The following is a 144,179-nucleotide window of genomic DNA, read 5'->3' on the forward strand; positions in this document are numbered from 1 at the left end:
TTTCCTTCTCTAATAATGATTCAATTATCTAAAAGTTTTTGCCAATATTGATGGAACATGATTGATTTTGTTACCCATTTGTTCGAAGAAGTCAATTATTGATACTTCAATATTCTTTAAGACCTTAATGAAGATGATCAATCCATAATTATCAGAGCTATCATTCTCATACCTCATTTATCTTCTAAGTTATTAAGGGTATTTTAGTATCTAAAAAGCAAAATGGGTTTTTCCCTTTTTAGTGTAATTCAATTGACAATTTGAGTATTTGACTAATTTTGACCAAGCTAACGTGTTAAGTTGAGTTGCAACCCTAGGATCCATGTCGATTTAGCCACCTAAGCAACCTATGAGCTAGTATTTCAGGATGCTGACTTGTTGTAGCCTAAATGGATAGTTAACTACTAGCTTAACTTGGGCTTAAAAAGTCAGCTCTAGTCCCTTAGGCTGACCTCGGGTAGCCTAGGTCCAAAACTCTCTACCACATAGGTATAAATAGCCCTATCTAAGTATTTCTAAGCTTTTAAGCCTTTAATCCATCTTGAACTCTTAAGCTTTTAAGCATTTAATCCATCCTATTCTCTTTTCTCTCTTAGACCAATATTTGTCTTAAGCATTGGATCACAAACACTAGTGCTACTCATAGCCTTTATCATTAACCATTTTTTATCTTTTTCTTATATTTTCAGGGTTTTATCTTTCTAAGATAGTTCGATATAAATATTTGGTACACCAAGTAGGGGCAATTCTAAAATGCCTTTAAGAAAGAGAGTAATAAATAAAGGAGAGAATTATTACTAGGATAGAAACCCAGATCAACCAACCAAGCCTATATCGACCTACTATAGTAATTCCTACCATGTAACAATTTGATTACCCAACAACTCTAATCTCTCAAAGAAATGATATAAAACCTAACCTCCACCATAGACTGTAAAGGCACCAAACTCAATAACTCCTAAAAATTCACCTACATAAAAGTTGTTGACCTATAATGACATAATAGCCTTGTTTGCATCAGATAAAGATGAAACACTAATAACAAACTACATTATGCATACCTTAACACAAGCCACCACCAAAAAGTCCAAACAAGCCATTTTAGAGCCACAGCTAAATAAAGATTTAGAAACTCAAATGAAAGCTATAAAAAAAGACTGAAAGAACAAAGCTTCCATCTTTTTTGACGAGTTAAGGTTTTTGGAAACCCTTCATTCATTAGGGAAATAGACCAAACAATACCTTCCAAGAGGTTTAAGACGTCAACCTTGGAGACTAATGATGATACATCTAACTAATGATGATACATCTAACCATTTTGATCATCTAGAGCTTTATTGGACTAATATGATTATGTAAAAAGTCGATAAGGCGCTTGTGTACAAAAGGCTCACCATAACATTAAAGAGGGTAGCTCAGTCCTAGTATAGCAACCTTAAACTGAAGTTGATTACTATGTTTAAGTAGCTCAGTCATTCTTTCCTATCCAAATTCATTAGCAATTAACGAAAAAAAAATGACACTTAGCTTGATATCGATATACTAGGGTAGAAATGAATCCCTGAAAGAATACATCACACGTTTTAACACTGAGCCTCTTCAGGTTAAAGACATAAAGTAGGTTACTGTAGTGGCTACACTAACAAATGGGTTAAATGACTAAGAATACCATTTTAAACTCACCCTCTTTCTGAAGACTCTAGTTGATGCCTTACTTATCGTTGAGAAATAAATAAATGTTGAAGCTATAATGAAAAAAATCGAGGTAAGATAGGCTTATTTCCCTTCTCAACTTAAGAAAAGGGAAAAAAATTTACAATCTTCAAAAAGAAAAAAAAAAGGATACTCTAAGGCTAAAAGCCTAACCAGCAACATTGTAACTACATTACACTGAATACTTTTCGACAAAAGATTTTAATAAAAATTAAAAAAAATCTCGAGTTTAGATGGTGTAAGCCATTAAGCCAAAACAGTAAAAAAAAACTCGATGAAGAGATGTGTCTTCCATAGAGATTATAACAATTTTGAAAATTACATCGACCTAATGAATAAGATTAAAAATTTGATCAAAAGAGGTCAATTGAGTATATTTGTGGATCGAATAAGGCTAAAACAAAATAAAGGCAATTTCAGAAGAAGAGATTAATGAGAAAAAAATAAGAAAAAACTAGAAAAATAGAGGAAAAAAAAGGGAATCAAGTTGTTGATCATAGTATCAAGCAAAAGGAAGAAGAAAGAAATAATGTGGACAACAGGCCCATTGTAGGGATAATCAATGTGATCACTAGAAGAATTTCAACGTTGACCAAAAAAAAGCTTGATCAAAGATGAGCTAATCTCTTTTGGTTTAAAATATTTAGAAAGGATCCAATTTGTACATGATAATGCCATTGTCATTTAGGACTTGGTCTACAATCATGTGGTAAAGAGGATATTATTTGACAATGAAAATTCGACTAACATCTTATATTATTCCACAATGCTAAGAATGAGGATAATCAAAAAGATGCTAAAGCTATTTATTGGCTTTGGAAATGAACAAGTGCTAGTGAAGGGAAAAATTAGGCTACTAATTTTGTTAGGCACTAAGCTGAGAAGCGTCACCTTAGTCATAGAATTTATGGTGGTGGATGTCCCCTTAGCTTACAACATGGTATTTGGTTAACCTAACCACTTTGTTATAAAAATCATTAGCTCAAATTTTCATCTCAAGGTCAAGTTTTCCACACTAAACAAGGTAGAAAAGGTCCGAGGAGACTAGTCTTGCAAGACAATGTTATGTTATGACCATGATGAAAAGTAAGATCGAAAAACAGATTGATAGTCCAGCTAAGGTCGAAGAGTCCCAAGAAAGAGAAGAACCATGGATCAAGATCAAGGAAGTTGAAAAAACAAAGAAAAACAATCAAGGTAATAATAACAGCTAAATAAAAAAAATGCTCTATTAAGAGCCATACCAAGCTTTTAAGCTCGTCAACTATAAATATCTCTTGAAAACTTTTTTGAAGATTATTTGATGCCATGCTTTCAAGCTGGTATAGATGTTACTTGAACCAAGCTCTTAAGTCTGTCTTATGAATACAAACAAATTACATTTTTGTTTAGCTCATCTCAATATGAATGCATTATTCTACTTCACTAACAAATCAACTACTAACATTCACGTCAGGATTCATCCTTTTCACAGGAGATAGTCCCAACCTAAAAAGAAAAAAAATGATTATCAATCAAATGCCTGAAATTAATGTTAGCATATCAGAATCGACAAAAGATTTCATACTTATGCCATTTTTTAAAATAATGTTGATAAATTTATGCAAATTGGGATCAAGCTCAACCATAAAGAGCAATTGGTGCAATTACTAACAAATAATGCTAACCTATTTGCATGGACCTCATCATAGATGCTAGGGATTGATCCTTTAGTGATGGTCCACATGTTGCATACTGATCTAAAAATGAAGTCGGTTTGATAGAAAAAGAAGAGCTTTAGCCTTGAAAACTAAAAGGCTATTAAAAAAGATATTGGCAAGCTATTGAAGGTTGGCCTCATCAGGGAAGCATACTACCCTAAATGGATTGACAACGCCATCATGGTGAAAAGGTATATTGGAAAATAGAGAATGTGCATTGATTTCCCTGACCTTAACAAAACTTGCCCAAAAGAAAGCTTTCTTTTGCTAAGCATAGATCAACTTGTTAATAACAGTGTCAAACATGGCCTTCTTAGCTTTATGGATACATATTTAGGCCACAATCCGATTAAAATGTTGGAGGAGAACAAGGAGAAAACAACCACTATGATTGAGAATGAATATTGTTTCAAGGTGATGCCATTTTAGCCCAAAAAAATGTAGAAGCAACTTAACAAAGGCTAGTAAATAAAGTTTTCAAGGATCAAATCACACGTAAAAAGTACAATATAAAGCTCAAACTAAGCAAATGTACCTTTAGTGTCTTGTCGACAAGTTTCTCAATTACATGATTAATTAGAGAGAGATAAAGACAAATCCCAATACGGTTCAAGATATTTTAGATATGAAGACAATGACCTTAATAAAAGAAGTGCAAAAATTGACAGAAAGAGTTGCTACTCTGAGTAAATTCATGTCGAGATCAGCATTTTACTACCTACCATTTTTCAAAATCTTTAGAAATATCTCAAAATTCATAGAACATCATATAGAAACCTCATTTTATGACATTTTAGGTTAAGATCATGTCAATTTCAATTAATCTTGCCAATTTTTTAAGATATGATGACAAATTTTATTTATTTATTTATTATTTTAATATTTAATATTATTTTGGTGAAAATTCAGAAAAATAAAATCATAAAAAAAATGTTAAAATTGTATCAAATGAAATTTGTGGAGAAATTTGAACACTGAATTGGTGAGAATTAATGATAATCTCAGCATTTAAAAAGTCCCATAATTAAGTAATTTGATCTTCTACAAAAATCAAAAGAACTAAATCAAAAACTAAAAAGAAAGGTTGAAAATCAAATAAGAAAATCAAAGTCAGATCAAATTTGGAAAATCTGTTTAAAGGATTTGAGGGATTCTAGAAATCAAGGACAACCAAGACAATTACTTCCAGAAATTAAATCAACATCAAACGGGTTTTAAAGAAAATCAAGATGGAAATGAAAAGTTCATGAAAATCAAATCAGAGCATAATCCTCTCAATTCATTGCTTTACCTAAAATCTCTAGCAAAGAGCCCCGTATAAGCATCCCAATTCAATCACAAGAAGGAGAGACAGAAGAGAATGGAAAGTTAAAACAAAAGGTTGGAACCGACGCTCGAAGAACTCCTTGCCAAAAGGCAATAAAGGGAGCGGCGGTGAAACACGAACAATAAAACAGAAAAATAAAGGAGAAAAGCTAAGGGAAGGAGAAAGAATTCTAGCTTCCAATTTCCTGAGCCATGTCTGTCCTAATCCTAACCAAGTAAATAACACTTTCTTTCTAAGCCTTTTGTTTTTTATTCTTATTTGCATTGATTTTTGCTTGGTAAGGTGTGCAAGTTGGGTTTGGAGGTTGCATAAAACCCAAAGCATAAAGCTTGGAAGCATTCAATTGCTAGACTTTATTTTATAATTTGTTATTTTTTTATTTTTATTTAACTATTATGTTTTCCTTAATTTCTTTTATATATGAAATCATTTAAATTACTAAACTTTGAAAGTAAATAAAACTTTTCAATGATGAAATTACAAGTGATAATTTTTTTTAATGATTTCTAAGTGAGAAAGATTTTCAAGATTTTATCAAAAGTATTGAAAGGATTTTGAGGATATTTTAATAAAATAATTTTTATTTATTTTCTAAAGGTATTAAATAGTTAATTGTAATTTTTTTGTTACATAAACTTTGATAACTAATAAATTAATAAGTAAAATTCTCTGAAGATAAAATTAAGAGAAATCATAAGTGATAAATTTCTTGATAATTTTTACATGAGCAATTTTTCTTAAATCTTGTCAAAAATGTTGGGAGGATTTTGGAAATTTTTCAATAAAAGGCATTTTTATTTATTTTCTTATAAAATTTAATAATAAGTAAAAATTCTCTAATGATTAAATTAAGATTTGAATAAATAAAATTTAAAATAAAATGTATCTTTTTTTGTCGAATTTTGTGATCTTGGTGAGATTAAGTTTAAATTTTGATTTGAACCTCATCATGAATTTGGGCTTCTAAACTTACTATGTTGAAATGAAATAAGTTTTAATTCTTAACCCAAGAAAATTTGACTTAAATTAAAATCCAACCAGATCCAATATGAAAGTAAACTTATAAACCCAATTAATTTGAACTTGAATTAAATGAAAAATCATTTTAAATTTATTTAAAAATAACACAGGATTTTTTTTTTTTAATAAATTGGATGTGTAAAGACTTAACTATTGTATCTTGATCTCTGAAAAAAATAAAAATCGAAGCCGATTTGAATCGGATTCAATTTTTGTTAGCTTCCGTTTGAATAATAAAATTATTTATTTGATTTGGTTTTCAATTCAAATACTAAAAGACAAATTATTCAAATTAAATCAGATTGTATTTTTAATTTTAATTTTATTTTATAAAATAAAAATAATTTTATTTATAAATTGAAGTAGATAAATTAGAAATAAGATTCACAAAAATTAAAATTTTAAAAACCAAAGAACCAAATAACAGTTGAATTTCGATTTACGTCATGCGAATTTTAAAAAATTAAAATGTTGTAAATTAATTGAAATTTTTTTGTCGAAACTGAACCCAGTCAAAGAGTTATCAACCCAAAAAAAAAAAAAAAAAAAAAAACACAAATAACATAACAAGTCCATTATTTTACCCAAAAAATAAAATTTGAGAGATTCATTAACAAACCTTTTTCACTATTATAAAGAACAAAATTTTACGCATAGTTGAGACATTGGGAGGATTTTCACGAGCTATAATATACGTACAAAGTCCTTATTATAAAAACAAGTATCTCTATTTTGCTCTACAATTTACCTTTTTTTTTATAGTATTCTGTATAATTTACTTTCAATGAAGCTCTTACAGGGTTTTTTTTTTTTTTTTGGGTCTAATTTTAACATGGTGTCTAGCATGAAACAAGAAATCAAGGCGTACCATATGGAAAAACAAAATAACAAAATATATCACTGTAAATTGCATCACATTCAATTCAATTGTTCCAAGTAAAAAATGATCACACAATATGACCTGGAAAATAAACAGGATTCACAAGAATGCTATATTACATGGAAGTTGAGTTTCGTATGGAAGAGAAATCAACCAACCGTAAATAATTGTCAGAGCTGCCGCACTCTGGTTAGCGATTTGGGAGTATGAAGAATCAATATAGATGCATCAGCAACAACTGCTTGCAGATGCATCAGGTTGTAGTGGCTTCTGTTTAAAAATGTTCTTTTTGACACCTTTGGAGCCCTCGGCTAAAAGGCTAGGAGTATCAAGAATCTGCATAAGAATTGTCATCTCATTGTCAATGTAGGGTTCATGCCCATAACATAATTTCTTAGATATAAAATAAAATAAAAAAACAATTTGAAGAATTTAAGAGCAATCAAGAAAGAGTGCCAACCCTAAAATATCTGCTTAAACTATCTTTGATATAATTGCACTTACAGCCTACATGCACACTGAAATTTATTTCCCAAACCAAGACACCATGGAGAAAGGCATAAATGTAAGAACATAATAGCAGTTATTTTCAATACCTTTAGAACAAGCTCTTCAAAGCACTGCTGTACGTTAACACGTGTTTTAGCACTACATTCAATGAAAAGGCAACCATATTCTCTTGCAAAGTTTATTCCTTCTTTCTTTGTCACAACCCTCTCACTTTCCTGAAAAGCATTTGATGGTACAGGTATAAGGAAAACTCTCAGACAAACTAAGGAAAATGATAGTGACCCTCGGTGAAGAACAAAAGGAAGGAAGAGGGAGAGAGAGAGAGATAGGAAAGAAAAAGCAAAACAGAGAGTAAATAAGTGGGAAGAACAAGCAGAGAAAAATCAATTCCAATGGCTCAAATCTTGAAAATTCACAATACCAAATTACTAATTAAAAAAGAAATAATGCAAAGTTCTTATAAAGTACACCGTAGATGTTAATACAAATATAAATACCAAATATAACCCTGAATGCTGTGACGATTCCCCGAATACTAAAAATAGCATTTGAAACCATAAAAGTATCCAGACAATAAAACAAATCTCTAAGTAAGCATGTTCTTGTCCTGCATCATATAGAATTATAAGGCATCATCATTGATATGTGATGTAACCATGTGGTTTCTATAAAATCCAAACAAGGAAGTATGCAGGGCAACAGGGAAGAGAAAAGAGGGCAGCTTCACCATACACTGACTCAAACTCTTTTTTTTTTTTTTTTCCTAACATGCCCATTCGCATATTAAAAACTTCAAATTGGATATGGACATGAAGATATGGGCATAAGGCACTCCAAATATAAGAAAAAACTTACAAATTGAACAGAGACCATGTCAGATATGTACTAATGCCCAACACTAACTCCAGGCAGCATATTCTGATAGCAAAAAGCATGGAAAAGTTTTAAGAGCATCAAGTAAATGATTTTTGTTTTTTAAAGCTAAGAAAGAATCAATGCAAATAAAATAGCAAATCTAGATTCAGTCATACAGAAGAAAAAAAATGCAAACTCTTCAAGAAGCAAATAGAGTGTATTAGTTGCAAATTTTAGGGACCAAAAAACCTTTTTTTGCCTTATTATTCTGGTGAAAACTGTAAATGCAAATTCACCAAAATGGAAAACTATTAATTACTTAACCAAACCCACAGGAGATGAATAAACAATTCTACCATATCAAGTAATACAAGCAGTTTTACAAGTAGAATTTATAGACAGCATGCCAGATACACAAATAGATGTGTATGTGTCTCTGTTGTGTGTATTTCGCTTTTTGAAACCTGTTTCCCTTCAAATGTTTTTGTTATGGACACATCTCATTGTCAAACTTAGCTCATAAAGATGAAAACCATCAGACCATTTTCATTCTATGCTTTTTCTATATATCATTGACTATCTGATTGAACATTGTGCTTTTATGAAGTTCAGTTTTTACACTAAACATATGTCTATTGGTAAAGTGTAACAGCACAGACAACTCCCATCCCTCACCAAGCCTCAAATAGGCAACAAAATTGCTTAATTTCATTTTCCATTGGTGTAATAAACAAAACAATAACTGTTTGTAAGGAAAGACAAACATCAGTATGGTTAAGGGAGAGAACAGTTTAAGAGAGCCAAAACAAGATGTTAAAAGGCGAAATAATTTGGAAACCATCTAGACATCATAAAGCAGAAAGGAAACAATAGTATTCATAGACTGCAGAAAAGTTACCTTGTCAACCTTGTTTCCAACAAGCATCTTAATGCAGTCTTGATTTGTTGAGTAGAGTTCGATTTCCTTGGACCAGACTTCAGAAAGATTTGTAAATGTGTCCCTCCGTGTTACATCATAAACTGTTAAGAATGGAGAAAATCTCATATTGAGATTCTCCAAACAAATTAAGAGCGGAAATCCATACCATGTAATAAAATTGATCACTAAGCTAAATGCTAAACAACAGATTACCACACACTTAATGAGCTCAGACTTGAAGAGCATCTGATGTTAATCATGTAAAGAAGTTAATCATCTAAGCTGATCACGAAAAAAACCTGAAGAAATCTGTAGAATAAAACTATTTTATTCTTCTATATTTTTCTTATTACAATGCTAGAATTACATGAAAATATATAGACTAATGATTGAATATTCTCAGCCTTATAACCCAAGATTTTCATGCATTAAAATAGGTAATCAAAGGAGTAATTTACTCTCTACACATAATAGGAAAAAAAATTAATGGATTTGATGTAATTAACCAAATCATTTCTTATTCTAAAAATAAGAGACTTAACTAAAATAGATAAAGTCAACTAATCAAGCAACAATTAATATTAGATTTCCACACTCCCTTTCATGTTGGGTGGTAGATGTCAATCAAACCCAGCTTGGACTTTAGATTCTTGAAGTTGTTTCGAGAAAGAGCCTTAGTGAGTATGTCTGCAGTTTTGAGGCATGGGGGAGTATAAACTAATCTAACAATTCCTTCCTCTATCTTCTCTTTGATGAAGTGACGAATAATCTCTACATGTTTAGTACTATCATGATGAACAGGATTCTTTGTTATACTTATGGCAGCTTTGTTGTTGCAGAATATCTTCATGGATTCTTATACAAAGACTTTCAACTACCCTAGCAACCTTTTCAGCCAAATTCCCTCACATATGCCATGAGACATAGCTCTAAACTCAACTTCTGTGCTCCTAGCCACCACAAGATTGCTTCTTGCTTCGCCAAGTAACCACATTTCCCCACACATATGTACAATAACCAGTAGTTGATCTTCAGTCAATAACGAATCCAGCCCAATTAGCATTAGTGTAAATTTCAATATTTTGACGTAATGTCTTCTTAAAAAATAACCTTTTGCCAGGACTCTTCTTTAGGTACTGTAAGATTCAATACACAGCCCTCAAGTGTTCCTCAGTTGGGTTGTTCATGAATCTGCTTACCATGCTAATTGAAAAACCGATATCTACTCTGGTATGAGAGAGGTAGATGAGTTTCCCAACAAGTCTTTGATATCTGCCCTTATCTGTTGGAGGACTTCCTACTTCCATTCCTACCTTATTCATTGTGTCCATAAGGGTGTCAGCAAATTTGCATCCCAGCATTCTAGTTTCCTTTACTAAGTCTAAGCGCTATAAAACAGATATGCCATTCCTTGAGCAAGCTACCTCAATGCCAAGAAAATATTCGAGGTGTCCCAAATCGTTGATTTCAAATTCTTAGGCTAGAAGGTTCTTTAGGTTGCTAATTTCTTCCACATAGTCTCCCGTAAGAATAATGTCATCTACATAGAAAATAAGAATGACAATTTTTCCTTCAGGTGAATTTTTGACAAACATGGTGTGATCAGTCTGGCATTGTGAAAAACCATAGTTCTTTACCACTTTTGTTAATCTATCAAACCATGTACGTGGGGATTGTTTAAGACCATATAAAGACTTTTGAAGCTTACATACCTTGCTAGAATTGTCCTGATTTTTTAATCCTAAAGGGATTTCCATGCAAACTTCTTCTAGGTCGCCATTAAGAAATGCATTTTTGACATCTAGTTGGTGGAGTGACCAATCTAGATTTGCTGCCAATGATAATAACACTCAGATTGAATTAAGTTTAGCAACCGAAGCAAATGTCTCCTCATAATCAACACCATGAGATTGAATAAATCCTTTTGCAACAAGGCAAGCTTTGAATCTGTTAATACTTCCATCTGCATTGTGCTTGATAGTAAAAATCCATTTGCACCCAACTGGAATTTTCTCTTTGGGTGATTCTGAAATCTCCCATGTTTTGTTCTTTTCTAGGGCCTTGATTTCTTCCAAAACAGCCATATTCCACTTTGGTTGCATGAGTGCTTCATGAATATTATTGGGAATCTGCATATTATTTAGTGTCATAACAAAAGCCCGATAACTGGGTGATAAACCTTCATAAGAAATGACATTACAGATTGGGTGTTGAGTACATGATCTCACACCTTTCCTTAGAGTAATCGGTTGATCAAGATCATTAAAAAATTCAATTAAATCAGATTCGGTAAGAGTGTTACCTATGTTGGTTTCAAGTATCTCTGGAATTGGTTCAGATTCTTGGTTTTACTTTGAAGTTGTACATTCTCCTCTATCCTTGTGAGTTTTTTGTCTTCTTGAATAGAGAATCAATTCTTTGTTTGTTTTCTCTTGTGTGGATTTCAAGCTTGGAGGATCTAGTTGGATATTTTGGACTTGAAAAGGAGTTGAAGGATCTGGTTTGATGTTTTGGACGTGAATGGGAGTTTGAGAAGTGTTTGGTGGTTTAGTAATAGGATCTTCCCAAAGTTGATATTCCCATGTGATTGGATTCTCCCCCTGAACGACAGTTTTGGGAAAGAAAGGTTGATTTTCAAAAAAGGTCACATTCATGAAATGGTAGAATTTCTTTGTTACTGGTGAGTAACACTTGTATCCTTTTTAATTCATGGAGTATCCGAGAAACATGCATTTGATGGATTTCGAATCTAATTTGCTTTGGTTTTGTTGGCTGGTAAGAACAAATGTAGTGCATCCAAACACTTTAACAGGAATAGACAAGATAATTCGAAGGTGAGGATAGGAAATGAGAAGGGATTGGCAAAGGCTTTGAAATTTTAGGACTTGAGAAGGCATTCTATTTATAAGATATGTAGCAATAAGAACAACCTCACCCCAAAAAATGCTTAGGTATATGGGCAACAATCATAAGGGATCTTGCAACTTCCAACAAATGTCGATTCTTTCTTTCAGCAATGCCATTCTATTGAGGAATGTCGACACATGAGTTTTGATGAATCATACCATGCTTCATTAGACATGATCCAAGAATTGAATCATAGTATTCTCTGTCATTGTCGGTTCTCAACACTTGGATTTGGGTTTTAAATTGAGTTTGGATCATATTGTTGAAGTTTTGGAATAGCTGGCCCACTTCTAATTTTTCCTTCATAAGAAATATCCGAGTAACCCTGGTGTGCTCATCAATAAATGTAACAAAGCATCTAGAGCCATTAATGTAATTTACTTTGAAAGGACCCCAAATGTCACTGTGTACCATTGAAAAATGATAGGATGTTTTGTAAAGCTGATTAGGATGTAGTATGATTATGTTTGGATAGTTGGCAGACTTCACACTAAAAGTTGTTAGGATTTTGATTGAATAATGAGAGAAACAAACTTTTAAGGTACAAAAAATTTGGATGACCTAACCGATAGTGCCACAACATAATAGTACTATCTTTATTATTACTGAAGGATGAAGCCACACAAGAGGTCTTTTGATATTGTCTTTGAGAATCATTAGCTTTTAAGATATAAAATCTTGCACACATCTTAGCATTACCAATCATCTTCCCCGAATCCAAATTCTTAAATTCACACATATTTGGAAGAAATTTAGTAGCATACTTAAGGTCTCTTATAAGTTTGCTTATAAATAGTAGATTGCAACTTAGATTTGGGACAAACAGAATAGAATCAATTATTATCTCTTTGAAAATAATAACAGAACCAATACCAGTTACTTTTGAAAGTGACCCATCAGCAATTCAAACTATGAAGTTTTCATGACATGGGTTGTATTTACTAAATATAGATTCATCCCCAGTCACATGGTCTGAAACTCTTGAATCCACAATCCATGAATTTGATTTCTCTAGTTTTACACTCAAGGCACTTAGAAAATTACCTTTTTATGCTAAAGAACCTATTCGAATATGAGTGGTAATGTTCTGCAGTGATTGATAAATGCTAGCTCCAAGGTTAAAGGTAACCTTCAACGTCAGACTCTCCTTTCCGTAGGCCATGTTGCACTCCGAGTGAACATTTTCAAAAGTTCATATCATACTTTGATATCATGAAGAAATCTCTAGAATAAAACTATTTGATTCTTTTATATTTTTCTTATTACAATGCTAGAATTGCATGAAATTATATAGGCTAAAGACTGAATATTCTCAGCCTTAAAACCCAAAATTTTCATGCATTAAAACAACTAATCAAAGGAGTAATTTACTCTCTACACATAATAGGAAAATATTTAATGGATTTGGTGTAATTACACAAATCACTTCTTATTCTAAAAATAAAAGACTTAACTAAAATAGACAAAATCAACTAATTAAGTAATAATGAAGATTAGATTTCCACAAAACCTTTAGCACATAGTCAATAACTTGTAGAGATAAAAGGAAGAAGAAAACGTCCAATCACTTAAACCAGGCCCAAGGCAGAATGTAAACCTTGTAGCTAGAGCAAAAAAGCAAACAAAACCATAAGAGAAAAAAGTGCATTTTACGTTGACATAAGCGAAAACTTAACAGTTTCATGGTTTCATGTCAGTTCCTTCTCACTGTCTCCATTCAGTAATTCTTATTTACAGAGGAAGACCAACAAATACATGTTTTTTTTTTCTTTCCTTTTTTTGAGGGGGGAGGCTAAAAATGAAATAAAATAAAATAAATTAAACATACATTCGATGCAAAACAGTGATTGTCTCACTTCCACAGTTTTACAAAAAGATATACTCTAATGAGAAATTAAACCAGTAATTTTCCCAAGAAAATAAAGAATAAAGGGCACAGGAATTGTAAGAGGGGCAGTTTTACAAACATAAAAAGAGGGAAAATAATTACCCATAATGATCCCTTGTGCGCCTCTGTAGTAAGAACTTGTCAATGTTCTGAATCTTTCTTGCCCAGCTGCATGCACATTCAGCATAGATAAGTCAGACTCAACCGAAAAAAGAACCCCCTACATGAAGTCATAAGCAATAAAAATAGCAAATTTCTGATCATGTAGAACTTATTTAAATCACAACATATAATAAGATCAATAAGCATTCTCATAGCAAAAAGATCAAGCACTAAAGGCCAAACTGAGTAATTTAACAAGCAGGTCTAGCCAAAAGATGACGCAGAGAATGATACAACAATTACCACATAAATTGTTTCATTCACAAATATTTCCAATAAGAACATGCTAGCATCTCGATTCAATGATTCTGTGGGGAAAAAAATGTCCAGACCATTGACAATGTCATTTCTAAAGCAAACACAGAGCTCAGCTCCACATATGCAATTGTCTGTCCCAGAGCACAGTAAGACTAAGTTGGTTCTTAGGATTTCATCATGACCAAGCCCAATATGTGGGCATACAGTGCCCTTTTGCTTCTTGACTTTCGCTTTGAAAAAGCTAGAAAAGCATATCAATTGTGTGTGTGAAAGCAAACTAAGCGTGATCAATGAAAATGAAAAAGCTCTATGTGATGGAATTGCAAAGTATATGACACTAATATATGTGGAGTCTTCATAACATAAATCTTAATGTAAGTAGCATACGAAATTCCCTTAGGCTCCATGAGCACTTAGTAGATGCTTTTGCTATTTGCCTTTTGCTTCTTTTTTGCAAAAAATAAAATAAAAAATAAAAAATGAATAGAAACCAGCTAACTCTGGGTTCGAGTGGCATTTCACTCACACAACTTATCTGCTGATTGTTCAACATCAATAAATAAGGAAAATAGCAAAAGCATCAACCAAAGAGAGCTTTAGTAAACTCAAACTCTAGACAACTAATCTTAGGTTAATAATTTCTTTGAATAAGCTGCTTGTCAGAACCAAGTGACTCTCTAGTCACACCTCTACTTGCCACCATCCTTCCTTATTCTTATAAAAAAAAAAAAAAACCTTTGCACTCACCAAATATAGCTGAGCTTGGGCTTTCTGGTTTGAGTAGTAAAAATAAAGGTCTCCATTCCAGAGAAGCTCAACAAAAACTTGACAAAGTTACAGTTGTAGATTAACAGGGAGAGAAAGCAAGCAAAGTAGCCAAAACATCATTGTTTACAATGTCACTATGGCATGACAATTTTCTACCAAGGGACTTATGAAAAACAAGAAAAGTCAAATAATAGATGAAAATACCAAGTTATATAGCACAAAAGTAGAGAATGCAGTAATCATTGAAAACCCACCTCCACCTAATTGAATATTAAAATCAAAGAAAAAAAAAGAAAAGAAATAACACATTAGCAAACTTTTAGCTTTTACCTGTATCCCAAATTGCAAGCTTCAGATTCTTACCCCCAGCATTTACATATTTCACTTTAAAATCAACACCTGCTCAACAAAACAAGCAGAGCCGTAAATCAGGACATAAAGATAGGTAAGCAGATTAAAGATTCTTATAATCAGTTTAATGGGAATGTGTTGTAGGCTTAAAGTAATTGCGTAATTTATAACCACAGAACACATTTTAAGACTAACCACTACATACTTGATTTCAGATAAACGAAAATTTTTATTCCTCTTACTGTTCATTCATCATATTTCCTTTTCTTTTTTATTAAAAAAAAATCCAAAGCACAAAGAAACAAAGAAAATATAAACCACATTGCTGATAAAACTTTAAAAAAAAAAAATTAACTTCAGAATTTTGAGCAGAACATCCAATATTTGAGACCCAACGGGAGTTAAAATTTAGCATTTGGAAGCTCTAGTCTTAACCAATTTAATAATTTTGTATGATTAAAATAAGGTAGCATTTGTTTTTGTTTTCTCTTCAACCAAAAGCCAAAAGGCAAGTAAGAAAACTATCCATACAAAAGGGAAATCATACATTTTTCTCTAAAAAAAAAGTTATGTTTTTAATTTTTCTTCAGAATTATTGTTCGCTAATCCGCCTTTTGTTTCTGAAAAAGGAAAAAAAAAAACAAAAGTAATATCCAAGAGGGAGCCTACATATCTTCAAGTTCTACAGATCAAGACAACACTATTACAAATTATGACAAAAAAATTTCAAAAAGAAAAAGAACAGTTTGAATGAGTAGAGTTAAAAATGAATACTGACCAATAGTGGGAGAGAGTTCCTCAAAGGTGTCGGAAGTGAAACTTAAAAGAAGACTGCTCTTTCCGACTCCTGAATCTCCGATCATAAGGAACTTGAACAAGTAATCGAACTCCGTTTGTTTCGACGACGGCGGCGATGACTCCATTTTCTATTTAGTTTACCTATTACACACTCTTCAAATTAATTCTTCAAATAACACCAATTTTTACGATTGAATCTCCCAAATCCAGCACTCTTTTTTTTTTTTACCTCATTCAACGAATCTAAACCTGCAAAATTAACATGGCATAAAAATCATAAATATAGATTTGGAAATTTCAACGAGATAAAAGATTAAAACTAACAGGATTCTTAATTTTTATCACAATAAAAATATTAATAAAAAAAAACCCTTACAGGTTTATTTTTTGGCCAAAAATCCTTGCACGTTAAGATCATGGTTGGTCATACATATTTACAGAATTTATTTTATAAATCAAACAATAATATTTAATGTGAGAGAGAAAGATTACGATTACCTCTCAAGAAAAAAAAAATTGTAAAGAAAATTTGAAAAAATAGATGAGAGAGCGAGAGAATTAGAAGTATCAAGGGAGCGTAAAAAAAAATTAAATAAATAACTGTTAGAACTAGCAACTTGTAAAAGCAAAGGGGCAAAATCAGAATTACGTGAAAATTGGCGCGCGTGCGCACGTGTGGCTCTTTTAGAGACCTGAAAATAAAAATAAAAAAATTAAAAATTGAAATAGTGAGTGATAGGAACGAACAAAACTTTTGACAAATAATTCATGATGATGTTTTTATTTATGTTTATTTATTAAGTTTAATAAATAATTATGAATAATATTTTAAAATATTTTAATTATACAAACATATCACAAATATAACAAAATTTACTAACATTTAATTCATTTGTAAAAATTTATAGAGCATTGACGAATAATTTGTAATTCATTTATATTTATTTATTAAATTTAAAAAAATAATCAAAAATAACATTTCATGGTTCATTAATTAAACAAATAGAGAACAAATATAATAAAATTTATTTATATTTGATTCGTTTATATTCCTTCTAAGTGAGGCAAATTACTAAATTTTTAATTTCAATTATCAAAATTTAAATCTTAATAATTTTAAATATAAGAAAATTAAAATAATGAAGTAGAGTCGAGTGTAAATGATAATATTAATTTATTAATAATTTAATGAGTGTGATAAATAATCAAATAAAATTTTATGTAGTAGTAGTTAATAATAATAATAATTTTTTAATATACTAATAATATTAATTTTTAATTTCATAAGTAAAATTAAGAAATTTTCACATGTTTCACTTATTTATTTCTTTAAAAACTTCACCGATAATGAAATACAATAATTTCTCATATTATACACACTACAAATACCTTTTGGAACCAACAAAAATTATTAGATTTTAAAATTCATATCAATGGGATGTTTAGTTTGCAAATTTTTAGATTTCGAGAAAAAATTTATTTTAAAAAAATAATATTGAAGGAGAATATGTGATTCCTCAATATTATTGACATTAGGAAATGTAATATTTTTGTATTTGATTATAAAAATATAAGATTACATAATAAAGTCTTTTACTATATTATTCTTAATGACATGTGAATAATATATGAATAGACATGTGATTTATTTAATTTTTTATTTTTTTAATATGTAATAATTAATTTAATATTTTTGTTAAATTATTTAAGTAAATGTATTTTATGTTTTATTGCACATATAATACATCTTATCATATATCTTATATACATATATAAAATTCAAAGTCTTTGGCAAAAAAAGAAAAAGTCTAATATGGATTTCTATTTTATTAGTTTTGAATTAATCTTTATTTTGAAATGATAAAACATTAAGCTGATATAAGTTGATTAAGATTTTGAAAAAGATATGGTTAGTACAGGTTCTTAAGTTTTATTATTTTTGGTACTAAATAAATAATATAATTTTCAAAGCTTAAACAAACTTTTTTTTATGTTTTCTTATTTCTCAAATCAAAATTATCTTTAAACATTATTTATTTGAACTCAAATGAAAGTCCAATTTTTATTTTTAAAGTGAACTTATTAATTTCGAACTCAATACAATTTTGATAATATTAGTTTTGAAAAATAGATTAACTTAATAAAGTTGTTTTATAAGACAAAGTTTTCCAACATTTAATGTTTTCTTATTTCTAAATCAAAACTATCTTTAAACATTATTTATTTGAACTTAAATGAAAGTCTAATTGTTGTTTTTAAAATAAACTTATTCATTTTGAACTCAATACAATTTTGATAATATTGGTTTTGAAAAATAAATCAACTTAAGAAAGTTGTTTATAAGACAAAGTTTTCTAACATTGAATTTGTTTTATTTTTTTGTATTAATTCACAAAGTTTTAATATTTGAATTTTATATTGTTGGAAAGCTCTTAAGTCTACTTTCTAATGGATCAAACAAAATCTAAATCTAAATTTTTTAAGAAAATATTTTGGATTTTTACTGGACACCTTGTGGTTGTCTAAAAACTATACAAATGGTAGTTTTAAAAATTCACTATAATTCGTATACAATGAATTAGGTGATTAATTTTATATGGATAGAAAGTCTTTTAAGTCTAGTTTCTAAATCTTCAAACGATTTTTTATTTGGAATTGTATAACTCAAAATATGATCAAATTAGTGAGTAGAGTATAAAATAAGATACAATTGCCTAACTTGATCAGATCGATCCCCTGGGTTACAAGATCGATCCCCTGGCTGAACCGATTGATCTCCTCTTTTAATAGATCGATTCATTTTTCATACAGAAATAAAATAGATTTGAAAAACATAAAAAATGATCAATCCCCTATAAGAAAGGATTGATCAGGTAAGGCACATGATCAATCCTCTATCAAAACCAATTGATCTAGTTTACCAAAATATATGCATAACAACTAGTTTTTCAAGCTTCTAATGGGTATTTCTTCTTCCAAACTATCTCTAACGGCTAGTTCTTCAATTTCTCTATATATCTGATACTTCAACATACCAAAAAGGTTGATGAATCAAGAGAGTAAGATCAAATAATTCATATTTTTATTCTCTCAAAGAAATCAAGAGTTTTAGAACTTAAATTCAATGTCCTTTATATTTCTTGTATACAAAATATTGTTGTGTTTTGTTCACCATTTTCTTTGTACTTTATTATGTAAACACTCAACCTTAAGAGGTATTTTAGTTTGCAAAAATCATTTAGATTATCTTGTAAACAAAAGGTGAAGTATCATCTTGATATTGTAAAGGTAGATGTTATTATTTAAGCCTTAAGAAAAGAATTAAGATTTAGTACAAAATAGGTTTATATCTTGTAAGAGTTTTTCTTCAATTAATGAATTAAAGCCTCAATGTGGACAACCAAGAAAAAAAGACGTAGATGCCTTATGAAGAAGGACCGAACCTCTATAAATCATTGTGTTTGATTTCTCTATCTTTATCTCTTTACTTTGCATTCATTGTTATCATTTATATTTGCTTTAAGATTAGTAATTTATTGTTATTTACATCATATTTTTATATTGGTTTTAATTCCACATTCAATTGTATTGAAATCATTATTTGGAAAAATTTTAAAGAAATCCAATTCACTCCCCCTCCTGGATCACCATCTTACTTAAAAAACTAACATTATTCTTTTGACATGTAGACAACGTTAAACAAATGCCATGTGTCCTGCATTTAATAAATATATATTATTAATTTTATAAATAAATTTTTTTAAAAAATTAATTACAATTATTTACTTCTAAATAACTAATATTCTTGCTTTCAATACATAAATTACTATTAAATACATTATAATCACTATCAATCAAACTAAATTAAATTAATTAGCCAAGAAAAAGTTTTCTTTTATATTATAAGTTTTGAATCGGTTGTAAATTAAGATAATTTAAAGTACACCATAAATATATATATTAATATGTAAATTTTATATACAGTAATATATAAATTTTTTGTGAAAGGAATCCAGCAACGAAGACTAGCATTTATTTGATTTTTCTTGCTATGGAAACAATTAAATTAATCAAATTTTAAATTTTTTATTTTCAGCCAGAATTATAAGGATTTCTCCTTTCCCATAAATAGTTTATGTTGTCTATAAATATCATCTTATGAAAGTGATTGTAGATATTGATTTTAAACTTTACCTACTAACTTTTTATTTTTTATTTTTTATGCAATAACCAATAGCTATTAAAATATTTTTCTTTCATGTTCTTTTTTTAACACAATTTAATCTTTATGCTACCTTAAGTTATCAGTTTGTAATATATTTTATAGTATACTTCTTTGGTTTTATATATATATTTTTAATTGATTCTTTTTATTATTAGTTTTTACATTATTTTGATTTATCAAGTTATTAAATTATTTATATTACTTTGGATAATATACAATTTAAGAAAAGTTGTATTTTGGATAAGAATAATGTTAACTTTTCTTTTATTATGCAAACTAAATCTTAAATTTGCATAATCTTAATGTCCAAAGTTTTAAAACAAGATGATTTTTACAATTTTCTAATTAACGATAAGTCATACCTTAATTCATTATAACTTTCTTTAATAAAATGTTTTATGAATTTTTTCTCTTTTTTGACATCTTTAATTTTCACTTTTCATGTCTTGTTGATGGAGAGCATACATACATTTTATAGGCAGAATGAAAAGTGATTTTACTCTTTGATTTATTAACTTTTATTAAAATATTCTATTAACGTATGAAATAATTAACCACATATAACTCCTTTCTTTTTGATCAATAAGTTTTTTTTTTTAACTCATAGCATTCATTAAACCATTATTATCTTTTAAGTAAAATTAAAAGATATTTACTTAATGTTGAATAACTTGCATGTAAGCCACATAAATCCAACATTCTATCACTAGGCCTATGTGTTATTATTCAACTTTATGGTTTAATAATAAAAAATAATATGTAAAATATAAGTTAAATCATTTCTTAAGTTGATTAAATCATGAATTATCATTAAGCAAAAACTAATAAGGATAATGACAGTTTTATGTCATTAGCTCAACATACTCCCTTCTATGTATCACATTATTAGTCCCTTCTATATATCACATTATTAGTTCTATAATTAACATGACCTTTAATGTGAGATACCATAATAGTATAACAATAATGTTTTTGTTAGAAACAAATCCTATTTATATTTCATATAATTCAATCATGTATATATACTAACATAATTGAACATGATACGTTAATTTGTCCAAAAGTATTGAAAAAAGCTCAGAATGTCAAATTCATAAAGAACATAAAACTTTACCGTAGTATCAATAATAGTTTTCAATAATACTCATTTTTTCAACATGTTCATTAAATGTCTTTAGGGACAAACCTTTTGTTAATGGATCTGTAACCATAAGATTGATGCTAATGTGTTCAATTGACACTTTATTTCTATACTTTTTTTTTAACAGCAAAATATTTCAATTCCATATGTTTAACACCTTTCAAATACTTATCATTTTTAGAAAAGAAGACTGCTATGACGTTATCATAATAAATTTTAGCAACTTGTCAATATTGTCAACAATTCAAGTCCTGAAATAAATTTCTCCAGCCATAAACCATGAACAGTAGCCTTAAAACATGCCATAAATTCAACTTTCATAGTGAATGTAGCAATGATAGATTACTTTACGCTTTTTCATAAGTTCACTCCAGTGGCTAAAAGCAATAAATAGCCAAATGTGATATCCACACCCCTAGCAAAATCTAAATCTGAATACCTTATCACCTCAAAATGATCGAACCTTCTATAAATGAGCATGTGATTTTTTGTTCTTTGCAAGTATCTCAATACTTTCTTTACAGTTTTATAATCATCTAATCTTAAATTACTTTGATATCAACCCACCATTCCAACACTAAAACTAATGTCTGGTCTGATATAAATTTAGGCATACATCCAGCTTCCAACAATAGATGCATCAGGAATTTGTTCTATTTGTTTGCATTCCAATTCATTCTTTGACCATTGCATAAAACTCAATTTATCTCCTTTTTGAATTAGATCAACACTTGCAAAGCACTTTTCCATTTTAAATCTCTCTAGAATTTATTAATATATGTTTTCTAAAATGGTTAAATATATATCTAGCCCCTAAAATTTTACTTTTTGTCACATTGATACCTAAAAAATTATAGTTATCACATCGGTACCTAAACTTTAATTCAATAACTCAGTTTACTCTAAAGCTTAACTATGTCAGAAAAAAAGTTGATGTGTTCTAAATAGCCAATCAAATAACACTGACTATTATCAAAATTCCATGTCATGTAACCTATTTTTTTCACGTCATTAAAATTCCACAATAAATATCAATTTCAAACCAAAAAAAAAAAATTATTCCTTTTATTTTTTTAACCCAAGATAAAAAAAAAGTTTAAAGAAACTAGCTTCTTTTCCTATATGTTTAAAAAGAAGAAAAAGAAATAGTCAATAACAATAAAGAGGGATTATAGTGTGGGTATTTAAGGTTTGAAATCGTGTGACTTTTTCTAGATATTTAGGGAAGCTATTTCAATATTTCTGTTTCTTTTTTTTATCCTCTTCAAATGGTATAGGGTAGATCTACCTTAAGTTTAAAATCAACAAATCATTTAAGAAAATTTTTTTTTGTCATTATAGATTAAAGGCTCCAATTTGTACCTCCACCATTCCATAGAATAGAGGGAAGAAATTTTATGGTTGACTAAAATACAAAGAGATATGTAACAATATTGGACACTGAATTGGGTTTTAAGTTAGGGTTGAATAACAAAATTGGAGATTTAATTAGATATTGATTTAAGGTAAACTTAGAAAAATGGCTATTGAATTACATTTGTAATTTGATTTTTTAGTCTTAATTATTAATCAAATCAATATTTGTTGAATGATGGGTACTGAATTATATGGAAATATAGGTTTTGAGTTCATGTTGAATAAAAAAAATGGCAATGATTCATAGTTAAATTAGGAAGTTTGGTACTGTATTCTTGTTTGATTTCGATTTATTAATGTTACCATGAACTATAATATTGCCTTTGTTTCCTATGGGTACCAAATTTGTTAATAATATAAAGTGATATTGAAATGTGATAAGTCATTTTTGGTTTTATGCTTAATGTTGGCTATTGATTTCTAATATTTATCTCATTGATGCGGATTGGTGGGCATGAATTTTTCTATTAGATTGAAAAGAATGATAATGAGCTCAATCTTGAGGTTCACCTGAAAAATGTGAATGAAAAATTAATGAATTAAAATAATATTTTATTGACAAAAAATAAAAAGTTAAGGATTAAGAATACATAATTGAAGATATTCTTCAACAATGATGAATTTAAATAGCCTAGTGAATAAAGTCAAAAATAAAAAAGAGTATGAAAACATACAAGAGAATGTTGGCAAAGAGTAAAAATGATGTATGTGTATAAATGATAGCCATGGTAGTTTCATGGATCATGTTCTTAGTATATATTTTAGGCAATAAATAGATGTTTATGCATTATTTGAAAAGTTTGACAACATTGATGTAACCATATTACTATTTAGGTTAAGTTACTTTTAAGTTACTTATAAGCTAAGATGTAATATGGTGCTTTTATATTACATATTGATTTTAGACCAATTTATTAAACGATTGCTTATGCACTGTTTTATTGTCTATTAAAGCAATTTAAGATAAATATTAAAATTCTTTGTTAAATTGTAGGATTTAAAAACTTGTATAGATTCTTTTTCAGGTGCATATGTTTTTTAGGATAAGAATCAAAATAAATAGTTATGGAATCTCTTAGCCAATTTTGCAAAAGCAAAACTTGTGACTGCAGTGAATTGATAAAAATTTTATTAATAAAAGCTAATTTTTTAGACCTGAGCATCCTTATTGATAAAAAGCGTATATATTGTAATGATTTGATAGATGATGGATTAAAAAGCTTTGAATATACAAAGTGTAAGCACTAAACATGAGTTATTATATTAATAACTGCATATATATTGCCAAAATGGTAATAAAAAAAGCTATTATATTGATAAAAAGGTATATATAGTACTTAATCGTTGATTACTTTCAAAATGGTAACAAAAGTTATCATATTCTTGAATACATTCAAAATGGATACAAAAGTTATCATATTCTTAATTACATCCAAATTTTCAACAAAAAGCTATCAAAATAGCAAAAAAAAGATAAGTGACAAACTGTGTATCAAATTATAATAACCACAATGTTGATCATAACTACATTATAACAACAAACTAGAAGTTATGTTAAATAAAAAGTTATAAATTTCCCAATTGCATTATGTTGGGGAATCAGGAACTTCAAATCTTAGGTTTCTTTAACTTGTTATCTATTTGAGTTTTGGACTATCTTTTGATTCTATAACTATTTTTTTGAGTGATCAATATTTTATTAGAATCTAATCTTCTCAATTTTCTTTCCAACAAATCAACTATCAGATCTTATTATCCAATGCAAACTTTATTACACCTTTAGATATTTATATAGTAGGTTTAGGGTAAGTAAATCAGATATCTACACATAATTACATACCTTGAAAATTTAATAGGTTCACAATTATCTTCTTCCATGGTTGAGTTTGCATTTTTTGGTTCATGAGTAACAATGACAGATGGTGATTGCTTTGTTGTTTTAGGGTCTATGTTAGAGATGCTAATCAATATTTGGCCTCTAAAATCAGGTTATGAGTTTATTACATAATTAATTCAAGATCTTATAAATATTGGTAAAATTTAAAACAAATTAATAACATTTTAAAACACTTACATTTAATATTTCCAATTCAATCTTCTCATTAGTATAAATTCTCAATCCTTGCATTTTTTTCTTCCCCCTTGTTTCAACTACATCAACCTTAGTAATAAATTTTTTTTGAGACCTTGCTGCTACATATTTAATTTTTGATGCTGGTTATTTAAAGGGTTGTGCTTCAATAAGGGATGTTACTTCTACAATGGTTAGAGTCTCTGCAAGTGTTGGCACTTCTATAATGGTTGTTCTTTCTACAAGTATTGATTTTCTACCCATTGAACCCCTTAAATTTCTACCCTTGATCCTCTTGGTGTAGTTGTAAAGTCTATACAGACTATTGTTTCTACAGATATTTGTATAGGGCTAGGGTTTGTGATGTTGACGTTTCTGATTTTTTATCTCCTTGAACCCCTTAAACCTATACCCTTTGATCCTATGATATAGTTATACAATTTTGATTGAAACTCATCTGAAAAAGAAAGCAAGTCCTAAAGCCAATATTTGTCAATTGTTTAATTTAAAAATACAAGTTACATACATATTTTTACTCGAAACCTAGATCTAAAATCAATAGCAACTTTTTCTTGATGACCTTATGCAAATCCAACATTTGCAAGTGATGAAGCTTCAGAATGTTGTTATTGAACAAATCCATGAATGTCATAAGCTTGATTAAAACTCATCTAAAAAAGAAAACAGGTTATGCTGGTGCTTCTCATCAATATCAAGTTGAAAAATAAACGATTAATGCATTGAATTGTGTGTTATTTACAATTTCATTATTTTTGTTTGGACATTTTCTAAAATTTATCCCCGTTGAAAATATTTTTGACACTTCATCCTTTTTTATTTTCTTGACAGCTTGTATCCACTGGCCTCGCCCTCCTCCCTAATTTTATTTTTTTTAGGTTTACCAGACATTTTTCAAGGAAATAGAGGATCAGTAGTACCCATTTTATTTCAACCTAAAATTTATCAACTTGTACTAGTGGCAGTACACAGCTATACAACTTTTCATTCTTCTCTTTCTTATAGGCATTTATAATATAGTCCTCAATTTTCTCTTTCTAAAACAATATCACACATTACATGTGAGCACAGAATACTAATAAGATCTCAAGCCCTATATGTGCATTTCCAACCATGATATCAACAACAAATGTATCCTCTTTACATAAAACTTCATTCCCTTCTTGACCATTCCATCTAACATAGTAGTAGGCACTTAATTCTTTAAGTTGTTGAATCGTTACTCAAATCTTTGGACAAAATAAACTATTTTATGATGCACATTTTTTCTTGTTATTGATTATTCTATTTATAACATAGTACCTAATTTCTTCAAACATAGAAATAATGTATATATGCCTAGCCCCTATAATGCAGCATTAAAGGTTTCAAAAAAATTATTATCGACCACATCAAAATGACATCTAGTAGAAAAAAAACTCTAGACCAGTGTTTGGGATTTTTGTTCAGCATGTTTACCAGAGTTGATCTCTTCAAAGCACCAAGTTTTATTGTATTGTTCTTGAAATCTACCTCAGTTGTTGACTTACAATATGCCTAAAACAATAAATGCAAGTCATTGCCTTGATTTTCCTTTTTCTAGTTTATAAAGAAAAGTTTGGCACAAAACCTATGCCCAACATTTGGCAATAACACACTTATCACATTCCTTAAATTATGCATGAAAAGAAATATAAAATAAAAAATTAAAATAGAAATTCAAAAACAGTGGAAATTGACTAAACAAAACTCATTAAGTTTAGTTTATATACTTTTTGCATGTCACTTATGATAGTGAATCCATCCCCATCTTGAAACTCAAGATCAACTTGAAGATTTTTAATAAACCATCTCAATGTGTCCTTGTTCTCCACTTCAACCATAACCTATATGAGGGGATATATTTAGTCATTTCAAAAAACAATCATCCAAGTGGACAATAGGCCTACAAAACTTCTTGAACACATCCTTCATGGCACTAAAACTAACATAAAATCTTTTAAATTTTAGCTAAAATAAAAATAAAATCTTCTAAATTTTAGGTTTTCAATTGGAGTAAACATTTCCATTATAAGATCCATATGACTCATACAATCTATCATCCTCAAAACATGTGCATAATCATACAACCTACTAAACCCATACTTTACTCTACCATTAATATGTTTCAAAACCCAATTTCTAGCTCTACTACAAACAATCATATTGATAATAACTTTTAGCTCCTCTGTAGCAAGCTTTTGCATCTCAAGTAACTCTAACTTTGGAATGATTATTAACTTACCAAAAAAATATTGCCCTATAAATTTATAATTAGTTCTTAAGTTTGAAAAAGTAATGGAACATTCATGATAACTTACTAATGTTTTAACCTTGAATAGATTATTAGTATTATTTTTTATAGCATATATAAAAAATGGACAACCTTTTGCCTTACATATAACTTTGACCCTATTTTTCTCATTTCTAAGCAATTTAAAATCAAATCTCTTCCCCACTGCATACTTGTTTAAAGCTTCTTTAAATAACTTACTATCATTAAATATCATAACAAGTTTAAACTTAGGGACTAGATATGAAAGATTAAAAAAAAACCTTTTTACTTTTTTCGTATACTACATTACCTTCCTTATCAGTATCATAACTACCTATGTCTGATGATTCCAAATAATTAGTTTAATTTCCACTACAATCACCTCTTTTATTCTTTTTTGCAGCTTTTGTTTTTTTTTTCTTTTACAACATTTTTTTTTCTTAACTTTCTTCAAAATCTTTTTAAAATCCATCTCAACTAGGACATTATCAACCTTAAAACTTTTCTTCTTCATTTTCTACTTAAACTCATTTTATTTTTTCCTTATTTCCCTTATCTCATCATCATTATCATTTTCAAATCCTCTACAAACTCTTCATCATCATCATTATCTGACTCATTGTAACTGGATATATCATTTTCTAAGATACCCTCCCTAGCCTCATCATTTTTTACGTCATCCTCCCTAGCTTTATTATTTTCTAATTCATCATTTTTAGGCACATGATCATCATTTCTAGCACTAATTGTTGGACCACAACCTATTGGTGCATCATTTACAACATTACTACTAGATGGCCTACTTACATTTGATGCATCAACTTTTTCATTCATTTCAACATTACTACAAACTCTTATCCTATCTACCACATTTGGGACATTTGACATATTTTACACATTAGGGATTAATTCTATAATTTCAGGTATAAAAATCACATGCTCCACATAAACATGTAATTGTTTGACTCTAGTTATATGGTTTATCATAGTGATAAATGATGTATTATCACAAACTACCCTAAAACTAGTATCTAACTCATGTTCAAGCTCAAGAAAAGAAAAGCATTTCACAGTAGCATACCTAGCTTTTTTAACCACATCAGTCAACATTCCATAAAATAAATAATCAGGATCAACAAACCATTCAAGCACATCCCCGCCCACATAGACTATACTAGGGTTTCTTACAAAATTGTCACCCAAATACATAAATAATGCATAGTGTATCTAAGCCATTGTCCTATTTGAACAAAAAATTATTAAAATGAGTATTTTTTATTTATCTTTATTAGTATTATTATTGCATTAATGCAAGCAAGCATACTGTCAATGGATCCTAAAAACAAACAATAATAAAATAACATTAAACCCAAAGAGCTAAAATGAAAGTAAGATAATGATTTTATCATAATTTCATAAAACAACAAAAAACCCTAAACATTGAAAATCCTTTTTTTTGTCTATAGTATAGCATCACAAAACTTAACACAATACAAATAGTATTAAAATAAAATATTCAACCAACCAAAAACTAAAAAAAAAAAAAAACCAATATCAAGCCAAACCTAAATACATGTTAGGTTATATGAAGAAACTTGAAATCTTCTTTTTTTAAAATCTGAAGCCAAATGTCCTAATTTTTGAATCAATTTCTCACTTTATGAACCGATTCTAATGTCGCACTTTTAGGCTTTAAACCCACATTGTCATTAATCTAAACCCTAAATTGATTAGCCTAATCCTAAATTTAAACTCAAAACCCCTAATCTAATCACACTTTCTGAATCAATTGCCTTAAACCCTCAATTTAAAACCTTAAATACCACATTCTAATCACATAGTTTGGAATAATTACAAATACTCAATTTCAAAACCTAATCCCTCTTTGTTTATAAAGTGTTTTTTTTTTAAACCAACAATTTTTTCTTTTTTGAAAGAAAATAGCTTTCCAAACTTTGTTTTATCTCAGGTTAAAAAATAAAAGGGTTAATTTTTTTTTTTTTTGGTTTTAAGGTTGATATCTGATGTGAAATTTTAATAACGTGAAAAAAATTAGTTACATGACATGAAATTTGATGACAGCCAATGTTATTTGATTGGCCATTTAAAACATATCAATTCCTTTTCTAACGAAGTTAAACTTTTGGGTAAACTGAGTTACGGAATTAAAGTTTAGGTACCAATGTGATAGCTATAATTCTTTAGGTACCAATGGGATAGAAAATATAAAGTTCAAGGGTCAAATATGTATTTAACCTTTTCTGAAACAATTTTAACAAACTTGTGATATATTACGGAATATTTCAATTCCAATTATATAAAATGCCTCATCCATATCTTTTATTTCAAAATTCTTAGGGAAAAATTTTTTTGTCTCATGTAATAAGTCAAGATCATTAATAGCAAGCAAAATATCATCAACATACAGAATGAGAAATATAAAGTTACTTCTATTGACCTTTAAATATATACATTGATCAATAGTATTTTCCTTAAATCCAAAAGAAGTAATAGTATCATTGAACTTAACATACCATTGTTAGAAAGGTTGTTTAAGTCCATATATTGACATTTTACAAACCACGTGTTATTTTTCTTTAAATGAAAAATTCTTGGGTTGGTTCATATAAACTTTTTCATCTAAATTTCCATTCAAAACATCCATTTGATGTAGCTCAAGTCATAATGAGCCACTATTGTCATAATAATTCCAAATGTCCTTTTTAGAATTTGGAAAAAAAGTCTTTTTATAATTAATGCCATCTTTTTTAGTAAAACCTTTGGCAACAAGTCTAACCTTGTATCGTTCAATATTGTCATTTAAATCGTGCTTGGTCTTGAAGACTCATTTACACCCAACTCTCTTATAACTTTTAGGCAATTCAACAATATCGCATACATCATTATGATCTATTGATTTCAACTCTTCTTTTATGGCATCTAACCATTTGGTAGAATTAACACTTTTTACAATTTATGAAAATGAAATTGGATCTTTTTCAATTCTTAAATCAAATTCTAACTCTTGTAGATAAACCATATATTCATCAGAAATAACATATCTCTTTTGCTTTTTGAGACGTTTTTAATGTCACCTCATATGGTTCATTCACTATAGGTTCATTGGCAACAATTTCATTATGGGGTGTTTGATCATTTATTTGTTGTTCTTGTAAGTTGTTAAATTGTTCAACAACTATAGAAACAATAGTTTAAAAAGAAGTTATAGGTAAAGGAATTAGCATTTTAACTTTTTGAAGTTTCACTTTACATGGTTTCACACTCCTATTGGTTTCATCATTTTCAATTTCAACAATTCTTATACTATGGCTAGGGCATAGAATCTATATCCTTTAGATTTTTTTAGATAACCAATGAAAAAACCACTAATTGATCTTAAATCTAATTTCTTCTCATGTGGACTATAAATTTTACTTCTGTTGGGCAGCCTCAAGCATACAGATGACTTAAGCTGGTTTTTTTTACCTATCCACAGTTCAAAAAAAGTTTTTGAAATTGCCTTATTGGGAACTCTGTTTAACAAATACATGATGATTTTCAAAGCATATATCCATAATGATAAGGGTAAAGAAAAAAATGCTTAACACATTCCTAACCATGTCCATTAAAGTATGGTTACGCCTTTTTACAATACCATTTTGTTGCAATGTCCCTGGCATTGTGTATAGAGTACATATGCTATGCTTTTCAAGGAATTTAGCAAATGGATTAGGGCATTGTCCATTTTCATCATCACATCTATCAATTCTGCCAATTTTAACCTTACTAGCTAATTATTTTTCAACTTTATTAATAAATATCTTTAAGGCATTTCCTTACTGAGATTTTTTATGTAATAAGTAAACATAACCATAACGTGAAAAATCATCAATAAAGATGATAAAATACTTTCTCCACTAAAAGATGAAACATCAAAAGGTCCATAAATATCAGTGTGTATAATATTAAAGAACTATGTGCTTATTTTAGTTGTTTTTTTAATTATGTGTTTTCCCTTAATTAGGAAGAATTTCATTTTTAATCAATCTTTGTATTCTTTCTTTTGATATATGACACAAATGTTTATGTCATAAGTACGTTGAATTTTCATTCATTAAACCATGTTTAGTACTAAAATTATGATACAAGGTCAATAAAGTCTCAGCAAAAAGGCTATCAAGATTTTTTTTACATAAACCATCACACATAATACTAGAGCTAATAAAATAATTATGCTTAAATAAACTGAAACATCCATTTTTGAACTTAATTGAGTATCCAAATATATCAAGTTTAGACAAAGAAACTAAATGTTGAGAAGTAGAAAAAACATAAAGAGTTTGAAAAAGATCTAAATGGTGTCCAGTGTTTAAAATTAAATAATAGATCCAATGGCTTCAATTGTAGCTTTGACTCAGTTTCTCATAAAAATAAAATTTTCATTTGGAATTGTGGTTTAGGTCGTAAAGAATCCTTGCATCACATTTGAAACATGAATGGTGCAACCAAACTCAATCCACCATGTGTTATAAGGAACTTTTGCTAAATTTAATTCAAAGCATATAAGAGCACTAAGCTTACCTTTCCTTTCCAACCATGCCTTACGTTTTAGGCAATCTTTCTAATAATATCCAAATTTTCTACAGAAATGACAATTATCTTTCTTTTTTTTTTTTTTTTATGGATTTAGGCAAATTACGCATTAATCTTTAATGGTTCTTTATTGCCATTTCCATTTTTCTTTACTATTTTTTTTTAGCTCCTAGCTGGCCCATGAGATTATTTGAATAAATTTCTTGCTTCTCAAGCTTCATTTCCTATTGAATAAGCATACTTTGTAGTTTAGTCACATTCCATTTATCCTTTATAGTGTTGTAATTTATTTGGAATGAACCATATTCAGGAGGCAAGGATTCATAATAAATTATAAAAGAAAACTTCCACTCACTTCTATTCCCATGGATCTTAATCTTGCTGCTATATTTAAAATTTCAGTGACATGCTCATGCATAGTATAAGAACCATCAAATTTAATGGTAGTTAACGTACTTATTAATGTTTCAGCAAGTGACTTATTAGTAGAGTTAAATTAACACATATCTTTCACAAATTTCATAAATTCCTTAGCATTATTAGTTTTAAGAATTATTGACTTAATATTGTTTGCTACTATCATTCGTATGAATATTAAACTCAATCTATTTGATCTTTTCCATGCATTATGAAAAAACTTTATTCAATACTACTGGAATCAGTAATAGCAGCCTATAGTCTAGAGTGCCCAATCTAAATCCAAAACACCTAGAAGATACTGGACTTATTCACACCATTAAAAAAAAATTAAGTCCATTGAACTTTATAGTAGACAAAGCTTGCGAATGAAAAGAAATAATAACAAATGATACAAAATAGATAAAATGCTCATACATTAATGATTTGAGTTGTAACTTAAATACATAATACAGATTCAAAAAACATTCATATAAATATTAAATGTGATTTGAAATTCTCATTTGGGTGATCCAACAATGTACAACAATAAACATAATTGATGTTTATTTTTAATTTCACATAATTGGCAATTATATATACTCCGATTAGACATACTTGATATCTTTAGATATGCAAAAATATCAAATGAATTATATTAATTAATGATGACCGTATTTATAATTATAAAATCGATCAATCTATCTTTGGACAATCATTAAATATCTTATAGTCATTGAACTTTAATTTACTCGATAAGTATACACCATCATGTCATTTTATTTATAGCATCATATAATCATGAATAATTGAATTTTATTTAATTTGAAATGTAAAAATAATTTTCAATTTGGCCATTTTGGTGACTAACAACTTATACATACTGTAGATATCAAATAAATAACCATAACATTTATTTTAATAATAATAGACATAACAATAATCCAAAACATACATATGTGGAAGGTATTATTATTGTGAGCAAACAAAAAACCCAAAAATTATCATATTTAAATTTCACATATTTGTTATATCTCAAATATATATATATATATATATATATCATAACAAGTAGATAGGCAAAAATAATTAAAGATTCATTTACATTAATGATTTTCATAATTATTATAAAATTTATAATATTTAATTATATTGTTTACAATTTAATAACAATTAAGTTTAATTTATTTATTTTGCCTTATATTTATTATATTTATTATGTCACTTTTATTACTTTTCTTTACATTATTTCTTTTTTCAATACATTATGTATTCTTTAATATTGAGTAATCTAATAAATATATATTCATTATATATACGTTTCTTCAATATATTGATATAATAAATATGATTTATTGTTATACTAAATTTATGCAAAGACATGAACTATATTGCAATTGAATGAACAATAGTTTCAAAATAATAATGATATCCAGAAAAAACAAAATAAGCATTAATTATTGTTTTGAAATTTCATGTAGCATACCAATATTAACTTACAGAGAACATTGAAACTTTTAACTTTCAACATAATATAAAACAAAATTAATAACAAACAACAACAAGAAATTAATCATAAAATTAATAATAATAACTATATAGGCAATAATTTTTAAAGGAAAATCACAAGTTTTTAAGACAAAAGCTCTAATACCATATGTTAGATTTTCCTTTATTATACAAACTGAATCTTAATTTTGCATAATCTTAATGCCCAAGGTGTTAGAATAAGATGATTTTCATAATTTCCTAATTAAAGATAACTCATACCTTGATTCGTTTTAACATTCTTTAATAAAATGTTTTTATGAATTTTTTTTATCTCTATCTTAACCTCTTTAATTTGCACTTTCTTGCCTTTTTTATGGAAAGAATGCATACATTTTATAGGTAGAGAGAAGCAATTTTACTCTTTGATTTATTAACTTTTATTCGTACGTTCTATCAACGTATGAAATAATTAACCATATATATATCCTTTCTTTTTTATCAATAAGTATTTTTTTTATTCAGCATTCATTAAACTATTATTATATTTTATGTAAATTAAAACATATTTACTTAATATTGAATGACAAGCATATAGGCCACATAAATCCAACAAATAATACTTAAAAAAAGTGTGCATTTTTTTAAGTGGGCAGTTTTTTTTTTTTTTTTCAATTTGAAAATATGTACATATGCATATTTAATTGTATATTTTTATATTTTATTTTATTTTTTGTAATTTTTTAATTAAGTCAAAAAATATTATTATAGATGAAATACTATTTCAATGTAAAATAATTTTATTTAATGTCCTTTAATTCAATAAGACTACATTTTAATTCATAAATTTCTCTATTAAAAAACTTGTACAAATCTATGCCTAATATTTTCTTTTTTTCTTCTTATTTGTCATTTTTTAAATATATATTGTTTATATATAAATATCTTTTGTCTATTTCTATGCAAACAAAAAGAAAGAGAAAAAAAAAAGAAGATTTTATATTTATCTTTTTTATTAATTATTTTATTTATTACTATATTTAAAACCATTATGTGATAATAAAAATAATTTTTTATTTAAATTAGTTAAAAATAAAAGTTGACTATTAACAAAATTAGAACTAATTATACCAAAATATTCAAATTAGTAGTAATTACTCATTTAATATTTTGTAAAATACTCCCATATTAAAGGCAAGTAATGGAAATGGAATCAATGAAAATTTTAATGCTTATAAGTATAGTTTTCAAATTATTATACTATATTTTTTGAAAATTGTTTTTACATACAAATATCATATTAGCTACAAAATTTTTCCGAGTATTTGAATTTTGTAATTGAAGTTTCATTTATATATTCATTTGGGTTAATAATTACATGGAAGTGAGTTATTCTTATAAATCTAATATATTAGTTTATTTTTTAAAAGAATATTAACTTATCTTAAATTGGAATAAACATAAAAAATGCAAAATTAATGAAGCAATTTTAAGTTAATCAAAATTTTTTTCTATAAGATATATTTACTTTTTCTTCTTTAACAATATTGCTCATTAAATATTTTAAAAGTCTTATTTTCTTAGATACCACATAAATATATGTATATGTAAATTTTGTTTTTATTTTTATTAAGAATACTATTTGTGTGTATAATTATATATAAAAACATTAACTCGTGCATCATTCAAGCCACAAACTAGTAAATATATAACAAATCAAAGCATTTGATAAACAAAGAAAATATCTAATGTGGATGTCCTATATTATTGATATGTAGACAATTTTTAAAAATTACCTTCTAATAAATTAATAACATTTATGTTTTATTATTTACTTTATATCATTCTCAATTAAATTCATATTAAACATAATAAAACTTTAATTACCATGATAGAAAAATTTTGTGACCTTTTTTTTCAATTGTAAACATTTAACTCTTAAATTACGTTTGTGTAAAAAAAAAAAAACAATTGCTAATTTTTTAACTTATGGCTTATTTATTTTCTTCACCATTTAAGCTATATTACGTATATATGTTAAATAAGTATATATATATATATAGATTTTAAAATAATTAATAGATGATCAAATCAATTAAAATTAATTTTGATATGTATAAAATCAAATGAATTTCATTAATATTATTATAATAATTTCAAAATCTTTATTTTTTTCCTTTCTCCTAAACAAATTAACACATACTATATTTGATTATTCTAATTGTCATGCATAAATTACTCTCAATTTAAAATACTATTACTTATTTTGATTTTACTCTTATATTCATTTTAATCAATTGGTTATTCCAAAGTTTATTTCAAGACCTATCCTATAACTAAGAGTGTTTTAGGATGTTAAGGAAATAAATTGTATATCATGTCAATTTTTTTCCCATTGCCTTGATATTCCTTTTGCCATGAAATAAAAATAGCTTAGGTTGACCACTAGAAAAAGTTGTTTTAGCAATGTTTAATGTCATTGTAAAATGATCATTTATCATTGCTAGAACTTTTTCACAAAAAAAAAAAAATCGTTGAAAGGTAATTGCCTGTACCTTCGTTGTTAAAAGTAAAAGCAACAATTTTCATCATATAAAAAGTCATTTCAAAAAGTGTATATAGCAACAACTTTTTTCTCGTTATGAAAAAATATTATGTTTAAACGACTTAATATGGTTGTGAAAACATTCTTTTAGCAACTACATATGTGACTGCCAAAACTTTTACTTAACGATATTATTTGGTTGCCTAAAAATTTTTGCAACGCAATACTTTTTGTTGCAAATCGTCTTTAACAACAATGATTTTGTAATTACAGCAGTTAGTATAATAACGACAATGATTGTTGCCAAAAATTTTTACAAAATCACAATTTATCATTTCCTTTTTTTTTTTTTTTTTTTACAATGACAATAGAAAATTTAATAACCATTTTTATTGTTGCAAATAATTTTTTTCACAATAACATTTTGTCATTACATATAGTAAACAAATATTTAGCAACAATTTTATTAATTATAAAAATGGTTTATTTTGTTGTTTCTTATCTTTTTGCACCCACGTAAAGAAATTTAATAACAATTACTATTAATGAAATTTAGAATTTAATAAAATTTTATGGCTAAAAAAAGAGAATGCATTTAAAAGAAAATTAACATTAACATATTAAAGACTTTATATATTATGCTATCATTTACAATATATTTTTCTTAAAATATATTACAACAATTAAAATTCATTAATGAGTAAAGAATGTCCTATAGTATATATTACAACAATTAAAATTCCTAAATGAGTAAAAATAATTTTGAATTTAATCTAAAGTTTAAAACATACAACTCCATTGAATTGGTTTGACGGTTGATTTAGCAAGTCTTTAATGGAGTCCATGTTTAAATCCAATGCATTTATAGTCTGCAAATAATTAACTTCAAAATTAATAAAAACTTGAAAAATAAAAAGTATGAATATTCCTTTTTTTTTTAATTCTATATAAAAAGATTCTATACTTTCAGTGAACCTAATTCCCAAATACATTTTTAAATATGAAATATTATGCCTCTAGTCTAAAATTTAACTAAGTGCACTAACTCAAAGATATCAAATTATTTATTGTTTGAAATAATCAATAACCTAAAATGTTTATGCAAGTACATAAACCAATCAAATCTATAGACGCTAGAAAGTAAAAGAGCCTAACTACAAATAGTCAATAGTTTGAGGGTCAAGCATGTATCGACTTATAAATAGATAATAGTTAGGCACATGAAAAGCTTGAAAGGCCATATAAAGTATAAAAATCATACCACATACTTCTATACAACAAAAAGTTCACATATGTTACAATTAATAAATATATAGAGTTTAATATAAGACCTGAGGCACTAATCTTGTTTAAAATTCTAAAATCTTCTAAAGAATAATCACTAAAAACAAAAAAACAATTACTGGTAAGCCTTATTTTCTTTTGCTTGTTAGTTGCTTATTTGCTATAGTTCTACCTGAAAACAACTCAATCGAAGTCCATTTGGTTCATACAAAGTAGACTTTACTAGCTTTCCAACCATATAAAATTTGAATAGTGAAACACAATAGTTTAATATAGAATTAAATCTAAAATTACAAGTTCTTGCAAATCGATTCATACAAGACAAATTTTCTTATTGATCTTTAGAAACCTTATGCTTTCCATGTTCAGCCATTAAACTCAACCTTAATCCTTATTTAATTGTTAAAGGAATGATTAGAACAAATTCACAATTGCCTAACTTCAGCCAATTCATAGATGAAATATTTTAAATTGCATAATTTTTATGGTTTTCTAATAAATACTACAAGAAATTTGACATATATTGATGCTCAAAAAATCGTTGATAAAACCAAAAAAATCTATCAATATAACACAATAAACCTTATACCAACAGTCAAAATGTGTATTTCGATGAATTTTTAACTATCGGTATAAACCTATAATGACGATTTTTAAAGTATCGAAATAACTCGTAGAGATATACCTACGATTCAAGACCGTTAATAAATGTATATTTGTTGGTATAGCATCTGTTGTGTGTTTCACCGATATACATTTTACTGATAGTTAACACCTGTCAGTATAGACTTGTGTGTTTTAATTTTTCTTGCTTATATCGAAGGTTAATACCCATCAGTATAGAGTTGTAATTTTTTTACATATACAACACTTAAAGCCCGTCAATATAGATTTTTATATTTTAATTTTCTTACATACACTGATGGCTAGCGCCCATCAATATAGACTTATATGTTTTATGGTGATTACATATTTTAGCTACAAAGTTAAATAATTTACATGGTTAGTGGAGGCATAAAACTAACAGTTGAAGAAAACCTTTCAAAAGACATCATATCACACCGATAAGCAGACAACATTAAGTACTTTGAAAGCATTGTGTAAAAGAGTAGAGAATGGAAAATGGAAAATTGTTATGAACCTAACAAAGGTTGCTACTAATTCCTAATTCAAATAAACAACAGACAAAAAGTTTTATAACATTTGGCTGAAAATTCCACAATAAGATAAAAGGAAAAAAATAACTTATAAATTTTACAATTTCCTTGTTTAACATAATATCAAATGAAATACAAGCTAATTGCCAAAATAGGATATAAATTACACATAAAAAGAAAGGTTGTGGTAAGGTCATTACAAAATACAAGAAATAGATTCAATCAAAAAACTGTAAGAACTCTTACAAAAGCTTTAAAAGCAGGATGATGAGCAGTCATCTCATACATACAACACCCTGTTTAATAATAAGCAAATTAGCCAAAAAAAAGATTTATACATGTCAAATATATACTCAGGAAAAGACATACCTAGACACAAGATATCAAACTTGAAATCATAAGGAATATCAACAAGCAGTTTAGGACACATAATTAGGAGTTCCAACCACTTGATCCATGTACAAAACAACTAATAACTTGCACTGGAACTACAAATAGTTAGCACATTCTAACCCAATAGATATTATTACAGATGAAAAATGTCTTTGGACATTTTTTATTGATAAGACATAGCACTCCAACATGTATTCTTTTTGCAAATTTTAGCTTGTTTTAAGTTAAATTATTAATGCAAGACCATTCAAAAACTTTTAAATACGTCTCTCTCTTATTGTCAAATATAAGCTTGCTTTAACTAACTAACCAAAAGTTGAATACTTTACATATTATTCCTTTCTCAACAACTGGGTCATCTACCAAAGAATGCACTAGGCATTAATAAGAGACTTTTTTTGCTTTTAATTCTTTTCCTGAAGAAAAAAGTTATTATTTAAATTAAATTAGTTGTTTTACTATAACTTTCACTTGGCAATTAGTAACATTTTATTCTCGATAGATAAAATTAAATTAGCACTAAGTTTAACTGCAAGTTATAACAGACATTATGCTTGTTCATTTTAACACATCTTGTTATTTTCTACTTTTCAGTTTCTCAACATATTAGAATGTGACAGCCAACCTTGATACACTGCAATATGTAATGAAAAAGCTACTTTATGAGTACCAAGCTACCATGAAAGATTTTTGCATAAATGTACAACAACATTGAGGCTTGAGTAAACAAACCCAAATATTAACAAAAATCTTTTTTTCAACCAAAATAGCATAAGCTAATTAACCAAGTGTATGAAGAAAAAGAAAAGAAACAATTAAAAAAATGACCAAAAAATTCTTTCCCATCTTTGAAGATGGCTAAAAAAAAGATTAAAAGAAAAGGTTATTCAAAATCATTTCATAAAATAGTACATATCGAGAAAGCCAAATCATCTTCTTTCAGAGTTTTAGCAAGCCCAAAATCCCCTAAACCAGTAAATAATAGAAAGAAAGTGTAGGATAACAATCACAACATATGCAATCAAGTACGATATTAATATAACTCAATGATGAGAAAAAAAAAAAAGAAAATGAAAGAGAACCTGTAAGAAACCAAGAAGAAAAAGGAAAAGACAAACTTACCAAGGCAGACATCTTGATTTTTGGTAAGAAAAATGTTGGAATATTGCCAAAATAGTGCCAAAAATCAGTTTATAAATCAATAAGTTAATAGAAAGACTAATCTAAATTTACGCAAATACTTTTAGGTCATAATGCAAAACAAAATTTAAATGCAAATATTCAACTGCTAGAAATAGTTGTGCAAACCACTTGCAAAGTTTCTGTACAATGTTCATAATCATCATTGTTAATTGTAAGTCATAACTTATAACCTAAGAAGAAACTACATTGTAAAACTAAAAGGTATAGAAAAATACAATTACCTCCTCAGGGTAATACACCCCATTTGATTTTTTCTTCAATTCAACCCTATTAAAAGGAATAAGAAAACATAACAACATTGACAGATTGCAAAAACTATAAAAATTCAAAATCAAAAACTCCAAATCAAAGTTCTTGATACATGCTAAAAAACTCACATATCTCCACTTTCACAGTACACAGTAACAATGCAAACATAGCAACCCTACATTACAATCACAAAACTCAAAATCAACATTGAAAAAAATAGTCACGTACTTAACAAGCTACAAGTAAAAGTTTTTTTTTTTATTCTAGATTCTTAGTAAAAACAAAAAAGTAGTATGGTATCTTACTTTCTCGAACCAATAAATTCAACAATGTAAGGATGTTGAATTCGTGCAATTAGTGACATCTACATTCCACAAAATTCAAACCAAATTATCAATTGAAAATTAAACTCCCTATTACAGATTAAATTGTTTTAAAAAATTAAACTAACAAACTTCTTGATATGCAAATCTCCTACAATGTTCCATTTGCTATGCTGATCTGATCTTCTTCAATACATACCTAAAATTTTTTGAAAAAAAAAAACACCATAAATTAAAAAAAAATTACACGTTTTAGCTATAAAGTTAAAAAGATCAAAGACGAGAAAGAGTGAGATGAGATAAGTTTCAAACGAGGTAAGGATTGAAAAACAAAGTAAAGACGGTGGGAATTAAATTTTCACTACTTTTGTTTTAGTAATCCCTAAATATTTTTTATATGGGATTATTGAAGGTTTTTTTTGCTAAAAATATCTTCAATAATCCTTCATTTTTTATGAGGGATTATTCAAGGCGTTTTAGCCCAAAAAAATACCTCTAATAATCTTTTACAAAAAATTGAATGGAGTAATTGAAGATATTTTAGATCAAAAATACTTTGAATAATCCCTCTTTAAATTTTTATGAAAGGATTATTCAATATATTTTTAGCCAAAAACCCCTTGAATAATCTTTTTCAATTTTTATGATGTAATTATTCAAGGTATTTTTGCCTTAAAAAATGTCTTGAATAATCCTTTACAAAAAATTGAATGAGATTATTGAAGGCTTTTCTGGTAAAAAGTGCCTTCAATAGTCCCATTCCGTTTTTTTGGATTATTTAAGGCGTTTTTGTGAAAAAAATGCCTTGAATAATTCTTTAGAAAAGATTGAATGGGGTTAGTCAAGGAGTTTATGGTAAAAAACACCTTAGATAATCCCTTTCAATTTTTATGAAAAGATTATTGAAGGTGTTTTTTTATCAAAAAACGTCTTAAATAATCCCTTACAAAATATTGAATGGGTTATTGAAGGCATTTTTAGCCAAAAATACCTTAAATAATTCGTGAATTATTCAAGGTGTTTTTGGCCAAAAACGCCTTCAATAATTCATGAATTATTCATTTAGAAGGGATTATTCAATCATTTTTTGTCAAAAATACCTTCAATAATCCCAACATTTTGTTTTTTGGAATATTCAAAGTGTTTTTGCTTAGAAAATACCTTGAATATTTCTTTACAAAAAATTGAAAGTGTTTTTTTTGGTCAAACACCTTGTGATCATTTTTAAAATTCATTCTCCTTTCTTAAACTTTGGAATCCCAAACTGCTAATACAGTGAATGATAAATATTATTTTATAAAAAAAAATTTTACAAATAACATAGAAAAATATTTATATGAATATAAATACTACTACAACCAAGCGTCAGTATATGAAAAATTTCTTGTAATGAAACTTTAAACCAATCTTAGCAACCCAAGATGAATCTTTTTCCCAATAAAAAGAATAGTCAAAAATCAAGATCAATAATAATATGATTCTCACTAGATTCAATATTACGAGTACCAAGCTCAAAAGCACTATGTCTATGGTAAAGAAAATATAACAAATGAACCTATATAAGCACTTAAAATTATGTTGCGAATTCAAAGTTAAAGATAATATACTACAAAAATTACAACAATATGTTCTAAGCATCAATTCCACAATCCACTCAATTTAAAATCACCAAATATTAAACAAAGCAATTGGAAGATAAAACCAAATAACCAAATATGAATTTTTTAATGAATTTGGGAGAAATCCTAAAGTCAACAGCTCAGTATCTTCGTAGGAATTTAGAGAAGGATTTTATAACATTAAAACTAATGGTCTTCGAGCATAAAAAAAAAAAAAAAAACTCAGAGGCTAACTAGATGAGATGAGCAATGACGTAGACGACGATACCAACATTGATAACTAACAGTTATAGTGCAAGAAAAACTTGAGCATAAAAGTAAGCAAAAAAACAAAAGAGAGAGAGAGAGAGAGAGAGAGAGAAATGGATAATGATTTTTTTCATGCACCCAATATTTTTAATTTTATTTATTTTTTTATTTAATTGAAAACTAAATTGCTTTTATGAAAATTTTAATTGGTACATAATATATTTCTAATTTAGTGAACGTCATCAATTATATGATACATATGTGACCAATAAATTATTATCATTTATAGTCAAAGAGAAATTATCAAATATACTAACAGTAGAGTTTTTATTCCACAAACAGGATTTAGATTGTGTCACATGTTTTTTTGTATATTTAAAAAATTAATTTAAAAAATAAATGAGACATTTGTCATCATTTTAACCCCATTCATGGAGTTAAAAAAAACTCCATTTACAATATATCAAATAATTTCTCATAGTAAAAAATTATGCAAATTTAAGTTAAATACTTCAATGTAAATCTAAAAAATATAAATTATCATATTTTGAACATCTATTATGCTTGAAATTAACTCTGTACATATTTGAATTTAAATCAATTCAAATGAGGCCTTTTACCAATACACATGTTTTTTTTTAACTTATTATACAATCTTAAATGAGCATATTATTGTTATTGTTATTGTTATTGTTATCGTTATTGTAATTTGAAATAATATAATGTTACAATTATAAAATTTGAACAAATATAATATATCAAAAAGAGAAAAAAATATTTAAAAATTTTGTTTTAAAAAATTGGTACAAATCAAAGAGATTTTGCAACAATAATTTTGTTGCTTTTTGATGTTATACGTGTAGGTAGATTAGATGCAAGAATTTTAATATAATCAATTAATTTTTAAAGTTTTTTATTATTTTATGTTTGGTTTTATATTATTTTAGTTACTACTCTATTTTTTTCATTTGAATTAAAATCTTTTAAATTCATGTTTCATCATAATCGTATAATAAGTTATTTTTGAAAAAAAAATCATTTTAAAAAGAGATTCCCTTCAAAATAATTTGTTTTAGTTTTAAGAAAATTAAGCAAATTTTCTTTAAAATTTAATGATTTGGATTTTTATTTTATGTTTTGGCTATTGGTATTAGTTCTATTGTAATTTAAATTATACACATATTTGTACATATTATTTTATACATTTTCATAAATTTTTGTTATGGTATTGATTTGTATACCAAATTTCCATCATTCTTCTCTTTTTGGATTATGAAATAAAAGAGCAAGTTACTTGGTAAATTAGAAGAAAGTGATTGCTCTTACCTATTCTATCATATGTATTAAATATGCATTCTTTTATTTTTTGTATGAAATGATTTTTATTTAATATAGGCCTTTTTTTTAGTCATTCAATATGTTTGTTGCTTTAATATTAACATTTTTATGATTTACCTCGAGGTGGAGTTAATTATTGTTCAAGCATAAATGAAAATTGTTAAAAATAGTTTTTTAATTTTCATTTTTTTGATATATAACAAGATAAGTATTATTAGGTTTATAATAAGTTATAGTTATTTCATTAAATAATTCAAAAACATTGATTCAATATAATTGTTTAATCAACATTTTATCATGCTATTCTTTTTTTTTTTACTATATTTTTAAAGCTATTTCAAAATTTTTTAAAAATTTAGAAAAAGTCGAGTTTCATATAATTTATAAAAACATGCAAAATGTCATTTTCATTTAATGTATTTAAAACACAAGTAACATTTTTTTCTACAACTTAAATCTATACACATAATTTATATGCAAAATTAGCTTTCAGTAAAAAATTTCATTGATTCTATTTTCAATAACATTTATAATTTTAGGAGTGCTTATATATTAAATGAGCATTATTACTTATTGGAATATCTTTTGTGAAATTTACTCTTAATTTTAATGTTATTGTTAGTTAAGAGTGTAACCAAATAAAGTTTTTGATAGATTGCTTATGAACATATTTGATTTTTATTTATTTATGTTTATTTATTGAGTTTAACAAATTATCTTGAACAACAATTTTTTATTCGTTTATTAAATAAATTAAACAAGAACATAGATACGTTTGATTTGTTTATGTTCACAAACAAGCTTATATAAAATCATTTAAAATTTGTCCATGTATGGTTCATTTTTATTCATTTATTGTTCAATAATAATAATAATAATAATAATAACAAAACTATTACCCTAATCTTATTTTAGGGTTCATTTGTATTCGTTTTAAGTTTATTTATGCTCATTTAGAGTCTATTTATTTAAATGTATTTAATTATGATTTATTTATTATTTATGAACATATTCATATATATATGTTCGTTAATATATTCGTTTAATATCATAAACGAATTCATTTAAATTAATCGAGACGAATACAAACCAAACGCATATATCCTATCAGTTAAATGAATCAAACTTGAACAAACAAAATAATTTTATTATCGAACACGAACTAAACCGAACATCTCTAAAAATAAACAAACTACAAACATATATTTTTTTTATTCATGTTTGATTTGTTTACAACCCCCATTGTTAGTCAACTATTAATATTTAATATTTATATTTTACTTTATTTCAAAAAAAAATTACAAATAAGATACCTTAGGTTGAGCTACATTATTAATGTAAAAAGATGATCACTAAAAATAAAAAAACAACTAGAATTTTATGTTCATTTTTAACATAATTGACTAGTACATGTTTAAGAGCTTCTCTTCCAGCAAAAATTCTACCCAAAATACTGTTATGTTTGTCTTATAGTTATTCGGCTTCACCTTTTACGTCCAAGCAAAAATCTTTACATTAAGAGTAGACCTTTCATAATTAGGTATTGTTATTCTTATCGCCACAAAAATTCTATTAACTATTTTATTTTTAACTTAAAACTTTAAATTTCTATTGATTTTTTCTTAATAAATATTTCTCTTGATCCAATACTTTTATTCTTATTTGATTTGTGCAACCATTACGCTATATTATTTTACTTCGTTTGGGTCAACTTTTCGATTGAAAAAGATTACTCTTGAACAATTAACTCCTAAAGTCAATGTTCATTTTTTTCATATTTAATTTTTTTTTAGGATAAGTCAACTTATATATATATATATATATATATATATATATATTTCTAACTGAGATATTACTATTAAATCCAATAGATTATCACCACATGAGTGCCAAAATTTTACGGAAAAAAATGGCAGAATGAATAGTATTTTCCATTAAGTAGATTCTAAATATTTTATCATGAATAATTTTTTTAAATTAAAACATTTCATTTTTAGATAACATTACATCTAACAAAATTTATAATTGATTTGCTTACTCATGCATAACAGATTTAAAACTAATGTAATAATAAATTTTATCATAATAGAATTTTTATATTTTTAACAAAAATCATATTTTTAATCTTAAAAATGCATCATTGTTGAAATTTAATAATTCTAAAAAATAAAATTTTTATATTTTTAATAAATATCATATTTTTATCTTAAAAATGTCATTTTTATTCAATTTTTAAAAAAATTCATATTTTCAACAAAGATGCATGTATTTATTTTAAAAACATCATTTTTATTAAATTTTAAAAATTAAATAAAAACAAAATATAGAATTATTACATTTCTAAAATAAATAGTATTGTTTATGTAATCTAAAATGTAATTAAGTAAAAGTAAATGACATAAATTTTTTTTCCCTTCTAAATTTAAAAGAATCTCTTAAAGATGAAAATTTTTTATTCCCCTATTTTTCTTCTTGTTAACACTTTAGGATTGTAAAATTCTTGAAATGAAAAAAATTTATGAACCAAATAAAAAAAAATCAGATAGCAGAAAATTAAATTATAAAAGAAAAAATTAAAATTCATGAACCAAACGGCTTTTAAAGTTTTTTTTTAGCAAAAATTAAGTAAATATGATAAAAAAAATTAAAAATTTAAATTGACTAAACAAAGTAATTGAATCAAACCACGCAAATTCAGTTTGGTTACAACTTTTAAATTACAAATATATATATATATATATCATTAAAAAATTCATCAAACCGTAACCATTTCATCCAAATAAACCACTTTACAACAAAGAAAATATAACATGATAATCCGAATGATGCCCTTACATATTGTCCCTTCCATGAAAAAACCAAGAGTTAAACTTTGAAGTAAATTGGCGCATTGTAACCAAAAATGGATCCATAATGACATATTGCATTCAGGAAACATGATTACAAGAAGCATGTCAACAGATAACTCTGATGTTCATAGCTTCTTATAGAGAGATTTAAGTCCACCCTCAAAAATATGCATTTTGCTATTCCCAAACTTCCGAACAAAAATCTATATAGAGCCAGTGCTAGACTTGTCTGAAATTTTCAATCCAAAGCCTATCTGAATGCTGTAAATCTTTTTAAACATCAAGCCAGTTTTGCTTGTGTCTGGCCGGACTAGATTCAGATTTGTAAAATACAGATTACCGAGCATTTCCCTGATCTATACATTCAACACTCTTTGAAATTCTCCAGTTATATCATCTACATCAACTTCAGTTTCAGTTTCTTTTGCCATCTTCATCTTGAAGAGCTCTTCATTCAGTTCAGCAATCTGCTTTTCTATCTTTGCTCCCTTATCAGGCAACCTTGAAACAGTAATCTGTTGACAACTTTGGAAGATTAAAACAAGTAGGCCTTAAACAAGAGTTCAAAGTTATGCAAAAACAAAATACAATTGGACCTAAGATATGTTCAGAGATTGATATAAAATTAAAGGGAGATGGAAAAACCATATAAGTTTCATTGCTTGCCTACATCTAAGACAAACATAGGCTAGATGATTTACACAAGTTCTACAGGCTTGATCTAAAATTAATGTTGAATAGTTTGAACTTTGACCTAAATCACATAATGATATTAACATAAACAGCGATGTTTCAATTAGCTGTAAATCGCTCTGGTTTAAGCTTAAGATCTAATACTACTAACACAGAAACAATGAAATCTATGAAAACATTACATGAATTGATAAATAAAATCAATTGGAGCAGGATCCAAATATAATTTTGCAAACAAGCCCAACCAGAAAATAAGAAAAAATATTTGACCATATGTAAGACAACCCAGCTATTCATTAAACTTTGCTTTAGCTTGCATTATTTAACCATCAAACATGGCATCACCTGAACTGCCTAGCAGCTTGAAAATACAGTAATATTTAATGCCCACAAGATTTCCATGCACAAAATTATATCAATGAAGAAATTGGGTTCAAAATCATACCTTATTTGCAAATATTTGAGACAACCGATTAATTCTCTCTTTAATTTCACTTTCAGTTAATTTAGCTGCATCACCAGGGGAAGAGATTTTCCTGCTCACTTTGATATCCTTTGGCTTGAAAGCATATTCAGCCCTGTTAAACATGTGAGCAATAAATACCATGTTCCAGACATATCCTGAAAGTAAATGATAATCATAAGTACCCATCAATATTCTGTACAACTGAAGAACTTGAAGATGAATGCCCCACTACTGTATTTCCTTTTCTCCTGATTCAACAATGAAGATAAAGTTCAGTTCATGTTTGGAATGGTTAGAATTTTGATGGCAAACATGATCTATAATCCATAAGCTAACTATATCATTTGGGTCCAAAGACATTAGGGGGCAAGAAAGAGGCAGGGTTTTCACCGTATGTCTTCATCTTCTTCCTCTACAACTTGTACAGGTGCTGTTTTAGAGAAAAGTAGACTGTGATGACTAACTCCTGCTATTCCCAGCGTTTCCAGGAATTTTATGTGGGTTTCCAATAACTCATCCCTGAAAGACCAATAATAAAAATCAAAATATAGAGAAAGAATGCATAATAGAATGAATTCAAGCAAAAAGATCAGGAAAGTCAAATTAAATTGTGCACCTGCAGACATGCCAGTGCTATGTTGCTCTATACCATTGCATCTATTATATTGTGTATTATTATATATAAACAAAGAAATAACTAGATTTAAAAAGAAAAAAAAATCATTATTGAGTTCATTCACAACAGGAAAATAAATAATTCGCAACAGGACTCTATATTCAAGAAAACTATAGCATGTTCAAGCATATGCTAGCTCTTGATTAACACTACCACAGAAAGAGTTAATTTCACCATACTATTGGCTTCATTGCCCTTATAATTTGTGCTACTTCACTGCAGTTAAAACAAGATATGACTAGCACAGATTTGCCATTGTATTTTAACCATACTGATAGATAGCACAAGTACATTTTATGTAGACGATCATGCTCTTCATTTAATTGCTTTTGGGTGAGTGAAATGTCAAACCCCTGTTTGGGAAGACTGAAAAGTTCCCGAAGATCCTGAAAGAAATATTCAAATGTAAGTACAAGTGTATAACAAGCACATCAAAAGCACTAAATGCTTAAAATTCCACAGGACAAGTTTTTAGTTAAAGCAAACCTGCTGGCTAAAGTAGCGAATCTGTTCGTTGTGCTCAGTTGCAGTCTTAAACAATCCCCCCTTATATATCTGGATCACAAATTTTTGGTAAAGTAAATTGGCGAAAATAATCTTACTTATAGTTGACACACTATCAAGAAAAAACAAAAACAAAGGAAATATAGAATCATTGCTACAAGGCCAGAAGCATGGGAATCGTACATGTAAACTAGAATGTTCCTATATATTGTCTCAAAATAGTTACTGTTATCAGAAAAATTTAACATTGATGTCTTGATGCACAGTTAGAATAAATTACAGCAATATGGCCCACCAGGAAGCTCCAGCAACTTAACATAAAGGTAGTGTAAAATAATCTACATTGCAGAAAATAACAAGAAAATTTTGGGGTTCTGTTTAAACCTGCTTTCTATATATCTTTTCTTCAACAGTTCCACAGGTCATCAACCTATAAACAAGGACATCCTTCTTTTGCCCAATTCGATATGCACGATCAACACTTTGGTTATCCGTGCTGCAAAAGTATAAATTAGTTATTAACCCTGAAACATGATGGTGACCTTCCCATAGAAGCAAAAGTAGTTTAGGTGAAGGAAACACATTTTTCAAATGCATAGCAGAATGGTTTGTTTGTAACATTAAAACTAGAATAGGGAAAATATAATTGGAGAAATGTGGGAAAAACAAAACCAGTTAACTAAAATCAGATGAAGAACTTTGCATCATTTCATCAATTGTTCTCAACAAGCCCAATCCTCTGACCTCCACCAACACCATGTATGCCTCAGGATGTTTTTACAGGTATCCACCATTTTTTCTTTTTAAAAACATAAGATAAAAATTAAATAATTTAGCAAGAAAAAATTATTGAAAAATTGAGGGTGTTCAACTTTGTATTTCTGACAGCATCATATGTACATATAAAACTTTTGGCAGGCAAAATTTAGACAAAGCATTCATTGGGCAGCAGTTCCCCCTGTTCATGGCAAATTCTGCTGATGACTATTACTGGCGGGCAAGAAAATGGTGTTACTTTTAATTAGCAAAATCCCATTTGCCCCACCCCCTGGCATGTGCTGCATGCACGCATGCCACATGCATAGAAAGAATCAAAATGAATCAGATAATTTGGTGCAACTCATTCTATTACTTGAATTTCAAGCTTCTTCATTTATCAAACTACAACTATAGACCTAAAAGAATCCCCAAGTAATATATGGTTAATAATTGCTCCACACAACCAAAACAGGCATTCCAACTTGAGGTAAACCAAAGGTTGGGAGGGAAAGGTTCTAAAGAGAACATGAGCCCCCTCCCCTCCTTTTTTTGTTTCAGTGTCGTATTTGTTCTCACACAGCCAAGTTGCCACAAGAATGTAAAGACATATATATTCAATTAGAAATATAGAAAAATACACCCCTCACATTATCTTTGTGATTAGACAAACTAATATTATTCTACCAAATTCCTCATTTCTTAAATTAAATAGGGTGTATCAGTCAAATCATACTAGAAACAAATTAATTGAACAGCTTAAGAAAAAACCTTGGATTCCAAGCAGGATCAACCACAATGACACGATCTGCTTTTGTAAGTGTGAGGCCTAAACCACCAACTTGCGATGTCAGAAGAAATATAGGAGCCCCAATACCTTCTTGAAAATCCTGAAAATAAAAGAGAAATGAAAATCATGTGACACAAACAAATGAGCAATGATAGAATTTGTCACCAGTATAATTTTTGAAAAGCGCTTACATTAACAATCTTTACTCTGTCACTTGCTTTTGTGGTACCATCAATACGTAAAAATTTGTAGCCATTTGATGCTAGAGATTCCTGTGAACAATTAGCTAATCATAGGTTGCCTTGGACACAAAAGTCTAATGTATGATAAATTCCAAATCAAGAAGAAAACGCAATTTGAACAATCTTCAAGTTACTTCTCAGGCTATGTCAAACTCAGTTGCATTTAAAAATGTCATGAAAAATTTCCCCAATTCAAAGTTCCTTTGACAGTAAAGTTTCAGAACAGATGAATTTTGTTCAACAATCATAGTATTATAATATACAATTAACGAGTTAAGAACATTATTTCATCATACAGAAAAGTATATCAAGGTGAAAAAATAGTAGATGCCATATCTTTTAACATATTCAGGGAGACAAAGAAGAGAAAAGAGGAAGGAGACTATTATGTTTTTTTAATTGTGCATGACAACAAATTGAAACCTGTTAAATTTCAAGTTTCAAATTCTGATAATAATTCTTATTGAAGTACAAAGGTCCATGTAAATGAATTTTTAATTTTATATGCAAATGACAGTTTACATGTAATAGAGAAATTTGTTTCAAACCTCATGTCAAAATGAGACAGATTTCACTCAAGAAAATTATCAGATCAAATAAAAACTTGCAATCACAGATGGAATAAATATCTAACAGAATCCACCATTTCATTTTCTAAGTGAAATCTGATAGATGTTACATTTTAATTTTCTTGAAAGAGTTACTTTATCACCGGTAGTGTAATTTTTTGAGTAAAATAACAGTTCAAAGTGATTTATAGATCAAAAGATGTACACAACATGCCCAGACACATATTGGCTATATCAAATATGAGCTCCCTTAAATTCATCATAGAAGGACCGATTATAAACAATGGTGTGATGGTTCTGGATAATTAATTAGTCTAAATGCAAGAGATTAATTATAAACAATGGTCAGATGGTTCTGGATAATTAATTAGTCTAAATGCAAGAGATTCTCAGCCATGTATTTTTTACATAACCTTCAGATGCAAAGCTTAACACTGGTTTTTGCTAAGGTTTTCAGCTAACTACAAATATCTAAGCAATCAAGAAATCACGCTCCACATTACCCAATTTATTACATCTCACTATTAAGAAACTTCATTTTCTTCTCTTCAGGAAAAATGAGTAAGAAATAGACCTCTAAAAGGTAATGTCGGCTTTAAGGTGGGAAAAGAACTATATGGAACAATTGTCTCACAGCTGACAACTAAATTGGCAAATGTAATGGAGCAACTACAACAGTGCAAGCAATAATTTTGCTAACACTACAAGAAGTAAAGCATTAAGTAATAAACCCAATAGGGAGTGAAAGAGAAGGAAGGGGAAATGGGCTACTCTTTGAAAGTATGGAGGGCAGGGGAGAAATAACAAACAAACAAAAGAAGGGGGGGATGGCATGTGTGGAGCAGGTAATTAAAACATTTAAGGGACAATTTCCAGACATGGCCAAAAGTTTCTTCCGTCGAACTAAAACTTAATCCATAAAAATTCCTTCTAATTTTCTCACACTAACAAGTAAAACTATCAGAAGCTTGAAAAATTACATAACATGCTGCCTTGGAAGGAAAATGAGTTAGAAAGTTAAGCTCTAGAACAAACCTGAATAAGATTGAGCATTTTACGGGTTTGAGAAAAGATAAGAACATGGTGGCCTTCTGGAATTAAAGTGTCCTGTAAAATAGCATAAAAAGCATTAGCTTAAGAACAAGATTATTTTACCATGACATCAATCTATACATAAGCGGAGTCTAACCAAAAGTGAGAGTAAAAACGATATTTTGCATGAGAGATTGTTGTGATTATCTTGAAAGTCATCTGTTTCAGCAACATCAGCAACATGCATTGCCAATTTTTCTGCGACACCAGCATCTTCTGAATTTAGCATTGAATCCATCCCTTCCAGTACATCCTCAGCGGCTCTCTTTGTCAAGAGAAGTGGGTGATCACATATTTTTTTCAGAATCTGTTTTAAACGATTGGTAATTTTCTTATTACCTCATACGATGATTCAAGGGAAATAGCTAACTACATCACAACTGTATAAGTGACCACACAAACTGTTTGAGATAGTCACCTAAAATAACAGCTAATTAATGAACAACAACCAATCATAAATAATTCAAATATGACCAGAAAAGTTTGGACACTGCAGATATACAAAAGAGACAAGTTACTTTATGAAGTGAAATGTTTATCTTGTCAAAATCTGAGAAATGATAAATTCTGTCTTACCACATTCATATCCTAAAATAAACATTCCAGGCTGCAACTGCAGTAGAAGGTCAATCCTCCAGTTGAAAGCATTGCCCAAAAACTATTTCTATTTAAAAAAGAGATTCGGAATTTTCTTGCACCTTCAAACAGACTCAGAGAAGAAAAAGAAATCTTTTTGGGTTCACATAAATAACCATTAAAAATATGCTCACAACTAAAATCTCAGTATTGCAACAAATACTTATTCTAAAGGTGGTACTATCCTTGGGCTTCTAATCAGACTGGAAGCATAAAACTCTACAGGTGACTGACAACAAAAATCCCTGAAAAATATTCTTTGTAGCTAAAAAGATCCAAAATCATAAAAGCATAGTTTCAACATTTGATAGACGTGAACATGCACATCAGCACATAAAGAAACAGATAAACATACAAAAATTATAACAGAAGGTAAAAATTAAACAGAAATTGTACCGTCAATGCAGCTAGAGGTGAGCCATCAAAAGCTGAAAGAACTATCTCACTTCTCAAAAAAGCTTCGTACAGTCGTCGCTAATGAGAATACAGGAATAACCATGAGTGACCAGAAAAAACTAATAAATCCACAACCAGTAGTAACATTCAAAATATAAAGCCACGTTTAATGAATTTGAACCTGGCAACCAGTCAACTTTAACCACACAATGATCTCATTTTTCTTAGAAAGCTTGGCAGTGGTGGCATCATCTTCACAAAATACCTCTTTCTTTAACCGACGCAAAAAGTAAGGTTGAATATGTTCTCTTAGCTCCTGCATAGAAGGGAAAAAGGGAAAAATATAAAAAAAAAATGTTCTTGTATTTCAAAAACCTGTCAATGGTCATAACAAGAGAAAACAAAACAAGCAATGGCAGGTATAATGGTCCTAAACATAAAGGACATTTATAGAATATAAGTTAAGATGGAAGTTAAGCACACATAATTAAAAATTGAAAAAAGTAAATTAGGCTCCCTGAATTGCAATTCTTCACTAATAAATTTCACCTGATCCATGATGCATTTATTTGCAACATCACCAAAAACTGCAGCATTTATCTTCCATCAGATTTTACCAAGACCTTACATGGTAAACTTGACTGTGTACTTATATTCAGAACATTAAGCAAATAGACACATGATATTGCCTTTTAAATCAACTTTTTACAAAGTAAGTCATGTGAGACTGGAGGCAGCAAAGATTGTTGTGTACTAAAGCAAATTAAACAAGTAAAAACAGCAATGGCTGGTCAGGAATCTAGATTGATTATAGATAGCATAGTTTCTGCAACACTGCATTTTCACAGAAAAGCAGTTTGAGTTTAAAATCAACTTTTTACAAAGTAATCTTGTGTGAGTGGAGGCAGAAAAGATTGATGTGTACTAAAGCAAATTGAGCAAGTAATAATATCCATAGATGGTCAGGAATCTAAAGATAGATAACAATAGTTTCTGCAAAACTGCATCTCCACAGAAAAGCAATTTGACTTTAACATCAGAATAACAACAGAAAGATGCCCAAGATTTAACTCATCAAAGCACATTGTAATCAGGCAATGCAAATTAAAACAACACCTTGGCAACTCTTGAGCCAATACACTTTTCCCTCTCAGAGGCATTTTTGTCATTTCCACGTAAAATAGCATGCTCATATCTTTCCTTAAACCTAAGAAAATGTCTGAGCTTCAGTGACAAGAAGGTGAAACATAAGAAACTCAAGTGGAGTGTGAATAAAACAATTACCATTTATTATCACCGAGTAGCTCAGGACAACAGAAGTTGAACAAGGCCCAAAGTTCCTAGTACAAAACAACAAAAACAAAAAACAAAGTGGAATATGATACTCTAAAGTTTGCTTTCAACATAAACAAAAATACAGTACACCAAGGCAATAGAAAGAAAGATAAAGATAAATGTCAAAATGTTACCTTAAGATTGTTCTGAATTGGTGTACCACTTATGACTATCCGATGAGCACTTGATATATCAAGCAAACTTTTCGCCCTTTGTGTGCTAGGATTTTTTATGAGATGCCCCTGGAGTGGTAATGCAGTATCTAAGTCAAATAAAGGAACATTAAGCACTTATAGAAAAGACGACATATTCAGAAGGAAACAAGATATTAAGCAAAGGGAAAATGTAAAGGGAAAAATGGTGTGTGTTGGCATCCTTGTGCTGTCATCTTCAGCAGGCAACTAATAGCTGAAAAAGTACATCATCAAGCAAGACAATATATTACCCAACAATCCTAAAATTTAATTATTTCCATGACCCCATTTTTATTTTTGAAGCTTATCTTGCTTCAGTAGTAGATCATTTGTAAGGTATCTGAAGATTTTCAACACAAACCTCGTATGATTTAACCTGCAGAAAATAAAGCTTAAACATCTGTTCTAGCCATGCCAAAAGCTTAAACCTTAGGCCACCTTTTGCCTCAGACATAGTAAAATACTGCTAAACATTTTATTACCAGCTTTATGTGATAAAATCAGTGTACAACACTAGGCAGTACAAAATACTTCATTATGCCAAATAGGAGCTAAAAGAAACAAAGAAAACAAAAACTTATTTGTACCTAACATAACATCAAAAAAATTGAAACTGTCATAAAAGAAGTCCTAAGGTGCTAAACAATTCAGTACATTACAACTGTCACCGCTCTTCAAATCAATATTTTCCCTTTTTATAGAGGATGAATTCTTTAACCTTCAAAACTTAAATAAATAATAAAAAAAGGGACTTAAAATTAGCAAACATACATGAAAGCATCGATAAACTCATAAGATGCACAACATTTACTTAGATAACTTTTTATATAGTTTTACTGAAACTACCAACCAATCGTAGTAATTGTTATTGCTTAATACATATAAAAGATTAACTCACCATACATATACAATTATACATCAATAAAAACTATAAATTTACCAAATATACCTCTCCAAATGGTCAAACAAAATTTCTAGTAATTGTTATGTGAATAAAAATTTGATGCAAAAGATTGGAATTAGCAATGAACAATTAAAACATCAATTGATGAACAAAAAGAAAGTAAAACATCTACATCAGACAAGATTTCAGGTCTACAGATACAATCTCAATGCCAATCAATGTACAAGAAAAAGGATCACTAAAAGAGCGGAATGAGAGTCTGTTTGTAACAGCCAATAAACAGCTTTTCTAGAGGCGCACTAAACATAGAGACCTGCAATAAGTTGTATATTATGGTGTATATAAGACTTTTCCCAAAGCAAGATAACTAATCTTGCTCATTGTCCCCCTTACACGTTATAACCAAGAAAGATAACCCATATACCTACCTGCACCTTCCTTCCCATTCCAAGATCTAGCAATAGGATGCCCTGATGGAGATTTAATGCTCAGCATGTATACATTTTTTGTCAATCAAGATAATGAGTGTGCAAGAGTCAGATAAAACAAAACATACTCAAAATACATTTATCGGATTTACACGATTTTGCAAATTCAACAGCCTTTGAATAAGAAAACATACTTAAAGTACATTCATTTGATTTATCCTATTTTGCACTATTCAACAGCCTTTGAATATGAACCCCACAAAAAATATAAAATAAAACTCCACCGTTCACAAAAATTAGAAATTGCACAAATTCATTAGGTAACCAAAGCCTAAAAATTTTGAATTACAAATGGCATTGCAACAATATCTACCTCATCAAGAATCATATAGTCCCATATGATACCATCCTCATAATCGTCATCACTGTAGTAGCTTTCTCCTTTTAAAGATTTAGAGTTGTTCCGCACAATATCATAAGTTGTAAGAAGAATACCTCCATCCTAAAAGATAAGAAAAGCTAACAAACATGAAACACTAATATGGTGCACAATATCAAGCTAAAAGTGGAATTGCAATCATTTTGGTATGAATTCTATACACACAAATTGAACAGCAGCAACATAAATGAAGAAATAATTTCAAACATTCAAAAATTTCTAAAACCAATTAAACTTTCATGTTGACCAAAGTAGAAAAAGCTTGAAACCTTGTAAAACTAGCAAAATGTTAGCTTCCTTAAAATTCAAATGAGTCTCAAAGTTTCACTTGTGTCTCTTGCTCAGAAGCAGAATATGATTTTTTTTTTTTTATATATGGCATCATTATTGGATGCTAAATCAACAGCTCTGACCTGAAGTATATATTCGAGCTCATATTGCCGAGTTTTAGCAGAAGTTGCAAAGTACCTATACAAAAGTGCAAATAAATGATGATTCATACTAATTCAACATCAATTTTAACATCAGAGGATACAGTGAAATTTTAAAGTTAAATAGCCTCACTCTCTAGTCTTCGAAGAAAGCCCCACAACAGATAGTTCTTTGATCCAATGAGAAAGCAACGTTTTTGGCGCAACTATTAAAGCTCTTGTAATCAACTTTGAACGAAACAACCCTGCTAGAAAGCCACAGATCTACCAAAATAACAAATAAGAATCATACCATATAACAATATATATATATATATAGAGAGAGAGAGAGAGACGCGCACACACACACACACATAAATGCATTTCCTTACCTGCATTGTTTTTCCCAGGCCCATATCATCCCCTAAGATTCCACCCTTACCCTGGCAATGCAAAGACCAAAGCCATTTCAATCCCTCGCGCTGATGTGGGTACAATATTTTCGCAAGTTTAGTTGGCAGCTTAAAGGTTGATTTCGGGCCACTCAAAACAATAGGGTGGTCACCTTCTGATAACATGTCATCTCCATAATCATCAAGCTCATCAACTTCCTCAGACTGATCATACTTCTTCAAGTCACCACCAAGCCCCACAGCTGTTTTAAATGCTTGCTTGTTATTTAAAACTACACAATCATCATCATCATCCTCTTCTTCTCCATATTTAGATGCACAAGGCCTGCCCACAGACCACAACTGCTCGTATGCATTTTTTGGTTCACTCTTCTTTAGCCTTTGAAAATTTTTCTTAGATTCATGTACCCTAGTAACAAAAACGTCACTCTGCAATTCACTCTTTTCTTCTCCTTCAATATTTGAATCAAAAGACTGTCTTGCAGACACCAATTTCTCATTAACCCTTTTTGATTCCTTCTTCATCAACCCTACGCTTATGTCATTGGTTTTATGAACCTTATGAACAAAATCAACCTCAACTTCACACAAATCAACTACATCCTCAACACCACCTCCAACATTCTTAGTTGCACGTGATGACGAATCAGATGGATCAGATGTACCAGAAAATGAAGACTCGGCACTAGCATATTCCATAAAATTCATTTTGGGGGCTGCTTTTTTATCTATAGACAAAAGGTCAAGCTTGGAGCTCAAGTCATTTAAAATATCTCTAATTTGACTTCCACCCTCACAAACATTCTTTGTCAGCAATGGTGAATCAAAATCACAAATTTCAGAAAAGTTAGGTTCATTAGGAATTGATGTTTTTTCAGCATCCCCACCATCTTGAGATGAGATTTTACACAATCGGCGCCTACCCTCAATCTTCACCTTTGCGGGCTTTGCTTCTTCTAAAATTCATTCATTCAAAAAAAAGCATATTGTTTCAGAAAAAAAAAAAAGAAAAAGAGAAAAAGGGAAAAGAAATCAAACAGATTATCCATTAGAAAATAAAAACAAATTTCAAATAAAGCAACAGAAAAAGGGGAAAGAAAGACATCTAAACATAAAAAGATATTATCTTTAAGAAAAGAAAATTAAAACCCATCAAACAAAAGGCAGATAAAAACCATGTAAACGGATAAAATAGATTGTCCTTCTAAGAAAAAAAAGAATCAGAATCGATTGAACAAAGCAGGAAAAAGAAGCATGTAAATTGAAAACATTTTGAAAAGAAAATCAAAATCCACATCTAAGCATTTAGCTCAATTATAATTATAGGTAAATATATCCCTCCTCAATGAGTAGGGTTTCAATCTCCCTTCCCCAAATTTGTACTTGATCGGCATCAAAACCCATTTAACAAATGAGGGAAAAAATTATGTAAAAATCAAAATATACTTTTTAGTAAACAAAATCCAAACCCACCAAATAAAAAGAGAGACAAAAAAAAAAAAAAAGGCATGTAGAGATTTAAAGAAAGAATAATGAACAAGTTTTTATACCAAGAGGAGAATCAAAATCGGTGATTCCAGAGAAGTGAGGAATAGAATCATCCTTATGGATTTGTTTGCAAAGACGACGTCGAACTTGGAATGCCTCCTCCTCAGACTCTTCTTCTTCTGCAAAAGCAATAACAATCAAATTAATAATAAAGACACAGCCCAAAAAGGCTGTTTCCGCATGATCTGTTGATAAAGTATTGATCTAACTCCAGTGACCAATATGAATCCGACAATATTAAGACATAGCCCAAAAAACCCATTTCAGAACTGAACCAAAATTGGTACTTAAAAAAAAAAAAAAAAGCCAAGAGAAAGAAAGGAAAGAGATCGTACTGGAGGATGAGGGTTTGGGAGGAGCGGAGAAATCTTGGAGAAAACGATAGTGGCTATCGTTTAAGCTTAATGGCTTTCGGATACTACTCTTCTGCTTATCCGCCATAACTTATTGCTTCTATGGAAAATGAAATCCCTCTCAACTCCGATGAAATTTTGAGACGATCGGAGTAAATATTAATTAAAATGGGGGCCTTCAAAAAAGTTAAGCTTACTACAGCCTTTCCCGCTTTTGAATTGGATCTTTGAATTTTGATTCACCCGAGCATGTTGATTATTGAGGGACAACTGACGCGTCCCACTAGGTTAGGTTACATATATTTACTAAAATTGATATTGATTACATTGAAAATAATAGTGTATGTTATATTAATTACTATAATCGTAATAGTAAAATTATTTATGGATAAATATGATAATAACTGAGTTTGATTTTGGTTCGGTTATTGCAATGAATTTTTAAAATCTAATTTGAATTAAACCTACTTTTTAAAAAACTAATCGGAATTAAATTTTACTAGTACAATTTTGATTTTAAAAATTAATTTTTAAAAGTTTTTATTATTTTAATATAATTTTAATAGATTTAAGTATAAAATACTTAATTTATTTTATAAAAATTTAAAATAATATAGACTAATAAAATATATAATTTGGTTCAATTTTTTATTTATTAATATAAAATTTGATTTGAACTTAATATATATATTTAACTTTCGAACTAAGTATGAAAAAAATCGATCTTAACTAAACTGAATATTACAAATTTAAATTGGTTTTTAATTTTTTCGGTTGTTTTCTTATCCCTAATTGTGGCATATGTATTTGTATGCAAAAATAGTGATAACGATGAGATGAATTATAGTAAAAAAATAAAATAATCATTAAGTACATTAAAATAAAAATTAATAAACAATTTAAAATGAATAATAAAAATAAAATAAAATTTATTTATTTATTAATTTATTATATAATAATAAAATTTATTTATTAATTTATTATGATAAATTATTTAATACACTGATAATAGAGTTTTTAACATTACAAGCAAGATTAATAAGGTGACACGTATCTCTTCTTTTATATTTAAAAAAAAAAAAGAAAAACTAATTTAAAAACAAATAATATATGTGTCACCTTATTAATCTCATTTGTGGAGTTAAAAAATTTCACTAAAAGTGTATCAAATATTTTTTCATTTATTAGATAATAATAAATTAAAAGAAAAACTAAGTTAACAAGAGATGAGGCATTTTAGGGTTTAATGCAAAAATTGAAGGACAAAGACGAAAAAAAATAAATTGAAGGTGCGATCAACCACTAAACCAAAAAAGTTTGGTGATTGATCATCATCGGATGCACTGCACCAGAGATCTATTTAGATTCAAAGATCTATTTGGATTTTAACTAGCTAGTCGACTCAAAAATGGATGGCAATAAGCCTTTCAATAACCTACCTCCCATCAGAAGTCTGATTACATCCAATTTAAGTTTAAGTTAGGGATGTAAATGATACATTAATACTTGTAAATTACTCGAATTTAATTTGAATAAAATTCGAATAAAATTTGAATTCGATTCGATCATTATTGAGTCAAGCACGAATAGCTCAACTCATCAATCAAGTTGAGTTCTAACATTCTTATATTCGACTCGAGTTGCTTATAAGCCTAATTAAGCTTTTATATTTAAATATATTTTTATTATTTTAATTAATGAAATATCTTGAACTCGAATTCAAGGTCGAGTACAAATAATCAAATTTTTATCTAATATAAGAATCGAGCTTATTTTTACATGTTAATCAAGCCTAATCAAATGAGTTCAAGTAGCTCGATTTCTATCTCGAATTGAGTTTGAGTTAAAAAAATAAAACTCGATCGAGTTTGAATCAAGTTTTGAGTATCGAATTTTGAATCGAAATTAAGCTTGAGTTGAATATTATATCAGCTCGAACTCGATTAGTTATATCCCTAATCTAAGCCAAGTTAATTTTCATAAGGCATTTGGTTCAATAATTATTATTTTGGGTCTATTATACCCTTTAATACTATGAAATTTACATCATAAAATCAATGGCCTATTTGACACACGTAAAGCCATTCGAAACTTCAAATTTTGACATCTAGCATCGTTAATGGGAAAATATTTTATACAAAATAGAACTTAATTTAATTAATTTAATTAAATTTTTAATTGAATTTTTAACAAATAATATGATTTTATTTAATAAAGATATAATAATAATAAAAACATATATATATTATTTTAGTAATATTATAATTATTTAAAATGAAACAAACGTTCGTAATAAATATTTATTTTCAATTGATAATAAAATTTAATTTAATAGATAACATTTTTATATTAAATATTATCGTCTAGTTACAAAATAGATGATTTTGAAAAGGTAAACATCGTCTAGTATCATAATTGACGATGTTTACTGCATATAAAGCTCATGCACTATTTTAATAGATGCTGTTCATTATAACAACCATAGTCACATTGTATTCATAAATATATAATGTTCACCTCTTTTAGGGGTGCTTTCTTATTCTTCCCAGTATTTGACATTCGGCATCTCCAATGGAAAAATACCTTTTTATACAAAATAGAAATTCATTCAACTATATTAGTATATTTTTTAATTGAGTGTTTTACATATAATTTAATTTAATTTAATAAATATATAATAAAATTGTTAACATATATATATCAATAATATTCTAATTATAGGAAATAATACGAACATTTGTCACAAAATATTTATTTTTAATTGATTAAAAAATTGTAGTTAAGTAAACAAATTTTTTATATTAAACGTTATTGTCTAGTTACAAAATAAATGATATTTGAGAAAGTAAATGTCATCTAGCATCATAATAGACAATATTTATATCATATAAATGGTTTGTATTATGTTAATAGACGACGTCCATTATAATAACTGTAGTCATACTATTTTCATAGATATATTATGTTTTTTTGCTTTAAAGTTGTTTTCTTATTCTCCCAAAGCCAAACAAAGGCCTACCCCAAAGCCCTTTTTGTTTCAACCTAACTCGTTGCACTTATATAAATATAAATTAATTTAGTTAGACCGCTTACAAGTTAAATAAGTAAATATATTATGAAAATGTCAAATAAATTAGTTATTTAAATGATTTTATGAATGTTATTTATTATTCATGTGTAATCAAAGTCAAAATAATAAAAAAAAATTATTAGATAATCTTAAATTCTGCAAACCAAATGTAAAAATTTAACATTCTCTTATCCTAAAACCAAGCACCAAAATCTTTTATTATTTGGAATCTATCAAGTTAAATAATTTAGGGGGAATCACTTTCTCAATTGAAATCTTAGGTTTTGTAAATCAAACGTCCCTTAATGTTTTCATTTTCTTTTTAATTAAAAATAATTTTCTTTCTTTCTTTTTTTAAGCAAAGAGATAATTTCATTAATTATTAAAGTAGTTAATATTTTATATACTAATAGTATATAAATACTATGCATTATCAATCAACCATAAGATGACATTGAGTAAAACTAAATATAATCAGGTCCTTACAAATAAATTAGTTTTGGTAATTAATTAAACTCATTAATATTTATTTTAAGGATTAGATTATTTTTAATTTTACTCATTAATAAAGTGTCATATTATAATCGATTAATCGTGCATAATACTTTACACTATCAGTGCATCAAAAATTAATTCTTATTTAAAAAAGTGAACAATAGCATAATAATAACATTTGAACATTCCTTCTCTTATAATCATTTTGAATAAATAATGAAATTAGTTCCGATGAGATTAAAATATGTTGTGGAGGTAAAATTGATTAATATAGTGATGAGAATAAAATTAGCAATGGGGGTACGATTTTGGAAAAAAACACTGCATTGACCATGGAATGAATTTTAATGAGAAGATAAATGACTATTAAAGACATTCAATTAAAATTTATATGTAATAAAAGTTTTAAAATTATTTTATTTTATAAACTAATAAATAATTTAAATTATTAAATTATTTTTATATTAAATAATAAATTTGTTAATTAATAATTTTATCTTATTAAAAATAAATCATTTTGAAAATTTTTAACTAAAATAATAAAAGTAAAACAAAATTAAAAAAATGGACAATTGTTGAAAAAAAATTAAAACAAAAAAAAGTTAAAAATGGAATAAAGTTGCGAATTTTTACTAGATCTTATAACTATAGATGCAATACAATGAGGCGCCACATCATGCTTGCATTTAAATCCAAATAAGGCTTTAGAGCACATCCTATGAAACTAATAATTAATTTCACCTGCTAATTATTTATATTTGTTTTTAAGGTTAGTAAAGAAGTCAAAAATAACATCCACATAATAAAGATTTCTTTTATATATTATAATTACTTTAAGTAATATTTTTAAATAATATTTGGCATTTTGTAAATAGCTATTTAGTGTATTTTTTTCTTAAAATGTGTTTGAGATTTAACAATTTGTTATTTTTTATAATATATTAATCATTATATCTATAAAACTAATTTCAAATCGTCTTTGATAATTAGTGACATTTGTCACTATATCAAGGCTTCAACCTTTTTTTTATTATTTTCATGAGTTTTGAAAAATTAAATACAAAAAAAAATCACAAACAATTCATATCCCATAAAAAAATAAGAACACAACACAAAAATCAAACAAATATGATTTTTTACATCATGTCTTTCAAAAAAATACAACATATAAAAAAACACACAAATTCAAATGAAAAAAAAAAAAGAAATATGGATATGAAAACATATATAAAAATATCCAATTTGATTTTTTTAAATAAAAGAATTTTTTTTCAAAAAACTCATCTTTCTAGAAAAAATACGCAAATAAAATTGATTTTTGAATTAAAAAAAGATAAAAAAAATCAAAATTTGATTTTTTTAATTCAATAATTTTTTTCCAAAAACTCATATCTCTAAAGAATTGAAAGAATAAAGGCAAACACAATTTTTCAAAAAACTTTAACATCGTGTCGTCGTCCAACAAACAATAATATGCAAAAATTCATAAAAATCTTAAAATAAAAAACTATAAATTGCTTCCATGGTCCTTAAACTTTAAGGTCTATATTATATAAGTTTTTATATTTTAAAAAGTAACATTTCGATCCTTATATTTATATGGTCTTAACCAAACAGTTCTTTTGTTAGCTCAGCCATTAAAATAAGAGTTAAATGCCAGTTAGTCATTCACATGGCACAAGTTGGCTTATTACATATAATATCAACTTAGCTAAAATTTGATTAAATAAAATAGTTACACTTTTAGAATATAAAACATAAATAAAGGAAAAAATCAAATAAAGAAAAGTGGAAAAGAAGAGAAAAATGTAAAAAAAAAATAATAGCAAAATGGGCAATTCTTGTTCAATTTAGAAAGAAAAGTGACTAAACAGAAGGAGAGAGAGGAGAGGGAAAAGAAGAAATTGATGGTTTATGATTTGCAGAAAAAAGTAAAGGAAAAACTATATTACTTATTTTAGATGGTTAACTTGGAAATTCTTTCTATTTGCCATTGTGGTTAATAATATTCGATAAGAACATCCTAGACAAATAATAACCTAGGAAAAAAGTTTTTTGGATGCAGAAACTATGGTGTATGTTCCTTTTTTTTTTTTTAAATATGGTTTTGTATTTTTTTATCTTAATATATTTTATTTTTTTGTTTCTTTAGCAAATTGGTGCATATGGATAATTTCAAAGGTTGGATCCCTCAATCGATGAATATTTGAGATTAATGATTATTGGTTTTTTGATAAAGGTGATAAAATGGAGTAATAATTTTAAATCTGTAGAGAAAATAATAACACCAAGTGGTAATAATGGATGTTGGAAGTGGATTTCTTTGTTTTTGATTGGTGCTATTGTGATGTTATTAGGAATGAAATGAAGATAATGTGATAGAAAGAAACTGTGGGTTAGGTTCATTTAATACATCTACCTTTGTTTAATGTGCTCTACCGCTGTTTAATGTGCTATTGTGGTTTTTCTTTGCTTTTGATTTTTTTAAGTGGTGATGTTATACCTATGTGTTTATGGATTTTCAAGTTTTAATGTAATAATGTTTTAGTTTTAGGTAACCAATATTCAGTGTAATAGTTTAAAGTAACCAATATTTTGTGTATTAGTAATTTTCTATCAGTGCAACTAATTTTTTTTTTTTTTTGTTAATCTAACTATGTTGTAGATTAAGTATACATATATTTTTTTGTATAAACATCCATGTACATAATATTAAAATACAATTATAGATAAAGTATCAACACTGATTGTAAATAGCAATTAGCCTGATTTAATAAATAGCCAAATGAAAGTTTACATTTAAATGTTTAAAGTTCAAGCAATCTATCTTACAAAAATGGTAATAATTGTAATTTTGGATTTTTTGACTTAGTAACAACAAAAAATGCAAAAAATAAGACTACTTATCAGCATTACCTGTCTATATTGCCTACTAACATAAAATAATGTACATAACAAAAATAACGTTCCATGCAAACAACATTTTTCATTTGTTTGACTTGGGTTTCTTCTAACAAACTTGGTTTTGACCAGCTTCTGGATTTCTTTTTGGAAGGTTCATGTAACTCAAAGCAATAGCCTTTTTTTTTTCTTAGCATGGATTCTAGATTAGATGCAGGATTTGGCATTTGGATTCTTCGGTTCAATGTTACATTCAGATTTGATTGATTTACTTTATTTGAAGTGTTCTACATTTGATAGAATACTCAATTTCAAGATATGAGAATATTTTATAATAGAAATTATTAATTAACATAAAATTATCGACCATTTACATCATTTGGAGTAATAATAGGAGTATGGTAAAAGACTTCATTTTTCATTTCAATTTGAGAATTTTGGTAACCATTGGAATTGTATTATGGTTTAATGTATGGCTTGAACCTTTACAAATGTAAAAAATTTTAAATACTAATAAATATAATCAACAAAATAAATTTAACTTCTACTAACTTTAATTAAAATACTTATATTAGGCATCCATATCATAGTAACTTCATAAAAAATAGATGATTCTTTTTGTTGAACAAATAGTCTTCTTTATTGAATAAATGGTCTTCTTTGCTTACAAGATAACCATTGTTACTTAATAGCTAGTCCATTATCTTAAAGTCAACTATCAAAAAAACTTTAAATAATCACAATAACTTCATTGTAAATTTAAATCACCATAACCATATTAAACATCACAATAACATTTACCACTATTTTTATAAAACCTTATATTATGACCCTTTTGACCATATCTTAAACATATCATTGTTTCTCCACCTCTTTTCAATTTGCTTAGATTTTGATTTTTGTTGTTTTAACTTCATCAAGTTCCTTCATTTTGGTTTTTGGTTTGCTTGGTTGTTTCCTTAGCCTTTTAAGAAGCAATGGTGTGTAATCAGATACTAACAAAGAATTTTCACCATTGATTGGATTGATGAATTTCTTGTAAATTTTACTTTATATTTTCACACTGTAAAATTCATAACATAATCCTTAGCTTGTTCATTGTTGAACTAAATAGCAGAAATGGCATGTGGACAAAAAATACTAAACAAAGTTTATTGTCAGTAGTTATATGATTTTTCATCAAGGTTTATTGTTAACTAGTTACCAGGGATTTTATTTTAAATTTTATATGTGTTGATGGTTGAAGCCAGCATTTTTTAAATAATTCTTTATTTTTATTCAAGTATTTTTTGAATTCTTGGACAAATCACTTTATCATACTTTTTAACAATAATCTTTTTCATAAAGAACCTAATTATCTTGCATCTAATTATTTCAACAATAGTCAATATTGGCTTATCCCTAACATCCAAGATATATTTGTTAAAGTACTTGCAAATGTTGTTGATAAGCATATCACATTTTAAGATAAAGTTGAAATGTGACCTAAAGCATTCTTTTGTTAGCATTTTTTAAAGCTATTGATATGCACTTTGATGTTTCATTTTAATCTTATCCATGCATTTGTTAAAGTCTCCAATGTTACTTGCTCGAGCTGTAGCTTGTAGTTTATCCTTTGACATTTTACCTTGATGACCATTAGTTTTGGAGTTATTATAAAAATGCTTGATGCAAGATCTGTGCTTAACTTAAGGAATAAATTCATAAGTGATGCTTTAAATCCCTTCAATAAAGAACAAATATTTATATTCAAAGTAATTTTAAGGTATAATATAATTTGTACTTATATAAATGATTTAGGGCAAGAAAATTTACCTTTTGTTTGTTAGACATTCATGTCCAACTATAAGAATTTTTTGTATTGATATCTTCATTTAATATGTTGATGAATCAAGTGCACATTTTTGTACTTTTAGTTTCACCATAATAAAGGCAATAAAAAATATGCAATTGTTAGCATCAATCCCAATATTAACTAGCAAATATCTTCCATAACTTCATTTTCAAGTGACAACCATCAAAATTGATCAATAACCTATAATGGTTAAAACTTTTAGCACATGTCTTCAAATAGACACATCATTTTTGAAGAAACCACCATCTAGTTTACATAGAATACTAGAACCAACATTGATCTTCTTATCTCTATATCATACTTTTATATTTTACCATATTGATCCATATAATTCTCTTTAATCTTTTGTATAGCTAATTGTTTTGCCTTCCATAACTTCATCTTTGACACACCAAATTCTCAAAAGAAAGCAAAGAAAAATTAGGGTTAACATGGAACCAAAACATTTACTTGTCTATCAAACATTTGTAATCCATATTTTTATTCACATAATCTTTGCAACAAGTGTGCATCGACTTTTATGTTCTACCATGGTTAAACTTTTTACCTTATAAATTTCATTCATATCTTTCTTTACAAACAACTCTAAGCCAAATTTTATCATTTTTCTTAATTAAAACGTTGACCCTATCCTTAGTGCTGATACCTTTTAACTACTTCTTAAAAGAAAACAACGTACTAACACAAAAAGAAAGATCATTTTGTCAATAACTACAATAAACTTAGACTATTTCTTTCTTGGCTTGCTCACTTTAGTATTTTCAAATTCATAAACACTAACGCTATGTTTGGATATATATTAATAAAAGAGAGAAAAGAAAAATTTTTTAAAAGAAAGAAAAGGGTACGTGTACCCCTTGTTTGAATAGTTAAAATTAATAAATAAAAAAAAAGACATTCTAACAACCATTATTTGGATAAATAATAAAAAAAATAATTCATTATAATATATCTTTTCAATTATAACTTTTTTTTAATAAAATAACATATAATATACAAATATTTTTTATACTACCTAACTTGTATAAACAAATCTTTTAAACAAAATTGAGCATATTTACTGCGGTAAAATGTATTAGTTAGTTATTGATTTACTTTTAATTTTGTATTTAATTTAGCCTTTTAATTTATTTTGATAATAATTTAGCTTGTTTTGTTATTAAGACTTAAAAAATCATAAAATATTTATAAATTGTGATGTTATATAAAATACTCATAAAAGAAAATTATTTTTATAGAAAGTGTTAGTTATATAATCAAATCTAATATCATAATAAAAATATGGATATAATAATTTTTTTATAAAAGTAATTTTTTTATGACTTTCCTTTCCTTAGCTTTTTCCCTAAATTGAGGTATTAAAAAAAGTAAGGATTATAAAAGAAATCAAAAGTTATTGGGTTTCTACCTCTTTCCTTTCATTTAAATTAAAAGTTTATGCAAACAAAGAAAATATTTTTTTGTTTCCATTACTTTCGTTTATTTTCCTTTCCGTTCTTTCCCTTCAATCCAAACATAGTATAAATAAATCATTAGATGAATTTACAACTCCACTTTCATTCTTATCATCTTCAATATCAAATCTTATAGTATCTTCCATTATTTCACCATTCCTTTTGGATTTACTTTTCATTCTAGGTTTATAATCTATAATTTGCCATCTACCTTAACATTAAAGTCTACATTATTAGAAAACATTTCATCATCATCATCATCATCCATCTCATAATCATTTTCTCTAAAATCATTATCTCTATCACTATCATTATTCATATAATATACATCTACCTCACCCAACTTCTCTTTAAATTCAATATTTCCCATAAACACCACAATTTCTCAACCTTCTGTTGTATTTTAATTTTCATAAACTTCATTCTTATAAAGTTTATTCTCATGCACTTCATTCTTATTAACTTCTTTAATTACTACACTATTTGTACTACTTTTAATAGACTAAAAGAGTGGTGGGTTTGATTTTTGCTATATGTTCCTAAAGAAAATGACAACACTATATGTTCAAGTTTTTTACGTTTCATATACATTTGTCAACGAAATTTCTTTTTTTAGACCTTTTCTTTTTATTTTTTTAAACCAAAATTTTTTTAGCCAGCTCATACATATTGTACATGTAACAAGCCAGTTGGTGCTAAATGGATGCCTAACTGGCATTTAACTCATGCTTTAAGATTGGGCTAGTGGAAAAAATGTTTTGTTACTACCATATAAGGACTAAAATGTTACCTTTTAAAGTATAGAGATCAAAACAATATAGACCTCAAAGTTTAGGGACTAAGAAAGTAATTTACCCAATAAAAAAAGCAAAAGTATCATCGAAGCAACACAAAAAAGCTTAGGGTTTTTTCTCTTCTAAGGTTTTGGTTAGAAGGTTTTAGGAGAAATTTAAAAAATTTAAGGGTAGAAGTGTATGAAAAAGGTATAAGAAGGTTTGGTGAAAGCTAGGTGATCATTAATGATAACGATAGATTTAGATTCTTAGGTTTTGATTTTCTAAAGGTTTTCACAAAAAAAAAAATTTATGTATATTTCATTGACAGCGACACGTGGTAATCAGTGACAAAATGTAATGGTTGGATTTTGACTAGGAATAATAGATTAAAACAATACATTTTAGTTAAGTTATAAAATCATATCTCCAGAAAAAAAAAAAACACAAACAAAATATTTTTCAAAAACCCCTAACATTATTCAATGAATAGTAAATACAAAATTCTAAAAAAAAAAAACCATAGTTTCATCCCTATATAGGGAAAGCAACAAAAAAAGCTTAGGGTTTTCATTTTCTTAGGTTTTTGAGTGTAAGAATTTCTAGAAGGAGTTTGGAAAATCCAAATGATGGAGCATAGGAAAAGGATAAAGGAAAGTTTGATGGAAGTTTGGTAGTCATCAATGCCAATAGTAGATATAGGCTTTTAAGTTTCAATTTTTTGGAGGTTTTAATGAAAAAAAAAGTTTAGTATATATTTCATTGAAGATGGCACATGGTGGCCAATGATGAAATGAGATGGTTAAATTTTGGATAAAGAGAAGTATCATATTAACAGAGTATAAGAGAATGAGAGATTAATTTTTTTATTTTATTTTGGCTTTTATAACTTGACTAACATGGTATGTTTTGGGTTAAAGAGTTGAAAATTTTCATGTAAATAGACTCATTCTAGAGCCAAAAGAATTTCAAGTAGACGGACTCGTTTTAGAGCCAATCTAAATAAATTCAATCCATTTCAAATTAATTTTGGGTTTCTTTTACTTAGACAAAGCTCAATAACTTAAATTTATTTTGGGTTAAAATGTAAAAAATTTCCTGTGGATGAACTCGTTCTAGAATTTGTATTATTTTTTTAATTTGAATTTATGATTATTTGCCTATTTAAATTTATGAAATTATTTTAAAAATAAAACATAAAATGAAAAAATATTTTAAAATAAATTAAATAATAAACTAGTAATTATTTAGGAAAAATCTCTCAAAATATAAATTTTATACAAAGTTACAAATGGTAAGTTTTCTAAGTTATTCTAGGCAAAAAATGATCATAAAACTTTACCAAAAATGTTAAGGGAGTAATCCCAAAATTATTTTAATTAATGAAATTTAATTAAGAATAAAGCTTATTAAATATGATATGATTTTAAATAATTAAAATTTTGTAATAATATATATTATCAACTAATTGTTATTTTTTTATTAATTTAATCATAAATATATTAACAAGAATAAAAAATTCTTAAAAAATAATCTATCAAGGGAGTTGGTTAGTAGTGGATTTAATTTAGAGTTTATTTTATTTTATTTAATATTTATAGGATAAATCACACAAATGGTCACTTAACTATGTGTTCATTTTAAAATAGTGACAAAGTATTAAAATTTTCAATTTAATCACTAATGTTTGAATTGTTTTTTTTTTTTTAGATCATTGTACTATTAAATTGTAACTTTATCTATTGTGACTTAACTCATTAGAAATGGTTTAATTACATGGCAAATAAAAAGACAAAATGGCATGACCAACTCAAAAAATAGTACACGTTAGCTTTAGAGTTATTATGTTTAAAGGTTTGGGCTTTTGGTTTTGGTTTAGGCTTTAGAGAATGGATATTCTCTGAATGACAATAGAAATTAGGGTTGAGATTTTAGGGATTTTGCACTAAGATTATTAATCTTGCGATTTAGAAAGTAAATTAACGATATAATGATTGGTTTAAGGGTTCGAATTGACTATTACGATTGGAGTTCAAAATTATTAAGAGATGTTTTGTTACGATTTAAAGAAGATTTAGGTTTGATTTTGTGTTATTTCAATTAATGTAGGATCAAATTAGATGATTGTGTTAAGATTTATTTTAGGTTTAGGCAAGTAATGGACAAAAAGAAGCGTTGAATGGTAAATGACCATATGCTTGCTTATTGTACAAATTCAACTTGTTTATTTAAAATTTACCTTTTTTGCCTATACATGAATGCACTAGTTTTGTTTTTGCCTATACATGAATGCATAGTTTTGTTTTGAATATTAAATATGGTTTTTGTGAAAAAGTTTTTCTTATTGCTAAATATGCCAAGTCATGTTTCTTATTATGCATTGTATGGCGTTAAGCGCGTTAAATGGTTTTTGTCTACTTGTCGTGTATCATGGAGGTATGGTAAGCCATGCTCGAGTTTGAGTAGACCTGGCAATTCGTGTCACGTGTCATATAAAATATTGTATTCATGTCGTGTTTTACACGAAAATTACGTGTCACATTTATGTCAACACAAAAACATAAAATATAATTTATTTTATTTTATTAAGTCTATTTATGATTTTTTTAAAAATTTTAATTCATGTTATCTCTATATCTTTTATTAGTATTGCTTTCGTATCGTGTCATCATATTGTGTTTCAAATTTTTAAGTTTAGGTTTGAGTTTTTTTATGCATGTGGAGGCTATTATTGTACTATGCCAAGATGCTTTTAACAAAATTAAAGAATATTTGATAAATCTACCGATGCTAGTGCCCCTTTGTGGTACGAAAGCATTTGATATTATACTTAACTATGAACGAAGCCTCTATGAGATGTGTATTAGGGCAAATAGAAGAAATAAGCAAGAAGAAATAGGCCATCTATTACCTAAGCAAAAAATTTACTAATTATGAAGTCATGTATTCCTAACTTGAAAAAATATGTTACACTTTGGTATGGATTGCTTATCGGCTCAAGTAATATATGTTGTATCATACAACCTAGTTGATATCAAAATTAGATCCCTTCAAGTACATATTTGAAAAACTAATCTTATCACGAAGGATAATAAGGTGGCAAGTCATGTTTTCTAAATATGATATTGTATATGTGGTTCAAAAGGCTATTAATGAAAGTACCATAGCTGATTTTCTAGTTGACAGGGCTACTGATGATTCTAAGCCAGTGTAATTTGAATTCTTAGATGAAGATCTGATGGCTATTCTATCAATATAAAAAGAATTTGAGAATATTACATGAAAAATGTTCTTTAATAGGGCATTAAATGCTTCAAAACACGACATTTAAGCTACATTAATATCTCTTGAAGGAGAATATTTCCCTAGCACTACAAGATTATCTTTTCATTGCACTAACAACATAGAAGAATATGAAACATGCATCTTGGGATTACAAATGGCCTTGGATAGAAAAATCAAAACTTTGAAAGTCTTTAAAGATTCAACATTGGTAATTTATCAATTGAAAGGTGAATGGAAAATAAGGGATTCGAAGTTGATTTTATACCAAAAATTTATTACTAGACTGATAAAGTCATTTAAAGGCACCCAGTTCCAAAATGTGCCTCGAAAAAAAAATTAGATAGTTGATGCTCTTGCCACACTGCCAGTAATATTCAAACTGAATGCAAATACTGAGATTCAACCTATCAGGATACATACTCTTAAATCCCTAGCACATTGTGTTAGTGTAAAAAAAAAGTTAATGGATAGCCCTAGTATCTTGACATCATGCAATAGCTTAAGTACCATAAGTATCCTAAACATGCATCAGAGAATGATAAAAGAATTCTGAGAAGATTGGGTAGAAAAAAAGTTGGAATCAAGTTTGTTGAGATGTGTGTGTTGCAAAAGCAAAAAAAAAAATACTCAAAAAAGTACATGAAGGGATATGTGGGACACATGCCAACGATCACATGATGGTTAGACAAGTAATGAGGGCCGGCTATGACTGGTTGATGCTAAAACGTGATTGTATCAATTATGTAAGAAGATGCTATATATCTTATACTACGTAGATAAAATCTATGTTCCTCATACACTATTACATGTTTTGGCACCTCTATGACTTTTTTTTATGTAAGAAATAGATGTGATTGGACCCATCACCTTGAAAGCTTCAAATGGTCACCAATTTAGCCTTATTGCTAATGACTATTTTACAAAATAGATAGAAGTAACATCATATGCCAACATAACCCGATCAATAGTGTGTAAATTTTTGAAGAAGAAAATAATTTGCCATTATAGGTTGCCTAAAAGGATCATCGCTAATAATGCCAGCAATTTGAATAACAAGATGATGAAAGAAGTATGCACTTAATTCAAAATCAACCATCGTAATTCAACACCTTACATTCAAAGATGAATGAGGCTGTAGAGGCCACTAATAAGAATACCAAGAAGATATTGAAGAAACTGATTGAGATTTATAAAGATTGGTATAAGAAGTTACCGTTTGCTCTACTTCTATATAGAACATCAGTCCACACTTCTATTGAGGCAACTCTTTTTTCTCTAGTATATAGAATGGAAACAATCTTACCTGTCAAAATAAAAATTTCTTTTTTAAGAGTTTTGATGGAAGTACAATTGAAATAGGCTAAATGGGTTCACAATCGTTATGAATAATTGAATTTGATTGAGAAAAAATAGCTTGCAACACTCAATCATGACCAGATGTACTAGAAAAGAATGATATAGACACATGATAAGAAAATAAAGCCTAGATGCTTTCATGAAGGGAATTAGTTGTGAAAAGAATATTGCCTAATTAGCATGATAATAAAGGAAAACGGACACTCAATTGGGAAAGTCCATTTGTGGTAAAAAAGGCATTCTTTGGCAGCGTCCTAATTTTGGCGTAAATGGATGAGATTAATTGCCAAATCCTATAAACTTATATGCTATCAAGAAATAATATGTTGAAAAAAAAAGAAAAAAATGAGGATCCAGGTTGAAAACCCAAAAAAAGGTAATTGGATTTTAGGGAAAAATATTTAAATTGAAAACTTAAAAGAGGGGCTTAGGTATAAGGAGGAAATATGAGAAAATTGGGCTCCGAGCTTGAAATAGAAAGAAAATGGAGGCAACACCATGATTTACAATGGATAAAATGAAAGATAGATCATTGATTGATAGGTTAGAGGGCAAGATTGCCATCTGATGAGTTAGCATTACTGAAAGCCATTAATGAGACATGATTCTTGAAAGAATATTAAGAGCGAATGATTTGAATTTATCCTAATATTTAGTATATGGCAATTTTGGTAATAGTTTCTTGTTACCATTTCATTTGTCTGCTTTTTTCCTATGCAAAATTATACCTTCATTCTTTTTTTGCCACACAACTTTGAATTAAATCTCCGAAACTTCAATGAATACTTTTTTGGCTTTTTCATTCAAACCTTTTTGTTCATCATTAATTGAAAGAAAAAGAATTGCATTTAACATGATTTGTTGATATTGAACGATAATTTTCATAATCAAACTTGAAACATACACAAATAAGGCTCTAGGATTACTAAAACAAACAAATAGAGCTTTAAAAAAAAGAGTAAAGATGAAGTAGAAAGAAAATGAAAATGAAATTATGGAAAATGGAAACAAATAAAAAGACTGAAAATGACATTAAAAGATGCACATCAACTTGGATGAAAAAATGAATGATGACTGAACAAAAGGATAATGATGATGGAGAAATGGAAAAGAGGACTGATGAATAAGAAAAATAGAAAAGACAAATGATAAGGATAAGGGAAAAGAAGAAAGATGCTTTTGGTAGAATTTCATAAGATAACCACTAGAGACTAAGACAAAAAGATTTGAAAAGAAAAAGATATGCTTGAATTAAAGAAAAACTTCAATAAGATGAGTTCAGATATGTTTGAATTAAAGAAAGGATTCAATAAGATGAGTTTAATTTGATTACTAATGACTTAACCAAAACTGTAAATTTAAAGAATATTTATGATCATGAAAATTGTTTCCATAAGTACAAGTGCATGATATGAACGAGATATGTGGAACCATACTACTTTCCTTGCATTCATTATATACATTGCACACAAAATGAATTTGATCCTGAAAAAAATAAGTACATTTGAATAATGAACCCTTTTTGTAAAAAAAAAAAAAAAAAAAAGAAAGAATCCTTTAAAGAATATCAAAATCTATTTCAGAGCTTCCTATCCAACCCAACCTTCCAAAATAAGACTTTTCAAACTTTTTTGAGACTAGATTAGCCCTTTTCAAAAAGATTTTTAAAGTTACTTGCCTATGTTTATAAGAGCCCTTTCTAAAAATTATTTTTAAAGTCACCTGCCTATGTTTATAAAAGCCCTTTCCCAAAAGAGATTTTTAAAGTCACCTATCTATTTTTATGAGAGCCATTTTTAAAAAGATTTTTAAAGTTACTTGCCTATATTTATAAGAGCCATTTTCAAAAAGACTTTTAAAGTCACCTACCTATGTTTATAGGAGCTCTTCTTAAAAAAAAAAAATTTCTCTTCCAACATGAAAACAAATAAATAAACAAGACCCCCTCAGCCTTGGTCTCGGACAAAATATGTGTCTTAGATCTTTGTATTGTTTTTTATTCTAAAAAATACAAAAAGATGTAGTTGTAGACACTTAATTTTATTTGAGTAAAATTCGACCATTTGTGAAGCACTTTAAATTTCGACTCGGTTCAAATCCAATATTTCTTTAATTTTGGCAAGTTTTTAGAATCAAAATTTGAACCAATTTGACCATAATATCCTAAACTCAACTCTAATCAAATCTGGTCAAATTGAGTCAACTAAGTCAAACAAAGTCAAAATTAGTCAAACAAAATCTAAATTGATCAAACTTGGTCAAAACAATAGAACTCGGGTCAACCTTCAAAATTCACAACCCAATTGCAATCAATGTGGTTTAAAATTAAAATTTGTGATCTTTACAGCATTGAAAAGTCTGATTATATTTCGAAAAGTGTAAAATTATTAAAATACCTTTATAAGTATTTTCATAAATTGACATTTTCGAAGTAAAATTTTAGTGAAAATTTTTAAATCAGAATTGATTTTTTTAAAATAATTTTTGATGCATTGAAAACTTAGATCACACCTTGAGAGATGTGAAATTATCAAAATACTCTTAAAGATATTTTCATAATTTAAACTTTTCAAAGTTAGAATGTTGTGAAACACTCTAGATCATGGTTTGATATTATTTGATGATTTTTAAAATTTTAAAAATTTTGATTGTACCTCGAAAGGCATAAAATTATCAAAATAACTTTTAAGGGTAGTTTTGTAATTAATTTTTAAGGGTAGTTTTGTAATTTAATTTTTTTGAGTTCAATTTTTGGCAAAACTTTTTAGATCATGTTTTTATAATATTTGATGAATTTTGGTGCATTCAAAATTATAGCAATACCTCGAGAGGCATGAAATTATCAAAATACTTTTTAGGGTAATTTCGTAATTTGACTTTTCAAAGGTTGGATTTTCATGAAAATGTCAAATCTTAATTTCATATTATTTCATGATTTTTTGCATTTGAAAATCACAAAAATAAATACGAGAATATTGATTTCTAAGAAAATGGCTTAAATACTGAAAATTTTCTAAGAAAATGGCTTAAAGACTGAAAATTTTGTATTATGGGTAAAATGGTCTTTTCACTTGATCCAAAAGCTTTAAAAATCTAACTTTTGTAGTGAACAATCTAAGTTGTTGGATCACATTGAGAATCTTGATCTAATAGCTAAAGTTGGCTCCTTGTAACGAAAACAAGGGAAACATTTTAGCCTTTAGATGAACTTTTGATTTTAAGGCTAAGATTCAATTGCATGGGATATTTTTTCTATCTTCTTCAAGGGCTATTAGGGAGGACATTTTTTGCATTGAAAACACCAGAGGAGAGCTCATGAGAAAACAAAGGAGAGAAAGGAAAAAAATTGTGAGGAAAAAATAAGAAAAAAAATTCCTTGTGCTTTGTTGACTTGAAGGTATAATTTCTCAACATCCATATTTGCATTTCTTACATCCTCATCGCATTTTGCATTGCATTTTCATTTTGTTTCATTCATTTCTTTGTTGTTTTTCTTGAAGGTTTCTAGCTCATTTTCTTATTCAAAGTTTGAATCAAACTTCATCTAACTAATTAATAGTTGGAGTGAAGCTAGAAAACAAACAAAAACAAAACAATCCACCATTCAAAAAACAAGTTGGAGGTTCAACCAACCTCTTTCACCATAGCTAAACCTCCTATTGGCTCTCTCTAAATGTTTTCTTTGCTTGTTTTGCTACCTATGTTTGTTTGGTTGATGTTTCACTTGTTATTTGTTTAGTTTATGATTTAGTTTTGTGGTATATGATGGTGTTTGGCTCCTATTCAAGTTGTTCATTTCCTTAGTCATTTTAGCTTACTCCATGCTTAATAAATGCATTCTCATGACTCAAATCTCTTTATGTGATGAGTGAGTAATGCTTATTTGGATGAAATGGAATGGAAATGTGTTTAAGGAAACATCATGGAAGGTTCGCCCATTGTGTTCTTCTTGTAGGCCGAACCTTATGCTTATTTTGGTAAACATTTGTTACTTTATTCATGATTGTTGGATTGTGTGTTAGTTATAATTTTCAAGTTTTCAAGTGGATAAATTAAATTTCTAATAAAAAAATGTTGTTTTAATGGTTCGTTTGAGTGATTTTTTAAAGTTGTTTGGTTGGATTTGAATGATAAACAAATGGTGGAACATTCAAACCAATTTCAAAAGTCTGTTATGTTTGATCCTTTTTTTTTTTTTTGGTTTTTACATGCATGTCTTTTTGTGATTTAGTTTTGTAAATACTTTGTTTTGTAATTATTTTTCTCATGTCATGCTTTTGGCAAATCCATTCATTAATGTCATTTTTGTAATTTGCTGTCACATGTCCATTTTCATGAAACCTTAAAAACTTGAAACCCTAAATTCTCATTAAACCTTAAACGCCAAACCCCAAACTAACCTAAACCCTAAACCAAACCCCAAATCCTAACCTAGACATCAAACCAATCTTCAAATCTTAAAACCAATCGTTCATTAGCATTTCGTTTTATCTTGTCATCACCTGTATTTTTATATTATCCGTATTCATACTTTGCCGTTCATGTTATATTGTCATGCATTCATCATATTTTATTACATTTATGCATCTCATTCATTTGTTTTCAAAATTATGTTTTTGAAAGTAAAAATATTTTAAAATAAGATAATATCTCAAATAAATATAATCATTGAGATTTGGTTTAACTATAAGTGATTCTCGGTGATTATTATTTATGAGAGGTATTATATCAGCTTTGTGGGGCAATTTGAAAATCTTTAAATTAGAGATATTTGTAAAACTCTACCTAATTATAGGATAATGAAAGAAGTATTTCAATATTTAAGGTGTTTTCACCTTGATCCAAAAGTTTTTTTTTTTTAATTTTGATTTATTTTTGTTTTCAAAAAAAAAAAGAAAATGAATTAACTTTAAACATTAAGACAAATATGACCATTTTTATCAAAATTAAAGCATAGCATGCAATCAATTAGTATCGCCTTCGACAGGTGCTGTAGGGGTGTTAATCATCCCTATACATAATCAACTCACAGACCCAAACTTTGTTTTCGCAGATCGTAAATTTGTTCTTTTTACAAAACTTTAAACATGTTTTAAATGTTTTATTAAAATGACAAAATTTTTAGGTGGTCAATCACACCCTAAAAAAAATTAATGGTGACTCTTGGTTTTGTTTTTATCAAAAATATTTTTAGCCCCTATTTTTCAATTCCCTACTCATCTAGCTTTCAGGTTAGTTATCTTCGGGTCCCAAGATGTCACGACAAGTTTAACACACTTTTTAAGGATATAAATTATATGTTTAAAGGTAATATTAAAAGGTATGAGGTTAAAGACGCTTTGAAAAGGATGAACATAAAGAGAGTTATAGCACTAGATGGAATTCTAATTGAAGTTCGAAAACGCTTTGGTGAAATAAGGATAAAATGGTTGACAGATCTTTTCAACAACATTTGGTTTACTCAAAAGATGTTAGAAGAATGAAGGAAGAGTACTCTAATGCCTTTACACAAGAATAAAGATGATATACAAAATTGTTTGAATTATTGAGGAATATAGCTTATGAGTCATATTATGAAACTTTAGGAAGAAGTAACTGAATATAGGTTGCGACATGAGGTCACTATTTTTGAAAACCAATTTGGGTTTTTGTTAGGATGTGCCACAACTGAGACAATTCACCTATTGAGGCTTTTGTTGGAGGATTTTTTGGTGAAAAAAAAATCTACATATGATACTTATCGACTTAGAGAAAACATATGATAGTTTTCGAGAAATGCTTTTATGATTCTTAATGAAGAAAGGAGTTCTTTTAAAAGTACATTAAAATAGTTAAAGATATGTTTTAAGGAGTTGTAAAGAATGTTAGGATGATTGGGGGTTTGACTTACAACTTTCTCATTACCTCAAGATTGTGTCAAGGTTTAGCACTAAGTCTTTTTTTTTTTTTTTTTGCATTAGTTATGAATGATTTCATTTGATATATCTAAGACAAGTTGTCATGGTGTATGTTATTTGCCGATGATATAATCTTAGTTGTTGAAACTATTGATAATTTTAATGTGAAATTAGAATTATTGAGGTATACACTAGAGTATAGAGATTTTAAATTGAATATATCTAAAACTAAATATATAGAATGTAAGTTTAGTAGTCATAGGGAAGTGAGTGCTGGTGTGATTAAGATAAATGATGACGTAGTATCAAAGAGTAGTCATTTTTTATACATGAGATCAATTATTCAAAGCGATGTTGAGATAGAAAAGAATAAAAATCATAGCATTCAAATAGGACAGATGAAGTGGTGAAATGCGTTGGTGTGTTGTGTGATTGTAACATGCCTTTAAAGTTAAAGGTAAAGTTGTATAAAACAATTATAAGACCTGTATTGTTATATAAAATTGAGTGTCAAACTCAAGAAACAATATAAGAAGAAAATAAATGTAGTTGAGATAAGGATGCTAAGATGGATGTATGGTAAGATTAGAAAAGACAAAATTAGAAATGAAAAGATTTAATGAAAATTAAGAGTAATCCGAATTAAAGAAAAGAGAGTCATTTGAGATGGTTTGGACATATAAAATGTAGCTCTATTAGTGCATTAGTTAAGAAAAATGAGTTTCTAGATTTTGAAGAGACTAAAACTTTTAAAGATAGATCACGAAAGATGTGGATACAAGTAATAAAAAATAATATGAAGGTTAAGAAAGTAGGTGAAAAATATTTTTTTTATATAAAAATGAATAGTGTAAGAAGATTCAAAATTAAAATTTAACATAATTTTTTTTTTTGTCTTTCGTAGTCGATCTCAAAATTATAAGATATAAGATGTAGTTTATTGTTGTATAACATTTTCCAAGGAAATGATATAATTCAAAATGAATTAAACAGTTATCTGAACTACAAGCCGAAGGAACAAATAGTTAGAACATTGGTAAGTTGGGGACACGCCAGAGGCGTCAAAGCAAAATACATGAAAATAAGTATCATCATGTATCAGTACTGCAAGAGCAAGATTCATCGTAGAAAATGTTTAACTAATTTCTGCAGCATTATTCTGTTTAACATCATGTAGTAATAACATTTTCTGAGTATTTTCTAAGTCAGTGATGCTACTTTTAAGATCAGTCGAATGGTTCCGAAGGTCAATTATAATCATACATTTCAAAAGAGTATATAATAATTATCTAACAGTATTCATTTACTCATTATGTTTTTGAACATGAATTCAATTTTGTTTTATGTGGGGTATAACTTATAATATCCTTAATCTATCTTCTTTTTAATTTTGAAATTTAATTTAGCTGATTCATATATTTATTTTTGAAAGGTGGTACCAGTAGATCTAAATTGTGAATTGCAGTACTTGTAATTTTTTTTTATTCTCAGACGTCCTTTTAAGAAAACAAATGGATAAGAAAGTCTCTTAAAATGGGAAAATTAGATGCATGGTGAGGTAGGGTCGAAGGTTTAAGGGAAAAATACATTTGGATCTCTTCACGATTTCCAGAAAACATTGGAACCACAATTGTATTTGTCCTTTCCTTCACATTCCAAGGCCAAATCATCAGACATGAATGGTACTTTCTTCATCCAAAAATACCAACAACAAAAAAAAAAAAAAAAAAAAAAAGCTCAACCAAATATCGTCATGAAATAGTCAACTAAAACTTGCAAAAAAGCGTTAAGTGAGAATTGAACCTTTTGCTTGCAAGATCATGGCAGCCAGTAAAGTTCTCAGGGAACTTGCAGCTGCCAAATTCAACTGTGAATGCTCTGGCAAAGCTTGTTCCACTTGTGGCCAACCTCTTCTTAGCATTCAATTCCTGCAGGAATATTGACCAATGACCTTATACCAATGATCACCAACTTAGTCTACAAGAATTCCTAGCATGTTGATTGATCTTCTTAGTTTTCATAGCAAAAGCATACCTTGTTAGCTTTGCTCTTTTAAAGGTAATCATCAATGACCCCAGCATTTGCAGAAGAAGCAGCAGCTGCAGTGAAAAGGGTTGCTGCCAAATAGACCATAGCAGCTCTTCTTCCATCACCGGCACGTGATTCTTTGGAATCAGAAACTTTAGCCTGCTGGGCTTTGATCAGAGGCAGCTTGTGACCACCAGAGACAACTGGGGAAGCAACTGAAGGCACTGAAAAAAGCTTGGCATTAAGCTCAGATGATCCATTGCCTGAGATAGCATAGTTGCATGCCAAAACGCTGGAGTCCATGGCTGCCATTGCTGCAAAATGGACTTTGTTTACTATAGAAAATGGAGTTTAATTGGCCTTTTCACAAAGTCTCTTAGTATAATAGGTTCGTGCTCGGGGATATCTGATAAGGAGTGATGTGGCAAGAGGAGATGATGAATTGCATAAAAATATTGTGGTTGAAGTGCAGATAAGGTGAGATTGCCTCCCACTGGAAAACTTTACTGTTCATGCTATTTTTGTTGCAATTAGAGTTGTGGCAAGCTTGAATTTTGGCTGCACTTTGGGATCTTAAAATTTGTGCTTGGTATCTCTAATCTCTCTGCCTCGCTAGGAGTCAAGAGACTCGGCAGATAACAAAATTTTTACTGCAATTCAATGGCGTTGCATCAAGCATGGCAGCTTGAAGATGACGTCAATTAAAAAAATAATATAATTTGCATTAACAAAATATTCAGTGATGTGTTTCAATTCTATAAGTTTTTGTTGTCTAAAATCAGTAAAATTGAAAATAAGTGACAATTTAATAAAATTGGAACATTGAATCACGATGGAGTGACGTATTTTCCCTTAACCCCTAAAATTAATACAGCAATCAATCTGTTCAGTCATATAAAAAGATTGACAATTGACATATTTCATACTGCTCCATAATTGCAGGTATCAGTTAGGAAATAGAAAAACATTCCATAATAAATGGTTTCCAAGAAAAAAAAAAAAGGTTTTGGCGACAATAACTTAAATCCAGAAAGACGAGAGCATGAATATCTATCTTCAAAAACATATATAAAACAAGTTTTTCTACATATAGAGACCTTCGGGAACCCCTTCTTTCTTCTTGAACATCACCTTTTCCTTGGCCTTTTTAAAGTCTGCATGCGTCACCTGAAACGTGGGATGGGATTTACAAATCAAACAGTTAATTCAGGCAATTACCCAAGAACGTCTAGATTTAGGTAAAACCTCTAGTAGCAACGTGAATGGCATCAACCATGTGCTAACGACAGTGATATTACACTACTAATTACAGGTACCAATCAACAGCCTGATTCTACATAACAAAGGAGAAAAATCAGAAATCCCTTTAACTACTTGGGCAGAATTACAGTACCGTCAGCAGTCTAATACAAGCCCAAAATATAAGCAGGTTATCGAGGAAACGACCCTAAAATAGAAGAAAATGGGGCATCTTCCACTTGTGGAGTGCAGATAAAGGAGTTAAAGGCTGTCTCACAAGGATCTTAATTAGCAGCTCAGAACTTCTCGTTGCTACTCTTTTCAATTAATTCATTTTATATTTATTGCTTAACTGTTAATGATATGCTAAAAATGTTCTGTTTTTCTACTACAGGAGGTACATCATTCTGCAATATACATTCCCAACTCCGAAGAACATAAAATGACATAAGATATCTGTATTTAATCTTTTATTTTCTGTGTCTTACAATAACAAATGAAAAAAATTAGCAAATTTCATTGCACCCTATGAAAAATTGAAAGAGAAAAGAGAATTTGATGTATATATATCTCTATTTCTACAACAATTCCATCCCTACTAGCTATCAATCTGGAATTTAGTAACTAAGATACCTTCACCTCATAAGAAAAAAGTGCAGAATTTCTTCATTAAGAATTCATGTCTCACCTTCATGCGTCGCTCCCTTAAAGCAAGTAAACCAGCTTCAGTACATATTGCTTTTATATCAGCTCCAGAGAACTCATCTTTAGTCATAACAAATTCTTCCAAGTTGACGTCATCAGCCAATGTCATCCTTGATGTATGTATCTGCAATCCACAATTTTAAATGTGTCTAAGTATAATAATGAATCAAGCTTTATAGACTCAACCCACATAGAAAAAATGAGAGAGAGAGAGAGAGAGAGAGAAATGAATTCAATGTATAGCTTCAACACAATCATGCAATGCAATACATACCTGGAAAATGCGCCTCCTTGTTTTGATGTCAGGGAGAGGAAATTCAATCTTCCTATCAATTCGACCAGGGCGAAGCAAAGCTGGATCAAGACTTTCAATTCGATTTGTTGCAAGAATCACTTTGACATCTCCTCTTGAATCAAAGCCATCTAACTGGTTCAGCAACTCCAACATGGTCCTCTGAATTTCACGTTCACCACCAGAATGGGCATCATACCTGTGGGCATATTAGTGAGAAACATTCCAAGTGTACTTCCATCAAGGCATAGCTGTTTTACTAATATACCTCTTGGTGCCAACTGCATCTATTTCATCAATAAAGACAATTGAAGGGGAGAGATCATCAGCAACTCTGAAGAGTTCCCTCACCAATTTGGGACCATCTCCCAAGTATTTCTGAATCAATTCACTGCCAACAACACGTAAGAAAGTTGCTGATGTAGAATTTGCAACTGCCTGCAAAAGATGACACGACAAGCTCAGAATTATATTGATAAAGCAGTTCCAACCAGTAAAGCTAAGCATGTCATACGAGTGCAAACAAGTAGCCATTACCAAAAATAAATAAAGGGGGATAAATGAGTAGCAAGCATAAAATTATTCCCTAAACGCTAACAAACTCAAATTAAGCACAAAAACAAAAATCGCATTCATGTAGTATCTCTGTTCTCTACTATGTGTGACCATATCTCTGCCTCATAACCTAGTCAAAGAAGGAATTTTCTAATGCCAATGTTAAGATGATGAACAATGCAGTAAATATAACTCAGCATGAAAAAAGAATTAACAAGGGGATAAAGCTCATAAATGTAGTAAAAGATTCAAAACCTAGTCACACAAAGACCTTCCATTATAACTCTATGAGAAGATTAATAATGAACTGAACATGAAACATCAATGGACATAAAAATATGAGACACTGATGGTATGAAGTCCATGCAAAGATTGTCACATTCTAGCCAAGAAAGGAAGCTCCCACTATAGATCAATTATAAGGATGTTGTACATGCTTGTCCATAAAATTATACATAATTGATGTTTTAGGAATTTTAGGCTTCACTTGTCTTATAAATGGCCCCTCTATTGATTTTTGGAACTTTGTAACAGTAAAAGATAAGAGTACACACCTTTGCAAGCAAGGTCTTGCCTGTCCCAGGCTCTCCATATAAAATAACTCCTTTTGGAGGCCTTATACCAATGTCCTCATATAATTCAGGATGAGTAAGAGGCAGCTCTACTGCCTCTTTAATCTCCTGTATCTGGGCATCCAATCCTCCTATATCGGCATAAGATTCCAAAGGAGCCTTTTCAACCTTCATCACGGATACCATTGGATCAACTTCATCTTGCAGAAGTCCAACTACAGAAAGAACCTGAGAGGCCATATACAATAAGAAAGCATAAACATTTCTTTCCAAGAACATAGAACTGGCGAAAGACAAACCATAATATATTTGAGAAAATGCTAAATAATCTAACGAAAGAATAGATGCAGAAACCCCAAATGCAAGAATAGAGTTTATTTTATATAGATACCATTCAAAGTCAGGCGATCCAATTAAGATTGCAAACAAGCCAAGTTGATAACCGAAAACCATCCTGCATAAGCTTGTTTGTTCAAATTCTACATAGAACTCATGTGTGTTGAGAGCTCAAGGATAGTTGAGTTGAAGCTCGATTAAACAACCATTCTTTAAAGCTCATCCAGGGGCTCTAATCTTGAGTAAGAAATCATCAGGATTAAAACCCAATCATCCACTACTACAATTTTCAAATGAATTCTGTCCTATATAATAATTGTCCAACCACTAATTTTAAGCTTAATCTAACAATTGCACAAGAATTTGACTCAAAATGTATATTCAAATATTCAGCACATATAAAATTCAGCAAGGTTTTCAGCTAAAAGTAAAACTTCTTTTAATTACCTTACTATAAAAGATAAAATCTTGGAAAAATTTCCCTAGAATTGACTATAAATTGCATATCCATCAATTCAGCTCAAAAAGTTCTACTTGAGTTACCTTATTGTGCATCAAAATAGCACAACCAGGCTCCAGCTGGTCTTTATCAACAAAGGATAAAATGCCCACATAGTATTCAGGGCCAACCGACGACGAAACAATGGCGTGATTCTCATCGATGAGTTCCTCTAAATTGCCCACACTCATCGGGGAGCCTCTCAAATCATCGACTTTAGATCGGTCTTCCTCGGCTTTCTCTTCTTGGGGCTTTAGCCTTTCCTGGTTAGCAACGAACTCTTCTTCCATAAGTAAATAATCCTTTATCCGCTCCAGCTTTAACAGCCGCAGCTTGCACTTGCTCAGTGGGGTTACCGTTGGAAGCCGAGCTGCCGCTTCTGGACCCTTTTGTTTTCGTTGCTTCCGACCCACCCTCGCTGGGGGTGCGGCTGGCTCGAACTTCTTTTCCTTCTTGTCGGAGCCATCGCCTTTCCGGTCCCCAGGATGGCCCTGCCTGTTCATACCGCCCGGTGTTCCTTGACCCATGCTTTAAGCCTTTGAGTTCGGTCTCCAGAGAGAGAATGCTGAAGGTTTCTTCAAGTTTGGCTTTGGGATCAGGTTACCGTATTTATATTATGCTAACGAGGAGGGTACAAAGGTAAATGCAAAATATTTATGATAAAAAATAATGCAAAATATTTATGATAAAAAATAATGAAAAATAAGGAGCTTTTAAATTTTTTTTTTTTATATATATTCAAAAAATTTTTATTAAAAGAGAATCTATTTGCCTCCCATTAAATACTCTTCACACTTTTTTTTCACAAAATTATTTTAAAGTTAAATTATATAATTATTGTTTATTAAATTACTTTTTTGTTTTTTCTTCGCTCATTTTATATATATATATATATATATTTTTTCGTGATTTTTTTTTTTTACAATTCAATCCTAAACTTTAATTCATTAAAATTATTTTTCTTATATCTTACATTGTAAAAATGGATAGCCAAATAGAAAAAAAAATTGATGAGGATGAAAAAAGCCAAATAAATTATGAGATAAGCCTGTCTTAAATTTGAACTACAAATTTGTACATCTAAATAAATAGAAAATAATATACCAAATATGCATATCCAATATTATTCATGATATGTATATCTAATAACATATTGTGACTTCCAAATATACATATCCGACAAGTATTTTAAATTATCAAAAATATATATTCGAAAATAATTATGTATTATCGGATATGCATATTTGGTAACATAAAGAACTTATCATATACGTATATCTGATAACATAAAGAACTTATCATATACGTATATCTGATAACATAAAGAATTTATCAGATATGTATAATCCGTAACATACAAAACTTACCGAGTTTGTATATCCGATAATGTGATCATTCTAATTTTTTAAACTTTTTTCAATATGTAAAGCAATTTTGAAATGATACTTGTAGAATAGTATAAATCACTGTACAATTTGGATACAAGATACGATTACAACTCTTCATTTACTAAAATATATGTATTATGTTTTTAAAGTTATATTATACAGAGGCATATGCTAGTTTATATAGATATACAATGTGATAAGTTTAATATGTTGTGTAGCAAGGAAGCCTTAATTTCATGGGGTAGATAGGTTGGAAAAGATTATGATTTTGATATTGTTATTAAAAACTCTGATTTAGGAGGTCCAATGAGAAAACCTAAAACAAGATTGGTATATGAGTAAAGTGAAAACTACATTCAGCAAAAGAATAAGGCAAATGTAGAAATGCAGCGTAAGAGAACGAGAACGAAGAAGTGCGGTTGCCTATTCGAGTTACATGAGGTTGAATTTTGCAACGAACGATGAATGGGGTGTAAAAGTAGTATATAGGTTTCACAATCATTTATCAGTAAAGCATTTAGAAGAGACATTCATTTACGGGTCAATTGTTTGATAAAGAAAATACAATAGTGATTGATATGTGAAATAGTATGGTCAAACCAAAAAACATATTGTTAACCATAAAACAACATGATGAGAAGAATGTTAGTACCATAAAGACTATATATAATGGACATCTGAGATATAGATTATTTGATAAAGTTAGTAAATCATAGATGCAACAACTGATGAAAAAGTTGAACAATTGTAAATATAAAGAGTGGCATAGAAGTAATGAGAAAAGCGACTGTGTTAAGGACGTGTTGCATGCATTCTTAAGTGTTTTGATTATGGATTGTACTTATAAAATCAAAAGATATCATTTTTCATTACTTAAGATTATTAGTGTGACATCTATTGAGATGATATTTTTTGTTGCTTTTATGTTCTTGGAAGTCAAGTAGTATGACAATTATTGTTAGACATGTGTATGTTAAACGTTTGATTGTCTCCTAGTAAATTTCCTAGATTTATTGTTAGTATAAAAACTTGACATTAATAAATGCAATACAAAGTGTGTTCCACAACACAATAGATCTTTTGTACAGATTGCATATCTTAAGAAATGAGCTTGTGAATTGTAAGAAGTTTTTTTAATGTAAGAAGAAGTGGGAGGCATTCATGTAAGGGTGGAGCATTTTTGTATTCTCTTTTATCAATGATGAGTACCAAAGGCATCTAAGTTCATTAAAAATTGACTGCCAGACTTAACCAACAACAATTAAGTATGTGAAAGAATAATGGTTGACAAAGTATAAGGATATATTTATCGTTGTTTAAATCGATAAAATAATGCACTTTGGTAATGTTACAACAAATAGGTATGATTTCTGTTACATTTGAAAAATTATTTTGATTTCCATAATTCATCACATAACATTCATATTAATATACTTTTTAAAATTCATTTACGATCGAGAGTGCACATACAAAGTTGAAAAAGTGTCTTGGATCATGTCAAGGGGATTTTGAATTATCATGTAATAAAATCAATTCCCTTATTGAGCTCCAATATATGGAGATAAAGGCTTCATTTAAGAAAAATCTTATGATTATCGAAAATAATTATAAGCTAACATTGTTTAGAGAGTTGCAAAGGCTAGTATTTATAGAGTTGGCATCAGGGTGGGGTAGGTCAAATTTTTGCTTTCCTCACCTCCAACTTAAAGCTTCAATACTTTTACCTGATGCCTAACTTGCCCCTGTTCGGAGGTTCTAGTTGAAAAACCCGACCCTAACCCGGTAAGAATATTATTTACTCGAATCCAATTCGAACTGACCCGAATTCAATCTATTGCCAATTTAAATTTTTAGATGAAACAACATATGATTGATTCATGTTGTCGAATGTTGTAACAGACAAACACGTTTAGACCATAAAGCATAATTTTATTTGGATTTATAGTCAAATTCTAACTATAAAATAGGCTGCAGTTAAAGGTATAAGTATATATTTATCCATTTACAAGAGGCATTAAGGAAACACTTACAAGACCTCGCAGTAACCTCTAGCTCAAGAAATGTTGCTACCAAGGCACTTCTAAAAATATCAATATCTAATAAAAATTTTTCTATCCAATCTTCTAAAGAAAACTTTCTTTGCAATAAACTAACCATTTTGAGAATATTATTATTAAAAATGTTGTATTATTATTAAAAAATATGGAAATAAATGAAGCTCATCTTAAGCATTATCAAAAGAAGAATGTACACCATTTAACGTCAACAAAATAACAGAAGTGCATGATCAGGTTTTAGATTGCCAATAAATAATAAGAAAAGGCTAAAGCTGGATATGATACACTATTCAACATTCACCCAGTTCATCAACATGACTAATAGCAATAGGAGTGCCATTTACCTTTTGCCCAGATTATTATGGACTGACCCATGTACACGCAGAATACAGAGTTCACTTGTTTCCTCAATCTTGCATTATCTAATCTAAATATATTGCAAGCATTAACAAATTTAACATAATCACTCACAAATTCAAATTTAGTACATACAACTTTTTTTTATCTAGTAAAAATCTCACAAATTCTCATCATAAATAATATAATTATAAAATACATAAAACATAGTAAATTAAAACTCACAAATTCTCACCATAGATGATGGAATTATGAAATATATAAAACTTAGTAAACTAAAATTCAAATATCAAACAAGCATAAGTTAATAACTAAAATTTAAACATAATACATGATATAAGATAAACATCAAAAGCTTAAACCACCACAATAAAATGTTAAATTGTTTGAACATCCTTTTCATCTAACATGATAAAAATCTTTCAAGACCACAGCAAATTATTTCATCATCACTAAGCTCCATATCTTCATTCTCCTCTAACCACACTAGTCCTATAAAATAAAATAATAAGATGAATAAATAAATCTCATAAAATAATATATTTAAAAATAATAATATAAAAAATGAATTAGTTAAAAAAGATAATATTATTTACCAAACTAGTTATCTTTTTCTTAATCTCACTCTCATCAACATCTTCGTAGAAAGACTTTTCTTTTAATGAAATTGACCCTACAAATGAAATAATATAATATTAACAAATAATATATAACAACAAAATATAATAACTAACATTATGCTAAAATAAAAAATAAAATTACATAATATGCATTATTGTACATTTTTCTTTAGCCCATAACCAATTTTGACAACATGTTAAAGCTTCTATAGTTGATGGATAAAGTCTATTACGTTGCGTACTCACCAACCTCCCTTCAGTAATAAAAGTAGACTCTGAAGCCACAGTAAAAACTGGTATGGCATAAATATCTCTAATAATAAGTTGTAAGGTCAAAATTTGAGGTCCAGTTAGTTTTCACCAGTTCAATATATCAAAATTCATTTTATTTGGTATGACTTCTTCATCCAAGTAACGATTTAACTCTGATTTTACTTTTAATTTCTTCTTTTTTATCTTTGAAACAAAATCATCATAGTCTCTCAAAATTTTCAATTTAGTAACACCAACACCATCTAAGGATAAAAAGCTTGAAATAGAAGGTCATTCTTCTTTTTCCAAAGCCAACTTTTCCTCATACTCTTTAAACAAATTATGACATATTTGCACAATCATTTCAATTTCAAATTTAGCATTTTTTTCATAAATCCTTTTCAAAGTAATACTCCAACAATTCTGTTTTGTACCTTAGATCTAAAATTGTGGCAACACCCATTATACCATGCACATCATTGTAATATTTTTCAAATTTGCCTAACATGCTCATAGCTATACATGAAATAATTTATTGGTATGCATAATCCATTCATTCAATGCTAATATGATTTTATAAATATTAGAAAAATAAAGATTTGTAATAGCATATTTTGTGCCAGAAAACCTTTCAGTGATATCATAAAACAATTTTAACTTCTCACAAATCTTGGTTGCAATCATCCAATCATTTTCAGTTGGCAAATATTTGTACAAAAGATCACTATGTAATTGCACACAATGAGAAAAAACATCTTTATAAAACAAAGCTGTTTGAAGTATCAAGTAAGTAGAGTTCTATCATGTTTTGACATCAACATACAACTTTTTTAAAGTTGAAATGTGCATTTGACGCATTGCCTCTTCAAATTTTTTCCACTTCTTTGGTGAAGCATCTTAAAAAAGGACACTATCATGAATTCTTTTAATTCCATCTCCAATCACACCTAATCCATCTTTCACAATCAAATGTAAGATGTGTACACAACAACATATATGAAAAAAAATCCCATTAAACAAAAGTGCATCACAACCAATTCTATCAAGAACAACTTAATAACACTATCATTCACACTATAATTATCCACTGTAATAGATGAAAGTTTTCTATCAATATTTCAATCTAAGAAACATTTAATCAAACTTGAAGCAATGACCTCTTTCGTATGTGGAGTTGGCACATATTCAAACCTAATTAAACAATCAATTATTGACACTAATTTAATCATTAATTCAATAATAATAATTACTTAATAAAAATGAACACTATCAAAATAAGACAATTTAATAAAATATACTTGATGATGTATTTTTGTAAGTTTCATTGATTATCAATGTAATGAATAGTGATAGCCATGTATCCTTTTTTTTGGTGATCAGTAGTCCACATATCAGTTGTGATAGCAATTTTTCCTTCATTAGCTTCCAACTTGGATATTGTTTTTGCTTTTTCCTCTTTAAAAATCTTCAAAATATCACTCTTTATAATATTTCGAGAAGGCATAGCAAACAAAGATTAGAGATTATAAGAATACTTTCTAAATTGCACATGATCAACCATTGATAAGGGATATTCAAGCATGATTATCATGTTGGTAAGCTCCTTCTTTGTGACATTTTGATCAAAGAAAAAGTTTTTTAGTGTTACTTTTCCATATGCCTTCATTTGATTTGTTACCAGCACTTGTTGATAAATATCCATTTGAAATTGCTTGCTGTACCTCTTTGAATGCTCACGCAAATGACTTGTCCCATTCTTAGAAGCACCACCAAGCTTTTTCTTACTATAATTGCATATTGCCTTCCATTCATTATTGATCTTCTCTTTTTTAAAATGTTTCCATACTTATGATTTTAGCTTACTTGAGTAATACCCACTATCATTAACTTCAGCACCCTCGTTAGTCACACTTAATGATGGAGTTGCATTTTCATCAAATGTTGGAATGGAAGTTTGCTGAATTGGTAATTGATGTGTGGTAGAAGCAAGAGGTGTTAAGGAACACAAATTATCTCCCAAATTAGACATTAAATTATGTTTTAAATTATTTATTTAAAATAATATTTTCATATATATATATGTCTTATATAAATAAAGTTATTATGTAATATCTTAATTTAATAAAAATATCAAATATATATATAATTAAGATATAATCCACCTACCATCCATTATATGAATTTGATTTATTTTAACTTTTGTTTAACCCTTATTCGAGATCTCAACATATTATCATCTGTTCCTTTCTTTTTTTTATTTTTTTTGTTTTCTCTTTAATTTTTTTTTAAATTTCAACTCTTTTAATTTAGATAAATTTTGTGAAAAAACAATGTAGGTGCTCACATGACACCTCAATTTTCTTTTTTTCTTTTCAATTTTTTTAATTAGATAAATTTTACGACAAAAGGAGCTGATAGATAAGAATTGTAAAATAATTTGTATCAGACAAGGTCTCACTCATTTGAGATATCCACATAGTACCTTAGTGAGCTTTCCTTTTTTTTTTTTTTTTAAATTTCTTTTTTTCTTTTCTTTCATTTTTTTCTTTTTAATAAAAGTAATATTGTAAAAAAAAAAAACTATGGATGTGTCTATGTGGCACCCCATTTGGGTTTTTTACCTTCTATTTTTTGTATTTTTTAATTAGACAAATTTTGCAAAAAAGAAAAAAAAAAGGTGCTAATTGATCACTGCAACAATTAAGATTTTTAGTAATAATTTTCCTATAACTATAAGAAATTTTGTCACAAATATTAAGTTCTTTGTGACAAAATTTCCTATGACACAATTATAATAGGTAATTGTGATATATTGTTATTTGGTCACTGATATATTAATAATTGTGACGATTATTATTTTTTCATAATTAAATCATCACTATAAGTATGTTATTGTGATATAAAATTATTTTTCACTATAAAATCGTTACTGATAAAGTGTACAAATTGGCGACAAGTGATTTTTGGCGGGAAATAAAGTATGGCTCCCTTCACAAGTCAATATACTATGAAGTTTAATCAATAATTTACCACAATGCAAAACTTGCATAAAAAAGATTTTGCTATAAGATCGCATTCAACATGCATAAATCTTGTTGAGGTGGCTAGTGTTATAATTTACCAAATAATATTCTTAAAAAAATCAAATAATATCAACCATTAACCCCACAAAAGAGATCTAAAAATAATGATGTTTTAATTGGGAAAAGAACTAGAGGCAAATAAATTTAAATGGATTCTTGCTCAAATAAATTTTACATAATCTCAAACCCATATTTTTAATCCATAAAAAATTATAAACTACAATTCCTTAAAAAAAATAAATTGTTTAAATCAAAATAAAACTAAAGTATGAATATTTTAATCATATTACAAACAAGATTTTAAGTAAAAATATTACCCTTCAACAAAATTTGACGGCTCCTTACTAAGATAAAAACAAAAAATTTATTTTTTCAATAGACTTTGATAGGTAAGGTTTTTTTTTTTTTTTTTATCTTGCATTGTGCTTCTTTGTCTTTTATTTATTGTGAATTCTATACATTAATAGATGAGTTTGCTGCCTAATAAAACCCTAATTTTTAGGAGAGAAAGCAATTCTTAAAAGTTAAAACAATTCTCCACCCAAATAAAAATAAGATTTTGTTGCCTAATAAAGATTTCACAATTGACTTTTTACAAAGATAATTAGTAATTTATTAGGCGGCAATTTATTATCAATATGAATTATTGAATGTACTGCCTAACAAAGATTTTGCAACTAACAAAGTTTCATATATGAATTATTGAAGTATTTGTATGAAACAAATAGTTTCATATGTAATTTTTTTATTTTTTAAAGTGAATCAAATACATGACATTATGGCCTATACTGAATGAAAACAAATGCAAAATGTGAATAAAAGACAACAAGTTTAGAACAAGTTTATAAAGTGGAAAATATTTTTTAAGTTTAGAAAGTTTTTAACATTTTTTTTATCTACAATTACGTTTGTTTTAATTAGGGTATTAAAGTTCATTTTTTCTAATCTTTATTGTCTATATTATATGTACTCACTAGCTTGTTACCCATGTAATGTATGGATTATTTTTATATATTTAAATGTATTTAAATATATAAATTAATATTATTCAAATTTTTAGATGTTCAATATATATGTAACTTACAAATAATATAATTTAATGATACATAAATTATTATTGCGATAAAAAATTAATTTCTTAAATTTGTCAATATAAATTGTGACAAATCAATTTCTAGTCATCATAATAATTTCAATAATGACGATTTCAATTGTCATAGTGATAAATTTGTAATAATGATGATATATAGTCGATAGTAATAAATTTGTAATAGTAATGATATATAGTCAATAGTAATATATTATGTTTAATTATGACAAAAATTATCGAAATAAAAAGTAAAGTATTATGTGACAAACTATTTTTTCTTCACAATAATGTCTAATAGTAGTGACCACTTTATATGTCGTCAACTTGTGAAGGGAGCCCAAATTGATCTTTAAAAATGTTAAGACTTAAGAGGAAATCTTTGCTACTCTATGTTAGTGTGCTCACATGTAAGTGACCTAGCAACAAATCAAACATTGTGACAGTGTTAGATATTTAAATTAGAAAACATAGAAATAAATTATTGCAAGCCTTCTTTCACTGGGTATTGAAAATTTTATTAAACTGATTAAGTAGATTTAACTTTGTTTTTCATACCCTTGTTTATTTATCTCAAATAAATTAAATTTAGAATTATTGAGGGATATTGTACAACTTTTGAATTTGATGAATTACAATTATGCATCCTAATTGAAATATTAATTAGCTTTCAGAAACAAAATAGTTAATATTTTATGACGCAAGTTTTTGGTGAATTCAAGTAATGCACAACATAATACTCACGTGGAGCATTTTGCTCTTGCTTTGGGAACAAAGTGAAATTACTCACGTGGTGTAAATGTTAAAGGGAGCATATCTACTTCTTAAGAAAAAAAATTGCATTATTGTAGAAACAAAAGTTACAAAAAAATGTGTAGAGAAAAAAGTTGAAAGGCTTACTAAAATCACAAAAAAAACAAGAGAAGACCAACATCCAACTTCAAAAAAAAAAAAAATTGAAGCTCAACATAAAAAACTTATTGCTTAAGGTAAGACTATTGAGAAACAAACTATGGAATTGAAACAAGTGAAAGATGTATTTAGCAGGTGAAGGATTAATTTTTAGTTTGTTATCCAATGCATCTACATCAAATTCCCTAGGTAATGATGTAAGTATAATAATTAAATAATTAATGTCACTTATTAATATTATAATAATAATTATATAAAATATTTTTTTACTATTTGTTGATTTTTTTTCTTATTTTTGTTTGTTTTGTAGGAAAATAATGAAGAGTAAACTTTACTAGGATCAACTATGGACTTATAGCTTGAATTTTCACTTGGACATTATCATATTTGTGGTCTAAAATTTTTTCAATAATTATTTCATTTTTTGGTAGAAAAATACTAATATGGTTTTATTGATAATTGTATTTTTTATATTACTTTTGAGCTTGGATTTAAGAAATTTAAAACATGATGTGTGTATATATATATATATATATATATATATATATTGGTATTTTATTTGTCATTATTGTTATCATTTTCTTTTATTTTTAAAATAGATAAGGTGACTGCATTTTATGTCCCTATAATCATATTTTATTTTGAAATAACCTTTTGGTAACTATTATTTTGTAACTACAAATGCAATTTTTTTGTGACAATTTTGTTTATAGTCACTAATGATAGTATTTTTTTATAAATTGACAGATTTTTTTGTAACAATAATTAATTTATTAGTTACAATAATTATTGCAAGAAATAATTTTAATATTTGTGAAATAATTTATTTGACACTATTTCAATGAATACCAATGAAGAAGATTTTGTCACTAATAAAAATAACATGAGTAACTATAATTTTGTAATTATTGCTATACTTTCAGAGTTGATATTATCGTCACAAGAAAATCATGTTATTATGACAACTTTTTTCGTCATTATTTTAATTTGTTAGAGGTGAAAAGATTGTCACAATAAAATAAGCTATTGTGACAACTTATTTTTAGTCACATATTCTAATACTTTTAATGTCAAAATTTGTATCACAAAAAAAAAAAAAAGCTGTTGTGGCAACTTAGTAAGTATCGTCACTAATATAATAGTGACAAAGTTATTTGTGATGACTTTAAAATTAGTTACTATAAATTTTAGTGACTAAATTTTATACTTTTAGTGACAATTTTTTCTCCATTAAAAATATTATTTCTTGTAGTGGATAGAAATGAAAAAACAATCCATATCCAATAGATTTTGATTTATCCTAATCTAGTAAAAGATGAATTTTTTTTAAAAAAATTAGGATTGAGTTGAGATGGGATGAGTTTTTTTTTTAAAAAATGAGATCAAGTCATAAGCGTGTTTATGGTGCTATCTTGACACATTTTGATGTGTACATAAAAGTATATATTTTATTAATTATTTAGATTTATACATATGTATGTATTATATTAATAAAGTAATTTTTTATCTTAATTTAAGAAATTTATATTTTAAACTCAATATGATACGTTAATATGACACTTTCTATTAGCTCTTTTTTTTTTCTTTTTTTTACTCATTTTTAGTTTTTTTTATCATTTTTTTCATTTACTCTTTTCCCATTTTTTTGATTTTATTTTTTAAAATTAATTTTATGAGAAAATTAGGCCAATTAAAATATCCATGTTTCATTTCTATTTGTTTTTCTTTTCTTTCATTTTTTAATTTGATACATTTTCCAAAAAAATACAGTGAAGAGGTATAACAAAACAAAAAAATTCTGACCTGCAACTAGATCGAATAATTTAAAATACGACAATGTGATACAATACGAAAGTAATACAAAAAAAATAAGGAAGTAATATGGGTTAAATTTTTAACACAAACTATATATGAGTTTAACAAAAAAGAATATAAATTTCATGCTTTTCATATAGATACAAATTGTGACATATAATTTTTGTATAAAATACAATATAAATATATCAATTTTTATTATTTTAAATGATATAAATACACTAATTGCTAAATCTAATACGCGGGCACATTTCTAATAATGTTAGATGCTTTGACTGTCCAATAGGAGGTAGACAAATCATGGTAGGTTCTCGGATGGATTTGATGAATGAACATGCTTATTAATAGGAAAATGTTATTACAGCTCTTTGAAGAACAAATTTAGAGAAATTCCATCTCTTTAGGCTTTGTAAGATGACCATCTTATACACCTCATTATTCTACAGACATTTTCCTCCATAGCCTGCATTTCTGAATAGTGCTTATTTTATGCCTTCAGAACTTATAAATGTCTTCTCCTCTACTACCTAATACAATAGAAGAAATACTTACAGAAGAAATGTTGGTGGGTTTAAAACATATACATCAACATAAACTTCAAAAAATTTAAGATAAAAAAGCATTCAAGGCCTAATGCTTCCAATGTATTTACTGAAGATAGCAGCAATCCTGCCATCTTGTTTTGGTTGTACAGCAGATAGCTACAAAAAATAAAGATTCATATTTAAAAGAAAATTCATTTATAGAAAAACAAAAAAACACCAAACTTTGTTCTTTATAAACCACGTAAAATCATTGATAGCCAAATAGAGAGTTAACAATTTCTTTTTATTTTAAAGAAAGAAGATTATGGGTTATATAACTAATTCAAGAAGGATTTGTCCAAATAAAAAGAGACTTCTAAAAGAAAGTGAGACTCAAACAGCTTTTTTGCAAAAGCTTGAAATTTTCTTCACTAATAGAGGTAGCAAGTAGAAAGTAGCAAGTGAGAAATTACGGAGGAAGCGGGTAATTCTGCAAAAAAAAAAAAAAAAGCGAGTTTTGGTGGACGTGGGTAATTGCAACGCAAGTTTTGTGTTCTGCAGAATTAAGAGAAATAAATTGTGTAAAGAAAAGTAAAAAGGCTTTTGAGAGTTACAAGGGGTTTCCTATTCCACTACTTGAATTGTAAATGATGTGACCTTTTGAATAAGCATATGTTAAAATTTAAAAATGATTGTTTAGGGGCGACTGCCCTTAGCATTCCTAGCTAACTATAATATGAAGACAAAAATGCCATTCATATTAACCTAACTAATTGCAATTATTAACCACTTTTGACGAAGTTATTTTTCTTTATGCATTTTACTCTATTTTCTTAATATTTTTTACAGTATTTTTTTTATTTTAAATTTTATAATATTTTTCCTTTTTATAAAATTTTTATTATTTCATATTTTTCGTTTTTCCATGTAATAAATTAATACACACATCTATAAATAAATAAATAGGACAAATATTTAAATGAATAATCGAATAAATAACTACAAAATACATTATCTATATATTTAGTAAACATTTAAATTTGAGTAAAAATATATATGAATAAATATATAAGTAATAAAGTAAATAATTAATTTTTAAAATTATTTGTATTTTGATATAAACAAAAATTATTAATTTTATTTAATTTTGTTAGCTTTAAAAAGGTCAAATATGTTATAAATTTGCATAATAATATATTTATTATCAAATTCAGTTGTGTTATCATTTTAATGTAGCTAAATTAGTAAGGGTGGAATAAGAATATTTGAGCAAAGATTTTAGGTTTCTTTTTGCTTGAAAATTGATATTCAACCTTTCTCACAAATTCATTAAGTTATTGTCGCATTAGAGCAGATTGCAACATATCAACAAAAAATTCGTAAATTAAAATAATTAAACGAATCAAAGGCTGATGATCTATCTGCTCTCAAATTTTAAATTTATGTGTGCATGAGGAAACCCAGACTTGCTTACGGCATGAGAGAAAGCCCAAAGGATAGTATTTTTTTTTTTTTTTAAATTAAGATCGTTCGGATATGAATCCTAATGACTGAAACTAAAGATGCAGTATTCTACTAAGAAATTAGGTGAGTGTTGACAAAGGACAGTATATCTGTGAACCATAGAAGGCAAATATTAATTATAATTATAATTTGTAATTAATTAGCTCCTACCAAGATAATAAGACTATATATTTATGGAAATTAAAGTATAACTAGAGGAAAATGTGAAGATACACCCAACATTATGTTCTACTCAGCAGAAAAAGATTAGCCAAATAGCTTCAGAGATTAAGAGATTCCGACACCAAGAAAGTCTATCAAGGAAACATCCATGTGCTTCATTGATCCTACTCCTTGATATTCCCCAGAAACTATATGTAGATTCCATAGTGCAGATGGGTTATCATTGAACTCCACTAAGCCTCCCCTGGAGTTTTCACCTTCACTTCCAAAACCATTAGCAAAATTTGAGAATCTGAATGAATGCTGAAGATGAACAGCCTTGGAGATCCAATGCAACTATCGCAGTCTTTGTTTGCAAATTGATTCTGATTGCTTGCCCTGGCATAACCTGACGAATCGTTTGAGATTGTTGATCCACATCCACTCAGCCAAGAAGGTTGTGATGAGCTTGAAGAAGATAGTAACGTGAAACCCTGTCTGTCAGTGACTTGAAACCTGCAAACCCGGCCTCACTTAGAGTCTTCACACTTTGGTTGAGGCCTGATCAAAAACCTTTCAAATTTGCCACTAATGTTTATGTTTGAGTGATCAGGATTTCCCTTCTGGTCAGTTCTGTTGCAATAGGATAACAATTTTTCTCTTTTTCTTCTTGCCATGATAACATGGTAGTAGTTCTTGACAGCGTTATCGGTTCTTCCAGTGAAAAGCCTAGCTATAGAAGCCCATTTGTTTCCTTGAATCCGATGATTAGTAAGGAGCATCTCTTCGTCCTCTTCTGTAAATGGCTTTTTTATATAATAGGATCAAGTTGGTTGTACCATCTCAGTCTGCAGCTATTCCCTACAAACACACCAAGATATATATTGAATAAAACTGTTTCTTAAAAGTAAAACGAGAGCAATTCAGAGATTGATCTAAATTGACATGCCCACCTGATCTTCCCTCAAGATGTTGCGCAATAATATTCCAATTCTTGGGACCAAATTGTGCAACAAGCTGCAGGAGTTGTTCATCTTCAGCGGGTCTCCAATGACCTCTATGACAACTTTTCTCACTATCACAACTATTGCCTCTAAAATTTCCCATCACACAAAATTGCAAATAGTCACAACCGATCAATGACACAAGAAATAAGATATCATAACAGGTTTAAGAAGAAAAATTTAGAGGAAAAAAATAGGCTTGTTTTTTAGGGTTACAGATGAGAAGTCGCTTTTTTTCTATATGCAAGATAGGCTGTGCTATTTATATACACATAAACAATTAACAACTGATGACTATGAGTGAGTGAGGCCATTGCTGTGCCATTTATATATACATAAACGATTAACAACTGATGACTCTGAGTGAGTAAGGCCATTGACTCATTGCCTATTAGTTTTTTCAATTAATTAATATTCTTCCAAGACTTCCATCCACCCGTTTTTCTTCTCTCTCTCTCTCTCTCTCTCTCTCTCTCTCTCTCTCTCATGTATGTCCAATTTTAGGCATATGGCAAGCTTATTACTGCTATCTGAGGTTCTCATCCTTCTAAAACCAGCTTGCATTATTTATATTTTAGCATGTTTGGAAATAGTTTGTTCAATGCAGTTTATTAGAGTGATAAAAATGGGAACTCAATTAATTTTATGTAAGAGGAAGTTGGCGAAATAATTGCTGTCAAAACTGGTTTTGTTGTAAGGTTGCTTTGTTTAAATGGTATGTTTATAAGCATAATCCTTCTTGTGCAGCTCTATATATACAATGCAACTTGCACCTTTTTTATTTCTAAACTCGCACTTTTCACCCACAGTGAACTTCAAGAATTACACCTTAGAAACCTACAATTTCATGACACTGCTAACAGGAAAACTTCATAATTAAACAGTTAATTCTTCTGAGATTTTGCATACATACATATATATATATATATATATATATGAGAGTAGAAATCCACTTACACCAGTATAATTCTACATTATTTTTTAACTCTTAGATCAAAATTAAATTCATAATACATGCACTAAACTATTTTGATCCAAAAATAAAAAAATGATTTAACACATACATTGGTGTAACAAGATCTCTCCTCTGTATATATCTGATGAAGACAATTCAACAAAGTTTGTTCATTACAATAGGAATGGGAAAAATCATAGTAATTGAAAAAGGGTTTGATTTACACAAGCCTTCAACAAGGATTTATAAATTATAATGTCTTTCCCGTTCTCTGAAAGTGGAATCTATATATTGTGGCAAGTCTCCTTAAAATCACTCAAAATTGGATTAACCTTTGAGAGTTTAATTGGAGAATTGTAGACCATCATACGGCTAGCATTATTTATGATTTAAGTGTTAGAGATATTTAAAATAAAATGTGGGAAATAATCTCACATTACAAAAAAATAAAGACAGATAGTTAAACCTGTTCAAAATAAACAGTTTCAACTGTTTAAAAATAGATAATTTTTTTTTATTAAAAATAGACAATCATATCTGTAGAAAGGGACACTTATTTATTTATAAAAGGTTCTTCTACTTTTATGAAAATATACAAAAACAATTTTTAGAACTTTCTCTTTTTCTTCAAACTTCATATTTCTTTTATAAAAGTTTTATTGTAAAAAACTTTTATAAAAGTTTAGGATCTTGTGATACATCGATGATTGCTTGATGAATTGATTTTATTAATGCAAAACGTAATCAGTCATTGAACTTTATTATATCCTTAAAGTTTATTGCTTGCAACCCTTTCGCACACCTATTAAGCAAAACTTTAAGGAAAGTGACATCGTTATATGTCTTGAAGCATTTTCTCAAAATTTCAAATTTATTAGAAGCAGTAATTCTAATTTTTTAGTATTTGCTCCAACAATAAGCGCATATTAATATTCTTTTCTGCATTCCATCAATATATTCTCTCTTACTTCGGGATAGTGAGAATGTAGTTTCTCCAATTTACTGTCAATCTTTTATGTAAAATGAAAGTGTAAGCAATTATGACAGAATTTGCAGTGTAAAATAAAAGTTTAGATAACATCATGGGTAAAAAGAAATAGTACAATTTATAAAGTATAACTGTCTTGCTTATGTACATATATCATCACTACAAGAAATTGATTTTTTTTTTTTTTATGATGTTTTCTTTTGAAGTTTAGCAACGTGATGTTTATAAACGTCATTAAAATGTTAACGACCTTTAATGCATTATTTTTTCTTAAAGTTATAGCAGAACCTTTAGGATTAATACTATAACTTGTATTGACAAGAAATTATACTAATATTAAATATGGGAAATTTGAAAAAAAAATATTAATTCACTTGTTACTCTTGTTAATATTTAGTTGTATTATACTTGAGAAATAAAGAGAAAGAGCATCACAAAAATGAATCTTCTGATAAAAACTTGCGGCAAGCATGATGATGAGGTAAGGTATCCAGAAACTAATAACTTAACATATTTGGGAAAGTGACGCAAAACAGAAATGAAGTTGAAAACTAGTGATTATTCAAACAAGTTAGGGCTATACTCTATTAAAGTTAGTTAAAACTTCAACATGCAAAGTGGGCATAAGTGCATACAGGTGAATATGGCACATCAGGGACATAAAATTTAGAATTTTAGATGAGGGAAAAAGTACAAACCAATGCTAAAAGAACCGCGAAGATAAGATAAAAATAATGATAATTGAAAAAAAAGTATTTGGTCACTTTACGTGAACGAAATGGACAAAATATTTGATTAAGTAGTTGAAGTATGATCTCGCGTTTAAAAAGTAGGATTTGAATTAGAAAATTTCTTTTCCTAAATTAAAAAAAAAAAAAAAACTTTAAGTAAAATTAGTATTGAACTTGTAGTAAATGAGTATGTACTATGGATTTGGCTATTTTTATTCTATTGTTATCCATTATTTTTCAATATACACTTAGTCACTATTGGTATGTACATGACTTTATGTCAGACATGCGCGTATGATTGATTATAAAAAATATATTAAAATATAATGGATAAAAAAAAAAAAGAACTTTTCTTGACCCAACTAGTTAGCACTGTCATTTATTGTCATATTCCTTTTTTTTTTTTGGGCCAATGTCATATTAAGGTTTATATCTAATATTTCTTATAATTCATAATTATTCAAATTAGGCAAATCACAAAAATTTATATATGATTAGGCTTCTTCGATCTACAAGCTTTTCATATGCTTTGGAAGATTTTTTTCTTTTATTTTGTTGCCAAGTTTACCTTAAGTTGAAAAAAAAAAAAAAGCTGAAAATAATGTGAACAATTGACTGCCTTCTCTTAATGAAGCAATGTATAGATGGTGTGACGGCAATGTATAGATGGTGTGACGATCTCCGTCTTTTTTCTCATAAAAACCATACCAGACCTTAGCCCCGCAATATATTTTACCAAAAAAAAACAAAGTTCATTTAATTTAAAGTTTATTATTATTATTTTTTACACTGAATAAGGGATGAAGATAATGGAGTTCAAACTCTCGTATTACATGTTTTTCTAAACCTTTTAATGACTAAACCGAAAAGTTGAAAACTTATTCATATAATAAAAAACATCATCTACCTTTCCCCACCCAACCATTCTATTAATATTTGTTACATCATCAAAGCATTAGTTAGAGTTTAGAAAAATAGATTATGAACCCTTTGAACTAGCACATCCAAACCCATCAGCCCTTCAAAGAAGCCCTATTTATGCATGTGGAGTATTTGTCTTATCGAACAGCTTACCCAAAATTCGGCTATCAAACTTTAAGGAAATCAACAAAATCTTCAGTAGAATTTGTTGCTGTCGTTTTGAGAAAATTGAAATTTCTTGCTGCTTAATTGGCTTTATTTCTATGCTAAACCCAAACCCAGTTGAATAATAGCTGTTGGGTCTGTTTTATTGTTGTTTTTATCACATTTGGTAGCAAACATACTTTTCGTTCATTGTACCGTAAAGATATTAAGATCATACTATATTCATTAATTAATTAATGCCTCTACCTAGAAAATGACACTTAAGCTACCATTATCATTTAAAAAAGTGTCACTGTCTAATATTAATCATTTACAATTAATTTATTTATTCTTAGTATGAAACTATGGTACGGATACCAATTTTTTTAGCTTTCAAAACCGCAGCTTTGGTGCTTCTGTATCATTTGGCTAGAATGTAAGAAAATATCGAAGAAAGACAGTTGAATTATTTTTTATTTCTTTGATTTATGTGCCTTTAATGAGTGTGACGATGTTTTGCTCAAGGATTGAGTTAAATGATAGTTTCATGTTGCTGATCAAGAAATTAGAAATTTCATAAAGATCACTTTCTTTGAGCATTGCCTTACACTTTTCAGCTTTAAAATTTCTAATCATAACATGCATAGTATTGCTCTACAAATATATATATATATATATGATGGTAATCATGTTACTTACAACTACATGGCGAATGATTTGAATAAACTAATTTGGTTATTTTAGTTTTGATTGCTCTTTGGTATCAATTGTAACAAAGTCTGAACTCATGAATTGATTTATTTTAGGATTTATTGAATCTTAAATTGTTGCTACTCTAACTTTTATGATTGGGTTATGTCCAATCCATGACAACTCTAATAAAAAGCAATGACTCATGATCGGTCAATTATATCATAAAAAAAAATGTTAAAATGTTGAATTGGTGAATATGTGTTGAAAAGGATAAGACAAAAGAAAAAAAAGGCAACATCTTTGTCAAATATGGAAAGTTGAATATAGATAATAGGCTACCAAATTAAATGAGATCGTATGAAAGAAGGTACTTTAGTGCAAGCATAGTAAAAGCAATGTATTCAGAAGGACATTGTATTTGAACATGCATGCAATCATTTGTAGGAGTCAGTCATTAATTGGAAACAGTAATTAATATATATATATATATATATCATTAACATAAAGTCCACGGGCACACAAAACATTTTCAATCATAGAATAGTAAATTTAAAAGATTAAGCAATAAAATGAGTAAAATTGTTAGCCTCTATGTAATAAGAGAAAACCATTAGCAAAACATATAATAGCAATAGAAATCAAAATGTAACAACATGGATCTAAGTTGTCAAATATTTCTCTATATGTTATGGTTTTTGTTTTATAATTGTTTATGTCATATTTATTCTCAATCAAAATTTTTAAATCATGACGAGATGTTACTCTCGAGAGAGCAACATATAATTAGCCATGTGTGAAAATAAGTTTGGGTAAGTATAAACCAATAAATGTTTGACCGTGACTTTTATTTATTGTCATAGCATAACATAATCTAATAAGAAACTATTTTCTATTAAAAACAAAAGACAATTTTTGATCCTTAACTATTATAACAATTCTAGGTATAAAAAACTTTTACTAGCATGAGCACTTATTATAATTTTAGTTTTTATGACATTGCAAGCTAAATGTGTAACCAAGAGCCTTGTAGCATTACATAATCTAGAAGTCTGGTTCAAGTTTTCAAAAAGTATAATAACACAACCTATTTTCAAGTTAAGTTCATGGTTTTGGATGCCTGGAAATGCAAGTGAATTAAGGAATTCAATAGGATAAAGCAAATAAACATTTGACACAAAATTTGAAGCTTTTTAAAATGGTATAAAAACTATAATAGGACCTATTAAGACATAAAATAGTTGTCCACCGAATTAAAGTACAAAAAAGCATAGGTTAAATTTAATTGTTTCTTATAGATGAAAATACTGGTTAAATTAATTCAACATGGTAGTGTATTTAGTTTTCCCAAAACGACGCTGTTTGATTTTTGGTTTTAGTTTTTCAGCCTTATTCTGGAACTAAGGTAAGCATGTGTGCATTGATCAAATCAATTGTTTTATTGTATGGAGTGACAACAGCTTTTTGATTTAAGTAAGAAGGATCACCAAAATTAATCTGAAAGTCAGTATAAATAGCTATAGAAATAGCATTTATATGATTGCTAATTACAGGCACTAATAAGTCATTTGGTATTGTAATTCAAAATGGTTCCTCTTCATCTCTATATGAAACTGTGTCATGATTTTTTTAAACTTTTGACTCTGTCTAAGTTATTTTATTTTGAACTTCAATTAAGTCCAAATAATTTCATTTTCATGCTCGGACATAATGGAGTCTATATCTTTACACAATTCTTATTTCATAGAAACTGTGCAAAAATGGGTAACCGTAGACACCCTATTTAGTTCGAGGCTCAAATCAATTAAGCTAAAACCTAATTCAAGCCTAATTGTTGAATTTTATTTTTTATATTTTATCATTAATCTTTATCCTTTTATTTTTTTATTTTTATTGTATTTATCTATGTGTATATATATAATTCTTTTAAATTTTATTTATCATTTTTTTCTTTTAGTTTTATTTTTATTTTACTTTTTATTGTTATTAATTTTTTTATTTGTTATCCATTCTGCTTATCTCATTTTTTTCAAACATTTTATTTAAATATTTCAAAAAAAAGGGGGGGATAAGTGGTCGGTGATGAGATTGGTTTTATCAAAATTGGTTTAGGTTTAATTTCACAAAAATAAAGGTTGATTTTCTATCCATGATAATGCAAAATTTTGGAAATTAAATATTAAGTGATTAGGGATTCTGCCAGTCTTCACCTATAAATAAACCTACAATTCACAGCAGAGAACACAAAAAAATTAATAGAAAACACAGAGAGAAGGCAACCATTAGCACCTAAAAATAGAGCAAGTCTCAACAAGCAATAATATTGCTAAACTTTCCCACCTATATAAATCTAAGCCACCTATACAACCCAATCTAACCACCACTTGAGACACCGTGACCATTAGTTAAGCTCTTTCTGCATTCAATTTTTCAACCCCACTTCTCCATAGCTCGACCATACTCAGCCAACAAGAGCAACATTTCACCACCATTGCACGACACCACCAATCCAGTACTACCATTACCTCTAGCTCCCACATCAACACCAATCCATCTTTATGACACAATTCACCATTTGCTATCCCCCTACCATCTATCTCTAATTGTCCTATCTCCACCATTTTGCTTGAACTTCATAGCACCTACTGTTAGCAGAAATGCTTAAAGGTCTTTTTCATAGATTGTAACTGATGTTTCAAGCCTCAAAAATGAAAAATCTCAACCCTCAAATCTTCTCCATTACCAACTAAACAACAACACATGATTTTCAACCATCAACAGACCTAACCCACTAAACCCAAATATACCTATAAAAGCCACATTTAAAATAATCAACAACACAAAAATCTCATCCATAAAAATCCCAAATTTCAAAAACAATTACCTCTGAAAAGGTCATCTCATCAACATAGACCATCAATTTGAAAAGAAAAAAAAACCCATTTCAGCAACAATAAATTTGAGTTTTTTTTTTTTTTTTGGGTTGTACCAAATAAAAGTGTAATCGATCGAGTTAGAGCTGATACAATATTAAGCTCGAGCTCAACCCTAAATTTGTGGCTTGAAACTCAGCTCCAGCTTGATCAAGTTTTATTTTTTTAGCTCGAGCTTAACTTGACATAGAAATTGAACTACTCGAGCTCTCTCGATTAGGTTAAATTAACATGTAAAAATAAGCTCGATTCTTATATTCAACAAAAATTCGATTATTTATGCTCGAGCTCTAACTCGAATTCGAGATATTTTATCAATTAAAATAATTAAAATTTATTAAAATATAAAAACTTAATTAGGCTCGCGAGTAACTCAAGCCAGGTATAAAATGCTCGAACTCCACTCGATCAAAAAGTCAAGCTACTTGAGCTCAAGCTAGACTCGATAATAATCAAACTAAATTCGATTTTTATTTGAATCAAACCCGAGCAACTTACGAGCACTAATGTATCATTTACATCTCTAGTATCAAATAAAAAAGAACCAGCGATAACTATCAGGGAAGCTCGATGGTGATTCATAATGGCGACAATTATGGTGGTTGACGGTAGCCAATATGACTTAAGAGATTGGGACCCACAAGGAGAAAGAGCATAGGGAGGTCATTGACATACTGAAAACTTGAAAATATCAGATAACGAGAAGATGACTTTTTTGAAGTTAGAAACTATAGACTAAACTTGCAAATCTAGATCATTTTAGGCGGTTTCAAAGAAAATGAACATGAAAAAGTGAAAGGGGAGGTTAAAGCGAGCTTGTGAAGGTTTTTTGGAACAATTTCGATAACAATGATTGGTGACATACAACGATAGTAGCGACAGTGTGAGCACCTGTTTTTGGGTCACTTGAAATTGGCGGTGGCTAAAGAGAGGTTAGAGAAACAGAAACTTAGAGAGAGAGGCTAATGTGTAAAATGGAAATAAAAGCATAATGGGAAGGTTTGCTTTTTTTTTTTTTTTTTTAAAGAAGCAAAAATGCACCTTTTTGAAAAGAAAAGAAATTAAAGAAAGTGATCCAACCCATTACCTGATCCAGAAGAAAGACCCAATTTACAAGCAAACTTGGCCTGTGTTGAATCAACCTTGGACTATTGGTTAAGGTTGAAATCAAGCTCATTTGTTAAGACCCACACAACTTTGGACTTCTTTTGGTTTTAACCTAAAGTTTTGTAAACTTTTTAGTTTTTTTGTGCGATTATTCACATTGATTATTGTTTTAAAATTTAATTTTTGAAAATCACTTTTGAAAAAAAAAAATTCTATCAACATATTTGAGAATTTCATAAGAGAATTTAGTGAAAATATTTTAAATCAATTATATCAAATTATTGGAGTATTTAAATCTCTAAATTAAATTTTATTAAACTATTAGAAAACTTAATGTGTTTTTATGAAAAAATAAAAATTTTAAATCTTACCAAATTATTAGAAGATTTAAATCTCAAGTTAAATATTGTCAAACTATTAGAATATTTAATGACTCTTTTTAAATTTCATGGATAAATTTTTTGAATAAAAAAATTTCACCAAACTATTGAGGGACGTGTATCAAAATAAAATACTATCAAATTATTAAAAGATTTTATTGATTGTTTTCAAAAATAATTAACTCATAAAAAATACATTAATAAATCCCATGATGAAGTCTTTTCAAAGTGAGACACTAATCTCCATAAATATTTTTGAAGTAAGAAGATTATATTAAATTGTTACCAAACTATTGAAGTAATTTTAAGATCAATTTTTAATAATTAAATTATTTGATAAATTATGAAGATATTTTAAGACTTGGATAATACGAAATTAAATTTGTGCCATCTTTTTTGTGAATACTATAAGGATGCTATAACATTTTTTATACATAACTGTACTTTCGAACTTAAATTTGATTTCACTTATTGGAATCTATATTTTAAAAATACTCAAATTAACTTTAAGATTTTTCTTTAAAATAAAACAAATTCAATTAGGTGACTAATTATATCTAAAAATAAAAAATTGATAATGATTCCTCTTATTGTATCTAATGATAAGTTCGTATATCTATATATTATGATAATAACAAAAACCAAGCCTTACCACAAGAACTAAATAGCCCAAAATTTCCCTTTTAAAAAAACAAATAAAAACTCATCTAAAAAAGCAAGAAGAAAAACAAACACTCATCCGATGAAAAAATGAAAAAAATGCAGCCTTGATTCAAGAAAAAACAACAAACAACAAATCTGATGAAAAAAATGACGCAAGCACAAAAAAATAGCAAAGTGTTTAAGAACAGAAATGGGAGTGTAAAGCCACAAAATTGCTTCATGCATAAAACTTTGTTTTTCCCATTCACTCCTTCAATAATTTTTTTTTATGACATAAATAAATTGTCATGGCATCAATGAATAGCTTACAGCAATCACCCACAAAGCAATCTTTTTATTTCCAAATATATACTTCAATTTTTTTTAAGACATAAAATAGTTGTCCACCGAACTAGAGTACGAAAGAGCGTAGGTCAAATTTAATTGTTTCTTATAGATGAGAAAAAAAAAATACTGGTTAAATTAATTCAACACGGTAGTGTATTTAGTTTTCCCAAAACGACGCCGTTTGATTTTTGGTTTTACTTTTTCAGCCTTATTCTGTTCAACTCCGCAAAGAAAGGGGAAAGCGAAAGCGTCGTCCCCGGAGGCAAATCTCGTCACTTTGGCTCCAAAAATAAACCACATCGTTAAGGAGTAGTAGATTGGAAATGGAAGCCTCACAGGCATTGACGAACCCAACCCCAAACCCTAACCCTAACAACAATTACGCAAGCAATAGAAATTCGATACTGTCATCGACGCCAGTGTGGCCCACAATCGACGGTCCGTTGGGCCTGTCGGAGGATGAATCGTTGTCCTACGCGCGGAGGTTTTACAAGTTCGGCTACGCGCTTCTGCCTTGGCTTTGGGCTGTCAATTGCTTCTACTTCTGGCCAGTTCTCCGTCACTCTCGCTCCTTCCCTAGCCTTCGCCCTTGTAATTATTCTTTCTTCTCATACTTTTTTAATTTCCTTCATTGATTTATCTACGCCTATAATCTAATTTATTAATTTTCGAACTGATTTCCAAATTCTTGTTGATGTTCTGGTGTTTTTGCATTTAGCGAATTGATCTAGATTCAAGATTAAGGTTTTTTTTTTAATTGTAAAATTTTATTTTATTTTTTTCTTTCATTGATGCCTGACTTGCATATTGGTTTAAGGTGCTAAATATTATATCAATCTATGGAAATCATTAGCTATTGTTGTTGTTTTACCTTTTTTTTTTTTTTTTGGCTTTAGGAAGCAAAGTATAAAAGTTCATTTGGTTTAAGAAAAAAGTAGACTTAATTTTGAATAATTAAAATTAAAAAATTAAATATTTTTTATTAACAGAAATACATGAGTTTACTTTTATATTGAACAATCATGGTTGGATGTATATGTTATGTTCTAGCTATTTGCTAATCACTATTTTGCCATAAATATTTTCTTTAGACTTTATTTTTTGGCCGTATTTTTCTTTAGACTTGAATGTGAAGATGTTGCAATAATCAAATGCATTTTTATTTTAAGTTGTTGTGGCCTACTTAATTGCAAGTCTGCAGCTGTCATTGCATTATGTTTTGTATATTGGAAGCTAGTAAACCGGAGCTTCTGTACAGTTTCATATGAAATCAGTAGTCTTCATTTGAGGTCCAACACCACAATTTGCAATATTGCCGAGAATTTGATTTCACAATGAATATGACTAATTGGCAAAGTTGAAAGTCATACCAATTAACTTATTTTGCTCCATAATTGGCATTACTAAGATGGATAGGTAAATTGTTTGGTATTTCCAAGCAACACTTGTCTCTCTCCTTTCTCTTGATTTGTACATTGTAGAGAAGTGAGGAAGTAGTTCTCTACAATGTTTTCAAGAGTGCAAGGCGCACTTTAGGTGCTAGGGCCCTTATATTGCCCAAGTGCAAGGTGCAAAAAACTGGTTTGAGTGAAGCAATACACATATATATAATTTTGTTAATGAACTTTAATATTTATATAATTATATAAACAAAGAAAGTTGTGGTTCCAATTCGGGTCTTTTTTATTATTACCACTTGTAGCAGTAAAATTACTTGCCATTTGAAACTTGCTACCCTAATTTGAAGAGAAAAAAGCAATTGTTAGTATAAATAACTTAAGCCAGAAAAAGATAACCGAAAGTTTGCTAACTTCTCTTTATGATGAAAAAGGACATTACGTTTTTGCTTTTGGGATAATAAGATAGAAGGTTATGATTCTGATCTGAATGAAGAAACTAGAGCAAGCGGTTCTCCGTGTTGAAAGATAAAACCAGAGCTCTTGCTCAGTTTCTAAAGAGAAAAACCAGAGGTATACCCCCCCTGACCCCTGTTATGAGAGCTAAAAAACAGAGGCAATTTCTGTTCTTTATGAAACCAAAAGATGGAAGAAGGCAAAAAGAAGAAGAAAAAGGGGGTGGGGGGGTAGGTAAAGAGCATAGACAGATGAGAAGAAAATTTTAAGTAATAATAGAAAAAAATAACTTGCCTTTTTCAAATAACCAAATATGCTCTATGATGCTTGATTGACTGTGGGCTTAAGTTTGCTGTTGAGTGTTCAAAGTTGAGCAGCTTTTTTTTAAAGACTCATATTTTATCCTTATAAAAAATTTGGTGGTTCATGGCTCCATCTCCAACTACAAGTTTTGGATAGACTGTATTACACTTTGGTCATGTTTGGTGCATAGGATGATGGATAGGATAGTATGATAATCATTCTATATTTGGTTTGTATCTAATTGAAAGGGATAAGATTATAAGAAGGATTATCATCCTCTTGGTATATGATCATTCAATGCTCCTAAAGTGGGGAGGATTTTTTTTAATCCATAAGATTAAACTTAGATGTCCTATTATACCCTTAAAAATTATATCAATAATTTAAATTATATAAATTTTGAGGAAGGATACTTTTGACCAATAAATATATTATCCTATCTTCATCATTGCACATATCAAACATAAGATAAGATGACATTAGTTAATCTAATCCTATTCATAATATCATTTTATCCTAATCTATCATAATCTTATGTACTAAACATGACCTTTATTTATTCTTCTATAATCTATATATATTAGATATTATCCTTTTTTTAAATATTAAGATAATCACCAATAAAAAAATCAGAGAGACACTTTGGCTGGGTAAGCTTTTCTTCCGCCATTCACCTCAAAAAATGGTGCACCAAAGTGAACAAATTGGTGCACCTGATCAAAGACACCTTGTGCCTTAATGTTGTTTGGATATGCGCCTTAGCTCCTAAGCACACCTTAGCAACACAAGTTCTACAATGAGATGGTAGAGCTGTTATGCCTTTTGCAAACAATCTAGCATTTGGCAAGGTTAGAGGTTCATAGCAAATCTTTTCGATCCTTTTCTATCTAAAATTCTGATGTTTATTCTTAATTTGGGAGTCTCACTTAATCCTCTATTTTGCTTGTAGAAATAAGAAGTCTTTGCTGACTTGGTCACTTTGGTTGGAAAAAAGAAACTGAAAAGGCTACAAAAAAGAAACTGAAAAGACTATCTTTATGATGGATACATTTATAAACAGTGAAGCAGAAATGTTTAGCCGAGAATTATGTGGAATTGCACTAGACTCTCAATGCTGTTGACAACCCTCCTTATTTCATTATTGTTGGCAAACATGCATTGCTTATTCAGAATTATTTTTTCTTTGACCAATACTGAAATAACTAGTTTTTGTGCACATTACTGCTTTCCTTGAATATAAGGAGGGAAATGCTTCAATTGGCCATAGTAGTGTTGTTAAGGTACATGCCTAGGCGCTGATATGCAGTGCCAAACAGCAAAAGCACCATGCACCCATCAAGAAGAGCTGCCTTTGATCAGGTGCATGCCTTGTGCACTTATTGCCAACTAAAGTGCAACTTTGACCTTTTTTTAATTTCCTTTAGTTGTTATTTTAGTAAAAAAAAGAACAATATCTAATATCTATGGAAGAGTCAAATAAAAGAAAATATAGTCTATCCAAGAAGTTTTGTTAGAGATGGAGCCACAATCATCAAACTCTTTTATTAGGGTAAGATAAGAGTCTAAACTTTGAATCCTCAACCAAAGACTTAGGCCTAAGAATATAAATGCGCCCTAACTCACTTAGCGAGTGTTTTGTTTGTGTCTTGCACCTTGGGTGATAAAAGGGTCCTAGTGACTTACGCATGCCTTGTGCTCTTGGCAACATTAGGCCAATACATCTTGTTAAACTTATGCTTGTTTTTTCTTCTTCTTTTGGGTGAAAGTTTAAAGTATAAATGGTAATGCTTAAATTTCAAGGTTTTGCATCTGAATTCAGCTATGAATTTATTATTCTTCATCACAAGTTTGCATGCTTTTTTCTCATGGTGTTTTGATACTGGGAACAAATCATGAATTTTTCTTTTGATTGCAAAAAAACTCATCAACATTACGTTAAGATTTTGATTTTGTATCATCAGTTTACTCTTGTGACATTGTAGAAGTGGTTTTTTTATAAGTTGGCATGATTGTACGTCATCTTATGGGGGTTGGGGGTGGTGTTGAGAAAAATATCAATATTCATAATTGTGTTGCTTGAAGCAAAACAATCCTTTAAATTTCCCATATGTAACCTCTCTTCTTTTCTTGTAAATTTTGGGATTTATTGTTTATTTGTTTTAATAAATATTTCTTTTTGCAGATGTTGTTGGATCAGCAGTAGGGTTCACAGTGTTTTCAGCTATTTTGTGTTCTTGGGCATTGACTTTTGCCATTGGAGGAGAACATCTTTTTGGCTCAATCTGGGATCAACTAGTAATGTATAATGTTGCGGACCGCCTAGGTTTGACAGGTTGGAGCTAGCCATCTGCCTTTTCAAAAGTTTTTGGGTCCTACCATCTGCAGTATCAATTCCTAAGCTAAATGTTGAAAGAAAGAAAGAAGGAAAAAGGTGAGAAAAGAATTGCTATGAGTTTTTGATTTCTTAGTTTGAAATGAACTTGTATATATTGAGATTGCTGAACCAATTATGCTTTTGTAATCAACTGTTGAAAATTGTGTGAACCTTATGAACTTATATGCGAAGGAACGTAGGCAAACATGAAAGCTCTTTCTTGTCTCTTTTTTTTTTTTTGGAGGGGGGGGGGGGGAGGGTGGTGTAATAATATGTACTTTTTGATAGTGTTGACCTGGTTAACTTTGCTATGATTAATATATATTTATATTAATAACAATTATATATTATGGTATTATTATTTTTAATAAATATATTATTATTATTATTATTATTATTATTATTATTATTATTATTATTAGTGGGTTCCCTAAGTTTCGCCAAAGATGTAAATTTTTTAAATTTTTTTATTTATTATTTATCTTTTTTGTGCTAATATGCGATAAGATAAGAAGTTTTAATATTATAATTATTTTTTTTGTTTTTAGATCAAAATAAATTTTTAATTTATTGTCAAATGATAATGCATAAGTTCAATTTTACAACTCATTCATTTAAAATTTTATGCTTCAAGTAAACTTAAATAAAATAAATTTTTAAAAAAATGATCTTAAACATCATTTATGAAATAAAAATGTTTTAATAGGTGAAGCTAAAAAAAAATTTAGAAAATTACAAATTATTAGTTATCGACTTTGAAGTTTTTCATTGATAGCAAAAATGTCATAAATAGTTTTATAAAATCACATTCATATTTCAAATAGGTGATGTATATTTAATTTTAATAAGAGTAAATCAATAAATAGAATAATGCAATAAATAATAAAATCTTACATAAAAACATGAAATATCTAAAAAAAATTTCTAAACAAATGTCTATTTACCGAAGAAGAAACACGACTGATATTTAAATCACTATATAGAAGCTAACTTACACTTAGAGATTAGGCTAGGGAGCATCAATGTAAACTTCCTTCCAAAATATAGTAATGTTTAATAACTAAAGTTTGAATTGCTAACCAATTGGATATAATCTAAAAATAAATAGATTAAACTAAATATATGGTTTAATCTCTTAAAAAGAAGTTTTAAATTCATCTTTCAATGAAACATTAAAATTGGATATTAAATCTCCTAGCATAGCCATCATTTTAAAAATTAAATAAAACACATAAGAGATAAACTTGAAAAAAAAATAGAAGTGGTTCAGTAACATGATCAAATAAGTAAAAAGTTTTTTAACTGTCAATTGAACAATTCTAAAATCAATTCTCCCAAATGCTTCTATCTATAAAACACACCAGTTCGAACTTTTTTTCATCAGTTTGCTTGTGCAGTACCGGCCATATTTGAAAAGTTTTCTACTCAAATCAATTAAATTCAAAAAAGTTGGGAGAGTCTGTCAGACAACCCAGTGACCATCCCAGCTGGTTAAAAACCATGCCGAGAACGATCCTCTAGTTTTCCAGCTGGTCTAACAGGAACCAGGAAGATGTTAATCATGCTCTGATCACAAGTTCATGATTCATCAACCAGATTTGACAACAAATTGAATATTCAATAGTAGTTTTAAGTGCCTCGCGCCATATCCAGAGGCACTACCTTATTTTCTTTGTTTGTTATCACTTATATAGGTTATCCATAAATGCCTCTAATATAAATAACCAAAAAATATAAATCTTAAATACTATTAAAAACAATTTAAAAGTAATCATGTCATTGTCATGACATATCGATCTAAAAATTCAATTATTAGAGAAAAAAATTAAAAATTATGAAAAACACAAAAAATTACCATCAATTATTTTTAATGTTTGATTGATTATCAAAAAATTTTATATTTTAATAAAACAATAAAACATGTTTCAAGCTTTATTAAAAAGATAATTTTAGTCTACGAAAATAGATTGTGTTAAAAAATCAGTTACATATGAAAAAAGATTAGCACATTCACAATACCCACAAAATTGGTGTCAATTAATTATATGTTATTTGTAATTTTGGATAAAAATGGTTTTCTATAATAAATTTAATTATAATTTCTTTTGTTTGTAAGAAATAAAATTAATTAAAAAAAATTTATTTAAGAATATTATGAAAATCTTTAAATTAAAAAAATATTTTCAAAATCTCCGACGTAAAAGTAAAATTCGAAAATAGTCTTTCTATTTAAGATTTATCATAAGATTCATTTTAAAATAATAAAATAACACTCTTTGTAAATGATAATCATTGATAACTTTTCAACATCTAGGTAGAGTACTAATAATTATATTTCACATAATGCTATTTTATTTGTTCAAAACTAAAAAATTTTAAGAAAATTTTTTATGTTAAAAAAATGAAAAATAATATAATTAATATTAAACATTTATAACTAGAGCAAACATATATATATATATATATATGCATTATAAGTGATGATATTAATATAAAAATGAAATATATGCAAATGATGATCAAATACAAATTTAAGAATCAAGTTTTCAAATATAAAGAGATCATATATACTCTCCAACATCTAAGCAGAATTTGAATGCGACATTTTTATATTTAAAATCTCATACTATTATTTTTTTATATTTGTTGTTTTAACAAAACAAATTTATTTTTAGCTACAAAAATGTATGAAAATTCTTAATAAAATAAAATTTCCTAAAAATCCCAACATCTAGATAACATTTGGAAACAAATTACTTCTTAAAAAATTTTTATGCATATCCTTAGAAATTTAAAACGAGTTTGGGGATTTGGGTAGGTTTGGGTTTAAATTTTAAGAACTTACAAATCTCTCTAAAAGTCTCCAACATTTAGATAAACTTTCGAAGCAATTCGTTTTTATAATTCTTTTAAAAAATGAATTTTTATATTCTTACCTATTTTATATATATTTACTTTTTTGCATAAAATTTATTATTGTTATTGCTATTATTATTATTATTATTATTATTATTATGCATAAATTTAAAGTGCATGAAAAATAAAAATAAAATATATCAAATATAAATTTAAGTATGAAAAATTAAATTAAAATGAGCAAAAAAATTCAAATAATAAAAAAATTAACAAGACATAAAATTAAATTTACAATTAAATTTAAATAACATAAAATAAAATATAAATATAATTAAAATTAACACACATAAAAATAAACTTGAGAATAAACTTTGAGTCTTATAAATTTTATAAAATTATATTTATCACAAGATCCTAAGTAAAAAGAATTTCTATATTACTACTCTACTTTTTATTATTATACTTATGTCAGGGCCAAAAGAAATATATAGAATCCAATTATGCTAGAAAACCATGGCCCCATGCATACTTATATGTATTATTTTTTTTAATCAAAAGAAATTTATTCTTTCATTGCCAGCGCACATGAAAGGCAATTGAAATTAATACAAATGCAATAAAGCCCTACGTCATGGCTTTCCATGCATGTTTATTCCTTCTTTTTTTTTTTTTTAATTACCACTTTCCCCACGCCATGGATTTCCTTTTTAAATATTTTCTTCTATTCTTCATTCCTAAAAATTATATAACCGGTGTAGCCCTACAAAGCTTTGTTGTCTTCTTTACATGGCTTTCTTTCTTTTTTTTTTAATATTTTTATGCTATAAGGAGAAAGAAAAAATACATGACCTCGACTAAGATGAAATTTTAAGTTATTGTGAACCATAACCACATCCATGCAGAAATAAACAAACAAGCAAGAGAAAGCAATTTTTGAATCCCTAGGTAATAAGTTCGCATGGCAAGAGGAAAAGAAAAGAAAGCATCGTTTATTAAAAGAATGAGAATTTAAACAAGGATGAAAAGGGAAGCTTTATATTTTTACTTACATATTACACGCCTAAGGAAGTCAACAAACATAAAAGAAAAGGTGAATCTTTATTCATGTCCAAAATTCATGAAAAAAAATAGTTATGAAACTACCTTTCTTTTTCTTTTTTTTTTGGTTTGTGCTAACTGAAGGGCTTCCCTCTCTACTGGGCACAAACAATGACCAAAAAAAAAAAAAAACTTTCATTTATGCTTCTTGTTTTTTTTACTCAAGATCTCCTCCTTCAAAATGGCTTCTTCTCCTTTCTTTTTTTTTTTTCTTTTTTTCAAGAAAACTCCTTTCTTTCTCCTTTTCCCTTTTTTTGTTTTCATTTTTTTCCTCCTTCCCCTATTTTTCTTCAACTCCCTTCCCCCTTTCTTTTAAAGGAGGAAACCACCAAAATATATTTACAAGATTAAATATAAGCTTTTGCATCAAATCTCATCTAAAGAACAAAGTTCCTTCCTCTTTTTATTCAAGGAGCAATCCTTAGCCATTAGATCAAGATTTAATAAGAAATCTAATGGTCTACATTATTCATTGCAAATATTAAATTTTTATAACTCTTAAACCAAATGAAAATATCATTTTACCCTTAATAGGTCGTTTTTTATAATTAGGTTGTTTTCTTATAAATCAATATTTTCATGCTCATTTTTTGGATTTTAAAGCGCCAAAAATATGAAATATTATAAAATTGAAATTTGAAAAGTTTCGTGAAAATCTAAGCTCGAAAATATCAAATTATGAAAATACCCCTAAGAGATATTTAGGCAATTTCATACCTCCCGAGGTATTACTATAATTTTAAATGTATCAAAAATTATAAAATATTATGAAATTAATATCTGAAAAGTTTCATGAAAATACAAACTCGAGAAGGCCAAATTATGAAAATACCCCTGTGATATTTTCATAATTTCACACTTATTGGAGTACTGCTATGATTTTAAATGCATAAAAAATCATGAAATACTATGAATTTAAGATATGAAAAGTTTTATGAAAATTCGAGCTTAAAAAAATTAAATTATGAAAACACATCTAAAGAGCATTTTAGTAATTTTGCACTTCTTCAATTGCAATAAAAATTTTAGTGTTTTAAAAATCACCAATTTTAACTTTTAAACTATATTGATTTTAATTAGGTTATGAATTTTGAGAACTGACCCAGGTTCTATTCATTTTGATCAAGTTTTGCATAATTTTGACTTTATTTGACTAATTTTAACTTTATTGATCAAGTTTAACCAAATTTGACCCAAGTTAACTTTGGGTCTCTAAATGGGTTAATTTGTGGGCTCTTTATGGGTTATAAATGATCTTTTTAAATGATTTATGTAATGGTCCTGTATTAATAAGTCAAGTCTATGTTCGCAAATGAGTCCGGGTCAGTCATGTTAAAAATGTTTCGAACAAAATTCGGTATCTAAAATCATAAAAAATTAGAGATTTACTGGAAAACTCCTGATCTAATATCATCTTTTGGGTTGTTACCACTCATTGACCCATAAGATTTTTGCATCTCTACATTCATCTCATTAAGACCCAATGTAAACTAACCAAAACAATAAAAACTTACATGATTCCATAAGCAACACCATAGAGCAAAAGCTTTTGGGTTAACTTTAAGGCTATACCAAGTGCTTTAACACTTATGACCTATCTACAAAATAACCCAAATGATTTTTGCAATCTAAAATACCTCTCAAGGTTGAGTGTTTGCCTAATGAAGTATAAAGAATTTGATGAATGAACAATAACAATGATTTGCATACAACAAATACAAAAATATAGACTTTAAAGCTTTAAAACTCTTGAGTTTTTGAAAAAATGAATATATGACTTCTTTTATCTTGCTCTCTTGATTCATCAACTTTCTTGGTGTGTTAGAATGCCTAATATATAGAGAAAATTAGGAACTAGCCATTTTTGGATGGTTTAAAGTTGAAAATACCTGTTGAAACTCGAAAAACTAGCTGTTAAAGCTTTTTTGGACATTAAGGATTGATCCCCTCATATATGGGAATCGATGGGGTAGTTAAAATTTGAACAAATTCATGTGTGAAAAGCCACAACCAATCGATCCATACATGCTATCAATTGATCCATTTTTTAGATGATCGATCTCCTAGTTTGGGTAATCAATCCTTTTTCAAAGTATGGAACCAAGTTTTCATTCTATGTAAAAACCCAATTTATCCCTTCATGAAAGGATCGATCTTATCTTCAAAAACCCTTAACCAATCGATCCATACAAGGAGGGGATCGATTGGTTTAGCTAGGAGATCAATCCAGTCAAGCAGGGCAGTTATCTCTTGTTCTGCACTTCACTTACTAATTTGATTATATCTTGAGTTATACAATTCCAAATAAAAAAACCATTTGAAGATTTAGAAACTAAACTTAAAGAGCTTTCATCCATATAAAATTCATTACCTAATTCATTGTGTACGAATTATAGTGAATTTTCAAATCTACCCTATGTGTAGTTTTTAGACAACTGTATAATGTCTAGAAAAATACAAAATCTTTTCTTAGAAAATTTAGATTTTGATTTTGTTTAATCCATTAGAAAGTAGACTCAAAAAGCTTTCCAACCATATAAAATTCAAATATTAAAACTTTGTGAATTAATACAATAAAATAAAAAAAAGTTTAATGTTGAAAAATTTTGTTCTTGTAAAACAATTTTCTAAAATTAATCTATTTCTCAAAACCAATATAATGAAAATTGTATTGAGTCCAAAATGAACAAGTTCACTTTAAAGACAACAATTGAACTTTCATTTAAACTTAAATAAATAATATTTAAAGATACTTTTTATTTGAGAAATATGAAAACATAGCAAAAGGTTTGTTTAAACTTTAACTCATATTATTTATTTAGTATCAAAATAATAAAACTTAAGAACATGTACTAAATAAATCTTTTTTAAAATCTTAATTAAGTTTATTTAGCTTAATATTTTCTTATTTCAAAATGAGAATCAATTTAAGGCTAACATATTGAAGGAATGGCAGAAAACATAATGCACTGCAGAAAAAGAAAAAGCTTGAAAATGCAAAAACCAATTATTGCAAACACATACATGTTGAATTCAAAATTAGATCTTTGTAACTTGCCATCAGATTCTGTTCCAACCTTCTTCACCAATGTCACACTTTGTGGTTCCTATAATAACAGCTATTGTCAATGCCCACATTATAGGAACTACATAAGTATGATAATAAGTTTAAAAATCAAATATGTAATATACATTTGATTTGTTCGCTTTGTTCATATGGTGACCATTTTCCACATTATGCAAATTTACAAAGCAAAAAGATAATGAGAAATATCAACATAATGACAAATGAGGCAAAAAGATTAAAAATGCAACATTACAACCAATTCCTTGATTTTAGAAACTACCTTTTTTCAAGCATATCTCCCTTAAACCTTCATTTTTCGATTTATCACTTGTTTTTAAAGCATATGTTCAATAAAATGAAGTGATTATTAGTAGTATATGTTCAACAGATGAAGCAATTGCTTTGTCTTATCTATTTCTAAACAGACAAAGTTGTCAATAACAATCAATCATTAAACTTAACAATAATACAATTGCAGCAATTAGACATCATTTAATGAAAGATAGAGGAAATTGAAAAGTGAAATAAAGAATATAAAATATACATGTTCCAAAACCAATGTTTACTTTAGCATTTCATCAGAAAGAGGATGCAATCTCCAATCTACATTTTGATATCTGCAATGAGTTGATTAATCAATCTTACAAGAGATAGAACAAATGATGATCAAATAAGAGAGTAGTAGCAAGTATAAATAAGAAGAGGAAGATCAAACGAATTTAAATAATGACCTACTCTTTATTGATAGTAACTCCACAAAAGTGTTGTAGAAGATACTCCAAACTATTTCTTTTCATTTTCAAAACCCTTGAGACCTAAGAACCATGCAAAAGCATAAGTCAACATATTAGTAAGAGTCCAACAAAATTTTAACTACAAATTCAAAAACAATCAATTCATGCATATTCTAATTGCATTCAAAACTAAGCCAAAGCATTTCCATCAAGATAATGGCACTTTTCTACTATAGCATAAAGAAACAGGGTACATAAAAGACCCTAGAAGTAGAAATTAAAAATAGAAGAAAGTGTAATCTTTCAAAACAACTATTTTATAATTATAAAAATAGAGCAACCTAATAAAAGGTAAGAAAATTATGCTAGCAAAAAATCTTCAACAGTCACTTGCTTATCAGAAGTAAGAATAGTAACTTTATAAGGATTGCATTTAGAAAATGAGATTATTATAACAAATTAATGAAAATTAAACAAATCAAAATCAATAGAAAACATTTATTTTCTTGCAATTGTTTCATTATGAGGGATAACTTTTTCTTTTCATTTTCTTAAAAATTATATTATATTCATTTTCAGTACTCGACAAAAATATAACTTCATATCTACCATCCCAGCCCATAATACAGAACTTTAAAATCAGATGGCATTTATGCTAATTCAACAATAATTTTTTTTTTTTTGTATATTATATATGAACAGAAATTAAAGATCCAAATCTTTTTAACCAACCTCAGTTACAGGGAATTCAATGACATGATTAGTTGTTGGCTTGATTATATACTCCATGACAATATTAGCAATAGTAAATTACTAGTCACCTTCTTTACTCAATCTACTATACTGGACTGCTACTTGTTCGAGAGCAATATATCTAATTATTTAAAAAATTATATGAAATACCATATGAAAAATTGTATGAGTCAATTAAAAAATTTATATTAATCAAACAATGCAATAATGTCTAGAGAGAACTATAAGATACCTTTTCATGAGCAAGCAAATTAAAAAGAGAAGAAATTAGTGAAATTGAAAAGAAAAATTGGATAAACTTGTATATACAAACTTATTATTGGTACTTTACGTATTGAAAGGACTAATCATTTTAGTTAAAGCCAAATACCACAATGGAACATTGATAAACACCTTCAAAATCCAAACCCAACATTAAATTATCTTAAATTTTAATAAAAAATTAAAATATTTAACAAACATTAAATTATTTTAAATTTTAACAAAAAATTAAAATATTTAAAAATTGAATATACTTGTTTGATTACAAACTCATGATACATATAATGAAGCAAATTAAGCGCCTACTTAAGCTCATTTTTGCCAAATTCCTCAAAATTCTTCAGATCATGAACTTGAACCATGGTACCCTTGGCACTGAAGTCAAGCTTCTTCATATTTTTTTCAAGAACTAAAACCTCCACCACAACTTGGATAGTCTTTCTTTATCAGAAAAAGTATTTAGATAAAACTTTTTGTTATAAAATTCTCCATAAACATTGTAGCAAATAAGATGGCCTTCCTTATTGAATCCATGCATAAAAATAACCTTTTTCCAATTGGTTCTTAAGCTCTTTATCAAACAAGCCTTCAATTTCAAACTTACTTCGCCAATAAGTAGTGTTATTAGTGTCTTTCAAACCCCAAGCCTTCAGGAATTTTCTATGGTTCGCAAAAAGCAGAATCCTCTCTTTTGATAGAGATGGAAAAGTGAATTTATGCTTGTTAAGAACTTCTTTAATAAATAATTTAAACTTTTCAAGAGCCTTCTTTTGTGGCTTAGCAAATTCATCAACTATATTGGTTTTTTATTTGAAAAAAATCAAAATGAACACATATATCCAAATAAAATTAAAAGGAAAAATTATGAGAAAAAAGTTTAAAAAAATGCAATTGTAAGAAAACTAACCAACATGCAACTATACCAATAGAATAAAAAATAACTTTCCTTACCACTTTTTTCTATTTCTTTTTTCTTTTATTTTTTAGTTGAAACTGGCAACAAAATAGCTTTGGTGAAGTTACGACAACCAACAAAAATCTAAAGAAGAAAAAACTTTAATTGAAAATTTTAAACAAAAAACCCCCCAAAAAATAAGCTTTCTAAGAAATGACAAACCTTTATTCTCTTTTAACTTTTGCACTGGGTTTTATAATCATGCACATAAATAATTAAAACCCAATAATCTTGTGTGCTAGGAGATACATGCAATTGCAAAACACAAAATCAACCTTCAAAAAGGGAAATGATTACTGTGTGATGCTAGGTTGTGTCCCAAATTTGCAATTCATCATCTGAAGAGCTAAAAAATAGAATTAACCCCATTAATTAAATAAATAGATGTGCAAAATTCAACCACTCACCCCCTTCATCAACTAAAAAAATCATTTATGTTTGAATCATGTACCAATGCATATTGTTTTAAGCATGTATGTCCAAAAATACATAACAATTCAAATTTGAAGTCAAATGACTCAATCAACAGGAATTGAAACAACAAAACGATATCAATTCGTTAATTTTCACCTAAAACCCAAAAAGGTAACATAATTAATAGCTTAAATTTCACAACTCCAATAAAAATCCCACAAGAAAACGTCAACAGCATAACAAAGAAAACTAAAAATTTATAAAATTTAAGTGAAAGAAAACAAAAATGAAAAAAAGAACAAAATTTTACCTCAATCCCAATAAGTATCATCAAGCCTGCAAAAAAAATCCCAATATTAAAAAATAACCAAATCAAAAAGAAAAAGAAAAAAAAAATTGAGAAATACCCCAAAATGACAATGTTCTAAAGCATGATATTATTATCTTGAGCAGCTCCACTAATAACAACAAGTGAATCCTATTGTAGCCTCTTAAAATCTTTCATCAGCCTCTTCCTTGCTGGAGAGAAAGGGTAGATATCATTTTGGACCATATAGACAACATTTTTAATAAACCCAAAAAAGAGCCATTAGAATAGGAAGCAATAAAAACAATAAGCTTCATTCTTTTCTTTCCCTTTTTCTTTTTTTCTCTCTTTTAATTTTTTCGGTTATCTCTTAGAGAAAGCTTTTTTTCCCAACCTAGATAAGCTTTTTGCTTGAAGCTTAGCAGAAGAAGCTTCTAGAAAAAGCCTTTTCTAAAATTACTCCTTAATTTTTTTTATTTACTTTGCTTATCTGTCGCCTCAAATTGAAAAAAGGGATAAGTTTTATTTATACTTATAGAGTTTTTTTTTTATTTACTTTACTTATCTATCCCCTCAAATTGAAAAAAGGGATAGGTTTTTATAAACGTAAACTTATAATAATCAAGAAAAAAAAAACACCAAAATAAAACGCAATGAAAAGCTAAAAAAAATTTCAAAAACTGAAAAAGAAAAAATAAGACCTTTTTAAGATTTGAGCGAGAAAACCAAAAAAAAATGTAAAAGAAAGCTAAAAGTGTTTAGAATCAAAAGAGTTGAAAGAGTCTAATAATGTATATAAACAACTGACCTTTCTTCCAAAACCAAAACCAAAACCTCCCTAACTTCCTTCTTTATCTTAGATTTGAAAAAGAAGGGGATAATTTCTTCTTCTGAATTTTTTTTTTCTTTGTTTTCACGTTGATTGGTTGAATGCTCTTAACTTTTTTTTGTGAGATGCCTTTATTGCTTAAACAATCGTGATCTAATGGTTGACATTTTTGTTAGTACAAACCCAAAGATTAGCTTTACCATCTGAAACCTAATGCCTTTTCTAGGTTAACGTGTATATCACATGATTATAATTTTTATTCATACATAAAATTTTCTCAAAAAAAAATTTAATAATATGTTAATCTTTTTACGATGTTGATTCCTTTCACAACAGAGGCAGCCCACGATGATCTAGAGGCTGCACACCGTGTCTAAGTTAGCTTAACCCAGGAAGGATCACTGTATAAAAGACATTTGGGCGGGTCCAGAGCGCCATCTGCTACTCTAACCTACTGCAACCAGTATTTCATACCGATCGTCCCCCCCCCCCCCCCCCCCCCCCCCGCCCCCAATCCGCCAAAAGAATAGAACAAAAGCAAGTTGCCAATTCCACGGTAAAAAACAAGTGAACTAATGGTATGAATTGTCAAATGGACATTCCACGACTAGTTAATTATAAAGCCGCCCTTCTTATTATCGAGTATGCTAATTTTGTCTCCTTAATAGTGAATTAAGCTTGGAATGAATGATCCAGGAGCCTGACCAGATTCATGTCCTTATTCAATGGCAACTAAATGCCCACTAACGTGAATGAGAACAGAAGTGCCAACATGATCGTACCCTCTTTTTCCAATGATTAGATCTGCGTAAGGCAACTTCACATTTGCAGTAATGATCGCACCCTGCTATTTTCAATGTAGGTATGGGAAAACGAATTCGTACGAAGCGTGTCTGCAAGGAAAGTCATAAAAATGACCTACTCAATCTGTTGCTAAAATGCGACGGGATTACACGACCAGTTCAATCTGTTTATGACAAGTGATGCATTGCGTACATTATGAACTAAGTATACAACAGTGTCAATGTTACAACCGTAGTGACCAACATCCATTCCATATATAAAAACCAAGAAGAGATTGTTACAAAGACAAGTATCCGAGTATCTTCATCTTTTCCGAGCAACAAAAGTCCCGTTCGTCCCCAAATATTCCCCTTCAGGTAGCCTTAAGTTAAAGATGCAATCACTTCATTCTAATTGGCTTGGAAAATGAGATTGCCAAACTTACCAAAATATTCATCCAAGAGGTATACTTGATTCCATTGGCATTTGGGAAAGAGTGATAACAGACATTTATCCTATTGCTATTTACAATATCTCAAATAGGTCTCGTTCTCGGCGAGGTGCCCGGTGTTTGGACTTTTAGTTGTGAAGTTTCAAGCCAAGCATCCTGAGTGTATCTCTGATTCGGTCTCAATGCACTCCCAGAGAAGTCACCGAAGTTGTAACCACTCTGTCCTATAAACGGATAAGTTGGATGAGGAGGAGAAAGAAAACAACTCTTGTGTGCTGGACCATATCTTAATGGGCTTGAACAAGGAGAAACGGGCAAAGATGCGATTGTTCTTGCATTATCCCTGTGCATGAAAACATGATAGGCAAGTTGATTAAGAACTTCATGCATATATTTTGAGTGTAGAAATGAATGACAATACAATATTACCTTGGGCTCCTCATCACTCTTGAACTTGTAGCCAGTCCCCTTGTCCCATAATCTCCATCAAATGAGAGGATATTATTTCTATTCGACTGCAGTTCTAATATGGGCTGCTTAAAAAGTTAAAATAACAAAGAGATTAGCTGAAATCTGGCTTTAGTTACTGAGAAGCAGCTTTCAAGTACATGTTCATTAAAAAGTGATAAAAAAATATAGCAGTAGAGCAGCTGCTTAAAAAGGAAGAAAACAAAGCAATATCAATTTCAAAACAAATCTGATAAGACGGCTTTCTATGATTGCAAAATATGGTCTAAAGTTTTATTTCAAGAATATATTAAAATTTTAACAAGCATCATAAACTTAGAAGAAATCATAATTTGCAAAGAAATTGCATTAAAAGGATTACATATGTTACAGGCCCAGCACATAAAAAAACCATCGTAGATGTCATGATATCCAGATATATGCCACAGCCTACAGTTCAGCATTTATATTTGCCACCCCATGTTTAACAATCTATCTTAAAGAATCATTTAGGTTTGGTTTGCTAAATGCTTTTGTTTCTTGCATTTTTCTTTTTTTATTATTTTTGCAAAAAAAGAAAGAGAATAAAAAGGAAAAGGCAAAAATTTAAAAATGAATAAAAAAACAAAGACAAATAGCAAAAAGGAATAAAAAAACAAAAGCATCCACCACATGGAGCCTTATTTACACGTCAATCTGAAATTCTTTGATCAAATGATTCACTGTACCCAAACCAGATACGTGAAACAAGCAGATTTCTATATGACAAGAGTAATAATTGGATCCATAACTTTCACCCAATTATAGATTCCAATACACAAGGTTATCTTGTACGCACTACTGGGTCAGCTGAATCAAGCCTTGTATGAAATATGGTAGGTTTCTGCAGTATCCATTTGGTCAAAACATGACATGATGACCAAAGACCATATGATATTTTTAGGGATAAGGTACAAATTTACTACTTTACTTATGTGAGTGGTTCAAATTTACCAGTAATACCATTATACTTTTAATCTTGGATCACATTTACAGTCATACTCCTAATTTTGGAGTCAAAATATAACAATTGAGAAATAGTTAATAGAATATTTCATTGGAAGTTATTTTTTATAATTCAAAAGAAAACTTAAAAATGTCATGACAAGAAAAAAGCCGAGACCAACTGAAAAAGGTGTGATGTGACAATATATTTAGTAAATTTCATGATGAAAGAAGAAAAGAAACAAATAAAAAGAAAACTTTCGATTATGTAACATTATACTTGATAGAAAATGCCATGATCAAAGAATAAAAAAATAATATATAATAATCAGATTTTAGCTTCATGGCTTTTTTTTTTCCCATGTTATTTTCAAATTTGTTTTTTGAATTGTAAAACAGCTTTTAATGAAATATTCCATTGAAGATTCTCCAATTGCTCCAAAATTAGAAATCTGATGATAAATTTTCTCCAAAATTAGAAGTCTGGTGGAAAAATTGTACCAGTTGAAAGATTAGTGGTAAATTTGAACCACTCACAATACAGTGGTAAATTTACACCTTATCCCATATTTCTATATTAAAACCAAGTAGCTGAAGTTGTTTCAATAAGCATTTTCTAAATCAATTCAGTTCATGATGGGCTAGAGGGGTCTTCATTATAGTATAAAAAAAAAAAAGTCCTTGCAATCAGAGTAACGAAAATCATCAGAAAAAAAAAATGTAAACAATTATCTTAAAAGTATATACCGGAGTGCGGCTTCCATCAAAAGCGTAAGGAAATGCATCTTTGGTTATGCTGATGTTAGCAACTCTTGTTGTTGCTTGTTCCCGAATGAAAGGGTGATCTAGCAGTTGCAAGGCTGTAGGACGAGCTGATGGCTCTCGTTGCAAGCAAAGCCTTATGAAACTTTTTGCTTCATTAGAAAGGTGATCAGGAATCTCAGGAATATCTTTGCTGTTCCCAATTTTAAATATTGCAGCGACCTGTTGAATCCAAAAATAATGAAAGGATTAATCCTAATTCCTGAACACTATAGAGCTAGCCATAAAAAGACTTTTATCTGATAGATGTATGGAATTAATATGTCTCACCCCTTCATACTGACACCATGGTGGTTTTGATGTAGCCATTTCAAGTATAGTACAACCCAAGCTCCAGATATCCACTGCAAGGTTGTAGCCATTTGTATTCATTACAACCTGAGATCAGAAAAATAGAAGCACAAGTGAGCCATACCTTGGAGAACGGAAGATGCTGAATGGGAAAAGTAATTACTACTAAAATAGCATTTAAAATGTTTCTAACATGAGAAAAAGGGAGTGATTTTGTGACCATATAGTTCAGATAGAGAGGAAAAAAGATACCTCAGGTGCCATCCAATAAGGACTTCCCTTGAACGAAAGCATTGCACCACAAGCTGTTATCTGGATCACAAAGAAAAAAAAATCAGTGGCCTGAAAAATAAAGGATAGAATGTAGGGACAAAAAATCACTAGCCATTTTTCGTTTTCATTCACAAGTTTCCAATATGTTAGATTTACATCAAAGTCTTACATTTTCTGCCTAAAGACAGAAAAAAAAATTAAAAAGGAAGAAAAAAAGACAAAAAGTAGGGAAAAAAGATCACAGATTTTCAGCTTTCATTCACATGTTTCTAAGTTGTCACATTTACATCAAAGTCTTGGATTTTCTGCCTACAGACCACAGTCAGTGCTTAAAGGCATAAAAGAAGAAAGAAAAAATTGTTAACCTTGCAGATAAATTGCTCAAGTGATTGTCTAAAGGACAAAATTCTTCTATAAAAAAGGGCAATTTTCTTTCTAACCTGTGCTTTCTTTAGAACCAAAATCAGCATCATATCAATGTCATTTACTAGACACTTAATATTCTTAGCCAGAACTATTTTCGAGAGATATTGAAAAATCAGTATTCTAGAATTAAGCACATCATCCCCAAGATGAGATAAGATAACATACATGTTTTGCCATGCCAAAGTCCACCAACTTGATTTCACCAGTAGGATCTACTAATATGTTAGCCCCTTTTATGTCTCTGTGACATGAAATCCACAGCTTTAAAGCATAAGACACAGTTGAAGCTGAATTTCCACATAACAGACAACTAAGCATCCATAACTAGAACTACACCCAAGTACCTGTGCACCGTATTTCTTCCATGTAAGTAAGCAAGCCCAGAAAGAATTTGTCTTGTATAGTTTTGAATAACAGGTTCCTTGAAGGCACCATATTCTTGAAGTAATTTGTGGATTGAACCACCAGAGACATATTCCAAGTAAACCGAGAGTGTTTCTTCACCCTGGAAAAAACAGCAATTGTATTTACCACGAAGCAAGGTCTAATTAACTGGTATTGGGAGGAGGATTCCAGTGATCATTCTCCCTTCCCCCTTACTGTTGATTTCATAATGCAAGTGAATCATGTGCATGTCGTGTCATCTAAAGCAGTATATAAAACCATACCAGTTCACTTCCATAGTATCGAACAATGTTTGGATGAGAAAGCTGACTCAGCAAATTTATCTCCTGTTGATACTAAAAAGGATTAGAAAACCAGACACTCAAATGTGGCAACTCGTAAATGATTTCAATGTCAACTGGTAAAACTATACCACAAAGTAAAATCCAACAGAGATTATGTATATGATGTAATCAGAGAGAATCAGACAAAACTATTACCTGGTTCAGTTGCTTGAGGCTTTCTTTAGATGTCTGATCATCGGATATGACCCTGACTTCTTTTATTGCACACATCTGCCCATTTTCACTGTCAAAGATGGATACATAATATTTAGAGAAGCATAATGGAAAAAATTATAAACAAACTACTGCTAATTATTTGGAATCTGAAATGTCTTGAAGCTTGATAAATATCTTTTCTAATTTCACATATTAGCGGAGTAGTTACAGCAAATGCATGACAGCAACTATTTTCTGTTACTGATAGATTAAACTCTTAAAGAATTTATGACTGTTGCGGTGTGTGATAATCAACCTATACAGAAAGCAACTCCTACCTATTAAATCCAAGGTAAACATGACCAAAAGTTCCCCTTCCTAAGAGTCTCCCTCTGCGCCATCCGGATAGAGTACAAGGCGTATTTTCACTCACTCCACAAGTTCTTGTGCAAGGCAAGGCAGAAGGACTAGTAGGAGAACCTGGTGGAAGAGGCAACTTATGACACTGAGACTTCCCATCTTCCTTTCTCCCTGTAGGAGAATCGAGACTCACTCCAAATGATCGATGATGAAGAGGTGATGTTGGGCTGGTTGCCCCTCTTGATTCTGGACCGGGGCTTCTAGACCTCATGTTCGTTCTAACTTCACCTTGACCTCTGGGATCAATATATGACCTGGATTTCAGTCAACGTCAACTCTGTTAAAACCTTTATAGAAAGCTTCATATGTGCGTGAAGAACTTAACACCATAAGACAACTTTGAATTTATGGTTCATTACAATCATGTAGTGTGCTACTTATATATGCAAGAATCCAACACTATCAATCAAGAATTACCTTCTATCTGAAAACATAATAGTGATTCATTTACAGAAATTAGCGTTAAGTGTAAGAAAAGCCTGGCCTTTGGGGAAAAATGACTTAAATAGTCCTGAAATTCGGCGAAAAATAAATTGAATTAAAGAGTTTGAGGTTCGAGCCCCCAAAAGTCGAGAAAAACCAAATCTTTGTATTATAACAGAAAAGAAGGGAAAAAGAAACCAAAACCCGAAATAAACAAAATTCTGACGGCCAAAAGTAAGAGAGAGAATTCCAGTTCCAAAAGCTGAAAAATATTAGCAGATGGCAGATCCTGATAAATATCATTAAGAAAAGAAAACGGAAGCAATCAAGCTCTGACACCAAGAAAAGAGAGAAAAAAAAAAAGGATTTTTTAATAATTAACCAATAACTGCTTTCTTTAAAAAAAAAAAAAAAAAGCAGTATCTGCTCCCATTAATTCAGAAAAAAAATTTTAAATTAAAATCCCTCAAAATTAAGAATTCAATCTATATGCATATATAAAGAAAAAGACCTGCAGGCAAGAAATTGAACCGGATCATTTGTAATCTGATTATCTTCAGAAGAGCCAGACGAGCTAACGCTAGAAACCGAAGGCGACCCAGATCCCAATCCGACAACATGATCACTTTGCATCGACGAGACAGATGGTCTAGGCAAAGGAATCCCTCTTTTTTCCCCTGAATCCGAATCGAAACCCGAAAACCCGGATGACCCACCAACAACAACGCCAAAATCCTTGCTGGAACGTGGCGAATTACGGTTGGTTAAGACAAACCCTCCTCCATCATCGAAGGACTTTGGGTAGTTGTTGTTCCTGTTCTTGTCATCGGCAGGTGCAGGTGCTGCTTTATTTTTACCACTACCGCAGCCGCCGCCTGCAACGGCAGCAGCAGCAGCGATTTTATTAGGTGAAAACTTGATTAATCCGATGGTGGTACCACGTGGGCTTTGATTTTGAGGACTCTCTTCTTTGTTCTTACTCGACTTCTTAGCCCACCAAGCAGGCATTTTTTGTAATTTTTTTTCCTCTCTATAAGATGTAGAAGAAAAAGAAGAGAAGGAGAAAGACTCCCTTAAGAAAATGGCGATAAGAAAAGTTCTGATTTGGCAACGAAGCAGAGATTTTATACGGAGGAGGATAGGAAAGCGAGAGGAAATGGGGAGAAAGACTTTTTAGATAGAAGGCTTTTTTTAATATTTGATGGAGTGGGGCATGGCTACAGTGAGGAACAGCTAAGGGAGAAGGGGAGTGGGGTGGGGAATTAGGGGACGGCCGAAGGTGGTTGGATAAATGATAGATGGTGAGTATGACGTGGCTTTTATTTACCAAATTTTTTTATTTATTTTATTTAAAGCGAGTAAAAGCCAAGTCCCAAGTGCGTGTATTGGTGGTAACGCACGCGCCTTCTCTCTTTCTCTCCTTTTGGTTTCTGACCAACTAAAAAGTTAGCATAACTCGTTTTTAGTTCTAACCTATCCTAGCTTTTTTGACACATTTAAGCGCGTGTGAAAATTTTTATCTTCTACATAAAAAAATTTTTCAAAAGTAAATTCAAAAATCAAGAGATGTAAATGGTAAAAAATTATATATACCATTTACTTTCTATTAACATCAAGTTACCAACTCAGTTTTGCAAAATGCAAACTCAGTTTAATTCATAAATACAATAAATAAATTGAAAGCGACACCAAATTCATTCTTTTGTTAATTAATTATATAAATGTTTAATTTTTTTATACAAAAGAGATTACGTGACTCTTAAATAACAATGGAGGAATTTTAGAAAATAATGGTTTATCATAAATTTTTATTAATTAGTATCATAGTAAAAAAGAATTAATAAAGCTAATAATATCAAAATTAATATTTATTAATATATTTTTTAAAAAATAAAAATATATATTAGAAAATATTTTATTATGGCCAGTTCTATAAAATCTATAATTCAATAATTCTGAAGGATCACTTTCCTTTCCATAGTAATTGCTTATGAACCTCTTTTTTTTTTTCACTTTTTCTGCTTTTACGTTGAAGAGAATATGCTAAAGTGGACAATGTTTGTAGTCAGACAACTAGGTTTCAAGTAGACATAAAAATATCTTTTACCTCTTTATCTAAAGGTTAAGATATTTTAAAAAGGATATGTTGCGCGTAGGTTTTAACCTTATCATCTTTTTTTTGTTATACGGACATTTGTCTTATGAATAAAAAAAAAAAACCATGAAAATAAAATTTTCTTAATATTTGCAAATTATATAACTATTATATGCTCAGACAAATTAGGGCTTGAAACACTAAATACAAAAATTAATTTTAAAACTAAGGTTATGTTCAGTGCAAGGAAGATTAGATTCAGGATAGTGAAATTAAAAATAATGATTATGGTGATATCAAAAATTATAACAATAAAATTAAATAAATTAACAACTAATAAAATGTAATTGATAAAATTAATTACAAAAAAAAAGAAAAAAAATAAGTAAAGATAATATATTTATATAAATTTAAAATTCAATTCAATTGATTTATATAATTATTTTTTAAAAATAATATTTAATAAATTTTGAATTTAAATTTGTCAATAGATTTTGACTTAATAACAAAGGGGAAATTTTAAAACTTTAAAATCATAAGTTCAAGTCTCATTACTTGAGTTTAATTTAATTGATTAGTTATGTTTTAATTTGTTAATTGATTATCTAATAATATATTATATATTAATATTATAATGAGAGACATTATAATAAATTTAGACATGTACCAACTACTAATCAATTAATTAGAGGGGCTTCATAGTAATTTTTTATGAAATTACTTTTAATATATTGTATATATTTTTAGTAATTTTGACAAATTCTGATAAAAAAGACGTTTTCATAATTATGATAAAAAGATATTATAATAATTTTTTACTAATTATGATAAAAAAAAGTATTATAATAATTTTAGTTTATTATGGGATAAGGGTATTATTGTCCTTTTGATTAAAACATGTGTCAAATAATTTGAAAGGTAAAATAGTAATTTTCAAGAGAATTGCTTTTAATTATAGTTGGCCAGAGAACAATTTTCATAATTATAGTAAGAGAAATATTATAATAATTTTAATCAATTATGATAGAAGATATATTTTTGTAACTATGATAAAAAAATAATATAATAATTTTAGTTTATTATGAGAATAAAAGTATTATTATACTTTTGAACACATGTCAAACAATGATCAAATAATTAGAAAAGAAATATAATAATTTTCCAGGAATTATTTGAATTATATAATATAGATTTAAGATAGAAAAATATGAGTAGGCTTCTATATATTAATAATTAAATATTTACAGTGAATGATTAGGCTAGGAAATTTAATATTAATTGCTTAAGGAATGCATGCGCCTCTTTTCTTTCGACAAATTTATTATCATTGTCCCAAAAGTAATAAAAATCCACCAAACAATTCTTTTTATTATTTTTTAATTTTATGGCAACATATAAGATGTGTCGTTTTTCCTCTTTTATAATATATATGAGAAATTATTTGATTGACAATGAAATTTTTTAATTTTACAAGTGGTTTTAAGATTATAATATATGTCTCATTTTTTTAAAATTAATTTTTATTTATTTTTTTAAATATACATTAAGGGACATATGTCACTATTTTAACCTCACTTATGAAAATAAAAAATTTTCATTATCAGTATATTTGATAGTTTCTCTTTATATATATATATATATATATATATAAAGAATGATAAATTTACAATAGTATAAAACTTTTTAGTTTTATATTTTTTTTAATTATTGATTTCAATATATCTAAAATATGAAATTAAATCATTTTTTTATTTATCTCTCTCTTTCCTTAAATCTATTGAAATCAATAGTTTCAAAAAGATGTAAAACTAAAAAGTTTTATTCTAATGTAAATTGATATATATATATATATATATATAATGTTTGTGTGAGGTGTTCAATGGCATGAAGATATCGGCATTGGAAATGGAGTTTAGGTTAGGGATATCAATTTTTCTTATACCCAATGAAAAACTTGATTTATTATTCAAATGAAAATTGAAATGGGGATGAGGGCAATAATATAACATTCGCTTTGTACTCATACTCTGTATATATTTATATATTTAGTAAAAGGTTTTTTATTAAATAATATAAATTATTATTTTAGATTAATTAGAATTAATATATTTTTATTTAAAATATATTTATATAAAATATATTTATAAAAAAATTACATAAATATACAAATTACAAATTAAAAATTTTAAAAAATATTAGAGGGTTAATTAAGGCATGAAATAAATTGATTGGGGTGATTTGAAGAAAGAATTTTTTATTTTTATTTTTGTTTTGGATACATGTCAATCAATTTTTTATTTTGGTATTTTTATTTTATTTTGTTTTGTTTTCTTTTGATTTTATTTTTGTTATATTTATTTTTTATTTTTTATGTATTGATTTTCTTATTTATTTGTTTATTTTTTTTTACATACATATTTAAAAATTTATATTAGGAATATGTTTTAATCATGTGACAACATTAAAAAACTAAAAATATGTGTTAGATAAATAAATTTATAATTTTTCATAATTGGGATAACTTTAATAGATTGTTATAGATTATATTTATTTATCTGCATCATGTAAATTTAAAAAATGGAAATAAATGAAAAAATTTTCAATGATGAAATTAAAAAAAAAATTGCAAATGGTGCTTGAAATTCATAGGTGATGAATTTTCTTAGAATCTTTCCAAAAGTATTTGAAAGATTTTAAAAGTATGTCAATAAAAATATTTAGTAAAAATAAAGGTTGGTAAAATAAAAATAAAAATAAAAATAATTTTTTATAAAATTTTAAATTAATCTAATAATGGAGCATCTTCAAGAAAATGAATGGATTTTTAAATACGTTTAAAATAGAGAAATTTTCTCAAAATTCTACTAAAATATTAAATAAAAGCTAAAAACTTTTCAATATTTTAAATAATGAAATTTAATTAAAAATAAAAGATCATTTCAATATAATCATTTAAGGATAATATAAGATTAATTGGAATCATTTTTAGATGGATATTGTGAGGGATTTAATATTTTCTTTATATGTAGATTAATTAATAATATACGATAAAAGTTGTTTCAAAATGGGGATAACTTTCAATTGAAGGGTAACTCACGATTGAACTGTCAAATTACTTTTTATTTATCAAATAGCTATTGGTCAATAAAAAGTTTTAATAAGCTATTGGATTTGGCATGTCATAATGTGTTGATTTTAATTAGATTAGAATATGGTGAGTTTGGCTTTAATTGTATTTGGAAAAAGGAATGTGGTGTTTGTATATTAGATTGTAATTGGGTGTATTTTTTAAGGTTTTGAGTTTTTATCATTTATTATCTATAATAAAATAAAATAATAAAAATATAATAACAATGATAAATATAATTATAAAATGATATAAAAAATAAAAATCAAGTTACTTTTCTTTTTTCTTTCTTTTGTTTTAAATATTTTTATAAAAAATTTATAATCTACAAAACAATTAAAAAAATCATATATTTTAATTAAATAATTAATAAAAAAAAATACAACACTCGCAACGAAATATGAAAAAAAAAAAAACAAAAAGATATAATCGCCTCATATGAAATACTAAATATATTTTTAATTTAAATATTTTTATTTATTTATTTTATTTATTATTTTATATTAAAATAATTAATCTATCTTAACGTAGTAAGGGACTAAATCTGGCTATAAATAAAGAAGAAAACACAATTACATTTCTCTCGCTGACACAAGTTCTTAGTTACACCACTGAGCACATACGTTAGGAATTACAATATTTATCTTACTAAATAGTACGGAATACACAAAAATCAAATCCAAAATCATTTACGGTGAGAGTAATTAGTTTTATTAATTAAATTGGGAATGCTTGGGGTGACATCATATCCAAAATCAAATCTAATTTTTTTTATATATTTGAAATTGAAGATTTAAATTCTAATTATTAAAATTAAAAGTTTAACATTTTATTAATAGAGCTTGCGATTGTTAACAAAATTAAATACAAAATCACCGTGTGAGTGGTTGGTTTGACGAAAAATTTTCATTTTTTTAGAGGAGAAAAAGAATGTGAGTAAAATGAGCAGGTTTTTTAACAAAAAAAGGGATAATTTTATAAAAAGTTGAGCAAATTTTTTTAAAGTGGTTTTATAAAAAATAAAAAGATATAATTATCTTAATTTTATTTTATTGCTATAACGTTTATCTTGGTTTTTAAATAAAATTTTTAACTAAATTGATGTCATTTGATTTTTGATACCAACTAAAAATTTTATAATTAATATAAGAGTATATATAAAGACAAAAGTGGTTATATACCATTGTCATGGACCTAAAGAAGAGTCTTGAATCGCACATCGAACATAATAGGAGAGTCATTGGAGTATATAAGAGTTCATATCACCTTCGCCTTATGAGGCACCTTTTGTAGGACAAAACCGTGAGGGCAGGGAGGTCAGAACGGACAATACCTCATAAGGGGATAAACCGTGGTGGTTAGGCTGATCTGAAACATCGAAAAGGTGAATGCCCAGATTTCGAAACCGCACAGATTCGAAGCTTAAGTCTCGACCCGTGACACCATCACTTCTATAAAATAATTTTTAATTTAATAAATATACTTTCTTTTCTCTTTCCACAATGGATGTGTCTCGGAGGGCATAAGACAATCTTTTATTGGGATTGACATACAAATAGAAAATATAGGATGATTAAATAATCTTAAATATACATGATACTATAACATTATATCTTAGTAGAAGAAACCAATAATCAAATCATTAAGTACTTCTACAAACTAATATAAATTCATATCAAATTTAATACTCGATAACTACTCTTAAATTTGAGACTTGAATATGTTTTAATTAATGCTTCTTTTGTATTATAAAAAATAATACGTAAAAAAATTTAAAATTTAATTTAATTAATTTATACAATAATTTTTAAGTGGTAACATTAAATATGATTATAATTTAAATTTAAATATCTATGATGATCATGATATATATATATATATATCATTACATTTCTCATGTATCTAATTATCCCATGAATTCTCAATTTTCTTTTCCCTTTTTTTTTTTTCCTCTTTGCAACATTAGGTAGCAATCATATGGGCAAATAGAATTAACGCAACTTGCTAAAAGAAACAAAGAAGAGAATAAAAAAAAAAAAAAACTGAAAGAGGCAGATAAGAGGGAGCAACAAAAACATAAATCCAAAAGCCATACTGCCATGGATGGGAATTACGAGAAGCCTGCTTCTTCTGATTATGATGTATGTCTAATTAAAACCAAAAGAAAGCTATTTGCTATATTCCAGTCCCTACTCCCAAAGTGAACCTTTAAGTTTATTTTTTCTTTTGTTTTATTCCTCTTAATTTCTTTCAGTTGTTTGGTGCTGAGGTTATGCTTTCAAAGATGTATACACAAACTACAAAAGTGTTAATATTGTATTGCCGGCAGCTAGATGTGCCTATAATTTAACATTGTAATTCTTGTATATTTTGTTTCAAGAAAACCTAACCTTTTAACTACAATTACAAACATTTAAACATTATTATGGGTTTGTTATTTTTTTTTTAATTCAAAGACTACGTTGTGGTGTTAGATCTATTTACAGGTTGAGTTGCTTGTCAAAATCATAAATCGAATTTTAGACAAAGATTTAAGAGCTCAAACTCCGGATAAAGATTTTAAGGTTCCGATTTTAAAATATATTTTAAAATATTAAAATATTAACAAAAAAATAATATTTTAATACTTTAAATAGAAATTAAGCCTATATGTGTTAAAAAAAAAAAGTAATTGAGCTTATTTTAAAGAGACAAGTTAAATCGAGAATTGAACAAGGTTTTAAAAGTATCAACTGAGTTTGACATGATCTAACTTGGCTCATGGGCACCTCTATGCAGTATATAGAGAGGTTTTCTTTTTCATTTACATATGTACTTGGGGCAAAATTGAAGTGTTACAACTTACAATTAAAAAATAATAACATAATCAAACAATTTAGACACATATGCATGATATAAAGAGAAGAGAAAAAGATAAATAACTAAATATATTGGCTATTATAAAATTCAACATCAAGTTTAAAAAAAAATCTTATATATATAAGGTGGGATATTTATGGTATCTAATGGTCTCAAGGCTTTTGACTTGCTATATAGAGGCACAACCTCATTTTCCTTTTGGACCGGATTTAGTTAGTATTTTCTATTTTTTTTCTAAAAATTTATATATGGTGTTTTTACTTAGAAATAATAAATAAATAAACAAATAAATAATGAAATTTAGATGAAATTAAAGAAGAAATTGTTATAAAAACTTATAAAGATGAGGTTGAATATTGACGATAATACATAAAATATTGGCAAAGATTAAAAAATAATTTGTCATGTCAAGTAGTACTTGTACTTGAAAGATGTATAAAACCTTGAATTTCTGGCTTGTATAAGAGTTTTTCAACTAATTTTGGTAGCTTATTATGTCCATTTCTGAATATGAAATTAATACTTGTACGGATGGTTTTCACAATTTCCTCCACCCAATGAGTGACACAAACAAAAAGAAAGTGGATATATCATATCATCAATTTCAATCCAAGTCAACCAACCAAATGTCTCTTCTTTTTATTTACATGTACATATGTTTTCAATGTTTTTTTATCCTTGGATGTGTGAAGAACACTTTTGACAACAGGTAAATTTGCCTAGTCTAATAATTAGCATTTTATTTTTGATTGAGAGATATAAAAGAAGAAAATTTATTTTATATATTGGTAATGAAGATTTTAGACTCCATCACAGAATTAGAAGATTTTTATATATACTTTTAAAGTATATATTAAAAATAAAAAATTAATATACTTAAAAATATATATGTGACAATATTTTATAATTCTTTTTTTTTTTCAAATTTATTTCTTTAATAGTCTCAAATTAAAAGAATTTAAAAGGAAAGGAAATCCATTTTAAAAATTGTGATTGTACAATTAATATTTTTATTGGATTGTACTATTCTTTATACTCCATAAAAACATATTATGCGTTTTACAATATTAATAATTTTCATTCAAGAAAACCAAATTTTATAAAACTATATAGCAATCAACAATCTTTTCTTTCTTTTTTATGCTAGGACCAAAAAATAAAATCTTCAATTTTTTTCCCTTTACTTTTCATTTTCTTCAACATGTAAATCAAGTGTTGGAAAGGTTCACCCATGAAAGAGAGCCCAACCATATAGAAACTACATGATAGCTTCTTTTTTGTTTCTAATTATTAGAAACTGCTCAAAACAATTGTATTATTTGTATTCAAATAATAAGTAAAAACTATTATGCTCCCCTTACTTCCTTTAACAATATGGCAATCAACCATATGAAAAGATGATGAAAAAAAATGTTTTGGAGACATAAATATGCCATGGTCTTTTCCTCTCTCGATAAGGAATGATGTTTGGCCATGATAAGAAACAAAATTAATAAATATGTTCATTTAAATGAAGAATAAGATAAGTCTTATTTATGTAGGATTATGTGGTGAGTCACATAAAGAATAAAAGAGGAAAAAGAGAGACCGGCATAAAGAAGGAAACTCTCAAAGGAATCTCATGTTTTGGTGTTTAAGAACTTATGCATTGGATAGTGAAGAATTTTTGAATGCATGATCTTATCTACGACTAATAAATTAAGTTGGCATCATTTTTGTAACACATTTGTAACACATTTGTAACAACGCTTTCACTGTCTTTTTGCAAATCATGTAAGTCTTTTACATTTTATTGATATATGATCATATTCATACATTATTAAATTATCCTTTATTGGCATCAGAGTCAGGTTGGATTGATTTTTGGTTGTTTTGATATTTGTCTTGAAATGTCAAAATTGTTGACATGTTCCTGATTTTTATCGAAATGTGTCCTAAAATTTATGAAAATATTACACAAAAGTGTGTAATTTTGTAGTAAAAAATTATTATAAATGTTTTGAAACATTCAAATGCTAGCTGCCATTGCCTTTTGGATCATTTAGGATCACGTTTTTAGTTTTCAGAACTCAAGATTTGAATACTTAACAAGACATCCAAATGTCTTAAGCAAATTTGTAAAAATTAACAGTTATTTTCTTAAACAAAAAATGAGCATTTGAATGCTCCCCAAGGCATTCAAATACACCATTTTTTTTTTAAAAAAAGCAATATTTCGAAAGCCCGCTTTAGAGCATTTGAATGCTTTTATGTTTTTTTGAAAATACAATTCAATTTTTTTAGAAAAAAATTTTAAATTTTTTTGTCTATGATTAACTTTAGGAAGTTAAATCACATAAAAATGTTGAGATAAGTCCTAATAATTTTTTTACTTGCAATTGACTCATGGATTCATCAATTTTTCACTTGTTTTGTTACAGAAAAT

The 144,179-nt window shown here is 28.2% G+C and overlaps 6 protein-coding genes, 1 non-coding gene and 2 pseudogenes across 10 annotated transcripts; 1 reads left to right on the forward strand and 8 right to left on the reverse strand.

The window, feature by feature from the left end:
• Window positions 1–6,632: 6,632 nt before the first annotated feature.
• LOC111299756 (ras-related protein RABC1-like) lies at window positions 6,633–16,661 on the reverse strand. 3 transcript variants are annotated; one of them, XM_022895194.2, is made up of 8 exons: window positions 16,555–16,601; window positions 16,286–16,305; window positions 16,037–16,197; window positions 15,238–15,306; window positions 13,822–13,887; window positions 8,904–9,025; window positions 7,237–7,365; window positions 6,633–6,976 (listed from the first exon to the last, which is right to left on the reverse strand). In XM_022895194.2, the coding sequence occupies exons 3-8, from the start codon at window positions 16,179–16,181 to the stop codon at window positions 6,869–6,871; spliced, it is 639 nt and encodes a 212-aa protein (XP_022750929.1). In that variant the 5' UTR covers window positions 16,182–16,197; window positions 16,286–16,305; window positions 16,555–16,601; the 3' UTR covers window positions 6,633–6,868. The 3 variants fall into 3 exon arrangements, with proteins under 3 accessions (XP_022750929.1, XP_022750927.1, XP_022750928.1); XM_022895192.2 differs by having other exon boundaries at window positions 16,037–16,305; window positions 16,555–16,661; XM_022895193.2 differs by having other exon boundaries at window positions 16,037–16,305; window positions 16,433–16,560.
• A 22,244-nt stretch (window positions 16,662–38,905) lies between these two features.
• On the reverse strand, window positions 38,906–43,971 carry LOC149513766 (serine/threonine-protein kinase Nek5-like; annotated as a pseudogene).
• Window positions 43,972–46,826: 2,855 nt separating this feature from the next.
• Window positions 46,827–59,882, reverse strand: CHR24 (chromatin remodeling 24). 2 transcript variants are annotated; one of them, XM_089747733.1, is made up of 22 exons: window positions 59,733–59,882; window positions 59,400–59,516; window positions 57,829–58,802; window positions 57,591–57,721; window positions 57,440–57,494; window positions 56,961–57,089; window positions 55,196–55,303; window positions 55,011–55,066; window positions 54,843–54,933; window positions 53,908–54,042; window positions 53,727–53,804; window positions 52,792–53,001; window positions 52,638–52,709; window positions 50,983–51,063; window positions 50,773–50,891; window positions 49,630–49,741; window positions 49,228–49,296; window positions 49,033–49,127; window positions 48,456–48,584; window positions 48,248–48,313; window positions 48,045–48,177; window positions 46,827–47,421 (listed from the first exon to the last, which is right to left on the reverse strand). In XM_089747733.1, the coding sequence occupies exons 1-22, from the start codon at window positions 59,836–59,838 to the stop codon at window positions 47,263–47,265; spliced, it is 3,225 nt and encodes a 1,074-aa protein (XP_089603859.1). In that variant the 5' UTR covers window positions 59,839–59,882; the 3' UTR covers window positions 46,827–47,262. The 2 variants fall into 2 exon arrangements, with proteins under 2 accessions (XP_089603859.1, XP_022750931.2); XM_022895196.2 differs by having other exon boundaries at window positions 57,829–58,805.
• Window positions 59,883–82,554: 22,672 nt separating this feature from the next.
• PSAN (photosystem I reaction center subunit PSI-N, chloroplast, putative / PSI-N, putative (PSAN)) lies at window positions 82,555–83,296 on the reverse strand. Its single transcript, XM_022895199.2, is given in 2 exon segments — window positions 82,555–82,764; window positions 82,871–83,296. Coding segments are annotated over 2 exon segments (468 nt in total). The 5' UTR covers window positions 83,177–83,296; the 3' UTR covers window positions 82,555–82,602.
• A 433-nt stretch (window positions 83,297–83,729) lies between these two features.
• On the reverse strand, window positions 83,730–87,641 carry LOC111299759 (26S proteasome regulatory subunit 4 homolog A-like). Its single transcript, XM_022895197.2, has 6 exons — window positions 87,107–87,641; window positions 86,210–86,455; window positions 85,369–85,538; window positions 85,083–85,299; window positions 84,792–84,932; window positions 83,730–84,031 (listed from the first exon to the last, which is right to left on the reverse strand). The coding sequence occupies exons 1-6, from the start codon at window positions 87,587–87,589 to the stop codon at window positions 83,948–83,950; spliced, it is 1,341 nt and encodes a 446-aa protein (XP_022750932.2). The 5' UTR covers window positions 87,590–87,641; the 3' UTR covers window positions 83,730–83,947.
• Window positions 87,642–101,009: 13,368 nt separating this feature from the next.
• On the reverse strand, window positions 101,010–101,929 carry LOC111300980 (uncharacterized; annotated as a pseudogene).
• A 9,895-nt stretch (window positions 101,930–111,824) lies between these two features.
• Window positions 111,825–116,411, forward strand: LOC111299761 (gamma-secretase subunit). The gene is made up of 2 exons (XM_022895200.2): window positions 111,825–112,256; window positions 116,004–116,411. The coding sequence occupies exons 1-2, from the start codon at window positions 111,989–111,991 to the stop codon at window positions 116,162–116,164; spliced, it is 429 nt and encodes a 142-aa protein (XP_022750935.2). The 5' UTR covers window positions 111,825–111,988; the 3' UTR covers window positions 116,165–116,411.
• Window positions 116,412–117,652: 1,241 nt separating this feature from the next.
• LOC149513767 (small nucleolar RNA U3) lies at window positions 117,653–117,854 on the reverse strand. The gene has a single exon (XR_016330165.1). It is a non-coding gene; the product is annotated as a small nucleolar RNA U3 (small nucleolar RNA).
• A 10,781-nt stretch (window positions 117,855–128,635) lies between these two features.
• Window positions 128,636–134,762, reverse strand: LOC111299762 (mitogen-activated protein kinase kinase kinase 3-like). Its single transcript, XM_022895202.2, is given in 12 exon segments — window positions 128,636–128,838; window positions 128,841–129,046; window positions 129,133–129,236; window positions 130,882–131,118; window positions 131,227–131,334; window positions 131,500–131,559; window positions 132,112–132,187; window positions 132,291–132,451; window positions 132,615–132,677; window positions 132,831–132,918; window positions 133,169–133,504; window positions 134,185–134,762. Coding segments are annotated over 12 exon segments (2,001 nt in total). The 5' UTR covers window positions 134,682–134,762; the 3' UTR covers window positions 128,636–128,773.
• Window positions 134,763–144,179: the final 9,417 nt, after the last annotated feature.

The sequence above is a fragment of the Durio zibethinus genome, chromosome 18 (assembly GCF_047325235.1).
Source record: "Durio zibethinus cultivar Kanyao isolate XHJ-2024 chromosome 18, ASM4732523v1, whole genome shotgun sequence".
Taxonomy (NCBI): Eukaryota; Viridiplantae; Streptophyta; class Magnoliopsida; order Malvales; family Malvaceae; genus Durio; species Durio zibethinus.

Coding starts and splice junctions, on each gene's coding strand:
- CHR24 (XM_022895196.2), bottom strand. CDS start 59,838: ATGGCGGATAAGCAGAAGAGTAGTATCCGAAAGCCATTAAGCTTAAAC. Junction 49,742..50,772: donor GATCCTGCTTGGAATCCAAG/GTTTTTTCTTAA, acceptor ATACTTTTGCAG/CACGGATAACCAAAGTGTTG. Junction 48,314..48,455: donor GAAGAAGATGAAGACATACG/GTGAAAACCCTG, acceptor TTGTTGAATCAG/GAGAAAAGGAAATACAGTAG.
- LOC111299756 (XM_022895192.2), bottom strand. CDS start 16,181: ATGGAGTCATCGCCGCCGTCGTCGAAACAAACGGAGTTCGATTACTTG. Junction 13,888..15,237: donor GCTTGCAATTTGGGATACAG/GTAAAAGCTAAA, acceptor ATGTGCATGCAG/CTGGGCAAGAAAGATTCAGA. Junction 6,977..7,236: donor TTGAAGAGCTTGTTCTAAAG/GTATTGAAAATA, acceptor ATTCTTATGCAG/ATTCTTGATACTCCTAGCCT.
- LOC111299761 (XM_022895200.2), top strand. CDS start 111,989: ATGGAAGCCTCACAGGCATTGACGAACCCAACCCCAAACCCTAACCCT. Junction 112,257..116,003: donor CTTCCCTAGCCTTCGCCCTT/GTAATTATTCTT, acceptor TTCTTTTTGCAG/ATGTTGTTGGATCAGCAGTA.
- LOC111299759 (XM_022895197.2), bottom strand. CDS start 87,589: ATGGGTCAAGGAACACCGGGCGGTATGAACAGGCAGGGCCATCCTGGG. Junction 84,933..85,082: donor CAAGGAGGCGCATTTTCCAG/GTATGTATTGCA, acceptor TGTGGATTGCAG/ATACATACATCAAGGATGAC. Junction 84,032..84,791: donor TAAGGGAGCGACGCATGAAG/GTGAGACATGAA, acceptor CCCACGTTTCAG/GTGACGCATGCAGACTTTAA.